Consider the following 144,179-nt stretch of genomic DNA (forward strand, 5'->3'; position numbering starts at 1 on the left):
CGAGGTAGGTAGAAATGAGTCCAGTGGGGCAGGAGCATGCTGAGACAATGGGTCAGCTAGGGTGGTCAGGCTTATGGATCTTGGGAAGGAGGTAGAATCGGGCGGTGAGGGGTTTCAGGACTATGAGGTTTGAAGCTGTGGGTGGGAGATCTCCTGAGGTGATGATGTTCTGTATGGTCTGGGAGATGATGGTTTGGTGATGGGTGGTGGGGTCAAGGTCGAGGGGGCGGTAGGAAGAGGTGTCCTCGAGTTGGTGTCTGGCTTCAGCGGTGTAGAGGTCAGTGCGTCAGACTACCACTACGCGTGAATGTATGATTGGATTACAGCAGGTTCCACATCCAAAGAGAGTCACAGAAGTTTTACAGCACAAAATGAGGACCTTCAGCTCACCATATCCATGCTAGTCATCAAACATCCAAACATTTATCCCTTCTAATTCATGGTGATCAAAGCTGCAAGATTATTAGCACAGAATCCTTGTTTAGTGGTTGTAATTTCTATAAGAATGAGTGTCTGCTCCAACACTTGGGGACAAAAGTGCTTCAAATATATTTATTGAGACTTTGCCTGTGGAGATCATCTTGTGGTTCAGATAATCATTGAATCAGAGAATGATTGCAGCCTGTCAGCTCTGCAATAGCAAAGCTACTAATCCCATAGCCACAGCTTTTAACTTTAGCACTGTATATTTTTCTCTCTGTTCAGGTGCTTCTCCAATTCCATATTGAGAGCCAGGATTAAATTTGACTCATTCCCACCGTCAGACTAGGCATTCTAGATCTTCACCAGTCACTGCGTAACAGGTATTCCTCCTGTTACACTTGCTCCTTTTGCTACTGATGATTTCTGGTTCTCAACTCTTTTTCTAACAGGAACCATTAATCTCTTTTTGTCTAGACCACTTAAGATTTTGCATGCCTCTATCAAATTTCCCTTCAACCTTCTTTTCTCTAAGGAGTGCAAATCCAGTTGTCCAATCTATTTCTTGGAATTGAAGGCTGAACTGATCCCTGGAACGATTCTTGTGCATTTTCCTGCACCCTTTACATTTACCCGAATGTGGAGCATGAAGAGTTGGATACAATAATCAGCTGAGGCCAACAATGCTTTACAAAGATTCATCCTTTGTGGTACAATTCCTCAGCCTGTCACACTGTAAGAGAACAGTGGCCTATATATTGTAGAGTAGGTAAAAACAGGGACTGCAGATGCTGGAAACCAGATTCTAGATTAGAATGGTGCTGGAAAAGCACAGCAGGTCAGGCAGCATCCGAGAAGCAGGAAAATCAACGTTTCGGGCAAAAGCTCTTCATCAGGAAGACAGGCAGAGTGCCTGCAGGGTGGAGAGATAAATGAGAGGAGGGCAGGGGTGGAGAGAAAGTAGCATAGAGTACAATAGGTGAGCGGGGTGGGGATGGAGGTGATAGATCAGGGAGGAGGGTGGGGGAAGGTAGCAAAGAGTACAATGTGTGAATGGGAGTGGGGATAAAGGTGATAGGTCAGAGAGGAGAATTGAGTGGATAGGTGGAAAGGAAGATAGGCAGGTAGGACAAGTCATAGGGACAGTGCTGAGCTGGAAGTTTGGAACTGGGGTGAGGTGGGGGAAGGGGAAATGAGAAAACTGGTGAAATCCGCATTGATGTCCTGGGGTTGAAGTGTTCCGAAGTGGAAGATGAGACATTCTTCCTCCAGGCATTGGGTGGTGAGGGAGTAGCGGTGAAGGAAGCCCAGGACAGAGTGGGAAGGGTAGTTGAAATTTTGGGCCACAGGGTGGTGTGGTTGATTAGTGCGGGCATCCCAGAGATGTTCCCTAAAACCCTCTGCTAGGAGGCGTCCAGTCTCCCCAATGTAGAGGAGACCGTATCAGGAGCAACGGATACAATAAAGGATATTGGTGGATGTGCAGGTAAAACTTTGATGGATGTGGAAGGCTCCTTTAGGGCCTTGGATAGAGGTGAGGGAGGAGGTGTGGGCGCAGGTTTTACAGTTCCTGCAGTGGCAGGGGAAGGTGCCAGGATGGGAGGGTGGGTTGTAGGGGGGGCGTGGACCTGACCAGGTAGTCACAGAGGTAACGGTCTTTGCGGAAGGCGGAAAGGGGTGGGAGGGAAATATATCTCTGGTGGTGGGGTCCATTTGGAGATGGCATAAATGTGGGTGGATGATTTGGTTTATGCGAAGGTTAGTAGGGTGGAAGGTGAGCATCACGGGTGTTCTCTCCTTGTTACGGTTGGAGGGTTGGGGTCTGAGGGCAGAGGTGCTGGATGTGGACGAGATGTGTTGGAGGGCATCTTTAACCACGTGGGAAGGGAAATCGCGGTCTCTAAAGAAGGAGGCCGTCTGGTGTGTTCTGTGGTGGAACTGGTCCTCCTGGGAGCAGATACGGCAGAGGTGGAGGAATTGGGAATACGGGATGGCATTTTTGCAGGACATAGACTGGGAATAGGTGTAATCCAGATAGCTGTGTGAGTTGGTGGGTTTGTAAAAAATGTCATTGTCAAGTCAGTTGTCATTAATGGAGATGGAGAGGTCCAGGAAGGGGAGGGAGGTGTCAGAGTTGGTCCAGGTAAATTTAATGTCAGGGTGGAATGTGTTAGTGAAGTTGATGAATTGCTCAACCTCCTCATGGGAGCACAAGGTGGCACCAATGCAGTCATCAATGCAGCAGAGGACGAGGTCAGACATAGCATAATAAAAGTATATCTCCTTGCACCTCTGTGCATTATATTTCATCTGCCATGTATCCACCTATTCCAACAATATATCTATAATTCTCTCATGGCAGCATAGTGGCTCAGTGGTTAGCACTGCTACTTCATAGAGCCAGGACCTGGGTTCAATTCCAGCCTCGGGTGACTGTCTGTATGGAGCTTGCATGTTCTCCCCATGTTTGTGTGGGTTTCCTCCCACAGTCCAAAGATGTGCAGGTTAGGTGAATTGGCCATGCTAAATTGCCCATCGTGTTCAGGGATGTGTAGGGTTAGATATGTTAGTCATGAGAAAGGTAGGGGAACGGGTCTGGGTGGGATAGTCTTTGGAGGATTAGTGTGGACTTGTTGGGCCAAATGGCCTGTTTCCACATTGTAGAGAGTCAATGATATCACTTCTCCCGGTACAACATTTCCAAATGTTGTGGTATCTGAAAGTTTTGAGATTGTGTCATGCTCCCAAGACTCGTTCATCTGTGCGCATCAAAATAATCAGTGGACCTGACACTGACTGCAGGAGAATCTTCGTTCAGCCTGAAAACCGTTCACCACTTCTCTCAGTTTCCATGGTCAATGCTGCCACAGTCATATTTTCCATGATTTTTAACTTTGCTGATAAGCTAATTGTGTGGCACTGTGCCAAGCACCTTTTGCAAGGCATTGCACACCGCAGCGACAGATGATACTGAATAATAATGAAATCACAGAAGAAATGCGGACACAAACATGAGAATGTACCACTTCTGCAAAAATGGAACTCCAGTAGATTTGCAGGATTGTAAATCTGAATAAACTTCCATTAAATTTAATTGTCTGAACGACTTAGATTTAGTTAGTTTTGCTCATACCATGCAGGAGATGAGTCCTGAATGATTCTGCCAAATGCATGACAAAACAAAACATCAAAGTGCAGCATTTCTTCAGTGTTTGTGGCAGTAAGTGGGTTAAAGGTTGATGTAAATAACGGCACCATTCATTGTGTTAGCTGTGTAATGGAATTTACTCTCCAGCTGTGCCCTGTATTAATTTATTGACTGCTGAAAAAGCATAAGGTATCATGGAGCTAGCAATCTGTACCAACTAGAAGATAATAGACTATCTTCAGAAAGAAGCCTTCCATTCCTTGCACAGCAGTCATTGATAAATGGGTTTAATGCTGGTGCTTGCTATTTTGGTTCCTCTCAATTTTTTTTCCCCAGCATATAACAGATCAAAGTAATAGTCCCCACTGGGTTGATTATCTAAATACAATTCTACCCATCACTGCTGGTTCATGATCATCGAACATCCATCAGCCATTTGACAGGCTCTGCCACAGGAACTACCACTGGGCCCGCAAACTGTGTTTAACAGTGGGAGAATGTAACACAGATAAATAAAATAAAACAAAAAGGAAAATAATGATTGAGAAGTTATAATCCATCATTCAAATATGTGCTGAGTTTCAGATCTCTATTAATGTCATCTGGATCAAAGCATGCGTTTGATATTTTGTGAATTGCCTATTCCATCCCTTCAATCACAGTGAATTTCAAAGATTGAGCCATGGCCATCCAACTTAATTTATCATCTCTAGAGATTTACTAGAGCTTCTCGGAAAGATTTAAACCAGTATGGTGGGGTGGGGGAGGTGTGGTGGGGGCTGTTGGATGTGGGGTGGGACCTAGGGAGATAGTGAGAAAAGAGATCAATCTGAGACTGGTACAGTTGAGAAAAGAAAGTGAGTAAACAGTCAGGGCAGGCAGGGACAAAGCAGAGAGCAAGGTAGGACTGATAAATTAAACTGCATTTATTTAAATGCAAGAGGCCCAACAGGGGAGGCAGATGAACTCAGCACATGGTTAGGAACATGGGACAATTACAGAAACATGGCTCAGGGATGGGCAGGACTAGCAGCTTAATATTCCAGGATACAAATGCTACAGGAAGAACAGAAAGGGAGGCAAGAGAGGAGGGGGGGTGGCATTTTTGATAAGGGATAGCATTACAGCTGTGCTGAGGGAGGATAGTCCCAGAAATACTTCCAGGGAAGTTATTTGGGTGGAACTGAGAAATAAGAAAGGGATGATCCCCTTATTAGGATTGTATTATAGACTCCTAATAGTCAGAGGGAAATTGAGAAACAAATTTGTAAGGCGATCTCAGTTACCTGTAAGAATAATAGGGTGGTTATGGAAGGGGATTTCAACTTTCCAAACATAGCCATGGACTGCCATTGTGTTAAGGGTTTAGATGGAGAGGAATTTGTTAAGTGTGTACAAGAAAATTTTCTGAGTCAGTATGTGGACGTATCTACTAGAGAAGGTGCAAAACTTGACCTACTCTTGGGAAATAAGGCAGGGCAGGTGACTGAGGTGTCAGTTCGGTTGCATTCTGGGGCCAGCGACTATAATTCTATTAGATTTAAAATAGTAATGGAAAATGATAGACCAGATCTAAAAGTTGAAGTTCTAAATTGGAGGAAAACTAATTTTGACAGTATTAGGCAAGAACTTTCAAAAGCTGATTGGGGCAGCTGTTCACAGGTAAAGGGACTGCTGGAAAATGAGCCTTCAGAAATGAGATAACAAGAGAGTTGTTAGGGTGAAAGGAAAGGCTGGTAAGTTTAGGGAATACTGGATGATTAGGGAACTGGAGAGTTTGGTTAAGAAAAAGAAGGAAGAACATGTCAGGTATACTCAGGATAGATCGAATGAATCCTTAGGAAAGTATAAAGGCATAGAAGTATTCTTAAGAGGGAAATCAGGACAGCAAAAAGGAGACATGAGAAAGCTTCAGTGAACAAGGTTAACGAGAATCTAATGGGATTTTACAAATACATTAAAGACAAAATGGTAGCTAGGGAGAGGATAGGGCCCCTCAAAGCTCTCTTCCTCCCTCTACAAGGTTCCTTGAAGAAGCTCTCTTCCTCCCTCTACAAGGATTTCAGTGAGTCTCTCTCCTCACCTTGACCTCCTTCCACCTATCCCACCTCCATCGCCCCTCCCCCAAGTCCCTCCTCCCTACCTTTTATCTTAGCCTGCTTGGCTACTCTCTCTCATTCCTGATGAAGGGCTTATGCTCGAAACGTCGAATTCCCTATTCCTGAGATGCTGCCTGACCTGCTGTGCTTTAACCAGCAACACATTTTCAGCTGTGATCTCCAGCATCTGCAGACCTCATTTTTTACCCCTCAAAGATCAGCAAGGTTTCCTTTGTGTGGAGCTGCAGAAGATAGGGGAGATACTAAATGAGTATTTTGCATCAGTGTTTACTGTGGGGGAGGACATGGAAGATATAGAATAGTGACATCTTGAAAAATGTCCATATTACAGAGGAAGAAGTGCTGGATGTCTTGAAATGCGTAAAAGTGGATAAATGCCCAGGATCTGATCAGGTGTACCTTTTAACTCTGTGGGAAGCTCGGGAAGTGATTGCTGAGCCTCTTGCTGAGATATTTACATCATCGATAGTCCACAGGTGAGGTGCCGCAAGACTGGAGGTTGGCTAACATGGTGCCACTTTTCAAGAAACTTGGTCAGGCCAAGCCAGGGAACAATAGAACAGTGAGCCTGAAGCCAGTGATGGGCAAATTGTTGGAGGGAATCCTGAGGGACAGGATGCACATGTATTTGGAAAGGCAAGGACTGATTCGGGATAGGACTTTGTGCGTGGGAAATCATGTCTCACAAACTTGATGGAATTTTTTGAAGAAGTAACAAAGAGGATTGATGAGGGCAGAACAGTAGATAAGATCTGTATGGACTTCAGTAAGGCGTTCGACAAGGTTCCCCATGGGAGACTGATTAGCAAGGTTAGATCTCTTGGAATACAGGTAGAACTAGCCATTTGGATACAGAACTGGCTCAAAGGTCGAAGACAGAGAGTGGTGATGGAGGGTTGTTTTTCAGACTGGAGGCCTGTGATCAGTGGAGTGCCACAAGGATTGGTGCTGGGTCCACTACTTTTTGCCATTTATATAATGATTTGGATGTGAACACAAGAGATATAGTTAATAAGTTTGCAGATGACACCAAATTCAGAGGTGCAGTGGGCAGCAAAGAAGGTTACCTCAAATTACAATGGGATCTTTATCAGATGGGCCAATGGGCTGAAGAGTAGCAGATGGAATATTGAGTATAGGGGTTGGGAGGTCATGTTGGGGCTGTACAGGACACTGGTTAGGCCACTTTTGGAATATTTCATGCAATTCTAGTCTCCTTCCTATCAGAAAGATGGTGTGATACTTGAAAGGGTTCAGAAAAGATTTACAAGGATGTTGCCAGGGTTGGTGAATTTGAGCTATAGGGAGAGGCTGAACAGATTGGGGCTGTTTTCCCTGGAGCATCAGAAGCTGAGGGGTGACCTGAAAGATGTTTATAAAATCATGAGGGGCATGGATAGGATAATAGACAAAGTCTTTTCCCTAGGGTGGGGGAGCCCAGACCTAGAGGGCATAGGTTTAGGTTGAGAGGGGAAAGATACAAAAGAGATCTAAGGGGCAATATTTTCATGCAGAAAGTCGTGCGTGTATGGAATGAACTGCCAGAGGAAGTGGTGGAGGCTGGTACAATTGCAAGATTTAAAAGGCATCTAAATAGGAAGGGTTCAGTCCAAGTGCTGGCAAGTGGGACTAGATTAAATTGGGATATCTGGACAAGTTGGACAGAAGGGTCTGTTTCCGTGCTCTAAATCTTTATGACTCTACATCTGTTCTGAAGATTTCCCACTCACCCATCCATACCCACTCCCTGTTTCCAACAGGACTGTTTGATTAGATCAGATTAATTATGGTGTGGAAACAGGCCCTTCAGCCCAACAAGTCCACACTGACCCATTGAAGCGCAACCCACCCAGACCCATTCCCCTACATCTACCCTTTCACCTAACACTACACTAGCATGGCCAATTCACCAAACCTGCACATTTTTGGACTGTGGGAGGAAACCGGAGCATCCAGAGGAAACCCACGCAGACACGGGGAGAATGTGCAAACTCCACACAATCAGTCACCTAAGGCAGGAATTGAACCACAGGCACTGTGAGGCAGCAGTGCTAACCACTGTGCCACGGTGCTGCCCCCGTTCCTTAACCTCTCACTGCCTCTTTCACCCTGTTCCCCAAAATACATATGAAAAACTGTCCTGGTTAATTGGTCATTTCTATGCTCATTAGGACAAAAGTAGTGAAAACTGAGCAGGCAGAAGCTTACCAGTTTCTGACTAAAGAAAAACAACATAAAACATTAACTTCTGAGCAATCATTAAATGTGAGAGCCAAAAACAAATTAGTGCTGCAGACTTCAGTCTTCAAGATCATTGAACTATTAAAAAAGCTGAGAAAAATTGATAAAGCTCTTCCTGTGACTATCTGAACTGGTATTGGAGTAGAGAGGAATGTAGAGTAATCAGATCAACAATGACCTTGTTGAATGAAGGAGAAAATTTAATGGACCTAGTTTCCTGTTCTTAATTTGTACTTTTGCATATTTGTGTGTATACATCTTATCTGCTGAAGAGAGGAATTCTCTGGAAATGTATTTTTCTCTTATAGGCCCTGGGGTTTCCAATTTCTGCATCTCCAAAGAGATTACAAGAGCTTGGTCAGAAGTGCGATTCTCAGTATAGGCTAAATGATTGAATCATCATGTCTTCTTCCTACTCATCATTTTCACATGTTTACAAATAAAAATTCAAACTTCAATGAAACGGTTTGGAAGTTTGTCACTTCATCTGATGATCCTTTATCATTTTGCTGAGGTATAAGTTGGCCGTTGTTGCTGTTGTTTGAGAAGACTTACTATTGCCTGCTGTCACACAACATCATCATCATCATCATCATTGGAGTTTTCTTCCTTTCTCTGTGCATAATTGATATGCCATCATAATATGAGCTGCTTTCTACTCCTTTGCAATGGAACACCACTGAGCAGTAATATATTTGAATTGAATTGAATTGATTTTATTTTCTCGTGTACTGAGGCACAGTGAAAAGCTTTGTCTTGCGAGCAATACAGGCAGATCACATAGTTAAGTAGCATTGATGGTAAATAACAGTACACAGTGGCAAAAGCAAAAACATTGGTACAGGCAAATGCTAAGAGTTTGTGAGTCCATTCAGTATTCTAACAACAGTAGGGCAAAAACTGTTGCGAAATCTGCTGGTGCGTGTGTTCAAGCTTTTGTACCTTCTCCCCAATGGTAGAGGTTATAGAAAAACATAGCCAGGGTGGGATGGCTCTTTAAGAATGCTGGCAGCCTTTCCTTGACAGCGGGCTTGGTAGATGGATTATATAGATGGGAGGTTGGCCTTTGTGAATGTCCAGGCCAAGTTCACCACTCTCTGTGACCATCTCCGATCTTGAATGGTACAGTTGCCATACCAGGCAATGATATATCCAGACAGAATGCTCTCGATGGTGCACTTATAAAAGTTGGCAAGGGTATTCGCCATTGTGCCAGATTTCCTCAGCTGCCTGAGGAAGAAGAGACATTGTTGGGCCTTTGTAACCAGTGCATCCACATGAGGAATCCAAGAAAGCTTGTTGTGGATGACCACTCCCAGATTCGTAAGATCTGTGCTGGTTACACATCCTCAAACTCTTTGCTGGTACTTGGTGTCATTTTTTTTTATGAACAGCAACTACTGTTAACATGAATGTGTGTATTGCCTCCAGCAGGATATTTGTAACTGAGGCAACAATATTTCTGTTTCCATTATAACATTCTTCCACAATAAGAAACAGACATAGCTAACATAGTGTTGTACAAAGAAACATAGAAATAGGAATAGCTGATAGAATATTTAATGTTTTTTGCTCACCCCATTCCCATCACTCTGTGAACCATTGGAAATCAGGAATCTATGAATCTCTACTTTAAACATGTTTAAAGTTTGAGCTCCCACAATGCTCGGGGTAAAGAATTCCCAATATCCACATAATGTTTATAATGAACAATTGATGCATTTCCTCTATTGGAAGAAAATAATTTTCCAAAAGAATCAACAGACGTTTATTAAACATCACTGATATGTATAACTATTACAGTCAGAGGCACTTCAGTGTCAGGGCTATGTGAATGAGTGGGGAGGTTTGGTAATTAACTTGTCAGTCTTTCTGGAGCCATGTTTATTTTTAAACTGAGAGTGGGCTTCTAAAGTGATTGTGGAAATTTATTGTCATTGCAACAGCTTTGAGATTGGACAGAATAAAGATTCAATAGCTTAGCCTACTTGTGGTTTAGAAGAATTAGGAATTGACTTTTTTTGGCTGAGCAAAAGAACCTGTTGGTTGCAATTCACAGAAATCATGTTCGATGCTGGAGGTAAGAGCAGTTTCTGCTGGGAAAAAGAATTGTTCAGAACAATTAAGAAACAGTACTTCTATATAAAGTTTTTAGTTTGAACCAGATGCATTTGGTTAGGTCCCTGAAGAGATTATTTGAAGTTGAGAATATCTAAGCTCAATGGTGTGAATAATTGAGGAAAAAGCTATCAAACTGTCAAAATCAGGAATTAAAAGAAATAGATGAGCCAAACCTCATAGAGAAACATAGAAACATGAAAAATAGGAATGGGAGTGAATCATTCAGTGTTTTGAGCCTGTTCTACCATTCACTATGATCATGGCTGATCATCCAACTCAGCATCCTGTGTCTATTTCCTCGGAACAGAGGAACCTCGATTATCCGAATATCAATTATCTGAATTTCAGATTATCAGAACAAGATCTCAATGTCCCATAAAACATTGCATCGAAGAGGTGAGAGAATTTTGATTATTACCTGCACTGAAGAACATGTGAAAACACTGGCAAAAACAAAGAACCACAAGCACTTCAAGCAACAGCGACCGGACCTTTTTTACATAAAGGTTAGTTACTCAGCCCTTTGCAAAAGTCAGTGCTTTATTCCCATCACTCTACTGGGCCTTTCATGAAAATATAAACAAATGCATGAGGCAGTACTTCTGTCTTTCTATCACCACACCGAGTTCAGCTGAAACTGAGAAATGCTCCTGTGATTGTAGAAGCTGTTTGGAACCTTGCTCAATGATGAGATTTCATATATTTATGTGATAGTCAGGGTTTAGTCCTTCTCAGTTTAACCTGAAATTTGCAATTTGTAAATCTGAAATTTGTTTAAATAGCAGAGTCATCAAGATTATAGATTTAAACAAACTCTCCGGTAGAGCACAGCATTAGATCCCTATGACTTTCCTTGTTTAAGGTCAAATTGATTATCTGAATAATGAATTATCCAAATGAAATACTACCCACCCAACTTGTTTGGATGGATGATTGAGGTTCCTTTGTATATCCTCTGATGGTTTTAGTTCTTAGAATTATATCTAATTCCTTCTTGAAAACATTTAATGTTTTGGCTTGAGCTGCTTTCTGTGGTGGAGAATTCACAAGCTCATCACTCTCTGGATGAAGAAATTTCTCCTCAGCTCATTCCAAATTGTTTACCCCATTTATTTAAACTGTGACCCCTGGTTCTGGACTCCCAGGTCATCATTTCCTGTGTTTTTCCTGTCTGGTTCTGTTAGAACTTTTTAGGTTTCTGTGAGATAGCCTTTCATTCTTTGAAACTTCAGTGAATGTTATCCTAACCAATCCAATCTCTGGACATGGACGATATGGAATATATGGAAATAGTTGGTGACATCTTGAAAAATGTCCATATTACAGAGGAGGAAGTGCTGGATGTCTTGAAACGCATAAAAGTGGATAAATCCTCAAGACCCGATCAGGTGTACTCTAAAACTCTGTGGGAGGCTAAAGAAGTGATTGCTGGGCCTCTTATTGAAATCTTTGTATCTTCGATAGTCACAGCTGAGGTGCCGGAAGACAGAAGGTTGGCTAACATGGTGCCACTGTTTAAGATATAGTTAGTAAGTTTGTAAGTTTGCAGATGACACCAAAGTTGGAGGTGTAGTGGACAGAGAAGAAGGTTACCTCAGATTACAACGGGATCTTGATCAGATGGGCCAATGGGCTGAGAAGTGGCAGGAGTTTAATTAAGATAAATGTGAGGTGCTGCATTTTGGGAAAGCAAATCTTAGCAGGACTTATACACTTAATGATAAGGTCCAAGGGAGTGTTGCTGAACATGGAGCACTTGGAGTGCAAGTTCATAGCTCCTTCAAAGGAGGTATGATAGGATAGTGAAGAAGGCGTTTGGTATGCTTTCCGTTATTGGTCATAGTATTGAGTACAGGAGTTGGGAGGTCTTGTTGCAGCTGTACAGGACATTGGTTAGGCCACTGTCGGAATATTGCATGCAATTCTGATCTCTCCTATCGGAAAGATGTTGTGAAACTTGAAAGGTTCAGAAAAGATTTATAAGGATGTTGCCTGGATAGGAGGATTTGAATTATAGGGAGAGGCTGAACAGGCTGGGGCTGTTTACCTTGGAATGTTGGAGGCTGAGGGGTGGCAAAATCATGAGGGGCATGGAGAGGATAAATAGTCAAAGTCTTTTCCCTTGGGTTGGGGAGTCCAGAACTAGAGGGCATAGGTTTAGGGTGAGAGGGGAAAGATATAAAAGAGATCTAAGTGGCAACTTTTACACGCAGAGGGTGGTATGTGAATGAAATGACCTGCCAGAGGAAGATGCTAGTACAATTGCAATATTTAAAAGGCATTTGGATGGGTATATGAATAGGAAGGGTTTGGAAGGATATTGGCTGGGTGCTGGCAGGTGGACTAGATTGAGTTGGGATATCTGGTCGGCATGGACTGGTTGGACCTAAGGGTCTGTTTGCATGCTGTATGGCTCTATGACTAATCTCTCTTCATACATCAGTCCTAGCATCACAGGAATCAATTGGGTAAGGAAAGGATAACTTCTCTGGTATTTCAACACAGTAACGTGATGTCATAGAGAAAGTTGGGATTGCACTTTTACCATATGTTTTGCAATGTTTAAAATTGTGTGACCTGAATATAGGTTGGTTTATTCATTTATTTTTGTTTCCTTTGCCTTATAAACTGCTCTTTTCATGTTAAAATCTGCAACATTTCATACTTTTGTTTTGGTGAAATAAATTAAATGAAAGCAAAATAAAATATGATCTTTCCTGTCAGATTTCAGTACAGAATCCGACTTGTCCAACATGAATATAGTTTGGATTGTTCTTTTTTAATCTTAATTTCTTTTATATAATAAACTGTTCTTCTCATGTTAAAACAATATCCTCAGCATTGTGGCCTTTTGATTCACTGAAATAAAGTAAACAAAATCACAATGAAACTTGATTGATGAAGCCAGATTTCAATCCAGGATCAGATTTGTCCATTAATAACATCCATTAGAATCATAATGTTAACATGTATCCATCAGCATATCATGCTTCAGACGACATGGTGTAAGATGGAGTCTGAGACATTTAAACCCTAAGATCACTTACTACGATACAGTGATGATATCCTGAGTATGTCTCTTCATGTTATACTGACATACAAATGACAAGACATCCCATCAGTGAATAAAGAACAACTTTTTAAACCAGACGCTACACTTATATAATGAAAAACTGATCATAAACAACTGAAAAGAAGGATGGCTTCATAATATTCATTAATATGAAAAAAAAATCATAAAAGACGACTCTAATGCCATCTTGCTCAGGGAGCTGACATAAAGCGGATTCAAATTAATTATGTAATGCGACCAGCAATAGGTATAGATTATGAATCATAATTTCAGATAAAGTTACAATAAATTGATTCTTGTTGGAGCTGGCATGTTAGATACCTTTCAAAAGTAGTGAGGAATGGATTCATATTCAAATTACTTCACTGGAATGAATGCAGATATAAATGATTTTTAATCATATTCCTACATGAGGTTTCTATATTCAAAGAACCACAGGGGCTGACAAAACTGCTACATATTGGAGTTAGTTAATTTATTGATGCGTCGTCCTTAGGCAAGGATTCCCTCTGATTAGTGTGAATCAGCGAGCTAATAGAACGCTGTTCCTTGATCTGTGGTGGCTTTGGTGATGGGTTGCCATTTAATCAGGTAGGAGATGGGAATGCCCACAACCAACCCACCCCCAGTCCAGTTAAGTCGATTGTGGCCAAGCTCATGAATGGCCTTCCTGTTCTGCTGCCAATTGAAGTCTTAGGGGATTCCCTTGTATTATCTAGTGTTTGCTTATGACATTACTTGAGACTGTCAGTGGGTCATTATCCAAAGAAATATAGTATCTGATTAAGGGGCATGGATTTGTGAAGGGCACAGAGTATCTGATAAAAGGATCTGGATTTGGGAAGGAGACTCAGTATTTGATTTAGGGAGCTGGATTCAGGAAGGACACTCAGTATCCAATTGTGAGTCCTGGATCCGGAAAGGGGATCCTGCTAAGAGCCACCCTAGTTTCTGACAAATCCAACCCTGTGAGTGCCTTCCCACCATTACTCACTTCTGACATGAGATCCAGGGACAATCCTTGGCCTGGGCTGGGAGCCATGTTGATTGTTCAATGGTAGTGCTGCCCTTTTGATGGGACATCCAACCTTGGGTGCTTGATCATGGATGTTAACTGTCTGAATGGAATGATACGCTGTGTTCTTTGCCTAAAAGATGTGCAGCAACAGACTTTTTATCTTTCCAGCTGGAGGCTGAGAATCCATGATGTCCATAAAATTCTGCTCACTAAGTAAAGCACTAAGATTTCTTTGGATTGGTTTTAATTCCCTCAAAATTGTAGGTGCGATAGAACGTTGCCTATCCCCTGAGACTTTGATTAGAGTGAACAATTTTACCTCATTCCTCACACCCTTTCTGCAGGTTTAAACATGGTTCACCACATGAGCTCTGCCAAAACATTTCCTCCCATTGTCCGGGTTGGTGAGGCTGAGTTTGGAAAGAAGGAATAGCCAGGAAGTTATTATACATGGGTCTGAAAGCATGTGAATGGATTAATTTGTAATTTACGTTGTTAATTAATGCCCACTGTAGTGGTATCAGAGTAAAGAAGGAGTTTGTCAGAGACAGATCTGGGATAGGTGTGCTCCTCACAACCTCTGTTATGATTTGGTCAAAGTCATATACAATAACTTGTCGCAATACAAGTTCTTATCGTTTACAAAACAAGACAGTTCATGTTTGACCAGAAATTTGGATGCTCTAAATCAAACCTGAAGGAACTCATACACACAACATGGATTCAGAGAACATCTCCAGGACACACACAGGAAGCAACCCCACCACCCCGTGGCCGAACACTTTAACTTCTCCCCTCACACTCCGCAGGTCCTGGGCCTCCTCTGTCGACAAACACTTACTATCCAATGCCAGAGGAAGAACACCTCACCTTCCACCTTGGGACCCTGCAACCACACAGGATCAATGTGGATTTCACCAGTTTCCTCATTTCCCCTCCCCTCACTTTATCCCAGATCCAACCTCCCAACTTGGCACCACCCTCTTGACAAGTCATACCTGCCCATCTTCCTTCCCACCTATCTGCTCCAGCATGCTCTCTAATCTAATACCTTCACCGCCCTCCACCTTCATCTACCTATCACTTTCCCAGCTGCCTTCCCCCCCAGCCCCACCCCCTCCCATTTATCTCTCAGCCCCCTTGTGCCACCCTCTCATTCCTGATGAAAAGTTTATGCTCAAACTGTCAATTCTCCTGCTCCTTGGATGCTGCCTGACTGGCTGTGCTTTTTCAGCACTACACACTTCGACATGATATGAAGTAGTAAGGCTCATAATTTGTCACTGTTAACTGTCTTGTAGGTGTGATGCTATGATTTCAATTCTGAGGTATTTCAGGCAGACTGGGTTGTGTTGTTACTAAACCAGAAAAGCAAAGAACTGGAAATCAGAAACAGAAATTGCGAGGAAAAACTCAGCAGGTTTGGCAACATCTTTGGAGAGAAAGCAGAGTTAACATTTCGAGTCCAGTGACCTTTCTTCAGAATGTCTCTGATTGGATGCCAAGCCTACTCCCTGGGTTTTGATTGGCCATCCCTTCAGATGTAACATAGAAGCAAAGGATTCGGCCACATGACCTTCAAGCCTGCTCCATCATTCAATATGATGATGGTTAACTTTTGCTTTAATTCATTCATGGGATGTGGGTGTTGTTGGCTAGGCCAGCATTTACTAACCATCTCTAATTGCCCAGTGGGCAATTGAGAATCAATCATATTGCTGCGGGTCTGGAATCACACATTGGTTAGACCAGGTAAGATGGCAGTTTCCTTCCCCGACGACATTAGTGAACCAGATGGATTTTTCCATCAATTGGCATTGTGGCAATCAATGTATACTTAATTCCAGATTTTTAATTGAATACAAATTCCACCATTTCCATGGCAGGAATTGAACGGGTGATAAGGCGATTGCTTTCTCCCAATATCCAAACCAGTATCCTTACCCTGGTTTGCTAAACTGAAACTGCTAATTTTGGATAAGACTCCAAACTGCCAATCTTCTCAAATGGATATGAGACATTCCATAGCAACAATGCAAAGTAATACAGGGACATCACAGTGTCAGGCCAATAGTTATCACTCAGTAGACACTATTACAAGCAGATTATGTGATCATTATTATGTTGTGGTTTGTAGGAGCTTGCTGTGAGCAAAATTGTTTTCATATTTCTTGCATTATAACAGTGACCCTACACTTCAACAGTGCTCCATTGACCGTAAAGTGCTTAGATATATTAAAAAAAGTAATTTTTTTTAAAATGGCAGTCTTCCTTCCTTTATCTTCTTATTCCTGCATCATTTCCTTCGGATTTCTCCTTGGATTCCTCCTATTTCTCATTTTAATGCTGCCATTCATCAGCATGCAGATGTATAATGGATATTGCAAATTAAATCTTAATACTTATTGCAAAAGGACTAGGTAATAAAAAGTAAAGAAGTATTTTTACAATTATATAAGGTGATAGTGAGACCGCACTGGAAGGATTGTGTCCAGGTTTGCTCTCCTTATTGGAGGAAGGATGTGGTGACACTGGCAGTAGTTCAGACGAGGTTCACCAGTTTGATTCCAAGAGTGAAAGGGCTGTCTCATGAGGAGTGGTTGACTAGTTTGGGTTTGTACTCATTGAAGTTCAGAAGAATGAGGGGGAATCTGATTGATTTATATAAACTGCTAAAGGGGATTGATAAATTTGATGTTGAACAGATGTCCCTGCTGTGGGACAGTCTAGAAAAAAAAAACATAGGCATTGGGTGAGAGGATAAAAATTCAAAACAGAGATGAGGAGAAGCTACTTCTCTCAGACGGTTGTGAACCTGTGGAACTCAATCCCCCAGAGTGCAGTGGAGGCAGAAGCAATCAACAGATTCAAGAAAGAAATAGATATGTTTCTGATAAAAAGCAGGATAAAGGGCTACGGGGAGCAGGCAGGAAAGTGGAGCTGAGACTAGGATAAGATCAGCCACGATCATGTTAAATGTAGAGTGTACTTGGAAGGGCTGAATTGCTGTTCCTGCTCCTAATGCATGTGTTCCTGAAGTAGCTGCACACTGGCCAGTGTCTCTTCACTAAGTCACCCTTTCTTTACATGATTTGGAGGAGCAGGTGTTGGACTGGGATGTGCCAAGTTAAAAGTCACACGACACCACCTGATGAAGGAGCGGCGCTCTGAAAGTTAATGCTTCCAAATAAGCCTGTCGGATTATAACCTGGTGTTTTGTGGATTTTTAACTTTATTTACACATGCCTAGTACATGGACTCTGACTAGTTAGCCCAGAGCCAGCCCCTAGTGTGAGGAGACTCTCTGAATCTGGAACCCCAACATCCTACGCTCTCCTAATACCTCCAGGACTCACATTCAGACCTCAAACTACTTCTGGCAGACCCATTATATCACACTCAAACCTGACCGACCTTAAAACACTTCATCAATTATCTGGCCACTTTGTACCTTCCCAGCCTATTTAGTCAGCACCCTACCCACTTGGCACCCTAACCATCTGGTACCCTACTCTTCACCCACCCTATCCTTCCTCGCACTTTATCCTTCCTGTACGATATTTTCCCAATTCCCTTACATACTTTAATTTGACAGTAGCTGTCAAAGAAGCTATCTGTGATTCTGGACATTTACGTTTCAGAATACTACAGCTGATGGCTGTCACACTGGGGACATGCCTTCCCCAATGATGAAGGTACTATCAGAATGGAAGTTTGGCTCTGTATTTTGGCAAGAATCCTGAATACAATCTCTTGTCAGAAATGCAAAGCTCTTTCTTGACATAAAAAAGGACCGTGTGGCATTCACATGTTAATTGGCTGCAAGGATAAAAACAAGAGATTGTCTCAATGTAGTTAGAGATGTCTTTGAAATCTTTTCATTAAGTAATTTTTGGCTCGATGATAAATTCTTTGCCGGACACCATTAGAGACATATCCAGAAAAGAGATGGACACTAAACTTCTCAGATTTCAGTGGTGTGCCAGAAAGCAAATGTCTCAAATAGTCCCCAGGTTACAGTCACATATATGTCAGGGGAGAACTTGGAAGTTGTTGTGCTGGGTTACATTTCTTTGCAACAGCAATCTATTGCAGAGGGATAACTAACCCAGCTCTGCTTCTTAAAAATCATGTGTGATTCAGCGACCTTCTTTGATTCAAGGGTAGATTGGCCAGGTTGATCAAGAGATTGTCGGTGCCCAAAGTAAATGATGCACATAGTCTTGTCAGGGCTCATGAATACATTATTAATGACTGAAATTAAATTTTAAGCCCCAGGCAATTGGGAAATCGAGGTAATTGTAGTGGGTACATATTATGCAGAGAAAGCAACATCAGAATAAAAATATAATATGAAATAATGGGTTCCAAAATGACATTCAGCACAATTCCTTTCCTAATTGTTAAGACAAACACCTAATGTGTCTATATCATGTATAAATTGTGCTGATATAAAGTTGGTCATTTTATAAACTACAGTTGTAACTGAATTAGAATTTTTTACTTTTCAATACTAATCCCAGGTGTGACTTTTACATAAATATAATTGAATTATCTGTGAAATAATATATTTTCAGTGTTTCATTGTACAGGAGAGAGCACAAAATTCTTATTGTAAATTTTAGAAGGTGTCAAAGCTCTGGTCAATCCATGTCATATCGATTGTTGCTTAAATGTTCTTACATTTTTTGTTGTTCCAAAACATCCTTGGTTTCAAACACATGTTCCTAAACTTTCTAGCATCCACAGTTCTTTGTTTTCTTATAATTTATTCATGCTTGGATTGTCAAGCCAGATTTAAACTGGCAGAATACAACAGTGAATCAGAAATAGTAAACTCCTCAGCATTCTTCAATGGAGTTCTAATAAGACTACTTCTTTCTGTAGTGTCACATGGACTAAGTTAGCAACAGTTTGCCCCTGAGTCAAGGTTATAGACTCAAATTCTTCTTTGTATATAATCATTGCTGATACTATTGTGCAAGACTGAGCGACTGCTGCATTTTTGGGAGTGCCACCTTTCAAATGAGGTAATGACCTGAGTATATGTCTGGACATGTATGTTGATGAAAAAAACATCATTACATCTTTGAAGAAGGACCAGTGAGTCCTGGTCATAATGCTTCCTTTAATCCTTTCTTCTTCAGACTTTGGGGATTTATGCTTGGTGCCATCTATCAAACATCATTTACCATATATACTTTTGTATAGGTCGACCTCATGTATAAGTCAGCCTCTTATGTTTGGCCAAAATATCTTGCATTTTCCATATACCTCATGGATAAGTCGACCCTAGTTCTTCACAGTTACAGATCGACATTTATGAGTCAGTGTACCTGCCTGTTGTGCTCCCCTTCGGCTTTCCAGTCTACTGGCCGTACACTCCCTTCTGGGTCTTCCAGTCTGCCAACCATCATACTCCACTCCAGGTTTTCAGAATCACTGTAGTGGTACAAGAGTACAGGGCGACTGCTGTATCCGCAAAGTCGGTTTCTGTGGTTCCAGTGACCTGCAGTTTACTCACGCAAATATATTACAAGGAACATTCAGGGGCAAGGGGGCTGCCTGGAAGGTAAGTTTCCCGTTTTAAATGACCATATGGATATTGACTTGTTTGTGATTGTCTTTCTCTCACTCATACTTAAAAACTTATTGCTACTTGAAGATAAATGCAAATGACAATCAAGACTTGAGTACAAACTCTTTTCTTCACCACGTGTTCTATACTCAACCACAGTAGATATTATCTGTATAATATACAAGGATTATAATTGTTTCAGCACTTTTTACAAGCAGGGTCCACTTTAATTTGTTTAACTTTGTTAATATCCAAGATATTACTATTTATTATTTTATGTAGGGGTCTGGCTCTTGTTTGTCCATTTCTTGACTCATGCCAAGCATGTATTTCATCCCCTCAAAAACAATACTTCAAGTATAAGTCGACCCCCTAATTTCAACTCAAAAAAACCTTCAAAACCCAACATATACACGAGTATATATGGTATTTTGACTTGCTGTTTCACAGATGACAGAAAACCAAAAAGGTTGATTGATTGCACAGACAACAGAGCTTTCTTTTGCAATTAAAGTATACTAAATAACTTTGTTATGGACCAGACCAGTGTCCTTCAAAATATTTTAAACAAGGTAGCCTAGAGACTAACTTTGTCTTATTTTAAAGATAACCGTGAAGTGCTGTGTTCCTGGTGCAATGTGACTGGTCAGATGGCTCGACATTAAGCAAAACACAATTTATTTAACATTATAGCTAAAATACAAACTAAAGAGTGAATAACTCTATTGGAAAACTTAATTGCATAATGAATACAGTAACTGTTACTAATTAACTGTTCCAATATATTAACATCCCTAAACAGCCCTTTGGCAAAAAAAAATTCAAAAGTAGATTTGTCTCCTAGGCAACCCAATGGCAGAGAGAAGCCCCAGCGTCCAGCTGGAACCAAGAGAGGGAAAAGATATTTTCTACTTCTTCAAGCCTATAGCAGCAGCTGCTTAAAAGTAAACCTAAAAACTAAAACAACTAAAAATAACTAGAAAGCCTGGTCTGTGAGAGTTGGTTGCACACAGCGAGGCTGCCTCCACTGTTCTAACTTTTTTTTAAAAAAGCCAAGTCCTTACAAACTGTTTACTTTCTTACAGACAACTCACTGGTTCTTTTCCAATCTCTCTTTAAAGAAAAGGCCAAAATAATCTCTTAGAGCCACAATATCAGCACAGAAAAAACACAGGTAGTTCATGAAATAGTTGGCTCTTCTGGAGGGGTTTGATAACTAGTAAAAGGTGAGACTGTGAACAGATGATTAAAAAATAAGTGATAAAAGGTCAGAAAGGTACTTTCCATAAGTATTCTGTTAAATGATTTATTTATTGGACATACTCAGCAAGGCTGGCAGTACCTGTTGGAAGAAGCCAGGGTTCACGTTTGGAGTCCGGTGTCTCTTATCAGAACAAAGTTAAAAATCACACAATGCCAGGCTATAGCCCAACAGGTTTATTTGGAAGCACTAGCTTTCGGAGCACTGAAACTTCATCAGGTGATTGTGGAGGTTAAGATCATGCTCACAGAATTAATAGCCAAAGGAGTCCAGTGTCATGGAGATGTGGTACAGTAAACAATCTTAGATTAAAACTTTTATCTTTTGTAATGAGAGATGCTGGTTTCTGTTCTTTGATATATAAATCTCCGAATTTCTTTTAAATTACATTCTCAAGATAGCTCAGCTTTTTAAACCTGTTAGAATATAACCTGGTGTGTGATTTTTAACTTTGTTGACTCCAGTTCAACACCAGCACCTCCAAGTCATGGCTTATCAGAACAGTTATGCTTTCTTCCCACAAATGCTGCCAGACCTGCTGAGTTTCTCCAGCAATTTATGTTTTTGTTTCAGGTCTCCTGCATCCTCAGTTCTTTGCATTATTTATTGTACATGTTGGCAGAAGTAGTTATATATCACATAGCAAAGTGCAAACACCTCAAATGGAATAAAACCCTGACTACAAGTAGCTGAAATGGTTATGATAAAACATCTTTATATCACACATTCTCCTGTGCTTTCAATAGGAGCCACTGTCTCCTTATTTAGGACGCAATTTTTCTGTGCAGATCAGGCCATTGTGTAGATGAGTTGTCGTAGTTGTTAAAACATTTTGAGGTAATGACAATCTAATAGAGCTCTAGCTCTGTATGTAATCGATGTGGCTCATCATCCTTTTAAAAGTTGAGGCAATTTCAGGAGAAGTGCAGGCAGAAATCACTTTATATTATTCAAAATGAGTAAATAATGTGCTATAATGACAGTTGAATGCTATCTGCCAAGTATCTGAAAAGCTTCAATGTGATAAAAACTGAAGTTTCAAAATGGGGCAATAAATGTAAAATAGCTTGTCTAATCTTTGAGCGGTGTTAAGAAAATTCCTTGTGTTATGATTGTGCCAATGTTATAAACTGAAGGGCTCAATAAATGGTTGAGTTGCTTCCAGTTAGGAACATTTAGTCACTTTGAGGTCAAGGCAATGGCTTAAATTATTTAAAATTGAATATGAAATTGATTTTTTATGATTCTAAAGATCCAATATCTGTATGGAGGTTGTAGTGTTTGGTTAGATGTTCAATTTCCTCAGCTATTCCACTTGAATACTGCTGTAACTCCAATCTGAACCTAAAAAATCAGTTACCCACCTCTTACAAGGTCAATGATATAGAGAATCAGGTTCATGGTCAGGGACTTACTACATAAGACAATCTAAATTCTCTCTGTCTGTCTCTCAAAGTAGGAGAGGACAATCAAGAAAATCTGGTTCCACTTACAATAAAAAGTAATTGTACAAACATATCTAGTAAATTTTGGAATTAAAAACCTCCGATGGCCAACCTAATAGTCTTTGAGATTTAGGTTACTTATTTGGCTTGGGGCGGCATGGTGGCACAGTGGTTAGCACTGCTGCCTCACCATGTCAGAGACCCGTGTTCAATTCCCGCCTCAGGCAATCGTCTGTGTGGAGTTTACACGTTCTCCCTGTGTCTGCATGGATATCCTCCAGGTGCTCCGGTTTCCTCCCACAATCCAAAAGCATGCAGGTTAGGTGAATTGGCCATGCTAAATTGCCCATAGTGTTAGGTGTAGGGGAATGGGTCTGGGTGGGTTGCTCTTCGGAGGGTCAGTGTGGACTTGTTGGGCTGAAGGGCCTGTTTCCACACTGTAAGTAATCTAATCTCTAATTACTTACCCCTAAGCCAAAATAACTTCATTTTAATTCTGAGGGAGGGTCACTGAACCTGAAACATTAACTCTGATTTCTCTTCACAGATGCTGCCAGATCTGCTGAGCTTTTCCAGTAACTTCTGTTTTTGTTTCTGATTTACAGCATCCACAGTTCTTTCAGTTTTTATTTAACATCTTAATTGTGTTCAGTGTGGAAATCCATGGCATCAGAATCGAAAATTGCAATGATACAGAAGGAGATCATTTGAATCATCCCTCTCTGCTGGCTTATGGCAAGAGTCATTTAGCTAGTTCCATTATTCCGCTCCTTCCCTGTAGTTCTGGTAATTTTCTCTCTTTGGAGGCATTTCCAATTCCATTCTGGCTGAATCTGCTTCCACCCTGCACACTCAGGAAAATATAACCACTTGTTGCATAAAGATTTCTTCCCCATGTCACCATTGCTCCTTTTGTCAATCACTTTTTATTCATGCCCTCAGGTTCTCAAAACTTCTGTCAAAAGGCAAAAAAGATCTTTCTATTAAACTCTGTCTCAATATATCAGGATAGTGAACATTTCTGTCACATCTCCTCCTGACCTTCTTTTGATGAAGGAGAACAATAGCAACTCTTTCAATTTATCCACACATCTAAAGTACCATGGTATGGTTCCTGGATACTTAAAAAACACTTTTATACTCTCTCTAAAGCTTTTACATCTTTCCGAACGCACAAAACCTGCTATTGTCCTGAATACTCTCATGGAGTACTTGAGTTTTTACAGAGCCCAATCCCAATTTCTGTGCTTTTGTATTCTATAGTTTTAAAAGACCAGGATCACATATGTTCTTCTTGTACATTTTCTCAACATCAACAATGTGTGTACATATACCCTCAGCTCTCTTTGCCTCACATCTGTCTTCCAATTAGATTTAATACGCTATATCATGATGTAAATCATGATGTGTAGTTACAGCTCTAAACTCTGGTATCCCCTCCCTGGCACTGGGTGATATCTTTCCAAATGCATGAGGACAAATTTTAAGCTACACTGATGACACATTGCTGTACCTTTCCATAACTTCTCTTGACTTGTTCTTTGCCTTGAGACCATTAGACTGTTTGTCCAACATCAAATCTGAATGTGACACATGTTCTTTCAATCAAACGTAAGGAAGGCAGAACATTCTCCAGGCTCCATCACAAACTCTATAAACTCACATCTGATCAATTTCCCTTCTCTGCCCATGTTTCAGGTTGAAGTTGAGTGTTCTCAGCTTTGGTGATCTACTTGATTCTGAGGTCTGTTTGTCATTGATGCTTTTCTGTACCAAGATGACTTCAGATTTCAATTTCTGAACTATCATCAGTCGTTGTTCCTACCCCAGCCACTTGCTACTAATATAGTAATCAAAGCTTTGTCACCTCCAGACTCAAATGATGATTTTTATAGCCTACACTCTCTGTTCGCTTCACCGCATGTAATTGTCTACAACTCATATACTAACTTAGAAAAAGACAGAATAGAATATTTTTAGAATAGAATATCCTTTATTGTCACATGTACTTCAGTACAGAAGTACAGGAGTACAGTGAAAGGCCTTGTTTTTGCAATGGCTGCCTTTAATGGCACCACCTTAGGTGCCTCAGTATGAATCTTACAGAGTAAAATATGTAGTGTTGTTACTTGTACCATGTTCTATTCAGGCATCACCCACTGTGCTCACTGGCCTTAATTAGCTTGCAATAACCTCAACATCTTGAAATTGAAATTCTCACCCAATAGCAAAATACTGCGGATACCTGAAATTGGAAACAACAACAATGCATGCAAGAAATACTAAGTGGTAGCATCTTTGCTGCAAGACACAGAACAGATCCAACCACGTGGACATGGATTGGGAGGCAGGAGTTCTTTTAAAATGGTGGTGGACATGTTGGGAGGGAAAACTAATGTCCTCCCATGGGACATTATTAATATCAGGAACTTGCATGGTCACTTCCTCTCCTCATCAGCACTTAATCAGCAGAAGGGGATCACAGCGATACAGGAGGTACACCAGTTAAACCTTGTCATCTCTCTGTGGGTTCCAGGAAGGAAGCTTTGTTTACAATCCCTTCATTGCAAACAGATGAGTTCCCAGTGGTAATGATCACACCCAACGATAGCATCGGCGGCAGTGGTGGATGTAACCATACCACACCTCCCACCCTTGATCGTCAGCATTTGCTGGATACAATAAAAATCTACCTGGTTTTATGGGCTATCTCAGAGCCTATATTAGTGGTGGTGCTGAGGTTTTTGTGTAGCTAGTCCTCTGATTGAGCTGCTAGCCATGTAGGGACAGGCCTCCACCCTCAGTTGGATGGTGAGTTATGAGATTAATGCCAGTAAAATGCAAATTAGACTGCTGCCATCCACCAAAGTCAAGTCAGATCCCACTTTCAATCCCCTCAGCAGGACGACTTCCCTTATCATAAAATTCTGGCTGATGTTTAGGTCGATGACCTCTCCTCATCATGACTCTGTGCCTCTCTCCCATTAATATTGCCAGACTTCGAGCTTTTCCTATAAAATTCTCATCCTCCTATTCAAACCTCTTCTTGGTCTTGACTTTTCTGTCATATTTAACTTCTTAACTATGTTTTCTTTATTTTTCTGCTTTGTAAAAGATTCAGTACGTAGGCACATTTATTCCTAAGATGGTGCCATAAACTTTTCACTGTACTCATGTGAGTACTTGTAACAATAAACTTAATTCAATTCAATTTAATTCAATTCATGTACGCTCTTCCAGTCATATAATTATTTGAAATCTCTGTGTTTCGCAACTCTAGGACTTGGTGCATTTTCCCCAAGGGGAGGTGATGACCTAATTGTATTATTACTCGATTTTTAAACTAGGGACCTGGGTAACAGTCTGTGGATCTGGGTTTGAATCCCATCATGGCAAATTGTGGAATCTGAATTCAATTGAAAAAAATCTGGATTTAAGAGTCTAAAGATGACAATGAAAGTATTGTTGAATATCGGAAAAAAAACATCTAGTTCACTAATGTCATTTAGGGAAGAAAACAGTTATTGTTACCTGATTTAGCCTGCATGTGACTCTTGATAGAGGCTGATTCTTAATTAATAGGGTTGGACAATAAATGCTGGTGTGACCAGCAGCACCTACAACACAATGAATAAAATCAAGTCATTTTGCTGAGCTATTGTTGAGCTTGTTTTTAGTTGTCTTGGATCTGAGCTTTTCAGACTGGAGGCCTGTGACCAGTGGAGTGTCACAAGGATTGGTGCTTGGTCCACTACTTTTCGTCATATATATAAATGATTTGGATGTGAGCATAAGAGGTATAGTTAGGAAGTTTGCAGATGATACCAAAATTGGAGGTGTAGTCGACAGCGAAGAACTACAACAGGATTGTGATCAGGTGGGCCAATGGGCAGAGAAGTGGCAGATGGAGTTTAATTTAGACAAATGCGAGATGCTGCATTTTGGGAAAGCAAATCTTAGCAGGATGTATACACTTAATGGTAAGGTCTTTGGGACTGTTGATGAAAAAGAGACCTTGGATTGCGGGTTCATAGCTCCTTCAAAGTGGAGTCACAGGTAGATAGGATAATGAAGAAGGTGTTTGGTATGCTTTCCTTTATTGGTCAGAGTATTGAGTACAGGAGTTGGGAGGTCATGTTGCAGCTGTGCAGGACATTGGTTAGGCCACTTTTGGAATATTGCATGCAATTCTGGTCTCCTTTCTATCAGAAGGATGTTGTGAAACTTCAAAAGATTCGGAAAAGATTTACAAGGATGTTGCCAGGGTTGGAGGATTTGAGCTATAGGGAGTGTTGAATAGGCTGGGTCTGTTTTCCCTGGAGCATCTGAGGCTGGGGGGTGACCTTATATATGTTTACAAAATCATTAGGGGCATGGAGATGGATAAGTAGACTAGGGTGGGGGAGTCCAGAACTAGAGGGTATAGGTTTAAGGTGAGAGTGGAAAGATATAAGGGGCAACTTTTTCATGCAGAGAGTAGTACGTGTATATGAGCTGCCAGAGGAGTGGTGGAGGCTGATACAATTGCAACATTTAAGGGGCATTTGGATGGGTATATGAATAGGAAGGGTTTGGAGGGATATGGGCCGGGTGCTGGCAGGCGGGACTAGAATGAGTTGGGATATCTGGCCAGCATGGACGAGTTGAGCCATTTCTGTGCTGTACATCTCTATCACTCTATGACCCTGTGAGCTCAAGAAATCCTTCCACTAAATTTTCTGCTTCTCTCTCTACATTTAAGACCTTTTCTAAAGCTAAGCTTTTTTTGCCATCTGTATCTTTCCACTTTCAAATAAAACTTCTTTTGGTTCAATGTAAGTTTGTGAAGGACTTGTGATCATTTTTCTTTATTAAAGACACTATATGAATGTAATTTACTTTTGTAGCTTTTCTATGATTGTACCACTGTCAACAATGAGCTGGATAATGTACCTCTTTAAACCATGTTGACTTGTATTACAATGATAAGACATTAAATTCTATGTGGTTTTGTTGTCCTACTGACTATAATTTTGCAGCAAAGCTGCTCTGCATTGCACCAATACAGTGCCTGAAGTCCACATAACGCTTCATTTCCTACTTATAATAAGCTCCCAGTGCAGGTTAACTGCAGAATGGAGAGGTTAACTTTTTTTTCTGACGCTGAAAGACAGGTGAAATTGCCAGCATTTTAGTTTCTCAAAGTTGCATAGTTTCATGTAATGGCAACTGTAAATACTTTGTGCAGATTACTGGAGAACTCTGAATTCCATTGCATTTAGATAAAATATTTGTTAACTTCTTTGGTTTTTGCATTACTGACTGAGCAACATTTGTATGGGAATCAGAGTGTGCAATCAAATTTAAATGGCTTTAATCTGCGCACATCTCAATGTATCAGAAAACAAACGTTTTCCTTGATTAGTGGAAACAGAATGGTAGAATTATTCTGTGCATATTTATCACTTTGCAATACACAATCAATGCTTTAAAAGTGCAAACAATTTCCCCAGCGAGATGTTGGATGTGGGATAATGTGCTGAGGCCAATACATGGTTTTTGCCCCATTTGGAATATTTCTCTAAAACGTCTGCCTATATGTTATAGTTTAGAGGAAACCGGAGCACTGGATGGAAACACACACAGATGCAGGAAAAATGTGCAAACTCCACGCAGACTGGCAGCCAAGGCTGGAATTGAATCCAGGTTTCTGCTGCTGTGAGGGCAGTAGTGCTAACCAGTTGGGAAAAACATTTAACTTGTTAGCATTACCATGGGTCTATCAACCTTTCAAATTTCTAACAATATGTATTGTTTGAAAACAGGACATACAACCAAGAAATGACAGAAAATGTAAGTCCTGAGCTATGTAATTGAGTGCGTGTCTGGGAGGCCTGTGTGAATTATTCACAACTGCAAAGGAGACCATGGAAAATCACATCAAATGGGTGCTAAGACAGCTTCAAACACAAAGACTTTAAAGGGAGAAATATCATATTTGGTATTTAATAAACACACTCTTTCATTAATTCAAGAGAGCTTGGTCGGCTTGGTTGCTTGTAAAACATATATTCTTTGGTTTGTGAGAAAGGCAAGGAAAGGGATCTTTTTCAAATGAATCTCGTTATGACTAACTGTCAGAATAAAGAATGACTATTCCATCTGAAGTTGTAAAAAATTGGCATGTCCAGTATCATTAACATTTTGTGACTTGCAGATCTGTTAGAACACAGGATAGCGTCTGTCCTGGTTAATAGAGCAATGTTGGGAACTGCACCTAATGTTGCAGATTTGTTATTGTCCAACCACATATTTCCTAGAAACGTTTATCAGAGTGTCAATGTCCTTTTTGTCCAAAAGGTCCTATTGGAATATTTTGATTAACATTGGAACATAAACAACTCCATTATCCATCCAGATAATTCAGCCTCTCAGAAATTGCATTAATTCGAGCATTTTGTTGTGGTGCACTACTGTTTTTATAAAGGTCTCTTTCCTGCTGTGAACTTTGCACCATGTTTTACTCAATGCTTCAAAATGTTTCCTCACTTACGCTTACAACAACTTGCCTCAGTTTTGCTTATTTTTCAAACTCACATTGATCAGAATGGTGTGCACGTTTTGGGGCTTAAATTGGGTAAAACATGAACATGCTCATGGAATCATGGTCCATGATTTATTCACAACCTCTCACTGTTTTATAGATAGCACAGCAAATTTGCATTGTTTGCTGATTTTGTTATAGACCAGGCCAGACCCCCCCCCACAAAACTTTTTGCAAGGTAGCCTAGACCATAACATTTTCTACTTTCAAAGGATAGATGTGGAATGGGTATTCCAGGTGTGATGCAGCTGGTCAAACCACTCAGCTTTAAGCATCACAGCTTTTTATTTAAACACTGCAGCTGAAACACGAACAAAGAAAGCAGAATTTAGAATAGCTTAACAATTGGAAAATTTAACTGACCTGATTCAGTAACCTGACCTAATTAACTGTTCCAATCCAGTAACATTCCATACACACAGCCCTTTGCGAAAAGGTAAATTCAAACACAGGTTCTTACAGGCAGGAGGGAACAATATCCAAAAAGAGATCTTAGAAGAAAGTCAGAGGAAGTCTTTACGGAAGATTGCAACTCCCCTGAACTCTCACATCGTGTGACTGCTATAGCTAAAACAAACTAGAAAAATTCTAAACTGGAAGAACTGGTCATTCTCCTTCCATTGATGAACAAGACCCTTTGGTATGTCTGCCTTTATAATCCTTCTTCAACAAAACCAAGGACAAAATAACCTTCTTAAAGTGACAGCGTCGTCACAATTTACATCTCTTCATCATCCAGCCAGTGTTACGCACTCTGAGTACCAGCTACCCCTATCGATGAGGGCGGGGTGGGGGGGAGGTTTGGTAACATGTGGGTTGAAAGCTGCTACAGGCCAGCCTGCTTAAAGGATGGTGCATTGTAGTTGCAAGATGTTGTGGGAGTTCTTTGTGAACTGAATATTTTTTGTAATGTATTAAAGGATGACTGAACTGGTGAGAGAACAGGGACTACTTCTGCTCTTAACACATCCAAAAACCTTGTAGCTTTCTTTTTCATTTCAGAAGCACGAAGAAATGAAACATGCCCAGACAGAGTAAGAATGAAGAAAGCAAAGGCAAAAGACAGTGAAGAAGATGAGATACTGTCACTTGATCTTGCATTTGTAGCACCAGCACTGTGTAGTTTTCAGAAGGTGAGGCAGAGTGATATATCTTGCATGGTGTGGAGGTGGGGAATGGGAGGTATATCAAGAGAGCCATCTATTGGAAAAACTGCGTAACAGCACAGCAGATGAGGAATTTGATGTCATAAGATGGAGAATAATGTTGATGAATATACATGCCCATGGGCTGGGTGCATTGGAAAACCAAACAAGAAGCCTGCACTAAACATCAGAAACCATGGAAAAGTCCCATAAGAATTTGGCAGAGGGGTTTGTACAGAACTTGGAGCCATCCTTTCCGGCATAGTGGTTAGCATTGCTGGGTACCTGGGTTCAGTTCTAATCTTGGATGATTGTTTGTTCGGAGTTTGCACATTCTTCCTTCATTTGTGTGGGTTTCCTCCTGGTGCTCTGGTTTCCTTTTACAGTCCAAGGATGTGCAGGTTAGGCAGATTGACCATTTTAAATTGCCCATCATGCCAAGGAGATGAGTAGGCTAGGTAGATTAGCCATGGGAAATGCAGAGGTAGGGTAGAATGATTGGGTCTGGGTGGGATGCTCTTGGGAGGGTTAGAGAAGACTCAGTAGGCTGAACAGCCTCCTTCCACACTGGAGGGATTCTATGATTCCTGGCATGGAGGCCCATGGTCACCTCCATGAGCTTACCATGTGAATCCAGCATGACCGATGTCTGAGTTAACATCGTAACACAAATAGTGCGCTCTAAATTCTGGAATATTGTATTGGAAATTCAGATTACTGCCAAACATCAACTCCCCCACCCTTCCAGAAGAGTGGCAGTTGTTCTATGTAATATGAACATGCTGGCACCCCGACATGCTGTCTGTGAACTTGCGTGACACTCAGCCTTTCTCCTAAGGTGGCATCTCAAACAATTTCCATTTGAATTGTGCATGTGCACCTCAGAGTCATTTTGAAATCAGAAATGGAGGAGTAACATCAAAACAAAATGGTACTACATGGATCAATTTAACTACTTCAGCTTTAACAAGCTTACAGCGGTTCAAGAAGCCAACTCACTACAATCTTCTCAAGGACAACTGAGGATAGGCAATAAATGCTGAGCAAACCAATGAAGCCCACATCCCTTGACTGAATTAAAAAAGTACTTGGTGCAAGTCAATATATTGACAGTGGGGCTTTGACAGTACAAAATGTGCAATAGGAAATTAATGGTCTACTTTAAAAAGAACAATGTGTTTGTCGTAATTACTCTTACCCACTTCTAAGAGTGAAATAAAAGTGGAAAATTACCACAAAATGATTTTTTTTCTCCTTCAATGATACTTCTTGAAAGGAATTTTTGTTTTCTTGTGGAAGGGAGAAGAAAGATTAATATTTTATCCCAATAACATATAACACAATGATTAATGAACACACAGTCTGCTCTTAATAGTGTTGGTGAGGAATAAATCAGGACATGGGGGATAATTACCATTCTCTTCTTTACAATGGAATCTTTCACATCTGATCCATAGCAGAACATCTATGACACTACATTGAAGCATCAGCCCCTGTACTCAAATCTCTGGAGAAGGATTTGAATCACCAAATTCCTCATTCAATGGCAAAAGTGCTGCCAGCCATCCAGGATTGTAAGTTATAAATCAGCAACTGAAACAACAACCTGTATCTTCTGTAGATAATACAAACATTCTCATATCAAACTTTAGCACTGTAGAGATGTCATTTTTTTTCAAGGACTGGCAGATTTATGTTTACTTCTTGTGAGTTTAATCTGCATTGATTTTCTTTTCAGATAGGATTACATTTGAGTTTGGAAAAAGTGCTGACTTACTCTCACGATGAACCCATTTCCAGTTTGTGTTGATAGCATTTAACTACTCAAAGTTGTTTTTGTATGAAGTGTTTTGAATCTAACTTAGCTTGTTTCTGGATGGATGCCGACAACACTGATCTCCAGCACGTTGAAAGTACCAAAGCATATGCAAACCAGGACAGGTCATATCGCTTAAAGAATGATCTTCCTGAAACGTAATGGGCTCAGCAAAATGGGTCATTGAATATGTGTTGAAATGACACCAAAACTAGGAGCCACAGTACACATTATGGGCCCTGTAAAAGTGGTGTCCACAGGATACAGAGGGAGTGGTTTCAATGTGCTTCCAGAACATTCCCGGTAAGTCCAAAAATGATCGGGGAATTGGAGAGGGATCCTTGAATTCTGGGAAACATAACTAAGCAACCAGAAGAAATGGACAAACCACCAAAGTTAACAGAAACCCAGATAAAAAGGTAGAATCTCCTGAAAGACTGGTATGAGATGATCATGAGATGATCACCAGTGCAGGAAGCAAGGAAACAGCTTTGAGTAATGAATTGGTTCTACGTGATGTCTCCCTGTGATCAGGGCTATGAAAGGCTGTAGGAGGCTGAGAGAAGCTGATGGTTAGCCAGGGAGTTGCTGTTGGAGTGACATCCAGAAAAATGGGATTGAGCCATTAGGAGACGAGCAAGTGTTCAGGCATTCCAAGTTGGAGGGACATTGGAAAGAATTAAGACTCAGAATCTTCAAGAGTGAAGTCTGAAATCTCTCTTGAGAAAGACCCAAGTGCGAACAATACTTTTGTGATTCACAATAATTACTAATATTTGTGTGGGACACTAAGACATCCTTAGGATGCGTCTTGTCCACATCCTTTATTTAATGTGTAATTCTGTGCCTCACCACAGTTTTGTGATTAACTTATCTTTGCCTCATACTGATTTTAGATTTTAGAGTACAATAGATACTGTTTGCTAATTCATATTTACCTCATGCTACTGTTGAATATTCGAGTAAAAGATTGATACTGTAAGTTATTTACATTTTTCTCTTCGTGTTGTCAGGTTTGTTTGATTGCAGAATGCTTTATTTTATTAGCAAGGTTTTGAATTCTCAAACCTCATTAACTTCAAACAAGGTGACTGATCTCAAACTGGGCCATAACTAAACTATTGGATCTTCACTAACTGGATCTGGATGTATGCCCACATTAGACTGAGGCGGCATCTGCCCTGGGTTTGTGTTAGCACCCATTTTTATGAAACTTTACTGGGACACAATATTCATGAAAACCACAAGATCCCAGTGCATGAGTAAATCTAAACATATTTATTGAACAAACTATTTATAAAACGTATAGATTAGTTTCTGTCAAGCAGCATGTAGTGAATCGTGCAGAAAACCAGACTTTTATGTTGGACAAAGAGAAGAACATCAGGGTGGTAAACAATGCTAGTAGTTCATTGAGCAATGTAGGCTGGTGATGAGTATTAAAGGTCTTACTGCTATTTCATGCATTTTGTTAATGCAAATTCACTGTCAAGCAATTGATGAATTGGGGACACTGTTTCTATAGCACAAACTTTTAAAGTGTCTATTGGTTATAACGTAATTTCAGCCCCCTTAGATTAAGTGGTGCTGCTATTATGTGATTTTCTTATAAGACGGGATTGCACAAAAACGGAACTATAGCGTTATAACAGAACCGACTGTAGGATTGTTGAGGTGCAGTGAACTAAAATCAAAAGCAGTTTACACCTATGTTTAAAAACAGTGGAAAATTGCTGAACTAAACATGGATTTCCAGGGAATGTATCTTCAGGGCAGGAGGTGAAAGGATTGACATTGCTGCAATTGAAGTTGCTACTAGGTGTCCCATTAACCTCATCAATAGTCTCACATTGTTGCTGGGATGAGAAGGCCTTAAGGCTCCTGTCTAAAACGATAAGATATCAGATTTGAACACAGTGAATGGAATGCACTTCTGTTTCACCGCTAATGGGAAGATTCAGTCCGTTGGTATGGACTTGTACATTATTAATCCCACAATGTTTGCACTGATGTCTTTGAGATGAATTTGCTCAGGCTCGTGGGATTTTGCTACGGCTCTTCATATAACCGAACAGACTGATTCGTGATCTGTAGATCTTTGGATACATGGTTCTGGATCAGTGGTGCTGGAAGAGCACAGCAGTTCAGTATGCTGCCTGAACTGATGTGCTCTTCCAGCACCACTGATCCAGAATCTGGTTTCCAGCATCTGCAGTCATTGTTTTTACCCCTTTGGATACATGGGTCAGGCTGTCCCATGAAGCAGTTCGGATGCAAAGGGAAGGATTTGATTCCTCTTCTTCTTGCCACAACATGAAGACTCGAAGCATGATGCAACTTGATAGACAAGGTATCACCTTGGAATTAATGTGAAACTTCAATGTGTTTATAATTTTCAATCTTTTCCCTGGAACGCTGGCCATTGCGAAAATAGGAGCTGGTGGGAATGATGTTCTTCTGCCATTCAGGTGCAGTGTCTGATCCAAGTCTTAATTTCATGAGTATTTGACCTTTCCTTGCTTTCATAAAGAAAAGATTGCCAATTCCCTTTCAATTATGGGATGGAAGATCAGGGCAAGAAAGTTGTTACTGCTCATTTGGGGCAGAGAAATATTCAGGTTGCTGGGAAATGTGTCATTGATTTGTTTTGAGAGAGCCACTTAGTGAGTGGATGCCAGACATTGGAGTCCAAAGGCAAAATCAAACTTGAGCCTCAGGCATGTTACCAGTGGGCTATGGACTTCAACTGAGAGGTTAGCAAAGCTAAGAAGGAAAACCCTCCTTCGCGTTTTTGCCTCATAGCAAGCCAGCCAGTGCGAGCCTTACATCGATTCACATTTCAGGTCCAGCAGAGTTGAAATCCCAAACTTCTACTTTTTTTGTCAACAGCTTGCCTTTATATAATACGTACGATATAGCTTAAAATTTCACAGGAGCAATTTGAATCGGGATTTGCCACTGAGCTAAACAAGGTAATATTACGCCAGATCACTAAAGGTTTGCTCGAAGATCTAGATCTTTAAGGAAGAAAGTGAACTTGAGAGGCAGAGAGTGCGGAAATTCGGGAATGTGGGACCTTGGAAGCTAAAGACATGGTTGCTCGTGGTGGAGAGATTACAATCAAGGCAAAGTAACAGACCAGGATGCAGATTTCTTACAGGATTTTAATACTGGAGGAGTAGCACCAGACAATGGAGATCTTTATAATCAAGGGTGAGAATCTTGAAATTATAGGCAGCAGTACAGCATGGGATATGTATTCATTCATTCATTCATGGGATATAGACATAGCTAGTGAGGCCAGCATTCAACTCTAATTTTCCTTGAGAAAGTGATGGTGAGCCACCTTATTGAATTATTATGAAGGTGTAAGGGTTACTATACCTTTAAGAGAATCGAAAGCTAGCATGGACTTAGAGAGGCACAGAGAGTCCAGAACAAGGTAACAATGTAATGCTTGGTCAGAACAGCTAGCACTAGCTGGCTTGCTATGAGACAAAAACAAATTCAAATTCAGCCAGTCAGCTTAAATTATGTCCCAAGATACCAAAGTCCAATCCAGATTGAATTTGGCATTTTGACAATATTAAAACCAATGAAACAATCCAATGTTTTGGGGACATAAAACAAGAAAAAAAATTATCTGTTAGTTAATATTCTCTGTTAGACTTAATAAAAATAAAGTTGTTAATTTTTACTTTAAATAATGACTTTTGGGATAGTTCTTTGCCTCTCGAATTTTCACAGGTTACAGCATGGGGTGAATCTTCTCTGTGTTGCTGATTTAAATTAGCAGAGGGGTCTACCCCATGTTGTTACAGAACCATTGCTGATCGTAAAGTGTAGGTACCTCAACAAAGCTGTCTAGAAGTGGCTGCCAGGACTTTTATCCAGTGACAGTGAAGGAATGGTGACATAATCCCAAGTCAGGAAGATATTTGACTTGTAGGCAAACTGACTGCTGCCCTTGAGCTTCCAGGTGGTAGAGGTCATGCATTTGGAAGTGTTGTCGAAGGAGCCTGGGTAAGTTGTCACATTATGGTGATAAGATAAAAATGAAAGAATTTGTAATTCACTCTTTGCAATAAGTTATAAGTACATGGAAATTGAAAACCTCACAGCTGCTGAGTTATTCCATTTCAAAATTTTGAAACTGCCTTTAATAAATTTGCCTTACCTTTATCAGAAGCCATTAATCTACTACTTGCAAGCAAGACTGTGCCAACAAAGGAACCTACGCCTAAATTAGAAACATAGAAATGTGGAAAGTAGGAGCAGGGGTAGATCAAGCAAATCTTTGAGCCTGCTCTGCCATTTAATATGATCATGGCTGATCATCCAGTTCAGTAATCTGTTCCTGCTCTCTTCCCTCATCCTTTGATCCCTTTAGCCCTCAGAATTGTATTTAACTCCTTCTTGACCTCAACGATTTTCTGTGGCAAAGCATTCTACCAGCTCACCACACTGTGGGGAAAGAACTTTCTCCTCATCTCAGGCCTAAAGGGCCTCCCCCACACACTTAGTCTGTGACCTCTGGCTCTGCATTTGCCATTCATTAGGAACATCCTTTCTGTGTTTACATTGTCTAGATCTGTTAAAATTTAAAAGGTCTTTTCAAGATCTCTCATTCTTGTAAGATGCAGTGAATTTAGTCCTAACCTATCCAAGCTCTCTTCATAAATCAGTCCTGCCAACCCAGGAATCAGTCTTTGTGGCACTCCCTCCGCAGCCAGAGCATCCTTCCTCAGATAAGTAGAACAACATTGCACACAATCTTCCGGGTGTGGTCTCACTAAAGCCTTGCACAATTGCAGCAAGACATCCCTTCTTCTGCATTTGAATTCTTTGTGATGAAAGTTGATGTACCATTTGCCTTCTTCACCGTCTGCTGCACTGGCATGCTTACTTTCAGTTGCTGGTGTATAAGGACACTCAGGATTCATTGCATCTCCCCCTTTCCCAATCTATCATCATTCAAATAATAATCTGCCTTCCTGTTTCTGCTACCAAAGTAAATAACCTCACATTTATCCACATCATACTTCATTTGCCATGAATCTGTAAAATTATCAGAGAACCCATATGGTGTAGAAACAGGCCATTTGGCTCAAAAATCCACACTGACCCTCTGAAGTGTAACCCACCCAGACACAGTCCCCTACCCTATTACTCTACATTACCCCTGACTAATGCCCCTAGCCTACCCATCGCTGAACACTATGGGCAATTTAGCTTGTTCAGTTCACCTAACCTACACATCTTTGGATCATGTGCAAACTCCACACAGACAATTGCCCTATTGAACCTGGGTCCATGGTGCTGTGAGGCAGCAGTGCTAACCAATGAGCCACTGTGCCACAATTGTCTTGCAGTCAGAATGTAACAAAGAAGTGGCATACCAATTAAACAAATATTTTGGTCTATCTTCATAAAGGACAACATAAATATCGCTCCAAAAATGAGTGAGTGGGAGGATCTGATGGAAATCAGTATTACTCAGTATCGCTATTGTGAGTCAAATGTTTCCAGTTCAGTTCTGAGCTTTTGATAACTTATTTGTTATCATGGACTAGGTTTTTGCTTTACTGCTTTGGATAGATCAACTTCTGGAGGAAGTGGAGTAACAGCAGGAGCCTCAAGAACTGTGGCAACCAAGGATCCAGCACATCAGAAAATAGAAAGTGAGGGGGTAAGGGAATAACTCATGGAACCATTGTGGGTCTTAGAAAGGCCATGATGTCTATACACTAGAAGGCATTTATTTTCTCAGGAGCTGGGTGCATCAGCAGTAGTAGGATTTAATAATTAATTCCCAAATACTTTCTTACTTAAGTGCCTTAATTGGCAGCAGAAGCAGCAAGGACCTTCCCTTCTTGATTAAATATCCCTCTGCCGCCAATCTAGCCACTGAAGAGGACATTAAATTCAGCCTTAAAATTGTGAACGCACTGGCGCAAACAAGTTTCAATGTATTCCACATAAGTTTCTCTACATTTGAATCCTATTCCTGAAGGAATTATTCTGCAGATTTGTTTGCATTTTTTAATTACCTTTTCTAACTTTGATGAATTGTGTACTCAAGTACGTAAGTCAGGAGTCTTACGGTGAAGCAGACAATGTCCTTGACGCTAAGTAATGAGCTCCAGATTTAAGTCATATTCCAGAACGTGATGGCCAAGGATAGTGCACTTGTCGTGTGGCCAGACAGTTTATTGTCCATCAATGGATCATTAACCATATGCCAAAAGCAGGAGAGATTCCTGGTCAGCCATGCGATGGTAGAGGCTTCAATGTTCTTGTTATTACTATTTGCAGCACCAGACTACCACAAGAATGCAAATGTGCAAGTTACCACAGCAATTACAATCAGCCTGAGAAGCTCATCATCGTAGTATCTGCATTGGCACATTGACTTTCAAGTAGTTATTTACTGGCACGATCATATACATTTGCTCAATACCCTGGCTATTGCAAATGTAATACTGGCATGGCAAACAGAATAAATAAATCATCCAACAACTTCTGCCATCAGCATGTGCAGCTGAATGTGAAAATACAGAAGTTTCTCTTTGGTCACGTGGTTTTATGTCTGGTCAGACTGGTGGTGGAGAAGGCAAAGCCAAGAACTGTCTTTGGCCTTGGGATTGGGCCTTCTTTCTATTACTGTTTATTGCATATTAAGGCTAAGTACTAAAACAGATGCTATTCATAAATATACTAGGCTTGAATCTTATTGCTATATTATTGAAAATTATTCCATTTACTCTACTGCCTAATTCTAGTTTGTTTATTCGACATACTTCTCTGTGTATGTTTCGAACATAAACATGGTTTGAATTCAGGCTTCTGCCTAGCTCTCCATGTGTTACTCTCTGTCTCTGTCTCTGTCTCTGTCTCTGTCTCTGTCTCTGTCTCTCTGTCTCAGTCTCTCTGTCTCTTTCTCTCTCAACTGTGCTCATGCTGTGCTATTTATACTCAGAAGCAGCTCTGTGTCATCTCAGTCAGTTTTCTCCAGGGTCCAAAGCCTTTATACAACTATTATAATCAGCGATACCACACACCTCCAGAAAGTGTACAGCTATTTGGCATTGAAATCTTACCGAGCAGGTCCCCACTACTGATGGCTGGCGTTGTTAGGGCTGCTCATTAATAAGTGACATTTTAATGTTGTGATATTGGTAAATACTTCTGAACAGCTTTCTGGTTCTTGAAAATTAATTTTGTAGATATGGACTATCATTCCTTCATAAGATAATTACTGCTGAAGCTTTTTTAAACATGTTATTTTTATCTTTCCTCCCTGTATTCAAAGGAACATAAGAACAGGAGTAGGCATTCAGCCCTTTCAGACTGTTGTACCATTCAATGAGATGATGAATAATGATAATTCACGGCTGCTCTGTGACCTAACTTCATATACCTCACTTGTTTCAATATCCTTAATACCTTTGCTTAACAAAAAAATTATCTCAGTTTTAAAATTAATAACTGATCTAGCATCCATTTCTTTTTTGTGGAAGAGAGTTCCAAACCTTGACCATCCATTGTGTGTAGAGTTGCGGTCCTAACATTTCTCTTGACTGCATTTTTTGACTATGTCCCCTTAATTCTAGAACTCCAAGTAATGCAAATAGTTTATCAACCCTGTCTTTTCCTGTTAATATCTTGAAAACTGTTCCTTTCACCTTCCCTTAATCCAGTCAATCCTCCTTAATCTTTATTCTCCTCTGTATGTATGATTTAAGTCTAATTATTACAGCCTGTTTTGTACTACCTGGTTTAGAGGCTTGTGACAATGTAAGATTTACACCCTTGTCAATGAACTACAACTGACTTAATGAATGTGGCTTTTTACAGAAGATGATAACAGGGAGTTTCTTACTTGGAGCCCGGCAGGCCCAAATTACAACTTTATCACTTAACTCCATCTTCATATAGAATACACATAGAGTAAAGGTATGATTGTGTTTACTCTACCAGGCTGTAGGAAGGATTTTCCCTGTGTGATTTATGAACCTTACTGAAATGTTGCAGAGAAGCATGGCTTATGGGAAATGGTTAATCATTGTGATTTTCTCTCGCATGGCCAACTGACGGTCAGGGAATGGTCATCATATTAAGGACAGTTGGTGAGCTTCCAAAGCTGGTCAACCAATCAGAAGCATTCCATCCTGAAAGGAGCAGCAAGCTACAGCAGAAGGCAAGCAAAGAGAGAATGTCACAACATGGTGTTAGACTCCCGCCAACAATTTTCCTCATAACTAAAGAAAAAAGTCATTCTTAGCCAGGTTATGACTATTGCGAAGATAGTGAGGACTGCAGATGCTGGAAAGTCAGAGTCGGTAAGATGTGGAGCTGGAAAACTCACAGCAGGTCAAGCAGTATCAGAGGAGCAGGAGAATCAATGTTTCGGGCAGTACCCTTCATCAGGATCAGCTTGACCTGCTGTGCTTTTCCCAGCTCCACATTTTGTCAACTACTACTTTATGCCTGGGCAAGCCGGAATGACCACTAGGTCTGTCAGAAGTGCTGACCTGGTCTGGTTTGCCACTGGCAACTGGCTTGTAAGCATTTGAATTCTCTTTTGTTGCCTCAAGTAACCTGGAGGTGCATTGGAAAATCCTAGTTGGCTTCTTTTAATTAGCCTTGTGTGATCCATAACAATCTCAGCTCCCGTAATATCAAAGATCTGACTATCATCGTGCATTTCTTCAATCTGATTATCCAAAAGCTTCACTGTCTCTGGTCCTGTCCTCAAGTGTTGCAGAACCCCTGGAACAGGCACTGTCAAATTAGACAAAGTGTGTACTTAGAAACCTGAGATAACTTTTCTGTTGACATCTCTTTAAATTGTCTACTGACGGTGAAATCAGGCTACTGTGATTCCCATTTCTTTATCTTTTGAGGAACCCCACTCAACTAAACAATCTTCCTGCATGGACAAGCAGATTGAATTTCCTGACAAAGTCACATTCATAAAACTGGAAAGGATTACATTAATAAACATGAGCAACATCCCTGTGCAGGAAGTCAGTTTTATCACAGTCAAATATGATATATTCTCTTAAATAATAGTCAGAGTATAATGATATGAGAAGGAAGCAGACACCTTAAAATATCTCCTGATATAAGATCCTGACCAAACCTGGCCTTTGCAATTGACAACAGATGAACTTCATTATTGAAGTGATTGTAGTAGTACATCGGTCAACAGAAAACAGATACCAAGTTAGAGTATATGACCCCAGTGGAATCACATCTGAAACATTGCTCCAGGTTTCAGGTATAAGGGTACACTCTGTTCACACTTGCCACTTTCTAAAGTATTTATAAAAACAATAGATTAGATTAAATTACTTACAGTGTGGAAACAGGCCTTTCGGCCCAACATGTCCACACCGAACCGCCGAAGCGCAGCCCACCCAGACCCATCCCCCTACATTTACCCCTTTGCCTAACACTATGGGCAATTTAACATGGCCAATTCACCTAACCTGCACATTTTTGGATTGTGGGCGGAAACTGGAGCACCCGGAAGAAACCCACGCAGACGTGGGGAGAATGTGCAAACTCCACACAGTCAGTTGCCTGAGGCGGGAATTGAACCCGGGTCTCTGGCGCTGTGAGGCAGCAGTGCTAACCACTGTAGAACTGATTTAGATTTATATGCATCAAGAGAATTATCTGAAGTGTTTATAAAAACAATAGAACTGATTTAAATTTAGATGCATCTTGAATTAACTGGTTTTACTTTCCTTGATACTTTGTCACAAGGTGCTCACGACAATGATTTACTAAGTCTGTTTTTGTCCATTTACCATAATAAATGCATATGCAGCACTGCATCATGACAATGTAAGTAGTTCAGTTGAAATGATACATTTGGGTTATAAATTAAGCTGATCTCAGTTCTAGGTTTCCGTAAATTCAGTGTGAGCTAAAAGTGAGCTTACTTGAAGGGAATGTGGCATCAATAAGAATAAGTCTGTGTTAAGTTTTTCCACCAGGTCCAAAACAAAACCAAAGTTAAATTTCCAATTAATCAGAACATTATCTGATCATAAAATCTCTTAAGTAGGTGAAGTCGGGGTAGCTGCATTATTATAAACAAGAAGATTTTCCTTGTTCAATTCCATCAAGAGAAAAATATAGGCAGATACACCAGATAGGAGATAGATTCTTAATACTGTTCCTTTAGGTAAAAAAACAGTAAGTTGGAAATCATTCATCGCACTTCCATTTTATACTCCAATGAATTTAATTTAGCAGGTTTTATTCATGCAAAGGTTTGTTGCAGCACTGAGGGATGAGAGTATTCAGACAGAAACACAATTGCAAACTAATCCAGGTACTAATATTACAAATGGATGCAATTAAAGACTGCTTTGTGTCATTAATCATCTTCCAATTTCAAGAAATGAAGCTACTTTGTTAACTTGTTATGACAATGTTGCTGGACTATTTTCTAAACTTGTACATTCAGAAATTGTGATAAAATCTAATGGATGTGCATTTAAAATGTCATCAGAAACATTTTTTAACATCAGTTTAGAACATTTGACTGATTGCTTACAGAATACACTGCAGTTTCTGTCCAAATCATGTGGCTGAAGTGGAAATCTGCAGGTCCCAGTTGAACAGTGAACTTCAATGTTATCTCATTTAAGGTATGGTGAGATAAAACAAGCAATTATTGTTCAAATGCATTCCTTAAATGGAGACAATAATAATGAATATTAGTCAATATTGCATTATCAATAACAAGGATGCAGTGTTGCGTTTGCTTCTGCATATCTTAGCAAGTGTTTTATGGATAAATAATGGATAAATAAATATAGATAAATAATATGGGGCAGCACAGAGGCTCAGTGGCTAGGACTGCTGCCTCACAGTGCCAGGGACATGGGTTCGCTTCTCGCCTCAGGTGACTCTGTGGAGTTTGCACATACTCCCCATGTCTGGGTGGGTTTCCTCCGGATGCTCCGGGTTCCTCTCACAATCCAAAGATGTGCAGGTCAAGTGAATTGGCCATGCAAAATTACTTATAGTGTTAGGTGTATTAGTCAGGGGTAAATATGGGGAATGGGTCTGAGTGGGTTACCCTACAGAGGGTCGGTGTGGACTTGTTGGATCTAAAGGCCTGTTTCCATTCTGTAGGGAATCTAATCTAAAAAAAAATCAAGAATCGCTAGTGTATCAGTGGGTGGAAGTCCAGTCTAAATAATCACTCAAAGAGAATATAATCATATCTGTTCATGCTTCATGAAAATTCAGTTCTGAAATATATTGATGTGTTACATTTATGATCTCACTTCATTAGGAGGAACACTCGACAGAATGGCTCACTCCCCAACTCACACAAGGAAATATATCTTCAATGTCAAACACCATCTTACACTGACAATAACTAAAGAAAGACATAGCACCTCTCATAGCCACAGCCGCAGCCAGTTAAATACTTATGAAGCCACTGATGTCTGTCAAAGATGTGGCAGCCAACTTGCACTCAGCAAGCTCCTAAACAAAACTTCCACAAGGTGTGGCAAAGTGGCCATAATCTGAGGCAGTGGCTTTCTCATCATACAGAGTCAACTGACCGGGAATAGAGCTGAGGGACACTGCACCTCAGGCAAGACGAGGAATCCTTCATGGTAACCACAGCCAGTGCAAGAGCTAAACCTGCACTGTTGGGTCACTCTGCATTGCAAACTAGCTGTCCAGCCAATTGAGCTAATCAGCTCCCAGAAACAGAAGACCAGATAATTTGTTGTAGTGATTTTTTTTGGCTGAGAGATAAATAATGAACAAGACACTGGGGAATCTTTTATATCCCAGTGAGTTAGTTTTAACTGTCAGTGGGTTATCACACCTAAAATTTCAAATTTGAACTCATGTTAAAATCACCCACATTCAGTTTTAATGAAGGTAGACTTGGAGGGTGTATTGAGAGGTGGGTCAGGTGAGATTGTATGGCTAAGACATTGTGTGGAGTCGTCCCAGGTCCGAACAGTGGGAGCTTTATTGAGGAATTTAGGGGAATCACATGGAAAGTTGAGTGAAGAGTTTATTGACTTTGAAATCGACAAGTTGCATTTCCCAATTAAGTTCTGGACACCAAGGTGAGCTTCTCAAACAGAAACAGAAATTGCTGGAGAAAGTCAGCAAGTCTCGTAGCACCTATGGAGAGAAATCAATGTTAACATTTCAAGTCCAATCATTTTTGTTCAGAGCTGGTAGTTATTAGGAAAAGGTGGTACATATGCTGATTTCGGGGCTTGGGGGAACATGAGTGAGCAAATAGATGGGGCCCAGAGGGAGAGAAATGTGGTTAGACAGACAAAAGAATGGCTGGTTATAAGCCAGGGAGGGAGGAAAGCTGATATTGGGAACCCTTAGTAGGTGAAAATGGGTTGACTGTGCTGAAAGCAGCTCATGGTCATGACAGGATCTGGAGTGCAATGATCAGGAAAGGAGATATTCAGACTGTAAAACTGTTGAACTTGATATTACATCTCAAAGGTTATGGGGTATTCAGGCAGAAGATGAGAAGCTGTTCTTCCAGACTGCACTGAGTCATGTTGGAGCATTGCAGCAAGCCCCACACAGAGAGCAGGTTCTCACTAGTGATCAACAAGAGGCTTATTAATGGGGATTATTGCACATTATCATCCTCATTCCTACTTAATCCCACCTCATTAAAATGCACTCTCTTATTCTACCGTCAACCGGATAGAAACCATACACTGGGAATCCCCAACATGAAAGCCAAAGTGGTTGGTTTGTGCTGCTGAGCCACTACATGCATAGTGAAGGACAACACCAGACTGCCAACACTCGACTGGTTACACAGCTTGGGTTCCAAGATTGTGCCAGCACTGTGGATGACAATATATCCTGGCAGAGACCACTATTTCAAGCTACAGTGAGTGGGGGCATTGGGCTAGCTAGCATCAGATAAGAGGAGAGCACCAGAGTAGGTAGGGAATGAGGCAAGTTTGGGATGCTAGTGCAAGAACTCTCTGTGAAATTGGACAAAAAATAACACTTTACTAAATCATTGTGAGATTCAGCCTAGTATATCTCTTCCTGCTTTAGCACAGTTCCCCGCACCTTGGGATCAGCAGCAGTTACAGACAGCAGGTTCTGCATGAAACAAGTGCAGTCCATTCCAGCATTGATCGTGAGTCAGGAACACTCATGCTCTACATGTTATCAACAATCAAAGCCTCTCTCCACTTTATGATTTGATTATGTTTTAATGTTTGTCATGGTGCCTTCTACCATTTCCTCCAAACTCCCCCACAAATACATCCTTCAGAGTGCCTTCCCTGTTACCTCCTTCATACTTCACCTCACCTCCTGCAACCTCTCCAACTCTCACCCCGTGATCTCCCTTGCAGTCTCCATAAAATCTCCCTCTGCTCAGTCCCTGGAATCTTTCCCACACCCTCTGCAGTCTCCACAAGTCTCCTCACACACACATCTCCTATAAAGTGCTTCCAAGACCTGCTTCCATCGATCACACATTCTTGATGTCACTTGGGATCTTTCTCTCTTTCCTCTTTTGTTACCCAGCTGCAGCCTGGTGCTACAGGCTTCCCCACCAGCCAACATCTCAATCTCATCCTGAAGTTAAATTCAGCAAGACCTGAGGGACTGGCTGTCCTGCTCACTAACCTGACCAGACTCCAAACTCCTCCCTGTCTCCCCAAAGATATTGTTGCCTTAGATATTGACCTATTGAGGCCATGGCAAATTAGTCACCTAATAACTGTGACTGCATTGATAGGCTTTTACTAAACTGTCAATCGTCTTAAGAATTCAGAAATACCGTCATCCTATATAACCTTGTCAAGAGTGCGCTGTTGGAAAGACACAGCAGGTCAGGCAGCATCCGAGGAGCAGCAGAATCAATGTTTTGGGCATAAGTCTTTCATCAAGAATGTTTGCTTCTGATGAAGGGCTTATGCTCAAAACATCAATTCTCCTGCTCCTCGGATGCTACCTGACCTACTGTGTCTTTCCAGCACCACACTCTCGATTCTGATTTCCAGCAACTGTAGTCCTCGTTTTTTCCTCTCCTTTACCCAATCATCACACTCCAAACCGTATTATGACCATGGACTGCTTTCAGCACAGCCAACCCATTTTCACTTACTCAGGGTCCCCATTATCAGCTTTCCCCCCTCACTGGCTTGTATATATTAAATAGAAGCTGAATCACTGAAGAAAAATGCATTGGTACTGTTTCTGTTGATTCTACAAGTGTATTTGCAGAGTTCATTTCTGAGTTCCTTAAATTTTTGTGCTTCACTAACTAGACCATCATAAAGCCCAAAATGAAATCTCTGCGGATCGATCAATAGGACTCTGACAGCTGTCATCTGTGCACTGTCTGGCCTTCCCTTCAGGTCACCTTCATGTGATTAACCTTCAATCTGACTTATCTGGTGATCAGTTATAACAAAACTAAAATATAAGGCTAGAGCATTTGTTAGAGAAGCCAAATTTGAGACAGCAGGCATTGTGAATGTATGAACATAGATTAGGGTCACACTGCAGGATGTTAACAATGAAAATGTAATGTGCTTGTATATAAAATGAGACTTGCATGTAAAAAGAGATAATCATTAATACTAAAAGAATGACTACACTTTGATGTAATTTATTGCAGATAAGTTTGGGATGCTTGTAAAATACATGCTAAAGCTCTGTATCAAAAATTATTTTGTTCCTGTTATATCCCGTACAAATGTATAAAATGTTTCATCGAATCTGATTCAGTTCAGTTTGCTGCATTCTGTCTAGAAAATGGGTGGCACGGTGGCACAGTGGTTAGCACTGCTGCCTCACAGCGCCTGAGACCCGGGTTCATTTCCCGACTCAGGCGACTGACTGTGTGGAGTTTGCACGTTCTCCCCGTGTCTGCGTGGATTTCCTCCGGGTGCTCCGGTTTCCGGGTCAGGTGAATTGGCCATGCTAAATTGCCCATAGTGTTAGGTAAGGGGTAAATGTAGGGGGATGGGTGGGTTGCGCTTCGACGGGTCAGTGTGGACTTGTTGGGCTGAAGGGCCTGTTTCCACACTGTAAGTCTAATCTAAAACTGAGGCTGAAATCTTACCAGGCTCTGAGTTTTCTGGGCTATGGTGAGCTGAGTGGTAGAACTGTGCGATGTTGACTCATAGCATCATTATGATGCAGGGTAAACCCTCCTGCTTAATTTAAACCAGCAACACAGAAAAGATTTATCCTGTGCAGTAACCTGTGAAAATTCAAGAGACCAAGAACTATTTAAAGTAAAAATTAACAACTTTGTTTCTTAAAGCATAACAGAGAATAATTAACTAACAACTATTTACAACAACTTCCTCTAACCTATCATTTACTTTCCCCTCTACAATACTGTTCCAACAGAAATCCCAATTAGGTTTTACAAAACAAAACTTCTTATCTCAAAACCAGGCAGCTTTCAGTACCTCTCTGTATTCCTACCTTCTTACCTTCTTCTTGGGGATTCTGCTTCACAGGTTACTGATCGATAAAAGTACCTTTCAGAGAGCTATTTCTCGAGCAGTCTTTACATGCTGGTGGCTTGGCAGTTCCCCTCCCAACTGTTCATTTTTTCCCAGTCTTATACCCCCAAAGCATCAGGTTGTGTCATTGGCTTTTAACATCATCAATATCCTAAATTCAAACTTGATTGGAGTTTGGTATTTTTGGGGATATAATTTAAACTGATTGGCCTAATTTGAATCTGTTTTTGTCTCCAGGCAACGCAGCTAATCTAACTTTCGACCAAGTGTTATGTTGTTACCTTCTTGAGATCACTTGGTGCTGTCAGGTAGCTTTGCTATCTTTTAACACTTTTAAAGGCACAGTACACCCACGTTTTCATAACATTCCCCCTTAAGAAAAGAAATGAAAACATGGCTTCTTTTTTTCCTATTTTTTAAACACATTACCCCAGCATACAGATAACTCTGATGTAAGCTCACCTTAATTTCTTCCCATATATCTGTATATATATAAAACATTAAATAAATACAAATCTCATCTAACCTTTATCAGTTAAGTCTGCCATAAAGCATCTGCAATTACACTCTTACAGCCTGCAACATGTATGATTTTTAAATTAGAAGTCTATAACATAAAACTCAACTGAAATTGTCTCATATTGTTGTTTTTAACGCATTCTAAGAATGTAAGTGCATTGGGATCCGTGTACACAACCATCTCTGACACATTGTTTGTGACATACACATTAAAATGTTGTAAGACCAGTACTAAACTCAATAGTTCCTTTTCGATTATGGAGTATTTCCACTGGTGGATCTTGATCTTCTTCAAAAAGTAACCAACTGGCAGTTCAATCCCATCCTCATCTTCCTGTAGGAGTGCAGTTCCAACTCCAATGTTACTAGCACTGATGCGACTTTAAAAGGTTTTGAAAAGTTTGCTGTTGCTAAAACTGATTTGGTGGTTAATATGGCTTTCAAATGGTCGAATGCCTCCTGGCATGGTTCTGTCCGCCGAAACTTTGTGTTCTTCTTCAGCCAATCAGTTAACAGCGCCAATACACTGCTGAAGTTTGGAACAAGCTTCTAACAGCATTCACTCAGTCCTAAGAATCGAAGCACCTTTTTCTTTGAGGTTGGTTGTGGAAATTCCTTGATAACATTCCGTGGGGGTCAACCTTCCATGACCAATGTTATGTCACCTCTGCATTCACAAATTCCATTTTATTTAAGTTTATCACCAGTTTTACTTTTCATAGTCATTTAAAGACCTCTGCCAACTGCATCATGTGATCTTTCCAGGACTTACTAAAGATCACTACATCGTTCAAATAGACTGCACAGTTTGTTAGCCCTGCCACAACTCTGTTCATGAGTCTTTGCAATGTGGTGGGTGCATTCTTCATTCCAAAGAGCATCACTTTAAACTGATATCGTCCATTTTGGGGTTACAAACACAGAAATTTCTTTCGCTGTCTCTGATAAAGGTACCTCCCAATAACCACGCATTAAGTCCAAATTGATGATGTAACTGGCTTGTCCAACTCTCTCGATACAGTCCTCCAACATAGGAATTGGATATGAGTCCGATTTTGTAATGGTGTTGATCTTCCGATAATCCACGCAGAATTGTTGAGTCCCATCCGGTTTGGGAACTAAGATGATCGGTGAACTCCAGTTGGTCTAGCTTGGTTCGATGATGTCCTCGTTGAGCATGGCCCCACCTCCTTCTGGATCTGTCTAGCTTTGAAAGGATTAAGCTGATAGTGCTGTTGTTTTATCAGAGCAGTATTCCCTATATCTACTTCATTTATAAAAGCATTAGTCCTCCCCATCTGATTCTTACATATGTCCTTGTACTCCAGTAACAAATTTTTCAACTACATTCTATGCACCTGAGACAGATAGCTTACTAACCTATCCCACTCCTCAAGGACATCTATTTTGAGGCACATCAAAATCCACATCATCTGGATTTGATTCCTCACTCTGCAGAACAGTAACTAACACCTGTTTCTCCATTTCTTTCTCTCTAATATAATATGGTTTCAACGTGTCCACATGACATATCTGATACTATTTTTTTCTATCTGGCACCTTTACTAAATAGTTCACCTGACTCAACTTTTTCTCAATTTGATAGGGACCACTAAACTTGGCTTTGAAGGGATCTCCTATCACTGGTAACCATACTAACATGTCATCCCCTCGGGAAAACATTCGAGTCTCAGAGCTTTTATCTGCCACCTGCTTCATCTATACTGTGGCCTCTTTCGGCATTGTTAAGCTAACTCACCTCTCCCTCACCTCCGATACACAATCTAAGTGTGAGATCTCTCACTGTGATCCTGTCAATTTTTCTTTAATTAATTTCAAAGGGCCTCTCACTTCATGCCCAAATATTAAGTCGAAGGGAGTGAACTGAGTAGATTCACTTGGGGCATCTCTAATGGCAAACAATATGAATGGGATACCTTTATCTCAATCATTCAGGTAATCCTGACAGTTTGCTCTCAACATGGTCTTCAAGGTCTGATGCCACCTTTGTAAAGCTCCCTGGGATCCAAAATGATACTTACTGGATTTAAAGTGCTGTAAACCTAAACCATCCATAACCTCCTAAACAGCCTAGCAGTAAAATTTGACCCTTGGTCTGACTGAATCTCTCTGGGTAGCCCATACCATGTGAAGAAAGCTACTAACTCAGTTACTACCATTTTTGCCTCGATAATCCACAATGGAATTGCCTCCGGAAACCTGGGAGACACATCCACTATGGTTAACAAGTACATGTTCCCATTTTTAGTTCTTGGGAAGGGACATAAATAATCAATTACAACCTGCATGAAAAGTTCTTCAAATGTGGGAATTAGCAACAAAGGTGCTGGTTTTATTACTGCTTGTGGCTTACCTACCATTTGGCATGAAAATATGTTGCTGGAAAAGCGCAGCAGGTCAGGCAGCTTCCAAGGAGCAGGAGAATCAACGTTTCAGGCATGAGCCCTTCTTCAGGAATGGAGCGTAGAGGAATGCAGGTGAGCCCTCTGCCAAGGACTGATCTTTCATCCTCAGAGAGGGGTAGTTCTGGAGGGATGGTCAAAACATGGCAGGGCTGGGAGCTAGGACCTGGTGTTGGGCTGGAGCTGGGAGTGGGGTCGGGGTTAGACGTGGGGGTGGGAATCGGGACCATTTGGCATGTATGAACCATACGGCAAAAGTTAACCATATCCTTGTGCATTCCAGGCCAATAAGAATTTTTTAATCTGAGTCTTTCATAGAACATAGAACATAGAAAAATACAGCACAGTACAGGCCCTTTAGACCATGATATTGTGGCAAGAATTAATCCTTATCTAATATAAAATGCTCCCCTCAACTCACTGCTATCCATGTGCATGTCCAACAGTTGCTTAAATGTCCCTAATGACTCTGCTTCCACCACTACCGCTGGTAACACATTCTTTGCACTCACAACTCTCTGCATAAAGAACATACTTCTGACATCTCCTCCATACCTTCCTCCTAGTACCTTTAAACAATGACTCTTCATGCTGGTCAGCCCTGCCCTGGAGAAAAGTCTCAGGCTACTGACTCTCATTAGCTTGTACACCTCGATCAGGTCACCTCTCTTCCTCCTTCTCTCCAGAGAGAAAAGTCCGAGCTTAGTCAACTTCTCTTTGTAAGACAAGCCCTCCAGTCCAGGCAGCATCCTGGTAGACTCCTTTGCACCCTCTCCAAAGCCTCCACATCTTTCCTATCATTGGGTGACCAGAACTGGATACAATATTCCAAGTGTGGTCTCACTAGCAAAACTTCGTGACTCTTAAACTTGATCCCCCTGTTAATGAAAGCCGAAACAACATATGCTTTCTTAACAACCCTATCCTCTTGGGAGGCAACTTTGAGGGATCTATGCACTTGAACACCAAGATCCCACTTTTCCTCCACACTGCCAAGAATCCAGTTTTTAATCCTATATTTAGCATCAAGATTGACCTTCCAAAATGCATCACTTTGCATTTATCCAGATTGAACTCTATCAGCCATTTCACAGCCCAGCTCTGCATCCTGTCTATGTCGCGCTGCAGCCTGCAATAGTCCTCGCAACAATCAATGGCACCTCCAACCTTTGTGTCATCAGCAAATTTACTAACTCACCCCTTTAACGCTTCATCCAAGTCATTTATAAAAGCTACAAAGAACAGAGGCCAAGAACAGAGCCCTGCGGGACCCCATGCACCACTAACCTCCAGGCAGAATACTTTGCATCCACAACCATTCTCTGCCTTCTGTCAGCCAACCAATTCTGAATCCAGAGAGCCAAATCTTCCTGTATCCCATATCTCCAGACATTATGAATGAGCCTACTGTGGGGACCTTATCAAACGCCTTGCTGAAGTCTACGTATACCACATCCACCGAATGACCTTCATCAACCTGTGTCATCACCTCCGCCCCTCACAAAGCCATGCTGACTGGCTTTAATTACATTTCCAAATAGTCATAAATCTTATCCCTCATAATCCCACAGACATAAGACTGACTAGTCTGTAATTGCCAGGGATTTCCCTATTACTCTTCATGAAAAGGGGAACAACATTTGCCTCCCTCTAATCCTCCGGTACAACTCTCATGAAGAGTGGGGAAGCAAAGATCTTTGCTAGTGGCTTAGCAACTTTCTTTCTCGCTTCCCAAAGCAGCCTAGGATAAATCTGGTCTGGCCCTGGGGACTTATCAATCTTAATGTTTGCTAAAATTTCCAGCACATCAACTTCTTCAATCTCGATTTGTTCAAGCTTCTTTCCCCACTCCTCAAAATTCTCATTCACAGCAAGGTCCCTTTCCTTAGTGAAAGCTGAAGCAAAAACTCATTTAGGGCTTCCCCTCTCTGCTCAGACTCCATGCACTCTCTCTACGCTCTGCCTGACCAGCCCTACCTTCTCCCTGATCTTTCTCTTATTCCTCACATATGAATAAAATGCCTTTGGTTTCTTCCTAATCCTTCCCACCAAGCCTTTTTTGTCCCACGACAAGCACCCCAACACCCACCCTCCCAACCACCAACGCCGTCTCTCCTCAGTTCATTTTTGAGCTCCTTTCTAACAAGCCTGTAATCCTCTAATGCTGTGCGAGACCTTTGCTTCCTCTACCTTACATAAACTGCCTTTTTCCTATTGATGAGAAGCTCCTCTGTTCAGATCATCCAAGGCTCCTTAATCTTATCCTTTCTTGCCCGTCTCAGAGGAACAAATTTATTCATCACTCACAACAGCTGCTCCTTAAACAGTCTCCACATGTCTGTTGTACCCTTTCTGTGGAACAATTGCTCCCAATCTGTACTTTCCAACTCCTGTCTGATAGTGTCATAATTTCCTTTTCCCCAACTAAATATCTTCCCTTGGTAACTGCTCCTTTCACTCTAAGACTATGGTAAATGTGAGGCAGTTGTGGTCACTGTCAACAAAGTGTTCTCCCACCGCGAGATCTGACATCTGTCCTGGCTTGCTGCCGAGCACCAAATCCAAAATGGCCTCTCCCCTTGTCGGTCCCCCTACATACTGAGTAAGGAAACCCTCCTGAACACACCTGACAAAAATGGCTCAATTCAAACCATTTGCACTGAGCAGGTTCCAATCAATGTTGGGAAGGTTGAAGTCACCCACAACAACAACCCTGCTATGTCTGCACTTTTCCAAAGCTGCTGGCCGATGTGCTTCAATCTCCCTACTGCAGAAGACCCCCCGATGAGGTGACTGCTCCCTTACTGTTCCTAACTTCCACCCATACTGACTCAGCAGCCAGACCTTCCTCAACAACCTTAATTTCTGTAGCTGTGATGCACTCTCTGATTAGCAATGCTACACCCCTCCTCTCTCGCACCACCACCCCCCACCCCCCACCCACCCACCACCCCAACTCCCTCTTCTTGTTAAACGCTCTAAACCCTGGAACATCTAGCAACCATTCCTGCCCCTATGGCACCCACACCTCCGTTATGGCCAAAACGTCATAGTCCTAAGTGCTAATCCATGCTCAAAGTTCATCACTCTTACTTCTGACATTCCTTGCATTAAAGCAGACACACTTTAATCGACTCTTTTGTTCGATCACATGAAAAACCTTCCCGATAGATTCACTACATCCTGTCACTGCCCCATCTGCAACTACCCCCCTCTCAGATGTGTAGCTCTGGTTCCCATCCCCCTGCCAAACTAGTTTAAACCTTCCCAAACCACAGGAGCAAATCTCCCACCCAGGACATTTGTGCCTCTCCAGTTCAGATGCAGCCCATCCATCATGTACAGGTCCCACCTTCCTCAGAAGGCATCCCAATGGTCTAAGTATCTGAAGCCCTCCCTCCTGCACCAGCTGTGCTGCCATGTGTTAAGCTGCACTCGTTGACTGTTTCTCACCTCATTGTCTCATGGCACCGGTAGCAACCCTGAGATCACCACTCTACTCATCCTGCTCTTCAGCTTCTATCCTAGCTCTCTGTAGTCACTTTTCAGATCTTCAATCCCTTTCCTGGCTATGTCATTGGTGACAATAAATACCACAATTTCTGGCTGCTCACCCTCCCTCTTCAGAATCCTGTAAATCTGATCGGCAACATCCCGGATCCTGGCACCAGGGAGGCAACATACCTTCTGGGAGTCCTGTTCCTGACCACAAAATCTCCTATCAATCCATCACGCTTTTCTATTCTCCCTCTTCCCTTCTGAACAACAGTGCCAGGCTCAGTGCAAGAGACCTGACAAGTATGGCTTGGATTTTCACCATCCCTCCAGATCTCCCCCTCTCTGAGGATGAAAGATCAGTCCTCAGCAGGGGCCTCACCTTCATTCCCCTACGCCCTCGGATTAATGAGTTCAACACGCGCTGAGATATTGAACAATTCTTCCGCCGCCTTCGCCTCCGTGCCTACTTTCACAACCAAGACTCCCGCCCACACTCTGACGACCCCTTCTCCCGCCTCCAACACACCCCATCCACCTGGACACCCCGTGCTGGCCTCCTACCCGCCCTCGACCGCTTTATAGCCAACTGCCGCCGTGACATTAACCGACTCAACCTGTCCACCCCTCTCACCCACTCCAACCTCTCACCCTCAGAACGTGCAGCCCTCCACTCCCTCCGCTCCAATCCCAACCTCACCATCAAACCCGCAGACAAGGGAGGCGCGGTGGTAGTTTGGCGCACTGACCTTTATACCGCTGAGGCCAAACGCCAGCTCGCGAACGCCTCCTCTTATCGCCCCCTTGACCACGACCCCACCTCCCACCACCAAACCATCATCTCCCAGACCATCCATAACCTCATCACCTCAGGGGATCTCCCATCCACCGCCTCCAACCTCATAGTCCCACAACCCCGCACCGCCCGTTTCTACCTCCTGCCTAAAATCCACAAACCTGCCTGCCCCGACCGACCCATTGTCTCAGCCTGCTCCTGCTCCACCGAACTCATCTCCCAATACCTCGACACGGTCCTGTCCCCTTTAGTCCAAGAACTTCCCACCTACGTTCGGGACACCACCCACGCCCTCCACCTCCTCCAGGATTTTCGCTTCCCCGGTCCCCAACGCCTTATTTTCACTATGGACATCCAGTCCCTGTACACCTCCATCCCCCATCACGAAGGACTGAAAGCCCTCCGCTTCTTCCTTTCCCGCCACACCAACCAGTACCCTTCCACTGACACCCTCCTTCGACTGACTGAACTGGTCCTCACCCTGAATAACTTCTCTTTTCAATCTTCCCACTTCCTCCAAACTAAAGGAGTTGCCATGGGCACCCGCATGGGCCCCAGCTATGCCTCCCTCTTCGTAGGATATGTGGAACAGTCCATCTTCCGCAACTACGCTGGCACCACCCCCCACCTTTTCCTCCGCTACATCGATGACTGTATCGGCGCTGCCTCGTGCTCCCACGAGGAGGTTGAACAGTTCATCAACTTTACTAACACCTTCCATCCCGACCTTAAATTCACCTGGACTGTCTCAGACTCCTCCCTCCCCTTCCTAGACCTTTCCATCTCTATCTCGGGCGACCGACTCAACACAGACATCTACTATAAACCGACTGACTCCCACAGCTACCTGGACTACACCTCCTCCCACCCTGCCCCCTGCAAAAACTCCATCCCATATTCCCAATTCCTTCGTCTCCGCCGCATCTGCTCCCAGGAGGACCAGTTCCAACACCGCACAGCCCAGATGGCCTCCTTCTTCAAGGACCGCAGATTCCCCCCAGACGTGATCGACGATGCCCTCCACCGCATCTCCTCCACTTCCCACTCCTCCGCCCTTGAGCCCCGCTCCTCCAACCGCCACCAAGACAGAACCCCACTGGTTCTCACCTACCACCCCACCAACCTCCGCATACAACATATCATCCGCCGTCATTTCCGCCACCTCCAAACGGACCCCACCACCAAGGATATATTTCCCTCCCCTCCCCTATCAGCGTTCCGCAAAGACCACTCCCTTCGTGACTCCCTCGTCAGATCCACACCCCCCACCAACCCAACCTCCACCCCCTGCACTTTCCCCTGCAACCGCAGGAAATGTAAAACTTGCGCCCACACCTCCACACTCACTTCCCTCCAAGGCCCCAAGGGATCCTTCCATATCCGCCACAAGTTCACCTGTACCTCCACACACATCATCTATTGCATCCGCTGCACCCGATGTGGCCTCCTCTATATTGGGGAGACAGGCCGCTTACTTGCGGAACGCTTCAGAGAACACCTCAGGGACGCCCGGACCAACCAACCCAACCACCCCGTGGCTCAACACTTTAACTCTCCTTCCCACTCCACCGAGGACATGCAGGTCCTTGGACTCCTCCACCGGCAGAACATAACAACACGACGGCTGGAGGAGGAGCGCCTCATCTTCCGCCTGGGAACCCTCCAACCACAAGGTATGAATTCAGATTTCTCCAGTTTCCTCATTTCCCCTCCCCCCACCTTGTCTCAGTCGGTTCCCTCAACTCAGCACCGCCCTCCTAACCTGCAATCTCCTTCCTGACCTCTCCGCCCCCATCCCACCCCACTCCGGCCTATCACCCTCACCTTGACCTCCTTCCACCTATCCCACCTCCATCGCCCTTCCCCCAAGTCCCTCCTCCCTACCTTTTATCTTAGCCTGCTTGGCTACTCTCTCTCATTCCTGATGAAGGGCTTATGCTCGAAACGTCGAATTCCCTATTCCTGAGATGCTGCCTGGCCTGCTGTGCTTTGACCAGCAACACATTTTCAGCTTCCTCCTGATAGGCCATCCCCACCTGCACGATCCAAAATGATATGCTTATTGCTGAGGGGAACGGCCACAGGGGATCCCTGCTCTGTCTGTCGGTTCTCTTTCCTTCCCCTGACTGTAACCCAGCTGTCCTTATCCTGTGTCTGAGGAGTGACCATCTCCCTGTACATCCTCTCAATTTCTTCCTCAGCTTCCCCGATGATCCGCAGTTCATCCAGCTCCAGCTCCAGTTCCCTAACTCGGTTTTCGAGGAGCTGGAGTTGGGTGCACTTCCCGCAGATGTGGTCAGCATAGACATGTGTTGTGCCTCTCTCACCTGCCACCTTATGCAGGAGGAACATGCAACTGCCCTAACATCCATATCCCGCTACTCTGAAAGCCCACACAGAACTAAACAAGGAAGAGGAAAAAAAGAGAAAACCTGAAAAACTTACTGAGTGGACACACTCTTATTAAGGTTAGATGAGGTGGGTGGGAGGGAGGCCCTACAATGTAGGGTCTTGGGTTTAGATCGCACCCACATAAAAACCAATCACTTACCTTCCCAGCAGGCTTCGCTTCTTCCGCTCCTTGCTCCCACTGCCCTAACTCCTAGGCTGTGCACTCTCCTACAGTTCCTCAGCTCTTCTTGATGTCTCCTTTTTTACCTTCACTAATAACACTGGCTTAGTTTCTTTTATCACATCTTTTCCCACAGTGCCTTTCTTTAATGACCAGCACTGTAACTTTATGTGTACCACCTTCTAGTATTAAAAACACCCTTTTCCAGTGCCTTTCTGATACCATTGGCACAGTAATTCATACTAGGAGAAAGTGAAGACTGCAGATGCTGGAGATCAGAGCTGAAAAATGTGTTGTTGGAAAAGCACAGCAGGTCAGGCAGCATTCCTGAAGAAGGGCTCATGCCCGAAACGTCGATTCTCCTGCTCTTTGGATGCTGCCTGACCTCCTGCGCTTTTCCAGCAACACATTTTTCAACAGTAATTCATACCCCTAGGTGACCTCCTACAGGCAATTCATGTGCTACCTGTAACACCTGTCTGTGTGCTACCGACAACACTGGTGCACTTCAGTCCATTTCTCCTCTGCACTAACTTGTTGTGGTCTCCATTTCCATCTTGGGGTTCTATCTTTCAGATACTAACCCTCTGGAATATTTTTTGCCTCCTTTTCGGAGGGCGCATCTTTTATTGTCTTGTCTTGCTGTTGCAAGTCTCTTAGTCTTTAAGAACTAAACACTTCTCTCTGACCCTCTGCCTGTTCAGGTGTTTCCTGCACCATGACATCAAACAAGGTGCCTGCTAACTGAACCTCAACCCCATCATCTTTCTCTTTACCTTTTGCTTTGTGCTGTGACTGGGATCTGGTTACCACACAGTCTGGGAAAATACCAGGATATTTCTGATTTAACTCCTCAGTTTCTTGGACTTCCTTGGGCTTCTCCACAACAAGGGATGTCATTCCCATCTAGGATCCTGCCAAATCATTCCCAAGAACAAACTGATTTCCTGGAACTGACACTCTGTCAATCACTCTCATTGTAACATCCCCGGTCTTGAGTTGGCATTCCAATTGGATCTTACATAAGGGAACACTAAATTTCTGTCCATCTATCCCAAAAATTACCCATTTTTGGATAACAGATCAGAAAGAATGCAGATTTGCTCATCCCTTACTATCAGCGATTGGTTAGATCCTGTATCTCTCAAAATTATAACTTCTTGCCCTTCTCCCCCTGTTCTTTTGGAGTAAACTTTAGCCATAGAGGCAAATTCTTTGCAGAGATCAGGTACTAACTCCATACCCATCCCCTGTCTTGGTTGTGCACTCTCCTGCAGCTCCTTGGCTCTTTTTGCAGTCTCCTTCCCTACTTTCACTAATGTCACTGGCTTAGCTTCTTTTACCACATCTTTTCCCACAGTGCCTTTCTTTCATGACCAGCATTGTGACTTTATGTGTCCCACCTTCTGGCAGTGAAAACATCTTTTTCAAGTGTCCATCTGAACCCACCGGCACTGTAATTTCTGTGTCCCACTCCATTACAGTGAAAACACCTGTGGCCTTTCACCTCCTGTCCACTCTATTCTTCTTTTATATCCTGTGAGAAATTCTTACCAGTGCTCTCTACTCTTGGTTTCATAGTGTAGGATCTCCCCTTCTCCCAACTTCTATCCATCACAGGATGAGATTCTAGCCGAAGCTTGTCTTATGCACCAACATGGACTCATCTGCAAATTCTGCTGCCCATTTCACTTCCTGAAATTTATGTTCCTCCACGTGAATTCTTATCGTCTCTGGAAGTGAATTTTGAAACTTCTCCACCATAATAATCTCTCTTAGAGCCTCAAATGTCCTACGTATTTTCAAAGCACACACCCATTGATCAAAATATCTATGTTTAATTCTTTCAAACTCAACATGAGCCTGACCTGGTTCCTTCTTTGCTGTCTGTACGCTTCTGGTACCAATTCATAAGCATGCAAAATAGCCTTTTTTTACCTCTTCATGATCTCTTGACCGCTCATCTGATAATGTGGCAAATACCTCACCAACCCTGTCTATGAGTTTAGTCTGAATTAGCATTACCCATAAATGCTCCACTCCATCTGCCTAGCCAATTTTTCAAATGGAAAAAAAAGGCTTCAACATCTTTCTCATCAAAATGTGGCAGTGTTTTGACATATTTATATATATCACTACCTTCTCATTTAATCTCCATCCTGTTGACTTTGCTGACTAAGTCGCAACTTCCCAAGCTTAAACTTGTGGGTGGTATGGTGGCACAGTGGTTAGCACTGCTGCCTCACAGCGCCAGAGACCTGGGTTCAATTCCTGCCTCAGGCAACTCTCTGTGTAGAGCTTGCACATTCTCTGCGTGGGTTTCCTCCCACAGTCCAAAAATGTGCAGGTTAGGTGAATTGGCCGAGCTAAATTGCCCGTAGTGTTAGGTGTAGGGGAATGAGTCTGGGTGGGTTGAGTGTCGGTGTGGACTTGTTGGGCCAAAGGGCCTGTTTGCACACTAAGCAATCTAATCTTAAAAAAAAAATTCTCTCTCTCTTTGCTCAGCTAAGAACTTTTTCCTCACTTTCTCTCTCTTCCCTTTCTCTTCTTTTTTTCTCTTTCTCTCTCCCTCTCTCTTTCCTCTCTCTCTTTGTTGATCTTCTAACTCCATTTTCCTCAATTGTAATTTAAGTTTTTCTGCACTTGTCTGTTTCTCTGACACACAAGTGTTTGAGTAATTCCCTTACAACTTCAGCTTTACTTTTGTCCTTGGTTAAACCCAAATCTAACTTATTTGCTAATTCTAAAAGTACGACTTTTTTCTTTCCTTCTAAACTTCCTTGGCAAATTTGAGAACCTTCTTCAAATCCCAGAACCTCTTTCACAATTTTAAGAGTTATTTCTCTCACTTTTAATTTAACCAACCAAAAGTCACCAAAATTAAATAAATTGTCTCATGTATGTTTTATTTAACCCCCAAACTGTTATGACACAGTTAATTTAAACTAATAACACAAAAGATTTATCCCATACAGTAATGTATGAAAATTTGAGAGGCCAAGAACTATTTAAATTTAAAGTTAACAACTTTATAACAGAGAATAATTAACTAACAACTATTTACAACTCCTTCCTCTAACCTATCTTTTACTTTCCCCTCTACAATATTGGTCCGATAAAAATCCTGATTAAGATTTACGAAACAAAACTTCTTGTCACAAAACCAGGCAGCTTTCAATTTTTCTCTGTATTCCTGTTTTCTTTTCTTCTTCTTGGGGATTCTGTTTCACAGATTACTGATCGATAAAGGTACCTTAAAGAGAACTATTTTTCGGGCAGTCTTTACATGTTGGTTGCTTGGCAGTTCTCCTCCCAACTGTTCAATTTTCCCTGGTCTTATACAATCATTGGATTGTGTCATTTGCTTTTAAGATTGTCAATATACTAAATTCAAACTTGATTGGAATTTGTTTTTTTGGGGGGGGGGAATAGAGTATCATGTTCAATTCTGGTCTCCACATTACAGGAAGGAAGTGGAGAATTTGGAGAAGGTGTAGTCGAGGCTTTCTAGAATGCTGCCTGCATTAGAAGTTATAAACAAAAAGGAGAGGCTGGACAGACCAGGGTGGTTTTCTCTGGAAGAATGGAGGCTGAAGGGAAACCTGATCGAAACTTATAAAATTATGATTTATCTCCCTACAGTGTGGAAACAGGCCATTTGGCCCAACAAGCCCACACCGACCTTCCAAAGAGTAACTCACCCATATCTATTTCCCTCTGACTAATGCACCTAAACTCTAGGGACAACTTAGCATGGTCAATTCACCTGACCTGCACCTCTTTGGACTGTGGGAGAAAATGCACACAGACACAGGGAGAATGTGCAAACTCCACCCAGATAGTCATGTGAGGTTGGAATCAAACGCGGGTCTCTGGCGCAGTGAGGCAGCAGTGCTAACCGCTGAGCCACTGTGCTGCCCCTTTATGAGAGGCATAGATATGGTTGACAGTCAGAATCCTTTTCCCAAAGTTGAACAGTCTACTACGAGAGGGCATGCATTTAAGGTGAGAAGGGGAAAGTTCAACGGAGATGTGAGGGGCAAGCTTTTTACACAGAGAGTGGTAGGTGCCTGGAAAACAATGCCAGTGGTAATGATGGAGGCAGATATGATTTTAAGGGGCTGTAGAAAAGCATATAAGCAAGAAATGGAGAGATAGGGACAAAGGGCAGGCAGAAGGGATTACTTTAATTTGGCATCACAACACTGTGGGCCGACTGGCCTATTCCCATGCTATGCCAATACGTTTGTTTCAGATTTCCAGAATCCGCAGTATTTGTTTTTTTTTCCTAAGCAGCCAGTGTTGAATCTGTATTGGAACAGTTTTGCTAAGAGCACATGATAGGAGAAGAGGTCAGAAAGAAAGTGTTTTTAATGGCGAAGTCAGTGAAGTAGACTTTACTGCATGCAATGCCATAAAACCAGTGATAGCAAAGCACTTGCATATTTTACATTTCATCCATTTTACCATCGCACACAAGTCAAGGTCTAACCCACAATTTCATTTGTTAGGGAAACCATTCTGCAGCTCCTTTTGCTTTCACCAACTGGAGGGAACGCATCAAAGAATTAATGTGATAACAGTTAGCTACAACTAACCTGATACTGTTATTAGATCCGGACACAGGAATGAAAACTCAAGGGCACAATTTAAGTAAAATCTCCGTGAACCATGTCCTTTCTAAGCAAATAGGGTGAACTGAAAACAGTAACTCATTATTGGTTCAAAACTTTCTCCACTTCATTTTCTTTGTTATGTTTATTATTATACTTAAAATTCAAAACACCTAATAAAGGAGCTTAATTCTGCAGAAAATTGTGCATTAATAAAGTACCAAATTAAACTGATTTTAAATTAAGAATGATAATACATAGGTCAACAAAACTCATTGTAAATATTAGTCTGCTTGCATAGTAATTGTCATGGAACATGTGACTAGATCTTAGTTCAATAGATGCTTTGCATTGCTGTGATCCAGACATTACCTTAATTGGCAATCTGAGTGACCCACAAGTTATGGTTGAATTGTAAGTAATTACAATTTAGAGTATTATTAAAATGTAATATTTGGCAGATTGGATATGATTGCTTTCATTTATTTAAATTGTAAATTTAAAACCTGAATAGGAGAAACGTGATCTGAAGCTTAATCAACAGGAGGGACTGATGTGTATTCCAAAGTGCCCTATCCCCAAACCACCTCCTGTGGGTTCCTCTTGGTTTCTTTGCCTGCTGTACCATGGGTGGGGCAAGGAGGCAGGACCCAAATTAACTCCAGGGTAAAATGGACTCAATTTGACAACTGCATGTCCATTCTACTCAGGAATCTGAGTTGCCACAGAAAAGTATATTTTTACATGCATGTTGCTGCCAGGAGCTATTGATACCTGATTGTAAAAGATCCGAAATTCTTTCTAGCACGTGGCTGACTATGGAACTTTCTCACTTTTATCATCAGCGATTAGCATACTTCAGAAAGATTTATTTGCTGCTATCCAATCTGTTTGGCCATGTTATGGACAAATCTTCCTTGGCCACCACAACCTGGAGTGGGACTTGAGCTCAGTGATAGGGACATCACCAACAGTGCTACAAGCTCTCTTAGACGTTTATAACACAAATGGAGGCTATTCAGCCCATCATGTTCATACTGGTCAACAAAGATCTGAATTCATTAAAGCAGTTGTCTAGCTTTTGCCCTATACCATAGAACATAGAACATAGAAAAATACAGCGCAGTACAGGCCCTTCGGCCCTCAATGTTGCGCCGACCGAATCCTACCTAACCTACACTAGCCCAATAACTTCCAAATGCCTATCCAATGCCCGCTTAAATGACCATAAAGAGGGAAAGTTCACCACTGCTACTGGCAGGGCATTCCATGAACTCACAACCGGCTGAGTAAAGAATCTACCCCTAACATCTGTCCTATACCTTCCACCCCTTAATTTAAAGCTGTGTCCCCTTGTAACAGCTGACTCCATTAGCGGTAAAAGGTTCTCAGTGTCTACCCTGTCTAAACCCCTAATCATCTTGTACACCTCTATCAAATCTCCCCTAAACCTTCTTTTCTCCAATGAGAACAGCCCCAAGTGCCTCAGTCTTTCCTCATACGATTTTCCTACCATACCAGGCAACATCCTGGTAAACCTCCTCTGCACTCGTTCCAATGCCTCCACATCCTTCCTATAGTACGGCAACCAAAACTGCACACAATACTCCAGATGAGGCCGCACCAGAGTCTTATACAACTGCAACATGACCTCAGGACTCCGGAACTCAATTCCTCTGCCAATAAAGCCCAGTACACAATATGCCTTCCTCACAGCACTATTTACCTGGGTGGCAACTTTCAGAGATCTGTGTACATGGACACCAAGATCCCTCTGCTCATCCACACTACCAAGTAGCCTACCATTAGCCCAGTAATCCATCTTCTTGTTACTCCTACCAAAGTGAATGACTTCACACTTAGCTACATTGAATTCCATTTGCCACCTTTCTGCCCAGCTTTGCAACTTGTCTATATCCCGCTGTAACCTGCCACATCCTTCCTCACTATCCACAACTCCACCGACTTTAGTGTCATCCGCAAACTTACTCACCCAGCTTTCAAGCCCATCCTCTAGATCATTTATAAAGATAACAAAAAGCAATGGTCCCAAAACAGATCCTTGAGGTACACCGCTAGTAACTGCACTCCAAGATGAACCTATACCATCAACTACTACCCTCTGTCTCCTTCCAGCCAGCCAATTTCTAATCCAAACCTCTAATGCACCCTCAATGCCATACCTCCGTAGTTTTTGCATTAGCCTACCATGGGGTACCTTATCGAACACCTTACTAAAATCCATATACACAACATCTACTGCTTTACCCTCGTCCACCTCCTTAGTCACCTGCTCAAAGAACTCAATAAGGTTTGTGAGGCACGACCTGCCCTTCACAAAACCATGCTGACTATCCTTGATCACGTTATTCCTATCCAGAAGTTCATAAATCTTATCCCTTACAATTCTCTCTAAGACTTTGCCCACCACAGAAGTCAGACTCACTGGCCTATAGTTACTAGGGCTATCCCTACTCCCCTTCTTGAACAAGGGGACCACATTTGCTATCCTCCAGTCTTCTGGTACTATTCCCGTTGACAATGACAACATAAAAATCCAGGCCAATGGCTCTGCTATCTCCTCCCTAGCTTCCCAGAGGATCCTAGGATAAATGCCATCAGGCCCAGGAGACTTATCTATTTTCATCCTTTCCAGTATTCCCAAAACCTCTTCCCTACATACTTCAATGCCATCCATTCTAATCACTGGTGACTCAATATTCACACCAGCAACAGTGTCCTGTTCCTGAGTGAATACTGACGAAAAGTATTGATTTAGTGTCTCTCCAATCTCCTCTGCCTCCACGCACAACTTCCCACTACTATCCTTGACTGGACCGATACCTACCCTAGTCATCCTTTTATTCCTGACATACCTATAGAAAGCCTTTGGATTTTCCCTAATCCTACCAGCTAAGGACTTTTCATGTCCCCTTCTCGCTGCTCTTAGCTCTCTCTTTAGATCCTTCCTGGCTACCTTATAACTCTCAATCGCCCCAACTGAACCTTCACGCCTCATCTTTACATATGCCGCCTTCTTCCCTTTCACAAGGGATTCCAATTCCTTATTAAACCACGGCTCCCTCACAAGACCCTTAACTCCATGCCTGACTGGTACATACTTATCAAGGACACTCAGTAGCTGTTCCTTGAACAATCTCCACATATCATTAGTATTCTTCTCTTGAAGCCTGTTTTTCCAATCCACACATCCTAAGTCATGCCTCACCGCATCATAATTTCCCTGCCCCCAGCTATATCTCTTGCCCTGCAGTGCACACTTATCCCTCTCCATCACTAAAGTAAAAGTCACCGAGTTGTGGTCACTGTCCCCGAAGTGCTCACCTACCTCCAAGTCTAACACCTGGCCTGGTTCATTACCTAGAACCAAATCCAGTGTAGCCTCACCTCTTGTTGGCCTGTCTACATATTGTGTCAGGAAACCCTCCTGCACACATTGGACAAACACCAACCCATCTAACGATCTCGAGCTATAGCTTTCCCAGTCAATATCTGGGAAGTTAAAGTCCCCCATAACAACCACCCTGCTACTTTCACTCTTCTCCTGAATCATCCTCGCAATACTATCCTCTACTTCTCTCGGACTATTAGGAGGCCTGTAGAAAACACCTAACAGGGTGACCTCACCTTTCCTATTTCTAACCCTTGAAGGCTATGCCAAAACATGTGAATACTGCTTCAATGTTACAGGAGGTTCTGACTCAACCACCCTTTCAGGCAGTGAGTTAGATTCCTACCAACCTCTGGGTGAAAAGAAATCTACTCAAATCTCTTGTCAACCTCTACCTCTTCACTCAAATATATGTCTCCCAGCTACTGACCCCTCTACAAATGTAAAACATACCTTTCTCTCTAAAACTCAAATAACTGTAGATGCTGGATTCTGTTTTCCTATTTATTTTACCTATGCCTCTCATAATCATATATACCTCTTTCAGGCCCCTTCACTGCTCCATGGAAAACAATCCCAGCCGATTTAAGTTTTCCACACAGCTCTGATCCTCCAGCTAGGCAGCATCCTCTCCATTGCAATCACATCCTTCCTATAATGTGGTGACCATATCAGAACACAATATTCCAACTATGGTCGGCATTCCAGCATTTTATGCAGTTCCAGAATAAGCTTCTTGCTCTTGTATTCTATGCCTTGGCTAATAGACATGCTGTGGGGTGGGCAAAATTCACACAACACCAGATTTTTGTGTAATACTTTTATGTGGAAGTGCTAGCTTTTGGAGCACTGCTCCTTCATCAGGAGCTGTTGGTATAAAGGCACAATGTGGGCATCATTTAAATGTGAAAGCGGGGTTTGGGGGGCAGGGAGAACAGTTGGAAGTAAAGTTTGATATATGGGTCTCCATGTGGAGGGAATGTTGTCATCACGTGATGTAAAATGTGACATGAAGGTATATGAGATGAAACAAGGTTGAAGTAGGGTTACCCAGTATCCAAGAATAGCCCGGGATAATGGTGCCCCTGCCCCCGTGAGCTACATTCCCTGCCATCACTTCCCATTCTCTAGAGGTGAAGTGCTACTAAGAATTGGCGAGGGCAAAGCCTGGGCTAGGTGGTGTCACTATTAGTTTGATGGGCGAAAGCATGGCATCCACATTTGCTGGATGACATGTCATTGAAGCAACAAATCCACAAAGCAAGCTGCTTAGAAACCCCAGCTACAATTAGTTTGCAATAATTTCATCATATGTTTGTTATACACGCAGAGTGAAGTTGCTTATGGGTCAGATGCTGCTCAATGGTGATTTGTAACTTGCTTGAAAATTGAACTCGGGCACCTCCATGATTTTGAAGCTGGCAGCAACGATGTTGAAAAAAAGGCTCTTGTTTGTCGAGGAGGAACCCGTCTTTGCGTAACTTCCTAGGGTGCTGTAAGAGATACACAACATCATCTGTCATCTGAGTGTAAGAGTGGTCTATACTGAATGCAGTGAGAACTTGAGTATTTGATGTTAGATGTGGAGTAGGAAGAGTTTTGGAGTTCTGCAGATAACATTGGTTGGTCACTCAGTCGGTGTGGCACCTTCGCCAAGTTGCTGCCCATTCTGAGCCCGGATGGATGATGGAGACATATCTTACATTACTACGATGCCCCTTAGCACACTGTGTGGAGAAAGGTGCTCAGTACTTATCTGTAAGGAACGTCACTGATCAGTATTCTAAGAGTCTCTTTCACTCTCCTGTTTCCATGTTCAGTAATTTCCACCGAGAATCCAGTTACTTATGATGCGTTGGTTACTGTGCCTGCCTTCCTAAGAGGGTGAAGATGAATTCATGAGGACCAGGGTCAACAGCAAGCCCAGGAACAACAGCAGGCTGGCAGAGAGGATAAGGAGCACTCAGCTCAGAGCAATGATTCTGTCATACAGCCTCTCAGTATGCACGAGGTATAAAGAAGGCCCAAGGCTTTTCGATTCTGACACCATTTCCCACAGATGAATGAGGGTCAGCACTGAAACAGGCTCTTTGTTTCCCAGGGCATTGGGATAAAACAGTGCTGGGTGCTGGAGTGAGATCTGAAGGCTCCAGGACTGGGAGGCCATTCTCTCCCAGTGGAGGTGACAGCCACATAGAACTTCAATGCAGCTGGCTCCTTCCAAGGACAGCAGCCTTCCTGTTTGGGATCTCTCAGCTGTGCTCCCACAAACACATTAGGACAGTGACTGATGCCATCTGTATAGCTTCACACTGGCTCACTTAGAACAAAGAACAGTACAGCACAGGAATAGCCCCTTCAGCCCTCTAAGCCTGTACTAACAAATTTTGTCCTTCCAAGCTAAAACTGTCTTCACCGACAGGATCCGTATCCTTCTATTCCCTTCCTATTAATGTATTAACTTAGCCACAGCCCCCTATAACATGGGTCAAGGCAGCAGCCTGGGCAATAGGATTCAGGAACATGGTTGGCTTCTCCCAGGCGAAGGGTGGCATTAACTGTACACACATGCCACTGAGAGGGCTGTAACACAATGCCGCAGAATTCATCAACAGGAAGGAGTTCATGATCACTTGATCTGAGATCACCATTACCACTTCCGAGAGTGTGTGCCCACTACTCTGGCAGCTGGTAGGAATGCTGGAACATTCTCATGTACCCACTCCATATGAGGTTCAGGGGCATTACAGGGCTGGTTATTGTCAGAAGAAGGGCTACCCACTGTGACCATGGCTCATGTCACCATTGAATAGCCCGCTGAATGATGTAGAGTGCAGTTTTAATGCTGCCCATGGCTCAACCAGGGCCGTGGGGGAGGAGGCCACAGGGCTACTGAAGATGTGTTTCTGCTGCTTGGTTTGGTCTGGGGAGGGGGAAAGGTCGTCCAATACAGTCCGGACAAAGTGTACCATGTCATCCTAGTGTACGGTGCTCTACACCATTACAGTAGGTAACAAGCTGAATACTGAGGAAATGTGAGAGTGCGAAGAATCTTCTAAAGAGGAGGATGAGGATTTTGTGAAGGAAGCAACTCTTTTTGTTTATGATGGAGTTTAACCAGGTACACAGCAGGACAGAAGCTCATTGACACCCACTACCAATAGAGGAGAGCTGGATACAGCAGAGCATCAGGAAGAGTAAAATGTTCCTTGATCATGATGCTAAAACTTGCTTTTTTATTATTGTACTATTGGTTTGTATTATTAGTTTTGACTGTGTTCCCATTTGCTCATTTTTGGCATTTTCCAAATTCCTGCCTGCATGTGACTTTCCTCTCCTGTATTATGCCAAGCTGCAGTGGGCATTGGAGACAGAGTAGCAGTGAATTAGAGAGGGTGTGTAGACAGTTAAACTGTGCACCCTCGTGGTTAGTGAATAACTTGGATAAGGGAATGGTGGTGTTTGTGTGAGGGAGTATCAGCCATGTGTCATGAGCCGCATGACTTTGGGGCTGTTGCCATAACGTTGCCAGTAAGGGGCAGCACCAGATTGCAACACTTGCCTAGCTACACAGCTGTCTTTCAGAGATGGCACAGTCACAAGGAATGACAGTCTTCTGGCTGTTTTCTGGTGAGAAGTTGTGGGAGTGGCATGTAGTAAGACTGGCGTCAAAATCAGATGTGACATGTACCATAGGGGAAGGGTAAATTGTTATTGAAGTGAGCTTGGTTAAAACCTGGTGAGAACCCTTTCCATGCCTCACAACAGAAAACCCTTCAAAATCCTGACAGCTCAGACTTGGCTAAAAAAATGTAAAATCTATCCCATTGTTTCTCTCTTCATAAATGTTGCCAGGCTTGGTGAATTTGTCCAGCACCTCCTGTTTTTCCTGATAAATTTTTGGTTCTTGAATACTTTCTACAGTTAGTTGATCCCATGAAGGCACATCATTTAATATTTGATGGCCTCTGGAAATGTTTAACTTTGATTGTTAATATATGGTTCAGGTAAAACCAACAGCCCACATTCAATTCCTGTCCAGGTGAAATAGGCATTGGACTATCATTTTCATCACTGCTGCAAATGTGTTGCTGGTCAAAGCACAGCAGGCCAGGCAGCATCTCAGGAATAGAGAATTCGACGTTTCGAGCATAAGCCCTTCATCAGGAATAAGAGAGAGTAGCCAAGCAGGCTAAGATAAAAGGTAGGGAGGAGGGACTAGGGGGAGGGGCGATGGAGGTGGGATAGGTGGAAGGAGGTCAAGGTGAGGGTGATAGGAGATGACCTGGGGGGTGCAGTGAGAGAGGGACTCACTGAAATCCTTGTAGAGGGAGGAAGAGAGCTTCTTCAAGGAAGGCATCCTTGCAAGAGGATTCGCAGTAGGTTAAAATCTTCGAGTAAAAAATGAGGTCTGCAGATGCTGGAGATCACAGCTGCAAATGTGTTGCTGGTCAAAGCACAGCAGGCCAGGCAGCATCTCAGGAATAGAGAATTCGACGTTTCGAGCATAAGGCCTTCATCAGGAATAAGAGAGAGTAGCCAAGCAGGCTAAGATAAAAGGTAGGGAGGAGGGTCTCCTACCTTTTATCTTAGCGCCCCTCCCCCTAGTCCCTCCTCCCTACCTTTTATCTTAGCACCCCTCCCCCAGTCCCTCCTCCCTACCTTTTATCTTAGCGCCCCTCCCCTAGTCCCTCCTCCCTACCTTTTATCTTAGCCGCCCCTCCCCCTAGTCCCTCCTCCCTACCTTTTATCTTAGCCGCCCCTCCCCCTAGTCCCTCCTCCCTACCTTTTATCTTAGCCTGCTTGGCTACTCTCTCTTATTCCTGATGAAGGGCTTATGCTCGAAACGTCGAATTCTCTATTCCTGAGATGCTGCCTGGCCTGCTGTGCTTTGACCAGCAACACATTTGCAGCTGTGATCTCCAGCATCTGCAGACCTCATTTTTTACTCGAAGATTTTAACCTACTGCGAATCCTCTTACAAGGATGCCTTCCTTGAAGAAGCTCTCTTCCTCCCTCTACAAGGATTTCAGTGAGTCCCTCTCTCACTGTACCCCCCAGGTCATCTCCTATCACCCTCACCTTGACCTCCTTCCACCTATCCCACCTCCATCGCCCCTCCCCCTAGTCCCTCCTCCCTACCTTTTATCTTAGCCTGCTTGGCTACTCTCTCTTATTCCTGATGAAGGGCTTATGCTCGAAACGTCGAATTCTCTATTCCTGAGATGCTGCCTGGCCTGCTGTGCTTTGACCAGCAACACATTTGCAGCTGTGATCTCCAGCATCTGCAGATCTCTATCATTTTCATCATATTGCTCTCAATTGCTTATCAGAGCTGGATTAACTCCGTGATTTAGTTTATGTGAAACAGTAAAACACATCACAAGTTATGAAGCAGTCATTACAGCAAACCAACTGATTTATATGCAAATCCATAACAGACTGTCAGGCAGAGACACAACATTGTATGTATGTAGCACATTGAGTAATTAAAGAAGAATACCCTTCAAGGCACTAGATTCAACAAGGACCTGCCATCTTGCCTGACCCCTAAGGGTGGAAGGTAATGGCATGCCACCATTGGAAACAAAAATGTTATAAAAACAACTTCAGATAAAGCATCAGCAAACAATAATGAGTTAAGGAGTGTCTTCAGGTACAGCACACATTATGTCAGGGTTTGGATAATAGATCCCTTCATGTGCTTGATCATTTTAAATCTATAATAGGTACAACATACCATATAATCCCCATGTAAGTAGCTAACTAAGTATAACTTTTGACAATTCTCTTACCATAGAGTAAAATATTACAATCTTTTGTTTTAGTTTTGAAAATGCTTAAGCCATGCATTGAGAGAATAAATGTCAGTCAAAATATTTAAATGAGACTGACCACAAGATTGATTACAATATCAGACTGTTCATTGCCCATTATTAAAAAAAAATTGGAAAATTTACTTTCAAAGACACAATGATGTAGAATGAATTACTTCTCTCCTTTTCGATTTTAATGAATAATGACACCCACTTTCTCTGTGTGTTGGATCCAATATTCCTTATCTTCTTATTTCTAATATGATATTCATATTTGGAGGAGATGTTTCCACTTTCACAGTGTAACTTTATTTTTCTGTAACGTACTCTGCTGAAAACTCTCAATGAACTAAGTTGTATTGCTGGCATAATCTGACATATCTTATATCATTATGTTACTCTGCAATTAAAATGAAAAAATAAAATGATCCTGTTGGGATATGAGGATTCAAGCAGCAGCAAAAATTAGGTGATGTCATTTTATTTTTAAAAGGTTTGGTGTTTAATTCATTAATAACTTACATAACAACTTGCATGAAGACAACCATTTAAATATGGCTAAAACTTCCAATTGTGATTCACAAAGGAATAGGTGAGTATTAACTGGGAATAGTAGTATCCCTACTCTGTGGAAGCAGGTCTTTTGGCCCAGTGAGTTCACACTGACCCTCCAATGAGCATCCCATGCCTCAATCTTATCCTTGGAACCCTACATTTCCCATGGCTAATCTACTTAACCTGCACATTCCTGGACACAATGAGCAATTTAGCATGAGCAATCCACAACCCACTTAGTAGGCAGGCAGTAATTTGACAGAACAGCTGGGCTGTCCACTGATAGATAGTCAGATAAGCAACTAAAATCTTGGATTAGGAGACACCTTTAAGGAACATCTTAAGGGGAGAGAGAGATGTAAAGCGGCTAAGGTGTGGAACTTAGATCTTTGAACCAAATAAACTAATAACAGAGGGATTAAAACTAGCGCAGTGCAGGAGGCCAGAATTGGAGATCATTAAGTGCTAAGAGGATTGTAGTGCCAGAAAAGATCTTTGATAGAGGGCAGAGGCCACAGATGAGTTTGAGAACAAACATGAGAATTTAAAACTCTAACCATTGCCAGACTGGAAACCGAGATAGGCCAGTCAACATGGGATGCTGTGCAGATCTGCCATCACTATACAGATTGGCAGTTACAGTCTTGATTTACAGCGAGCAGCACTTTGATTCTATTGCCTTTCTGCAAAGATAACTAATTAATGAGTTCAGAGTGAAGGTGCCCTTAGGTATTGTTACCATAATAGGATTGTATTGTACATTCAGTTTAAAAGAGAGAACAGTGAGTTCAAGATTAATATTTTAAAACTTAAGTAAGAGCAACTATGAAGACGTAAAAGCAGAAGTGGCTGATGTGAATTAGCACATCAGACTCAGAGATATTTCAGGAGAGATAAGGTAAGGGACTCTTGGATAATGAGGGAATTTGTGAATTTAATGAAAAACACAAAAACAAATATGCAAGGTTTAGAAAGCTAAAATTGGACAGGGCCTATGAGGAATACAAAGAAAGCAGGAAAGAATTCAAGCAGGGAATTACAAGAGCAAGAAGGGGCTATCGAATTACTTTGGTAAGTAGGGTTAAAGAGAATTCCAAAACATTCTATAGATACATTAAAAACAAAAGGATAACTAGGGAGAAGGTAGGACCATATAAGGATAAAGCAGGGAACTTGTATTTCGAGGCAGAGGATATGGGTGAGATCCTAAATGAGGACTTTGCATCAGTATTCGCCCAGGAGAAGGATATGGAAGTGAGTGTGGAGCATGCTGATATGTTATGGCATTTTGAGATCGAGAAAGAAGTGGTGTTAGGTCTATTGAGGGCCCACTATATCTGCCCAGGTTATTGAGAAAGGCAGAAGAGGAGATTGTTGGGACATTGACCAAGATCTTTGGATCCTCACCAGCCACTGAAGAAGTCATGGAATGTTATTCCTCTATTCAAGAGGGGAAATAAGGATAATCCAGGAAACTATAGACCAATGAATCTCACTTTGGAGGTTAGGAAGCTTTGCATCTAATTGTTAGGAATATAATTTCTGTGCATTTGGAAAAGCACAGCTAATTGGGACAGTCAGCATGGCTTTAAGAAGAGCAGGTCATGTCTTACCAATTTGATTAAATGTTTTGAGGAGGTGACGAAAGTGATCAATGAGGGTAGGGCAGTGGATGTTGTTTACAAAGAATTTAGTAAGGTTTTCGATAAGGTCCCTTAAGCTGCATGAGGTCCACAGTGACTTGGCCACATTGGTTCAGAATTGGCTTGCCCATAGACAGCAGAGGGTAGTGGTGCAAGGGTGTTTTCTGGCTGGAGCTCCGTGACTAACGGTATTCCCCAGTGGTCCAAAATGGGACCTCAGCTTGTTATATAAGTGACTTGGATGAAAATGTGGATAGGTGGGTTAGTAAGTTTGTAGAGACACAAAGAACTCTGGACTTGTGGATAGTGTCGAAGGTTGTCAAAGGTACAGCAAGATATAGATCAGGTGCAGATATGGGCGGAGAAGTGGCAAATGAAGTTTTATTCAGGTAGATGTGAAGTGCTGCACTTTGGGAGATCATATGTTAAGGAAAAACAAACAGTTAATGGCAGAACCGTGAACAGCATTGATGTACAGAGGGATTTTGGGGTTCAAATTCATAGCTCCCTGAAAGCAGCCACACAAGTAAATAGGGTGGTAAATAAGACATACGGCATGCTTGCCTTTATTGGTCAGGGAATTGAGTACAAGAGTCAAGATGTCATGTTGCAGCTTATAAGACCACACTTAGAGAATTGTGTTCCATCCTGGTCACCACATTACAGGAAGGATTTGGAGGCTTTGGAGAGGGTGCAGAAGAGGTTTACCAGGATGTTGCCTGGATTAGAGAGTATGTGCTATAGGGAGAGGCTAGAAAAACTCAGATTGCTTTCTCTGGAATGGTGGAGGCTGAGGGGAGATTTGATAGAAGTCTGTAAAATGATGAGATGCATTGATAGGGTTAATGGTCAGAATATCTTTCTCAGAGTTAAAATGTTTAATACTAGTGGGCATGCAGTTAAGGTGAGAGGGAGAGAGTTCAAAGGAGCTGTGAAGGGCAAGTTTTTTTTTGCACAGTAAGTGATAGGAGTCTGGAACGTGCTGCCGGGATGCTGGTGGAGGCAGATATGAAAAGAGCATTTAAAGGGCTTTTAGATATGCACATGAATATGCAAGGAATGGAGGGGTATGGACCAAGGACAGACAGAGGGGATTAGTTTAATTTGGTGTCATGTGCGGCACAACGTGGGCCAGAGGCCAGTTCCTGTGCTGTACTATTTTATGTTCTATGCCCTGAAGATGAAATGATAGACATTTTGGACGATATTTCACAAAATAGGTACAAAGGTTCTCAAAATGATGACTAAGGATAGAAAGATTTGAGTATGAGAGAAGGCAAACTAGAAATGTAAGAACAGTAATCATACTATAAATATTTATCTGCATAATTATAAAAACAAGTTAATAAAGTGAGTCTTGTTCATTGGAAAGAGTGTTTGGGGATAAATTAAACAGATGAATTAAATAGGTATTTTGCAATAATCTTCAATAAAGGATACAACTAACATCATTATAAATCAGCAAATGGAATGAACAAAGATATTCAAGAGAAATACAATCATGTTTGAAGTAGTATTGGGTTAATTGTTAGACTTGCATGACAAACTTCCAGCTCCTGATGGATTTAGACTCATAGAATCCCTATAGTGTGGAAGCAGGTCATTCAGCTCATCCTGTCCATGCCATACTTGCAAAGAGCACCCCTCTATCGTATCTCTGTAACTCAGCACTTCCCATGACTAATCCACTTAGCCTGCACATCTCTGACACTATGGCCAATCCACTTAACCTGCACCTCTTTGAAATTTGGGACAAAACCAGAGTACCTGGAGGAAACCCACGTAGACATGGAGTGAATGTGCAAGCTCCACACAGACAGTCAACCAAGGCTGGAATTGAACCCAGATCCCTGGCACTGTGAGTCAGCAGTGCTAACCACTGAGGAAACATATTGCCCACCTCGGGTTTTATCTTAGAATCTTAAAAAAACCTTTCTAGTGAGACAGTTGATGCATTCGTTTTAATTTTCCCAAATTCTTTAAATATTCAGGGAGTATGTATGAATATAGAAGTGCAAAATGTGTCAGCGCAGGCTTGGAGGGCTTTATTGTTCTTTGTTCTAATATCCAACACATTAGAAAATAGCAAAAGTACCAAAAGGGAGGAAGACAGAAAGCAGGAAACAACTCTGCCAGTTTGTTTAACATCTGTCAAGGGGAAATGTTTTAAAGCGATCATTAATTTTTTTGAGGCATAAAAATTTAACTCAAGTTAATCAGGCAGAGACAACATATGTTTTTGAAAGGGAGATCATGTTTAACCAAATTGGAGTTCAGTGAAGGTATTACATGTCCTGTGGATAAAGGGGGACCTGGTGGACATACTATACTTAGATTTACAGAAGACATTTGATAATTCGCCACATCAAAGGTTATTGAAGAAAATAAGGGATAACACATTGATGTGAATAGAAGATTAGCTTGTTAACAGGAAGCAAATTAGACATAATCCAGTGACTTTTCTGGTTGACATATAAGGAATGGTGTGGCACAGAGATCAATGTTAGGGCCTTAAAGTTTTTACAAATTATATAAATGACTTGGATGAAGGAAATATAAATACCTTTGCTAAATTTGTTGATGATACAGAAATAGTTAGGAAAGTAAGTTGTGGAGATGTCATAAGAAGGCTACGACATGTAAATTGGTTAAGTGAGTGGACAAAGATGTAGCAAATGGATTATAATGTGAGAAAATATGCAATAGTCCATTTCAGTTGGAAGGATAAAAAGTAACATATTAACTGAATGGCGAAAGATTGTACAGCTCCAAGTTTCAGAGAAATATGGGTGTCCTATCATATGAATCACAAACGCTACACAAGCAGGTACAACAAGTCATTCTGAAAGCTAATAGGATGTTAAAAAATTTGGGTGCAAAAATAGTGGCATTTTGCTTAAGCTAGAAAACATTGCTGAGACTACATCTGGAGAACAGTGTAATGTGCTGATTTCCTTATTTAATGAAGTATGTAAATACTTTGGAAGCAGTTCAGAGAAGGTTCATTTGACTAATACATGGAATAAGTGGGGTGGATTATGAGAATTATTATGGCCAGGCTAGCCTTGTTAACACTGGAGTTTGGAAGAGTAAGTGTTTACTTGATTGAACCAAAGAAGATGCTACTGCATCTTTAAAAGGCACATGTGGGAAGGCTGTCCCTCGTGTAGGAAATACTAGAATAATGACTCACTGTTTATAAATATGGAGTTGCCATCTAACACCTAGGTTAGCAGATTTCTTTTCTCAAGGTAGGCATGAATATTTAGAAGTCTTTACCTTAAAAAAACAATTAAACAGTGTTTGGATACCTTTAAGGAAAAGACACATAAATTCTTTATAAGCAAGGGCTGAAAAGCAGGTCGGCAGGATTGGAGACTAATCTGATTTTCCATGGTCTAATTGAATGATGGAGTAGGTTGAAGGGCTGAATAGCCTACACGTGCTCCTACTCATGTTTGTAAGTGTAACTCATGGAACAGTCTGAGGTTAAACATCCTCACACGTGAACACAAATTTCAGAAGTCGAAAGTGGTCTCCTGATCAATTTTGCAGTGAGCATCCCACTGATATGAATAAAGGTGGCAGAACACCTGTATTGGTACAAATGGGAGCAGCAAGAGCTACCGCTGTTTCTGCATTAAGCAAGGTGGACTAAAATAATGTTAACCATCACAATTAACAACAGGCGATTAATTAGAAAACCACCTCTGCTTCTGACTTTGTGCCTTGCTCCTGAGTAATGTTTATCTGCTGTTGATCTTGTCAGCATCCACGTCTCAGTTCTTGACCTTAACACGAAAGCTGCTACTCTCTGCTTATCTTAGAAAGTTTCATTCAGCTTGATTGGATTAATGAATTAAGGAATAATAGGTCTCCAATGTGATTTACATCCATTGATTAAATGTCAGGTTTGAAAAGCTGCAGGTTAAATTATGGCACACATACAGAATAAAGCTAAGGAGGTTGTAACCTTATTTTAAACAGCTACTTCTCAATCTGCCATGTAATTTGTAAGTTACCTTGTCACTTGTAATGCTTGAAATCCACTTTTAAAAATGTTTAACTGGTTTTCTTCCTCACTTGGATTTTGGGCCCAGGTGGAATGTTTTGCAGACATGCTGCTGTACATGATAATTCACCATTTGGCTCTATTTGCAATTTCTTAGGACAATAGTTGTGATCTGGAGATATCAGGCAATTACCACCTCTTGCAGAGGGAACCTAACAAAATTAAAGATCACACAACACCAGGTTATAGTCTAACAGGTTTATTTGGAAGCACTAGCTTTTGGAGGACTGCTCCTTCATCGGGTGGTTGTGGATTATACTCCACAAGAACTTGATGAAGGAGCAGCCTTCTCAGGAGACAGACACGTGCTGCAACTGACAGGGTACCCTTCGTTGTTCAGTACTTCCCAGGAGCTGAAAAATTACGCCAAGTTCTTCGTGACCTGCAACACATTATCAATGAGGATGGGCACCTCACCAAGACCTTCCCCACACCTCCACTACTTGCCTATAAACAACTGCCAAACCTCAAACAGATCATTTTCGTAGCAAACTGCCTGGCTCTCAGGACAACTCCATACAACCCTGTCACGGTGGACGCTGCAAGACATGTCAGATTGTGGACATAGATACCACTATTACGTGTGGGAATACCTCCCACCTTGTACATGGCAGGTATTCATGTGACTCAGCCAACGTTGTCTATCTTATACATTGCAGGCAAGGATGCCCGGAGGCATGGTACATTGGGGAAACCGAGCAAAGGTTACGACAACGGATGAATGAGCACCGCACAACAATCAACAGACAGGAGGGCTCCCCCACAGTTGGGGAACACTTCAGTGGTCCAGGACATTCGACCTTGGACCTTCGGGTGACCATCCTCCAAGGTGGACTTCGGGACAGGCAGCAGAGAAAAGTGGCCGAGCAGAGGCTGATAGCTAAGTTCGGTACCCATAGGGAGGGCCTCAACCGGGACCTTGGGTTCATGTCACATTACAGGTGATCACCATTTCACTACACACACACACTCTCACATACACACAGAGACAGGTACACACAGACGCGCACACAGACACCCACATACACCCTTATAGACACACACACACCCTCACATGCACCCCTTCATAGACTTAAGACACTCTGCACTCACTACTCACACACACTTTCTCACACTCACAACCCCCACCCCAGACAGACACATACACATAGACAGACAAAGACCCACATGCACACATGTATTTTGTGGGGTGAATTTGTACTTGTAGAGTCACATTGTACTTTGCTCAAAACTGCATGCATTCATGTAGAACTCTGAGCTCAAAAACTGCATGAATTTATGTAAAACTCTGTTATCTCACTTTTTAGGTTAGAATCAATCTAAACATCATGGCATAGACAGAGAACACAGGGGGCCAACACCTTCAACGTATTGTCTAGCTATCACCATTGTTAACAGCTAACCCGAGAATGCAACTGTTAAAGAAAGGTTTTGTGATTTACACATGAAAGAAGTGAAACTATCACTGTATTCTAACAGATGAAAGGCTTAACAGACAATCAATTTTTTCAATGTATAATTTCAGTTACATCACACTGCAAATTTTTGCTATAAATTCTGTGTTACGATCGAGCCCTCCACTATCATCTGATGATGGAGCGTCGCTCCGAAAGCTAGTGTGCTTCCAAACTTGGACTATAACCTGGTGTTGTGTAATTTTTAACTTTGTCACCCCAGTCCAACACCGGCATCTCCAAATCATGACTCCCATCAAACCTAACAAAAGCCACCTTGACATTCAATGGCATCACTGTTAGTGAATCCTCTGTTATCAATATTCTGATTGGCAAGGTATGAGGGATGGGAGAGAAATTATGTGATGTGAAGTGGTGTTACTATGAATCAGAAATGCAGTAGACCAGTCTCTGAAATACTAGAGTGTGTTTGAAAAGAGCACTATCTATGAAAAAGTAATGTGTGATTTAAGCCCAAAGATCATGAAGCAGGAATTCGTTGTTCCATAAGTGTCATGTATTTCAGAAACTCAAAAGGAAAACAGAGCATTTCCATGGAATTAAACCGAGAGCTCACCTCTGGTTGACCTTTCCTCCATTTCGTCCAGTGAGCGTCTATTTGACTGTTCCTGGTCCTCTGCTGACCCTGACCATCACTATTTGCTGAGAGATGCAACATTACATAGTTCTCCACTTGATAGGTACTGTCCAGGCAACTATCCAGAATACACAGTGCCATTCTTGGAGGAAGTTGTGTGATCAGCATATTTGATTGGCTACAGTGGTTAGAATACTCAGGTTCTAAATTGTGCTAGCATTCTGTCCTTGCATCACTGATCTGGGCAACTGGTAAGAGTTGGAATGATATCCAGCATTTGCTTTAGATGACCTCCTTAGCCATTTTTTCTGCATTTCTTTGCATGATCGGCAAAGAAAGTTGTATGATCGGCAGCATTGGTTGCTTAAGTTGCCAACTCCCAGCAAGTACTTTTTAAACCATCTTCCAGGACAGGAATAGGCCTTTGCACACTTGATGCATCCCCTGGATTCACAACATACCGCTTATCCCAAAGTTCTACGACTTTAGATGCATTGCTTCTGTCTTTACCAAATTCAAAAATGGTGACAGTGGTGCAGTTGAAAAATATGGGTGTTGGGCAACACCTGAACAACTGTTCCAAACCCTGGCACTGGGCAAGCAACACTCGCTCCTTTTCTCTGCAAGGACGTGTCAATCCCTTTGATACTACATTCTTCCAACTCACACTCTCCATTCCTAAACCACTGTCCAAATCAAGAAACTTACTCTCTGTGAGATCTCTTTCTGAGGAATACATTCTTTTTTTCCAAAGATGGTCTGTTTGACTGTTCAAGCTCCCCTGCTCAGTGGCTTGATTCAAAGTCATCACCTGTTGCTGGAAGCCCCATTACAAAAATGCATTTGAGAAGTTTGGACATTGTTTTTTCCACTGGAACAGAAATTTTGAAGACTTTTTTTCTTTTAATGAGAGACATTTTATGAACACTACTTACTTTATGGATTAGTGTGTTGATAAAAAGAGAGCACAAACATGAGACAATTATAATGTGGTTTCCTTATTCCAACAACCCCTGTGAGCTGATTTGGTTAACAGCATATGGATTACTTGCCCAGTTTGATTATGGTGATTTGTAAATTTGTCACTTTACTCGTCTGAATAGAGTGTCCTGCACCATGATTGGTTTCTACTGGCTTTAAAAAAAAGTCATCAAAATCTTTGGCTTACTTCTGAAGCAATGAAAACCTTCATCCATTCCTGTGCACCTTGCTGAGCAATTTCTTAACTGCACTCCTCAGTCATCCCATCCCTCAAAAGCTCCAGATCATCAAAAGTTCTACAAGTGGGTTTTTCTCCCATATAGTCTTCCACACTAAACACTAATGTTCCTGAAACTTTTATGGAACTATACTAAACCAGTCCTTTCATTATATGTCTTTGCATTCTAGAAAATGGCCAAATTTGCCCCCTTAGTATTTGATTCTGATCTTTTTAGTACAAATCAATGTAGAATGGAATACTTTCAATCTTAAAAGAAATCTTTTTCAGAGGCTGAATAGGCTGGGGCTATTTTCCCGGGAGCGCGGTAGCTGAAGGCTGGCCTTATAAACATTTATAAAATCATGAGGGGCATGGTTAAGGTAAATTGACAAGGTCATTTCCCTGGGGTGGGAGTCTTGAACTAGAGGGCATAGGTTTTAAGGTGAGAGGGGAAAGATACGAAAGGGACCTAAGGGTTCCCAGATATGAAGGCACTGTCTTATGAGGAGAAGTTTAGGTCCGGTCTGCACCCATTGGAACTTAGAAGAATGGAAGGTGACCTTGTCAAATATAACTTTTTTCGCACAGGAGGTAGTACGTGTATGGAATGAGGTGCCAGAGGAAGTGGTGAAGGCTGATACAATTACAGCATTTAAAAGGCATCTGGATGGGTATATGAATGGTAAGGGTTTAGAGGGGTGTGAGCCAAGTGCTGGCAAATGGGACTAGATTAGGTTAGGATGCCTGGTTGGAATGGACGAGTTGGACCAAAGGGTCTGTTTCCATGTTATACATCTCTATGACTCTAAATGTCTACCTCATTCACCTTTAAATTCTTTTTTTCTTCTTCTCTCGTGTCCAAAGAATCCTGTGATAAAACAATCTACTAAGCTATGTATTTACTGTAGTCACTTAAAAAATGTATGACAACCACATTTACAGACGACACAATTAGATGGGAAAGCAATGCCTAGAATTGTCTGCAGAAGACTATAGACAGATTAAGTGGATGGGAAAAGATCTTGGTAGATGGAACTTAATTTGGGAAATTGTGAAGTTATCCTCTTTCAGAGAAAGAGAGGAGCTGATTATTATTGAAATGGAGCAAGACTGCAGAAAGCTACAGCACTGGGGATTTTGGGCATCCTCAGGCATAAATCACAATAAAGCTATCATACATGGTGCACAGGTAATAGGGAAGGCAAAGGGACTGTTACACTTTATTCCTTTTGAAATACAGGCTAACAGTAGGGAGATCTTTCTAAAATGATTCAAGGTACTAGTCAGACCACAGCTGGAATACTTTGAACTGTTTTGAGCCCTTTATCTGAGGAAAGATGTACAAGTATTGGAGACAATCCAGAGAGGTTTCACTAGGCTGATCCTGGATATGAAGACACCGTCTTATGAGGAGAGGTTTAGGTTGGGTCTACTGCCATTGGAATTTAGAAGAGTGAAAGGTGACCTTATTCAAATATAAAAGATTCTTAGGGATGTTGACAGGAAAGATTCAGAGAGGTTGACCCTTTATGGAACAGTCTAAGACCAGAGGCACCATAATTTGCCTTATGAGGAGAGGGTGAGTAGTTTTCTCCATCTGTCCTATTTTACATTCCTGCTCCCTCCCCTGAAAACACACTCAAAAGGGGCATGATAAATTCAGTATTCAATTAAGGGCTACCACCAGTTCCTGTGGCATTTTAACAGTATCAAGAGATTCTGGTGCCACATTGCACCCAGATCCTGTAATGGACCATTCCTAATGGTTGGTGTATGACCTATAAAGGGGCCCTCCTCCAGACTGAAATGGCTGACCCCTTTGAAAAAGCAGGCACTGATGGAAGAGGAATTAATGGGGCTGTGCTTACACCATTAACCGCTGCCAGTAAAATGCTGGTCCTGTCACTCCTCTGTGCAATGTGAGATGCCACTTTGTCCCTGGCAACAGGACTTCATCACTCCTGGAAAATTCAGTTTCTAGTGTACACATACAAAGAGTTATTAAAAAAAAGAAACTGATGAGAATGATCAGAATGACCAGTCCAAAGATGTGCAGGTTAGGTGAATTGGCCATGCTAAATTGTCCATTGTGTTCGAGGATGTCTAGGTTAGGCACATTAGACAGGCGAAACCTAGAGTAATGGGGTAGGGGAATGGATCTGGGTGGGTTACTCTTTGAAGGGTCGGTGTGGACTTGTTGGGTCAAATGGCCTGTTGCCATACAGTAGGGATTTTACAATTAATGAATGTTGACCTTTATCATGAAGATCTGGAACACAAAAATGAGGAAGTCATGCTGTGTTCCAACCTTGGTCTGACCTCACGGGAAGTACTGAAACTAAAACATGGAATCCTGGAGAAATATAACAGGTTTGGCAATATCTGTGGAGAGACAAACAGAGTTAATGTTTCTCGAAATGCTAACATTATTTCTGTCTCCACGGGTATTACCAGACCAGCTTCTCCAGTACTTTCTGATCTTATTTCAGATTTCTTGCACCTGCCGTATTTTGCTTTTATTTGAGTGCGTTGGACCCAAGATGCAGGAAGGATATTCTGGCCAAACCTAAATGTGTAAATCATTAGGTGAGCTGTCAAAAATGTGCTTTGTCTTCCCTTAAGTTTAGAATGTTGCATGTCATAGAATCTATACTGTGTGGAAGCAGGCCATTCAGCTAATCAACTCCACACTAACCCTTTGAAGAGTATCCCATCCAGACCCACCCCCCTTATCCTATCCCTGTGACACCACATTACACATGGCTAACCTAGCCTCCACATCATGAGACATTAGGGCAATTTAACATGACCAATCCACCCAACCTTTGCATCTTTGGACTTTGGGAGGAAATTAGGGGACTCTGAGAAAATCCATGCACTCACAAGGAGAATGTGCAAACTCCACACTCTCGTCCAAAGGTGGAATCAAACCTGGTCCCTGGTGCTGGATGGCAGCTGTGCTAGGCACTGAGTCACTGAGCCACCCTTTTAACCTATAACAGTTCATTGAAATAACAAAGGTTTGATTGAGAGATTGAGAGAAATAGTCGTTTGATGAGGTAATCCAAAACAAGGAAACCCTAATCTTAAAATTAGGCTGTTTATGTCCCCTTTTTTACCCCACATGAGAAATAAAGGAAACTCAAATTCCCTGGATTGGTTGAACTGAAAATTTCAAAGGGAATGGATCGAAAGATTTATGAGCTTTTCAACAAATAGAGAGCAAAAGAAACAAAAGGAAGTTGAAATACTTATCACCCATGATAAGTACGACACGGAGGCTCAGTCGTTAGCACTGCTGCCTCCCAGCACCAGGGTCCCAGGTTCGATTCTAGCCTCAGGCTAAATGTCTGTGTGGAGTTTGTGCACTCTCCCTGTGTCTGTGTGGGTTTCCTTCCACAATCACAAAGATGTGCAGGTCAGGTAAATTGGCCATGCTACATTGTCCATAGGTTAGGTGCGTTAGTCAGAGGGAAATGGGTCTGGGTGGGTTACTCTTTGGAGGGTCGGTGTGGACTTGTTGGGCCAAAGGGCCTGTTTCCACACTGTAGGGAATTTAATCTAATCATGAATAATCAAGCAGGCTTGAGAGGCTGAATGGCCCAGACAAATAGGCGAAAGTGGGTACTGCAGATCCTGGAGGTTAGAGTTGTGCTGGAAAAACACAGCAGGTGAGGCGGCATCCGAGGAACAGGCAAATCAACATTTCGGGCAAAATTCCTGTTGAAGGGCTTTTGCCCGAAACGTCAATTTTCCTGCTCCTCGATGCTGTGCTTTTCCAGCACTACTCTAATCTTGACTCAGCCAAATTCCTAGTCAGTTTGAGTTTTCCATCTCTAAACATTGGGATGGACATGACAACATTTAAAAGGATGATTTCTGATTGCTCTCCCATTAGTTTTCTATATTACAAGTGCAATCATAAAATCAAAGTGACAATAAACGGTTGTGCAGGCCAGGTGGATGTGCCATGGGAAATGCAGGGTTACAAAGATAGAATAGGGGCGGGATGTTCTTTGGAGAGTTGGTGTGGACTCGATGGCCTGAAAGGATTGCTTCCACTTTGGAAGTATTCTATGATTCTGTGCACAGTTTTACTTGATACCAGCATCTTCCTTCGTACCAGAAAAGCCTTCACACAAATCATTTTGTGGTGAATTTGCAGTATAATAATTCAATGTGGTTCCCAAACATTGCTAAATAGCTTCATGAATATTCACTTAAAAATGAAAATGTTCATTTTTTGTGTGTTTGTATTGTGTCTGTCAGCCAATGATCATGAATTGCAGTTTGTACAGGTAGAATTGGTGTGATAAATTGCAGGCTGAAGCTGATGACAAAGTGCAGTTGGAAGATATGTACGGCCATCCACTTAAAGGAGCTGAATAAAATAAACTAATAATAATGGTGCAAAGTGACAATAGACTTCAGCAGCAATTGGAATATTATAGATTTGTTCCCAGAGTTTCACTGCAGCAGCATTAGAACTGGCTGATGAAATGGCAAAATACCAGGACATCAGATCAGAGCACCTGAGTATCAAAACACACTAGAGAGTTGATATGTTCTTGGTCATCTGTTGACCTACATCAGAGGGACTGACAAAACAATGCAATTGTTTTATGTTTGGAAAACCCTGAATCAAATGTTTAATTGGAATAACCGTTTTTTCTTAAATTGCGCACGCAGATTGCCAATCCGTAGAGATTAGAGTTTAATTGATCACTGTTGTTACTTTGACACTGCCATTCTCTGATCTACAGCCATGAGCTCATTAATTATAACTTTTTTCATCACTGATGAATTCATGCAGAATGAAGTCTTATCAAAAACTAATGTGCTTCATCAAATTTGTATCATTGTTTTGCTTTTAGCTCAATTTTTAAAAAACTACTCCATCTGTTCTGGAGTCATAGAGTCAACGAGTCATGTATAACATTGAAACAGACCCATTGGTCCAACTGTACCACAAGAGAGACTAAACTTAAGGCACCACCGCTCTTTGCACCTGTTCGACAAAAGAAGACAATGCATTGTAAATCAGCGGCATTGACAGTTCATGATGATTTAGAGTGCTCTCTCTTCATGAGCTGAGCTTTCCAGTGGATGTGGTGACTTGAATTTTCAAAAGGATGTTGTGTTTCTGTTCGCCGAGCTGGAAGCTTTTGCTGCAAACGTTTCGTTCCCTGGCTAGGGAACATCATCAGTGCTATTGGAGCCTCCTGTGAAGCGCTGCTTTGATGTTTCTTCCGGTATTTATAGTGGTTTGTTCTTGCCGCTTCCGGGTGTCAGCTTCAGCCGTAGTAGTTTGTATGTGGGGTCCAGGTCGATGTGTCTGTTGATGGATGTTCTTGCCGTTTCCGGGTGTCAGTTTCAGCTGTAGTGGTTTGTATATGGGATCCAGGTCTATGTGTCTGTTAATGGAGTTTGTGGATGAATGCCATGCCTCTAGGAATTCCCTGGCTGTTCTCTGTCTGGCTTGTCCTATGATGGTAGTGTTTTCCCAGTCAAATTCATGTTCCTGGTTGTCTGAGTGTATGGCTACTAGGGATAGCTGGTCGTGTCATTTTGTGGCTAGCTGGTGTTCATAGATGCGAATTGTTAGCTGTCTTCCTGTTTGTCCTATATAGTGTTTTGTGCAGTCCTTGCATGGTATTTTGTAAACTACGTCGGTTTGGCTTATGCTGGCTATTGGGTCCTTTGTTCTAGTGAGTTGTTGTCTGAGTGTGGAAGTTGGCTTGTGTGCTGTTATGAGTCCTAGCCAGGGAACAAAACGTTTGCAGCAAAAACTTCCAGCTCGGCAAACAGAACCACAACAACGGACACCCGAGCTACAAATCTTCAACCAGACTTTCAAAAGGATATCATAGAAGAGATTAGCCTTTAACATTAAAGCACATGGGATTACCAACATGGATAAAGAACTGGTTGTCAAACATGAAACAAAGAGTGGGAATAGCAGGCAGTGACTAATGTACAATCAGAGAGATTAGTGTTCTGGTAACAGCTATTCACAATATAATTTAATTATTTGATGAGGGACCTAAATATAATATCCCCAAGCTTGCAGATGACACAAAGCAGTGTGGAAGGGTGGACTGAGAGGAGGGAGGATGGGTGCCAACCTGAACCTTCTACTCCCCTTTCACTCTGATGCTGCTTGACTCATTGTGTTTTTTTTCAGCTTCACGCTTTATCGACTCTGAACTGTGAGGAGAATGAAAAGATGCTTCAATGTGGTTTGGACAAGTTGAGCGAGTGGGCAATTGTGCAGATGAATTATAATATGGATAAATGTAAGGTTGTCCATTTTGATACCAAAAACAGGAGGGCAAATTATTCTCTGACTAGCAATACATTGGGGAAAGGTGAGTTGCAAGAAGTCCTGGGTGTCCTTTGTAGATCATTTGCTGAAAGTAAGCATACAGGTGTAGCAGATGAAGAAGACTAAAGGTATATTGACCTTCATAGCGAGAGGATTCAAGTACAGGGGCAGGGGCATCTTATTGCATTATCCTGGAGTATTGTGTGCAGTTTTGATCTCAATAGACAATAGACAATAGGGGCAGGAGTAGGCCATTCTGCTCTTCAAGCCTGCACCACTATTCAATATGATCATGGCTGATCATCCTCAATCAGTATCTTGTTCCTGCCTTATCCCCATAACCCTTGGTTCCACTATCCTTGAGAGCTCTATCCAACTCCTTCTTAAATGAATCCAGAGACTGGGCCTCCACTGCCCTCTGGGGCAGAGCATTCCACACAGCCACGACTCTCTGAGTGAAGAAGTTTCTCTTCATCTCTGTCCCAAATGGTCAACCCCGTATCTTTAAGCTGTGTCCTCTGGTTCGGCACTCACCCATCAGCGGAAACATGTTTCCTGCCTCCAGAGTGTCCAATCCTTTAATAATCTGATATGTCTCAATCAGATCCCCTCTCAGTCTTCTAAACTCAAGGGTATACAAGCCCTGTCGCTCCAGTCTTTCCATGTAAGGTAATCCCTCCATTCCAGGAATTGACCTCGTGAACCTACGCTGCACTCCCTCAATAGCCAGAACGTCTTTCCTCAATTTGGAGACCAGAACTGCACACAGCACTCAGGGTGTGGTCTCACCAGGGCCCTGTATAGCTGCAGAACAACCTCTTCACTTCTATACTCAATCCCTCTTGTTATGAAGGCCAGCATGCCATTAGCCTTCTTCAGTACCTGCTGTACCTGCATGCTGACCTTCATTGACTGGTGTACAAGAACACCCCGATCTCTTTGTACTGTCCCTTTACCTAAACATATTCCATTTAGCTAGTAGGAGAAAGTGAGGACTGCAGATGCTGGAGATCAGAACTGAAAATGTGTTGCTGGAAAAGCGCAGCAGCTCAGGCAGCATCCAAGGAGCAGGAGAATCAACGTTTCGGGCATGAGCCCTTCTTCAGGAATGGGCATGAACCCTTTCCTGAAGAAGGGCTCATGCCCAAAACATCGATTCTCCTGCTCCTTGGATGCTGCCTGACCTGCTGCGCTTTTCCAGCAACACATTTTCAGCTCCATTTAGGTAGTAATCTGCCTTTCTGTTCTTGCCCCCAAAGTGGATAACCATACATTTATCCACATTAAACTACATCTGCCATGCATCTGACCACTCACCAAACCTGTCCAGGTCACCCTGTAATCTCCTAACATCCTCCTCACATTTCACCCTGCTTAGTATCATCAGCAAATTTGCTAATTTTATTGCTAATACCATCTTCTATATCATTCACATATATTGTAAAAAGCTGTGGTCCCAGCACTGATCCCTGCGGTACCCCACTGGTCACTGCCTGCCATTCCGAAATGGAGCCGTTTATCACTGCTCTTTGTTTCCTATCAGCCAACCAACTTTCAATCCAAGTTAATACTTTGTCCCCAATACCATGGTGCTCTAATTTTGCTCACTAATTATCTGAGGAAGGATGTTGTAGCAATGAAAGGAGTACAGCAAAGGTGTATCAGACTGATTCCTGAGGTGGCAAGACTGACATATGACGAGAGATCATATAGGTTAGGACTATATTCACTGGAGCTTGGAAGAATGATGGGGATCTCAGAGGAGCCTATAAAGTTTTAACACCACTGGACAGAGTAAATGCAGATGGGTGTTCCTGATGACTGGCAAGTCCAGAACCTTTGCTCCAAGAAAAGCAAACCCAACCTATCGGATCTTTCCTTATAACTTGGACTTCTATCCCAGGCGACATCTTGGCGAATCTCATTTGCACTCTCTCCAGTGCAACCGTGCCCTTTTGACAGTGTGGCAATTGGAATTGCACACAGTATTCCAATGTTATATAAGTTTTCCAAGACTTCCTTGTTCCTATATTCTACACTCTGATGAATCAAGACAAACATCTCCTATGTCTTCTTCATCACCTTGCCCACCTGTGCTGACACCTTTAGGGATCTCTGGACTTGGACACCAAGGTCCCAATTTCCTCAATACTCCATAGGGACCCAGCATTCATTGTGTATGAGCTTTCCCTATTAAATGTCCAATTTACCAGCTGATCAACATCAGACTATACCCTGAGACCACCTTCCTCACTATCAACAAAGGCAACAATTTTCATATCATCTGCAAATTTATTAATTTTGCCTTCTACATTCATATTTAAGTCATTAATGTAGATAACAAACAGCAAGAGTTTCAGCACTGATCCATGTGGTGTACACTGATCACAGGCTTTCAGTCAGAGAAACAACCCTCCATCATTACCCTTTGCCTCCTATTAGTCAGTCAATTTTGGACCCAGTTTGCCCATTTGCCTTGGATCCCATGGTCCAGCCAACACCTTTGGACTGGCCACCCTTTTGGACCAGCCTTCCATGTGGGACATTGTCAAAGTCCTTAATGAAGCCCATGTAAACCAAATCAACTGCAATATCCTCATCTATATATTTAATCACCTTTTCAAAAAATTCAATTGAGTTAGTCAGACAGAATCTCCCATTAACAAATCCCTGCTATTTCTGATCAATCCTTATCTTTCCATGTGTTGATTAATCCTGTCCCTCAGACTTTTTTCCAATAATTTCCCAATGGCTGAAGTCATATTAACTGATCTGTAATTACCTGTCCCAGTCTTGTTGCCCATCTTGAACAAAGGAACCACATTAGCTATCCTTCAGTCACCTGGCACTTCACTCACAGGTAGCAAAATATTTAATATTTCTGCCAAGGGCCTGAGAAATCTCCTCTTTAATCTCCCATAGCAGTCTGAGATACATTTCATCAGGCCCTGAGGATTGATGGATCTTTGTGCCTGCTGAAACAACTAATACCTTCTCCTTGTTAATCTTAACATATTTGAGAACCTAACTATCCCACCTGAAATCCCTGGCTACAATAGGGCAAACCATTTTCTTATTCCCTTCCCACCTTTGTCAGCATTCTCCTGGACAAACCCGTTCTCTCCTCCTCCATTCCAACATCTCCCCAGAAGGTGTTACACCTGCCGATTTACCTCTCCACTCCTCCACTATCCAAGGACCCAGACATACCTTTCAGGTGAAGCAGGAATTAGTCTGTATCTCATTCAGTCGAACCTACAGCATTTGCTGTTCACTGTGGTCTTCTCTACATTGAGGAGATGAAACGCAGACTGGGTGTCCACTTTGCAGAACACCTATGTTTTGAACATTAAAATGACCCAGAACTTCCAGTTGCTTTTCCCTTTAAGACACCACTGTCTTCCCAGGCCAACATTTCTGTCGCAGGCCTACTGCAGTGTTCTAGCAAATGGCAGCATAAGCTGGAAGAACGGCATCTCATTTTTCACTCAGGGACCCTGCAGCCACTGTGATTCAACATCACATTTGATAACCTTAGAGCCTGATTCCATCCTTCTATGTTTTCTTTATCCACCGGACGCCTAGTCCTGCTGTGAGATGAGTTGTTTTTAGCAGAGTCTCCCCATTCTCACCCACTCTGAGGCCTGTTATTATATTACAGGACATGGTGTGCTTTCAGCACAGGCCATTTATACTCTGATTCCTTCATTATCACTTACTGAGCTTCTGTCCTGGCCTGCCATCCATAATCCCCTCATTTACCTACCCCTTTCATGTCTCTTTTTGGGCACCATCTCCACCTACTCATTCTCCCTTCTCCCTCACTCCCTACTCTCACCTCATCATCCTGCTTTTTCCTAACTGTACTCAGTTCTAAAGAAAAATTACTGGACTCAAAATGTTAACTCTGCTTTCATCCCACAGATGCTACCATACCTGTTGAGTTTCACTAACAATTTCTGTTCTTGTTTCAAACCATCTTACTTGTACGATGGAGTCTCTAGTGAGATAAATAAGATAAATAGGTCTTCCAGGAGAAAGGCAGAAATGAAACTGTGTATGAATCATAATAAACAATTATTTTTTTAGAGAGCCAGTAGATCTGCAATTTATTCAGTCTAGTTGTAATTATATTCCCTTAAAAATGTAAAATGTGTCACTTCACTTCACACTATCTGCTTTCTGTTGGAACACAACCTGAACAAGGCAGTTGCCATTAATCTAAAGATTTGGGACTAAGATAGAATTCCATTTATTTAATTCGTTGTAACATGGCATTCAGATTTGGACTTTCTATAACAATCATAACAAAGGAAAAATGGGTGGTTGTAGTTATAGTCATGAAGTAATAAGTACGGAATTAACTTGAGACACAGGCTAAGGTTCTGACTATAATGGAGGGTAATTTGTTCATGATCAGTTTAGAGAAACATTAGACAACATACATTGTGGTCACAAATACCAGAGTTGAAAGTCTCAAGTTCCTCTCAAATAACAAGGTTTACTAGATGCAAGCCTTGGGCAGGTTGTCTTACGTGGAAAGGTTGGGCAGGATAGGCTCATACCTGCTAGAGTTTAGAAGAGTAATAGGACTTGATCAGACCTTAATCTAGGTTAGAGTAGTGCTGGAAAAGCACAGCAAGTCAGGCAGCATTTGAGGAGCAGGAAAATCGACGTTTCAGGCAAAAACCCTTCATCAGGAATGAACCTTGATCAGAACTATTAGCTTCCTGCAGGGTCTTGACAGGAGGTGTGTCCTGTTATGGTAAAATCAACAATTAGGGGTCATTGATTCACAGTTTGGAGGAGAAATTAGATAAATTGTTTACTCTTATTGTTCATGGGTCGTTGGACTGCTCTTCCGAAAATGGTGATGAAAGCAGAGTTCTTCTATATTTTTTGGCAAGGTGAAAGGTAATTAGCAGTAGGCAGGAATGGGGATTTGTTAGAAGTATTGTTGTTGAAAATTATTCATTACATTTTATTTGAAAAAAATATTCCACCCGTTAATTTTATAAAAGAAGTTCAAAAGTGTATGGGTTTATATGATAAAGTGTGCCTCTATGTGGTTACAGTACCAAAACATTTTGCAGTAACAGAGTACAGTCCAGTTGGATAGGTGAGTGGAACATTCACTGGACATAGCGAACCCAAATTTACGTGTACAGGAATGTGAGCTGGAAAGCCAAACATATAGGAGCCCAAATCCAACTGGGACCGGGCTATGGAAAATTTCCATGCTGGGTGACTCACTGTGTTTGAAATCATTCTGGTCTTGGTGGGAATTGGTCTCAGTGTATCCAGCGAAACTGTTCTCAGTGTGTCTAGGGTAACTGGTCTCGGTGTGTCCACGGGAACTGATCTCAGTGTGACCAGCGAAACTGGTCTCAGTGTGTCCAGGAGGATAGGTGCAGTATGTCCGGGGAACTAGTCTCAATGTGTCGTCGGGAACTGGTCTCGGTGTATCCAGGACGACAGGTGCGGTGTGTCCCGAGGAACTGGTCTCAGTGTGTCCAGGGGAATTGGTCTCAGTGTGTCCAGATTAACTGGTCTCAGTGTGTCCAGAGGAACTGGTCTCATTGTGTCCATGGGAACCGGTCTCAGTGTGCCCAGGGGAACCGGTCTCGGTATGTCCAGGGGAACTGGTCTCAGTGTGTCCATGGGAACCGGTCTCAGTGTGCCCAGGGGAACTGGTCTCGGTATGTCCAGGGGAACTGGTCTCATTGTGTCCACGGGAACTGGTTTCGATGTGTCCAGGGGAACTGGTCTCAGTGTGTCCATGGGAACTGGTCTCAGTGTGCCAAGGGGAACTGGTCTCAGTGTGCCAAGGGGAACTGGTCGCGGTGTTTTGAGGGGAACTGGTCTCGGTGTGTCCACAGGAACCGGTCTCAGTGTGCCCAGGGGAACTTGTCTCATTGTGTCCATGGTAACTGGTCTCGATGTGTGCCCAGGGGAACTGGTCTCGGTGTTTTGAGGGGAACTGGTCTCATTGTGTCCATGGGAACTGGTCTCGATGTGTCCAGGAGAACTGGTCTCAGTGTGTCCATGGTAATTGGTCTCAGTGTGCCCAGGGGAACTGGTCTCGGTGTTTTGAGGGGAACTGGTCTCATTGTGTCCATGGGAACTGGTCTCGATGTGTCCAGGGGAACTGGTATCAGTGTGTCCAGAGTAACTGATCTCAGTATGTCTGGGGAACTGGTATCAATGAGTCCAGAGTAACTGATCTCAGTGTGTCCATGGGAACTGGTCTCAGTGTGCCAAGGGGAACTGGTCTCAGTGTGCCAAGGGGAACTGGTCGCGGTGTTTCGAGGGGAATGGGTCGAATTGTGTCCATGGGAACTGGTCTCGGTGTATCCACGGTACCTGGTTTCCATGTGTCTACAGGAACTGAACTCAGTGTGCCCAGGGGAACTTGTCTCATTGTGTCCATGGTAACTGGTCTCGATGTGTGCCCAGGGGAACTGGTCTCGGTGTTTTGAGGGGAACTGGTCTCATTGTGTCCATGGGAACTGGTCTCGATGTGTCCAGGAGAACTGGTCTCAGTGTGTCCATGGTAATTGGTCTCAGTGTGCCCAGGGGAACTGGTCTCGGTGTTTTGAGGGGAACTGGTCTCATTGTGTCCATGGGAACTGGTCTCGATGTGTCCAGGGGAACTGGTATCAGTGTGTCCAGAGTAACTGGTCTCAGTATGTCTGGGGAACTGGTATCAATGAGTCCAGAGTAACTGATCTCAGTGTGTCCATGGGAACTGGTCTCAGTGTGCCAAGGGGAACTGGTCGCGGTGTTTCGAGGGGAATGGGTCGAATTGTGTCCATGGGAACTGGTCTCGGTGTATCCACGGTACCTGGTTTCCATGTGTCTACAGGAACTGAACTTAGTGTGTCGAGGGGAATTGGTCTCGGTGTTTTGAGGGGAACTGGTCTCAGTGTGTCCAGTGGACTGGTCTCGGTGTTTTGAAGGGAACTGGTCTCAGTGTGTCCAGGGGAACTGGTCGCAGTGTTTCGAGGGGAACTGGTCTCTGTGTCCAGGAGAACTGGTCTCGGTGTTTCGAGGGGAACTGGTCTTAGTGTGTCCAGGAGAAGTGGTCTCGGTGTTTCGAGGGGAACTGGTCTCAGTGTGTCCAGGGGAAGTGGTCTCAGCGTGTCCAGGAGAACTAGTCTCAGTGTGTCCAGAGTAACTGGTCTCAGTGTGCCCGGGGAACCGGTCTCATTGTGCCCGGGGAACCGGTCTCATTGTGCCCGGGGAACCGGTCTCAGTGTGTCCATGGTAACTGGTCTCAGTGTGTCTGGGGAACTGGTCTCAGTGTGTCCAGAGTAACTGGTCTCAGTGTGTCCGGGGAACTGGTCTCAATGTGTCCAGAGTAACTGGTCTCAGTGTGCCAAGGGGAACTGGTCTCAGTGTGCCAAGGGGAACTGGTCGCGGTGTTTTGAGGGGAACTGGTCTCGGTGTGTCCACAGGAACCGGTCTCAGTGTGCCCAGGGGAACTTGTCTCATTGTGTCCATGGTAACTGGTCTCGATGTGTGCCCAGGGGAACTGGTCTCGGTGTTTTGAGGGGAACTGGTCTCATTGTGTCCATGGGAACTGGTCTCGATGTGTCCAGGAGAACTGGTCTCAGTGTGTCCATGGTAATTGGTCTCAGTGTGCCCAGGGGAACTGGTCTCGGTGTTTTGAGGGGAACTGGTCTCATTGTGTCCATGGGAACTGGTCTCGATGTGTCCAGGGGAACTGGTATCAGTGTGTCCAGAGTAACTGGTCTCAGTATGTCTGGGGAACTGGTATCAATGAGTCCAGAGTAACTGATCTCAGTGTGTCCATGGGAACTGGTCTCAGTGTGCCAAGGGGAACTGGTCTCAGTGTGCCAAGGGGAACTGGTCGCGGTGTTTCGAGGGGAATGGGTCGAATTGTGTCCATGGGAACTGGTCTCGGTGTATCCACGGTACCTGGTTTCCATGTGTCTACAGGAACTGAACTTAGTGTGTCGAGGGGAATTGGTCTCGGTGTTTTGAGGGGAACTGGTCTCAGTGTGTCCAGTGGACTGGTCTCGGTGTTTTGAAGGGAACTGGTCTCAGTGTGTCCAGGGGAACTGGTCGCAGTGTTTCGAGGGGAACTGGTCTCTGTGTCCAGGAGAACTGGTCTCGGTGTTTCGAGGGGAACTGGTCTTAGTGTGTCCAGGGGAAGTGGTCTCAGCGTGTCCAGGAGAACTAGTCTCAGTGTGTCCAGAGTAACTGGTCTCAGTGTGCCCGGGGAACCGGTCTCATTGTGCCCGGGGAACCGGTCTCATTGTGCCCGGGGAACCGGTCTCAGTGTGTCCATGGTAACTGGTCTCAGTGTGTCTGGGGAACTGGTCTCAGTGTGTCCAGAGTAACTGGTCTCAGTGTGTCCGGGGAACTGGTCTCAATGTGTCCAGAGTAACTGGTCTCAGTGTGCCAAGGGGAACTGGTCTCAGTGTGTCCTGGGGAACTGGTCACGGTGTTTCGAGGGGAACTGGTTGAATTGTGTCCATGGGAACTGGTCTCGGTGTATCAACGGTACCTGGTTTCCATGTGTCTACAGGAACTTAACTCAGTGTATCCAGGGGAATTGGTCTTGGTGTTTTGAGGGGAAATGGTCTCAGTGTGTCCAGGGGAACTGGTCTCAGTGTTTCGAGGGGAACTGGTCTCAGTGTGTCCAGGGGAACTGGTCTCAGTGTGTCCAGGGGAACTGGTCTAAGTGTTTCGAGGGGAAGTGGTCTCAGTGTGTCCAGGGGAAGTGGTCTCCATCTATCCATGGGAACTGGTCTCGGTGTGTCCAGAGGAACTGTTTTTGGTGTGTCCGGGGGAACTGTTTTCTGTGTGTTCAGGGGAACTGGTCTTGGTGTGTCTAGGGGAACTGTTTTCGGTGTGTTCAGAGGAATTGGTCTGCAGTGTGTCCAACGAAACTGGCTTCATACAGTCACGAAGGGAACATCACATCTGCAGTGATTTATAGTCGAAGTAAGTGTACATTTTAGCAAATTTGGAGTCAGTGAGGTGCAGAGAGGAAGATATGCTTTTTGCTTTTTTTTCACTGAAAGTTTGTAAAGTTTATTTTAGCAGGATAAATTGTAACCTGGTATCAGGGCCCCACCACAAATGCATGTGATTACCTGTGAGTCAGATAGAGGAATCCAGGACGTAGTGTTGAAGGAGCCTTAACCCTTGAGATTGTCTTTTTTCCTCTTGTGTGAATGAGAGTGAGGCCTGTAGGGTGGATGAGCAAATTAGCATGGCACTGTGGTACAGGGATCCATGTAAGAGTTGGGACAAATGAGAAATATAACTGTATTTAGGGATAGTGCAGTCGGAGGAATAGACACTTTTCTCTGTGGCCAGGATCAAGAGTCCCAAAGGCTGTGTTGCCTGCCTAGTGCCTGGGCTCAAGCTATCTCATCTGGGCTGCAGCAGAACCTGTGTGGATAGAGGTGAGAAACTGGAAAGGAAGAATGATCCTGATGAAGTTATGTACAGATGTTCTAGCAGTATTCAGGATGCGGGGAAGAAAATAAATCAGGAGATAGAAAAGGAATGTAAGAAAGGCATGATTACAATAATCATGGGGGATTCAGTATGTGGGTGGACTGGGAAAGTCAGGTTAGTAGCAGTTTTCTGGAGCATCACAGGCTGAGGGGTGACCCTGTGGAGGTTGTAAAAATCATTAGGGCCATAGACAGTGTGAATAGCCAAGGTCTTTTTCCTGAAGTGGGGGAGTCCAAAATTAGAGACTTAAGGTGAGAGGAGAAAGATTTTAAAAATGACCTGAGAGGAAACACTTTAATGCAGAGCATGGTGCGTCTATGGAATGAGCTGCCAGAGGACATGGTGGAAGCTGATGCAATTACAGCATTTACAAAGGGTGGGTATATGATTAGAAAGGATTTAGAGGGATATGGTCCAAATGGTGGCAAATGAGACTAGATCAGATAAGGATTTCTGATTGGCACAGACAAGTTGGACTGAAGGATCTGTTTCTGTGCTGTATGACTCCTACAGATCAAAAATAACCCTTAGATAATTTCTTATGTGGAAATACAGATAATTCAACACTGTGCACAGCCCAGACTTGTGTATTCCTGGGGAAGCTGATGTGTGAATTTAGAGTAAGGAGGAATGTGCTGTTTGCTAACAGCCACTGGGGTTATCTTGAAATTACTATACTGTTGGATAGAAATGGCTGAAAGGGTCAGTGCCACTACTTATCACCTCTATGTCTTTCAGGTCTTCAACTGGCATTTCGTCTTCTTCTTATCAATCACAAAATATATATCTTATATTCTTAGTGGTGACGTGCCATTAAGAGGTTGTTTAGCCACTTCATTTGGCAATGCTAATGTTATATCTTATACCATTTTGACAGAGCATTAATGTGGGTTCACATTCAAGAAGTAGAATGGGAGGCATGCATTCATTCTATGAAAAAGAGACTGAAGAAACAAAAACATTGCATTTCACGGAACAAACTCAAATCCATTTTTTAGTGAACTTCTTTAAATCACTTCCATTTCAACCATGGGCTTTGTGGTTTCTCTCTCTGTCATTTTATATGTGTGTGTAGTGCTTTCAGGTGAGGTCAGCAAGCTGGTTAATAAAAATGCATGTGTTTGTCAATCTTCCTGACCAATGTCATCAATATTTCACAACACAAAATAATAGCAATAAGGAGGAAGGCCTTCGGGTGATATGTGAAGCACAAAAGATCCTGACACTAGAATGCAGAATTGACGACTAGCTCTAGAAAATTGAAAGAGAAGAGAATTTTCCATTACCTTTCAATACAGCCCTAGTAGATGGGGAAAGAAGTAGAACATAAAAGGAAAGTAGTTGTCAAGAGCTGTGTTTAACAAAACAAAATTCTTATTTTTGAATCTACATTTTTGTATATGATTGTCATTGAACATCATCAAATCAGAAATTAGTTACAATGATGAAGGAGGCCATTTGGCCTTTAGTGTCTATGCTGGCTCTCAGCAAGAACAACTCAGCTCGTCACATGTCCCTGTAAATTACTTCTTTTCTGATAATTGTCTCATTTAACTTTTGAAAGCTGGTGAGTCACTTGCCCTTTGACTTTCCAGATCCTGTCCACCATCTACAAAGCTTAAAGATGTGTTGCTGGAAAAGTGCAGCAGGTCAGGCAGCAGAAGAATCGACGTTTTGGGCATAAGCCCTTCTTCAGGAATGAGAAGGGTGTGCCAAGTAGGCAAAGACAAAAGGTAGGGAGGAGGGACTTGGGGGAGGGGCATTGCGAATACAATAGGTGGAAGTGGGTTAAGGTGAGGGTGATAGGCCGGAGAGGGGGTGGGGATGGAGAGGCCAGGAAGAAAATTGCAGGTCAAGAAGGCGATGCTGAGCCTGAGGATTGGGACTGAGATAAGGTGGGGGGAGGGGAAATGAGAAAGCTGGACAAATCTGCATTCATCCCTTGTGGTTGGAGGGTTCTTAGGCGGAAGATGAGGCGCTCTTCCTCCAGCTGTCGTGTTGCTCAGTCTCAGCACCACCTTCTTGACCTGCAATCTTCTTCCTGACCTCTCTGCCCCCACCCCCTCTCCGGCCTATCACCCTCACCTTAACCTCCTTCCACCGATTGTATTCCCAACATCCCTCCCCCAAGTCCCTCCTCCCAACCTTTATCTTAGCCTGCTTGGCACACCCTCCTCATTCCTGAAGAAGGGCTTATGCCCGAAACGTCGATTCTCCTGCTCCTTTGATGCTGCCTGACCTGCTGCGCTTTTCCAGCAACACATTTTTAAGCTCTGATCCCCAGCATCTGCAGTCCTCACTTACTTCCACCATCTACAAAGCACAAGTCAGGACTGTGATAGAATACTTCCCACTTGCTTGGATGACTTCTGCTCCAATCACCCTCGGAGTTCAACGTGACCCTGTACAAAGCAGCCTGCTTGATTAACACCACCTTCACATCCACTCCCTGCATAACTGACACACAAGTGTGTGCCATCTACGAGATGCATTGCATCAACTCATTGACATCAACTCATGGCTCCTTGGACAGTACATACCAAACCTATAACCTCTACCACCTACAGCAGCAGATGCAAGAGAGTATTAGCAAGTTCCCCTCCAACTCCAACAATATTCCAATTTGAAACAAAGTTATAATTCCTACACTGTTGATCTTGGAACTCTACCTAAAAATGTGAGGACACCAACACCACATGGTCTGATGCAATCAAGAAGACTATCACCTTCTCAAAGGCAGTTAGTTTTGGGTAATGCGCACATTACATGAATGAATGAAATCTGCAGCCACAGACGTGAAAATAATTGTTTGACTTGCTACATTTGAATGTTTGAGTTTATTCTCATATCAATTTCTATTTTCCCTTTGCAGGTAACTTTGGCTCTTTTTGAACACAGACTGAGTTGCTGACAAATGCAGAATTTTGGGTTTGCCCTCTACTCCACTCATACTCCTGAAGTCACTAATGTTCATTATCTGTCAATGACCTTCATCTGTCAGGAAAGACATTACTGATAACAATTGTTCCATTTATGCTGGGCATGACTGGTAAGACTTTGCAGTTGTATTTTTTGACGCAAAGGAACATATTTGTTCTGAGCCAGTTTGGTTCTGGGAAGTTTATGTCCTAATCAAGTAAATGTAAATAATTCTCACAAATTAGCAACTTCACCCATTAATAATTTGCAGGTGTTTCATAATGAACATCTGGACTGCCTGCCAAATTTTTCATCAGCAAGTTCCTCACTGTTGGTGGCACGGTGACTCAGTGGTTAACATTGCTGCCTCACAGCGCCAGGGACCTGAGTTTGATTCCAGCCTCGGGCATCTGTCTGTGTGGAGTTTGCACATTCCCCCGTGTCTGTGTGGGTTTCCTCTGGGTGCTCCAGTTTCCTCCCACAGTCCAAAGATGTGCAGGTTAGGTGAGTTGGCCATGCTAAATTGCGAATAGTGTTCAGGGATGTGTAGGTTAGGTGCATTAAAATGGGTCTGGGTGTGTTAATCTTTGGAGGTTCGGTTTGGGCTTGTTGAGTCGAGGGCCTGTTTCCACACTGTCGGGATTCTATATCACTTCTTTGCAAACTTCAATGACAATACATCAATTCTAAAAGAACCAAGATTGTTTGACTTTTTTTGTAGCTCTTCCATACCTTTATATTATTTGGGTTTAATATAAAACACGAACAAAGCTAAATCAATAGTGAGGTGGTGATGTTAGGTACGGGTATAACGATTTGATGATGCTAAATATTCTAAAAGTAGTTTGAGAGTAAGTCAACCTTTAATAAGATAAGGAGACAACAAACAGGTCCTGAAAAGTATGAATATGAAACAGCTATTTGGAAAACACCCGACATTGTGATAGTTTAAGCTGGATTTTATTAAAAGTCTTTAATCAGTGTTAATTTGCTAGCTACAACCCCTTTGCAATGAGCAAGTTAGCATCGACATTATGTTCAAATAAATCCGTAACTTTTTTGCCTACAATGCTGCTCTAAAGAAAGACTTTGCCTGCAGCACTTGATCACCAAATCTTTGTATCTGCTCTGGTAAATCCTTTAAGAAGTTTAAAATGTTCAATCAGCTTCTCAATCTTCTTTACTTGGAAGAATGCAAGCTAAGCTTATGCAGCCAGACTTCATAATTTAACCCAAATGCTGATTCGTTCATTCTGATAAATCTACACTGCACTCCAATGCTAAAGGAAATATTTGCGTTGTTTGCTGTTCAAATCTCTAGCTGAGAGATTTGACTAAAGTTCTATTGCATTGAAGTTTAACTTCCCCCTCTCTGTCATTCAGCACTGATGATGTATAATCTAAGCATAATTAACAATTTGATATGAAAAATTGGAGTTTAAGCATGGATCAGCAACAGTTTAATTGAATGACAGAGCAGTGATAAGGATTTGCATTGCCTCATGCTGTCCCTTTCAAAACTAGGAGCTCTTGTAGTGCAATGGTAGTGTCTCTAGCTAGGAGACCGGATGTGGGTCCCAACTCTCCGGAGGTGTATGGCAACATCTCTGAAGGGGTTAATTAGAAAATATCTATTCCTATTCAAAATGAATATCATTCACTCCTACTGGTGATTATGCAACTCAGAATTGAACAACTGATGGCAGTCCATATGGTCCTTTCCAGCCCACATCAGTTAGTTACAGTGTAAATTACAAGCAGATAATAACCTAATTATCTTAGAGAAATAAATTTGGCTTGTACCACTTTCGTTTTGTCCACCTCCTCATTGCTAACATTGAACTGAATCAGGCGTGTGATTTATTAAAAATTGGCTATGAGTCAATTTCAAGGAGTTTCAAGGAGTGCTTCTCTCTGTGTGAATTATCTCATACAATTCTTTGTTGCTCACCTTATTATGTATGCATCACACCTCAACAGCATTCTCTATCTCGTAGTCTTTGGATTTCTGCAGCTGATGCCACATTTAAGTCCCCAGCTGTGCACTAAGTCAAACACTGCCAGACATGAATCACCCTTCACAGAACACATAGCGGAAGGGAAATGTTCAAGAAAAGCTTGTGAATGCAAAGATGGCATGAATGACACTTCATTGTAAATAAATATTTTGCCATTTTAAATTTTGTTCAAAGAAACATGGAGAGAAAATAGAGGCTCAACAGCATAACTTTGGTGGGAGTACTGGTGAACAGGGAGCTTGGGATTCATGTGCATGCTTCTCTGAACGTAGCCAGACACGTTGAAACAGTTGTTAAGGAGGCTGATAGGATCTTTGAGTTTATAAATAGAGGCATAGGGAATAAAGCTGAAAATGTGTTGCTGGAAAAGCGCAGCAGGTCAGGCAGCATCCAAAGAACAGGAGAATCGACGTTTCAGGCATAAGCCCTTCTTCAGGAATGAAGAAGGTTTCCTGAAGAAGGGCTTATACCCGAAATGTCGAATCGCCTGTTCCTTGGATGCTGCCTGACCTGCTGCGCTTTTCCAGCAACACATTTTCAGCTCTGATCTCCAGCATCTGCAGTCCTCACTTTCTCCGCATAGGGAATAAAAGCAAGGAAGCGATGTTACACCTCAACAAATCATTGTTCGCAGAATTATTATGTTAAGTTCTGGGCGCCTTCTTTAAGGAAGGATTTTAAAGCCTTGGAGAGAGTTCAAAGATTTTCCAGAATGATACCTGGAATGAAGGATTTTAGTTCCAAAGAAATTTTAGAGAAATTGAGCTAATTCTCCTTGAAGCAAAAATTAGGAGATGACCATATTAGGGTATTCAAAAGTATGAAAAGATTTGACAAGGTAAAGCAGGAAATTTTGTTTTGACTAGTTGGTGTGTTAAACTTTCAAGATTATTGGCAAGAGAGCTAGGAGTGAGATGATGGGCAACTCATTGCTAGGATTTGGAATGTACTGCCTGGGAGAGTGGCGGAGGTTTCCATGGGAGGTTGCAGAAGATATTTATGAAAGAGAAAGAGATACAGAGATAGGGCTGAAGAATGGGACGAGCTGGGTAGCTCCTTCAGGAGCTAGTACAGATATGATTGGTCAAATGGCCTCCTTCTCAACTGTAGAGTTCCAATATTTTTATCATCAACTACCATTGATGCTTCAGAAAAAGACTTGACAGGTTCAGTATAATGTGAGAAAATGTGTGATTATGCATATTGGCAGGAAAAAAGGAGCTCAATTTTTTAATGGACATAGACTGCAATAAGTTATGGAACAGAAGAACTTGGAGGTTCTTGTGCATGAATCTCAAAATCTCAAGTTCAGTAGATAATAGAGAAGATAAATGAATTACTGACCTTTATTTCAAAGAAACATGAAGTCTTTGTGAAAACTATGTAAGGCATTAGTTCAATCACAGCTGAATTACTGTGAACACTTTTGGGCCCTTAGTCAAAGAAAAGATGTATTGACAGTGGGAGCAGTTCAGTGAAGGTTCCTGGATATGGAGAGAATGTCTTCTAAGAAGAGGTTGAGTAGGTTTGCCTGTACTCATTGGAATTCCGAAGAATGAGAGGCAGACTTATTGAAGCATACAATTTCCTTAGGCAACTTGACAGGATCAACACAGAAAGGTTGTTTCACCTTCTGGGCATGATCTCAAAATGAGGGGTCACATATTTGAGTCAGAGATGAGGAGGAGTTTCATATCACAGAGGATAGGAGTTAGATTTACTTCTTGGGATGAAAGGAATCAAAGGGTATGGGGAGAAAGCAGGAATAGGGTACTGGGTTTGGGGATCAGCAATGATCATATTGAATGGTGTAGCAGGTCTCAAGGACTAAATGACCTCCCACCATTTTCTATGACTTTTTGGAATTCTTTATCGCAGAGGGCTGTAGAGATTGGATTATTAAGTATATTCAAGTCTGGGGTAGACAGACTTAGAATCAGTAAGGCAATTGGGGATTTAAGGGATAAAGCTATAGAGTCACGTAGCACGGAAACAGACACTCGGTCAAAATGGTCCATGCCAAGTAAGTTTCCCAAACCAAACTAATCCCATTCGCCTGCATTTGGCCCACATCCCTCCAAATCTCTCCTCTTCATGCACCTGTCCTAATGTCTTTTCAGTGTCTATGTGAAAACGTTGTCCCTTAGATCCATTTTAAGTCTTTCACCTTTCACCTTAAAATATGCCTTCTAGTTTTGAATTTCCCTACCCTACGAAAAAAGATCTTTGCTAGTCACCTTATCTATGCCCCTCATGATTTTACAAACCCCTATAACGTCACCCCTCAACCTCCTATGCTCCAGTGGAAAAACGGTTCCAACCTACCCAATGGATAAAAGCAAATTCCTGTGGATGCTGGAATCTGAAACCAAAGAGAAAATGCTGGAAAATCTCTGCAGGTCTGGCAGCATCTATCTGTAAGGAGAGAAAAGAGCTGATGTTTCGAGTCTAACTGACCCCTTGTCAAAGCTCTATGATTTTCCAGCATTTTCTCTTTTGGTTCCAGCCTATCCAAGCTTTCCTTACAAACCATCCAGTCCCAGCAACATCTTTGTGAATGTTTTCTGAACCCTCTCCAATTTAAAAATATCTTCTCAGAGCAGGGAAACCAAAATTGTGCATAATACTGCAAAAGTTACCTCACGCATGTCCCGTATAACCATAACATGGCATCCCAACTTCTACACTTAAAGGTCTCAGTGATGAAGGCGAGCCTGCTAAATGCCTTCTTAACCACCTTTCCTACCTGCAATGCAACTTTCAAAGATCTATATACCGAGATCTTTGACACTATGAACTCCTAGGTCTCTCTATTCAACAACACTACCCAAGGCCCTACCATTAACTATATAAACCCTGCTTTTATTCATTTTACTAAAATACAGTACCTTACATTTATCCAAATTAAACTCCATTTATCACCCTTCAGCATATTGGCCCAATTAAACAATGTCCTTGGTAATATTAGATAAGTTTCTTCACTCTCCACTATACCACTGAGTTTGGTGTCATCAGCAAAATTACTAAACATGCCTCCTAAATTCTCATCCAAATCGTTAATATGAATGATAAACAACAGAGGACCCAACAGTGATCCCTGAGGAACATTGCCAGTCTGAAAAACAACTCTCCACTACCATCCTCTGTCTCTCACCATCAAGCTAATTTTTAGAGTAGAATAGAATATAGAATATTTTTTCTGTGTCACGTGTACTCCACTGTAGGTGCACAGTGCAAACCTTTCACAATGTCTGCCTTCTTATGGCAACATCGTAAATACAAATACTTAGGTACAATTCTTGGATACAGAAGAGGAATAAAAGTAGTTGCATTACTTACAGGGTTAAAAAACATGTTAAATTTAGGACATCATTAAAGAGTCGACATTATTATAAGGCAGGAAATTTCAAATAGGTATAACAGTGTAGCAGCTCAGTACAGGGCCAGCATACATGGTCTAACCATCTGCGCTAGGCCCCAGTCCAACAGCTGTTCCCTCTCCACTGCAAGCCCCTGACCTCTCCATACGGGCACTCAGCAGCTCCAAGGTAAGTGCCAGGACTGCAATGCCCCGCCCCAGTCTCCGCCCAGGACTTGCTGCCCACATGCTACTCTGGGTCTGCTTCCCCATGTCTGCTCTGGGGTTGTTTCCCCATGTCTGCTCTGGGGCTGTTTCCCCATGTCTGCTCCGTGAGCTGTTTCCCCATTCCCTGCTCTGGGGGTTGTTTCCCCACTCGCCGCTCCAAAACTGTTTCCCCTTCCCTGTTCTGAAGGCTGTTTCCTGATCCCTGCTCTGTAACTGTTTCCCCACTCCCTGGCCCAAGGCTGCTTCCCCTCACATTTCTGTGGCTCAAAGCCCACATGGGTATATCAGGGCTCACAGCCCATGTGCTGTCCCAAGGCTCGCTGCTTGCGCTGTTCCAGGGTTCACTGTTCCAGGGTCTTGCTGGTGGTGCCTGTTACTGCACCAGAGAAGAAGAAACTGACATGCTCTCCCTGAGTCCCATGTGATCTAACTTTATTAACCAGTCTACCATGCAGAACCTTGTCAAAGGCTTCACTAAAGGCCATGTAGATAACATCTACCATTATTCCCTCATCTATCTTATTGGTCACATCCTCAAATAACTCAATCAAGTTTGTGAGGCATGATTTTGCACACATAAAAGAATGCTTACTACCCCTAATCAGTCCTTGCCTTTCCAAGTGCATGTAAATCTTATCTCTCAGAATCCCCTCCAACAACTTACCCACCACTGATGTCAGACTCACAGATTTGTAGTTCCCAGGTTTCTCCTTCCAGCTTTTCTTAAATAAAGGCACAACATTAGCCACCCTCCAGTCCTCCAGAATCTTATCCATGGCTGTAGACAATACATTTATCTCTGTTAGTAACCCCACAATTTTGTCCTTACCTTCCCATAACGTCCTGGCATGCACTTAATCAAGTCCTGGAGATTTATCTACACTTATGTTTGTTAACACTGCCAAGAAAAGAAAAGAAAATAAAATGGAGAAAACAGGAATAGGATCTGGAATTAGGTGATCAGCCACGATTTCATTAAATGGTAAAGCAGATTCAATGGGCTGAGTGGTCTACACCTGCTGTTATGGTCTTTTGGCCCCTTAATGAAGGTATGCATATTATCCACCCTTATCATGTTAGAACCCGATCTGAATGAATGCTACGCCTGCCCTAATGCTGACCATAACATAACACCTTGTCAAAAGTTACCACATCCCTCGCCAACTGTGTCAGTGCAGCTATAACACTGACAACTATCCCATAATGTGGAGAATTTCCCAGATATATCCTGACAAAAGAGTACAAATCCATCCTTGCCCATGAGTCTCTTAATCATCAGCAAAGTGATGAAAAGGAACTTCGGTGCTTTCAAGCACCACTTGTTTAGCCATTACCTGCTCACTGAAACTCACTTTGGATTCTGCCAGGGCCACTCAGCTCATGACTTCATTCCAGTCTTGATTTGAACACACGGCTGAATTCCAGAGGTGAGGTGAGAATGATTGCTCTGACATCACGAATGTGGTATCAAACAACTCGAGCAAAATTGGAGTCAATGAAAATTGGGGGGAAATGGTTATGGTTGTCAAAAGCCATTCATCTCAGCTCCAGGACATCTTGGCAGGATTCCTCAGGGTTATTTTCTAAACCTGACTATCTTCAATAGCTTCACCAGCCACAAGTGGGGATGTTCGCTGATGTTTACACTATTTTCAGCACTTGTGCCTCAGACACTGTCACAGTCCATGTCCAAATGCAACCAGAACTTGATGATAACTAGGTTCAGACCAACATGTGGTAAGTAACATTTGTGCCACACAAGGGCAGGCCAATAATCACCTCCAATGAAAGAGAACCTAACTATGGCATCTTCACAGTCAGTAGCATTACCAATGAAGTATTATCCCACTATCAACATCTTGGACGCTGATAGAAACTGAACTGGGCAAGCTGTATAAATACTGTGGCTACAAGAGAAGGTTAGACGCTTGGAATCCTGCAGCAATAACTCATCGCCTGATCCTCATCCAGCATCCACAAGGCACAAGTTTGGAATGTGCTCAAAGACTCTGCACTTACCTGGGTAAATGTGGCTTCAACAATACACAAGAAGCTTGACATCACCCAGGACAAAACAGCCCACTTGATTGCACCTCCTCCAGAAACAATCAGCCCCTCCACCACCAATGCTCATTAGCAGCAGTGTATATCCGGTGCCATCTATAAGATCCCTTTTTAGTAGAGTGCAAGTTGGAATTACATTCAGAAAGTTGAATGGTTCAGACCAGGAGCTGGTTTATTTAAGGGCAACCCAAGTTGTAAGTCCCCTACTAAAACATAAGCTAACATTTTAACACTTATTTGGAAAGGCAAGGACTGATTAAGGATTGTCAGCATGTGCATGGGAAATCATGTCTCAGAAACATGATTGAGTTTTTTAAAGAAGTAACAAAGAGGATTTATGAGGACAGAGCTGTGGACGTGATCCATACGGACTTCAGTCAGGCTTTCAACAAGGTTCCCCATGGGAGACAGATTAGCAAGGTTAGATCTCATGGAATACAGGGAGAACTAGCCATTTGGATACAGAACTGGCTCAAAGGTAGAAGACAGAGGGTGGTGGTGGAGGGTTGTTTTTCAGACTGGAGGCCTGTGACCAGTGGAGTGCCACAAGAATCGGTGCTGGGTCCACCACTTTTTGTCATTTATATAAATGATTTGGATGTGAAAGTAGGAGGTATAGTTAGTAAACTTGCAGATGACACCAAACTCGGAGGAATAATGAACAGCAAAGAACGTTACCTCAGAATACAATGGGATCTTGATCAGATGGACCAATGGGCTGAGGAGTGGCAGATGGAGTTTAATTTACATAAATGCAAGGTGCTGTATTTTGGAAAAGCAAATCTTAGCAGGACTTATACACTTAATGATAAGGTCCTGTGGAGTGTTGCTGAACAAAGAGACCTTGGAGTGCAGTCTCATATTTCCTAGAAAGTAGAGTTGCAGGTAGATGAGATAGTGAAGAAGGCATTTGGTATGCTTTCCTTTATTAGTCAGAGCATTGAGTATAGAGGTTGGGAGGTTGTTATGAAATTGAAAGGGTTCAGAAAAGGTTGTTGCCAGGGTTGGAGGATTTGAGCTACAGGGAGAGGTTGAATAGGCTGGGGTTGTTTTCCTTGGAGCGTCGGAGGCTGGGGGTAAGCCCACAGAGATTTTTAAAATCATGTGGGGCATGGATTGGATAAATAGAGAAAGTCTTTTCCCTGGGGTGGGAGAGAGTCCAGAACTAGAGGGCACAGGTTTAGTGTGAGAGGGGAAAGATATAAAGAGAAATAAGGGGCAACTTCTTCACGCAGAGGGTGGTGTGTGTATAGAATGAGCTGCCAGAGGAAGTGGTGGAGGTTGGTACAATTACAACAGGATATATGATGGATATATGAGTAGGAATGGTTTAGAGGGATGTGGGCCAAGTGCTGCCAAATGAGACGAGATTAGGTGAGGATATCTGGTTGGCATGGTCACGTTGGACCGGAGAAGCTGTTTCCTCTATGACTTGCTTGTAGGCAGTGACTTGGAATGTCTGAAAACAAAAGCACCTGACTGCAAAAGAGGGTGGACATATTTCAGGTACATTTTTGCTATCACTTTGATGCTTTTGCCATCTCAACCAACATGTTAAGTGGGCTTCATCATTTCCCTTTCCACCCCTTTCAGACAAAGAATAACCCTAGGTTTAGTGGATTATGAAAAAGGTACTAATTAATAAATTTGCAAAGTGCCCCCCAGTTCACCTTAAGACATGATAGGAAAATGAACCTATCATTAGAATGGGTTTCTTCGCAAATTAATCAGAAGCATAGGGCAGCACGGTGGCTCAGTGGCTAACACTGCTGCCTCACCTGGGTTCGATCCCTACTCTGGGTACTGTCTGCATGGAGTTTGCACATTCTCCCCTGTCTGTGTGGGTTTTCTCTGGGTGCTCTGGTTTACTCCCACAATCCACTGTTTGAATATTGCATGCAATTCTGGTCTCCTTCCTATTGGAAAGATATTGTGAAACTTGAAAGGGTTCATAAAAGATTTACAAGAATGTTGCCAGGGTTGGAGGATCTGAGCTACAGAGAGAGGCTGAACAGGCTGGAGCTATTTTCCCTGGAGCGTCGGAGGTTGAGGGGTGACCTTATAGAGGTTTACAAAATTATGAGGGGCATGGATAGGATAAATAGGCAAAGTCTTTTCCCTGGGGTCAGGGAGTCCACAACTAGAGGGTATAGGTTTAGGGTGAGAGGGGAAAGATATAAAAGAGACCTAAGGGGCAACCTTTTCACGCAGAGGGTGGTACGTGTATGGAATGAGCTGCCAGAGGATGTGGTGGAGTTTGGTAAAATTGCAACATTTAGGAGGCATTCGGATGGGTATATGAATAGGAAGGGTTTGGAGGGATATTGGCCGGGTGTTGGCAGGTGGGACTAGATTGGGTTGGGATATCTGGTCGGCATGGACGGGTTGGACCAAAGGGTCTGTTTCCATGCTGTACATCTCTATGACTCTATGACTCTATATGTAGGTTAGGTGAATTGGTCATGCTAAATTTCCCATAGTGTCGGGGGAATGGGTCTGGGTAGGTTACTTGTTGGGCCAAATGACTTGTTTCCGTACTGTAGGGAATCTAATCTAATCCTCTGCTTGTCTATCTTAATAAAGTGCCTCTTCCCCTCTCATGTTAATATGACATATGCAAAAGTTCAAAGGCTCCAATTTAAAGGTAGTTGAAAATGTCCAAGTAAAGTGGGAACACTAACTAACAAGTTAACTCATGACTAAATGTCTTTTAAGTATCCAATAATAAACCATTAACTCATACAAGTTTTCTACTTTGTTCTCATGTCCAATTGTGGTTCATTTTAAATTGAAAAATCCTGAAATGTCACCTCACCCAAATCAATGAACACAATAGAATACATATATAATATGTTATAGATGATCTGGAAGCAACAGTGCTAACTGTTTCAAAACTGAGGAACAATTATGCAGGGTGTATCTCCGGAGGCCACAAGTCTCCTTCGCAAATTATTTCATGTACACATATATATTACAAAGCATGTTTTCTGTTGCTTTGTAATTTTGATGGAATTTTGCACAGCCCTCATTTTATATTTGGGACATTATTTCTGAAAAAAACTAAAACAATAAGCTCTCATGTGATGGTGAATCACTTTCTTTGGTTTTGTGTAAATGGAGCCAGTGTGTCTGCACCAAACCATACATTGTAATCTTCCACACAACCCACAGTAGGGTTGTAGACATATTGTCGGTTTCATCTGCATCAGTGAGGGTAACAAATCTTGTCTTATAACTGATATTTTCCCTGAAAGAATTCCGACTCATGCCCTTTTGTAACGCAGCAATTTTCTTAAACCTACTCCTATTTTCCCAAATGCTATTAATAATGCTTGATTTCATTCTTGAATCATTAACTTGTAAGCTGGACAATAATGTTTTCATGTACATATTTTCATATTTGCAAGGTTCCCTCATTCTGCAGTGCCCTCTAAATTCTGCTGTCAATCCAAAAGCATGGGCTCCCTGAGGGCAGCCTAAATAAGTAGAAGTCCTGTGAAGTTAACCCTTGCAGTTCAAGCAATTCAATCATGAATGCTTTGTCTCTTTCCTTTGTTTGAACTTTGAAGTCATGTAGGTTTGGAACATCTTTTTTAATCCCAGCTGCCCCCTTAGTGTATTCAGTGGTTAACACTGCTGCCTCACAGCACTAGGGATCCGGATTCGATTCCACCCTCTGGCGGAGTTTGTACATTTTTCCTGTGCCTGTGTGGGTTTCCTCTGGGTGCTCTGGTTTCCTCTTACAGTCCAAAGATGTGCAGCTTAGGTAAATTGGCCATGTTAAATTGTCCGCAGTGTTCAGGGATGTGTAGGTGAGTATTAAGTGCCAGTTGTATGGGGCAATGGAAAATAGTAGGGGAATGTATCTGGAAGGGATACTTTTCAGAGGTTTGGTTTGGACTTGTTGGGCCAAATGGTCTGATTCCACACTGTAGGGATTCTATGATTCTCTGAAATCAAAACCTTTCAGTTACTGAAGATATATGCAAATTGAAATATGATTTGAAATTTGCACCTGGCATTCAGGAAATGCTCCTATAAAGCCCTTTGATGCAAAAGTATGGACCCTTAGCTTGGGCAATTTTGCTGGTTCTTTCTACTTATGAATTTTTGTCACTGCAGCACCTTATAATAACACCTAGAAGTGAAGAACTTAGCAAAATTTCATAACTATAGGCATATCAACAGTACAATTATTACAATCAACAAAAAGTTCAAATAGTCATCAGAGAAAATAAAGCAAAATAAAAGACAGAAGAGGAAAAGGAATACGTATAGGTCATTCAGCTGCTCAAGCCTGCTTCACTGTTCAATGAGATCATGATTGTCCTCAATATAAGCCAAAATTCACTTTCCTGCCTCTCCCTCAACATAACACTATATTCCCTTGTTAATCAAAAATCTAACACAATGACCCAGTGTCCAGACCTCATTAGGGGAAGAAAATTCCAAACACTGATGACCGACTGAGATAAGAAATTATCGACATCTCCATGCTCTGTCTCCAGTGTAGTGAGTTTTGTTTGAACAACCTTTGGAATCATTGAAAGGTTACTGCAGAGGGGAGGCCACTCAGCTTGGTGTGCACTTGCCAGCTCTGTTCCCCGATCGTTACAATGGACTGAGGAGGAGAGGAGCATGATGGGGGCACAGATGTGTCTCTGAAAAATATTGAGCATTTTCAGGTTTATGCAATTTTATTTTTGTCATTGGTAAAAAAGCTCATAATGGAGCCTAATAATAGTCAGGGTGCACACTTCAAGCATACCAAATGGTTTTTGGTTCGCAAAAGAATCAGGCCTCCAAACTGATAATACAACCTTAAATAGTTGAGAAATGCATTTGATAGACATTGATACAGAATTATTTACCAATTATCAAAATATCACTTTACTCTAAAACTGTCTTCCATTAATGCCTTGGAGAACGCAACCAATAAATTTCACCAACTTCCTTTGAAGAGTAATTGGAGTTTAGATTTGTTAGAAATCATAAATATTGTACAGACATGCGATGCAAGAACCAATGTTCTCTTTTGTATTTCCAGACTTACATTGCAAAATTACTTACTTAATGCTGTGATTCTGCAAGACTCTAATTCCCAAGAGACTAACTGAACTTGGTGCCATATATCTACACCATGAATGAACAAACAAATCAACAAGGCACACTATTATTTTCTGCTGCAAGTGTAATTACTATGCTTAACGTATACTCCACACTTTGTCCAATTACACAAACTGGTAATTTGAACAAGTATTATACAGATGAAGAAGCTCTGATGACATTGTTGGCAGTGAAAGCTGCAGTAACTCTTCGACTGTCTGGCTGCAGACTTTTTTCAGCTAAATGGCACCAGTCTGCTATACTCTATTAATTTTGGAACAAAACCTTTCAGAAATATGGACTGGAACCATACTCAGTCTGAATGACAAATATATACTTGAAATACCCAGCAGGCCATTCAGTATCTGAAACAAAAGGAAGGTTAATCTAGCTTTCACTTGCTGTGTGCATCCATAAGTTATGACATTTATTTCAAATTATTCTTATTCTCATCAGTTTGAATTACTTTGAAACAGTGCTTAGTGTCTCAAATGAGCAATTAAGATGACCCAGTTGGGGGTGGTAAGGACGTTAAAGGCTCTTTGTGAAATGAACCAACAGAAGAGGTAGAGTTCCTGATCTTTCACATCAGAACATTTGGAGGAAAATGTATCATCTCCAGGAAATGACAGCAATAGCAATTTCCACTTTCAGTACAAGAATAATCCATTGAGTTCAGCAAATCCACATAACGATAATTCTCCACTTGGTCCTCCTTTCCTCATTCTATTCCCTTCTCTCTCAAATAGTTGTCTACCTTTCTCTTGAAATGTACCTACAGTATACTACGGCATTGGAGTCAAGAAAAGGCAGCTGATGTCCCTCAGAGAGTGAGATAAGCAAAGGATTCATCAAAGACTTTTGAACTTTTAATTTAGTTCCTTTACTTTCTCGTCTAAATAAAGAAAGAGTTTAATGCTATTTACCTTGTTTCTTTATTTTTCTATGAAGGTAATGGTAAACTTTTTAACTGTTTCTCTTACTACTTTATACCTGGGTTTTTTTTAAAATACCTAGATACCTTTATATCTAAGATGGCGCTATGTGTGGTGAAATTATACACTTTTCAATGGACTCCTGTACTTCTGTACTTGAGTACACGTGACAGGAAAATCTAAATCTCAAAAAATTTAAACTACTGTTTAACCCAACTTGTTGTCTATGGTAATGAGTTCCAGATTCTCATTACCATTTGAGAAAGCAAGTTCTTTTTTCTGAATTCTTTCCTGAATTGCTTTTTGACTGTCTCATACTGATAGCCTCTAATCAGGCTCTTTCACACAAGAGGAAGCACTTTTTCTGCATTTACTCTATCAAAAGCTTTATTTTGATTATTTTATTTATGAAATCACTGGGCATCAGAGGCTAACTCTCTGCTGGTTGGAGTCATACCTGGCACATAAGAAGATGGCCATGGTTTTTGGAGAACAGTCATTTCAACTCCAAGAGATCTCTGCAAGAGTTCCTCAGACCTAACCTGCTTCATCAATGACCACTCCTTCGTCATAAGGTCAAAAGTGAGGATGTTTGCCAGTGTGAACAATATTCAACACCATTTCCAACTCAGATGCAGAGGCAGCCTGTGTTCAAATGCAACAAGATCTGAACAGTATCCACATTTAGGCTGACAAGTGGCAAGCAACATTCGCACCACGCAAAGGCCAGGCTATGAACATCACCAATGAGAGGCAATCTAACCACTGCCACATAATATTCATTGGCATTATCTTCACTGAATGCCCCATTGTCAACTTCCTTGGGGTTACCATTGACCAGAAACACAACTAGACTCACCACATAAACATAATGGCTACAAAAGCAGGTCAGAGACTAGGAATACTGTGTGAGTAACTCATCTCCTGACCCATTAAATCCTGTCCACCATCAATAAAGTACAAGTCAGGAGTGTGATGGAATACCTCCCACTTGCCTGGGTGGGTGCATTTCCAACAACACTCAAGAAGCTTGACACCATCCAGACAAAGCAGCATACTTGACTGGTACTACATCCACAAGCATCCACTCCTTCCACCATCAACACTCAGTGGCAGCAATATCTACAAGATGCACTGCAGAAATTCATCGAAGATCCTCACGCAGCATCTACCAAACCCACTATCACTTTTATCTAGAAGAACAAGGGCAGCTGATACATTGGAACCCTATCATCTGCAAGTTCCCCTCTAAGCCACTCACCATCATGGCTTGGAAATCCATTGCTGTTCCTTCGCTATCGCTGGGTCAAAATCCCAGAATTTCCTCCCTAATGGCACAGTAGGTTAACCCACAGCAGGTGGACTACAGCAGTTTTGGAAGGCAACTCACCACCACCTTCTCAAGGGCAACTAGGGACAGGCAATAAACGTTGGCCCAGTCAACAGTACCCACAAGCCATAAAGATGGATTTTAAAACAATTTTAAAGACATCTATTTGCTTGCTCCCTTACCATCTACTTTGAAGAGAAAATAGATTAATTCTATTAATTAATTCTGGATATTTATATTCTTGTTTTTATTGTCCCAGTAAATCTTCCCTTTGCAGTCAAACAGGTTCAAACAGGTTTAGCATTACCTCTCTACTTTTCAATTCTGTCCCACTAGCAGTGAAGCCTAGTGATTGGTTTGCTTTTATGATGCAACTTTTAATGATAGATGTATTTGTACTGCAGATCTCTTTGTTTCGCTTCCACATCCAGGCTTCTACCTTTAATATGTGACACTTATATTTATTCTAACAAAATGACAATTCTCTATGTTGGACTTAATTTCTTATGCATTTGCTCATTCAGCAAATGTGTTAAAATCCTCCTGTAATAGGCTACACTTTTCTTCTCAACGTTGACTGCACTCCCAGTTTGGTATCGTCTACAAATTTGGAAATTGTGTTTTTGGTTCCAATGTTCAAATTGTTCATGTAGATCGAGAACAGCAATGGTCCCAGCACTGATCGTGGAGCAACACCACTTTCTGTCTTCTGCCACACTTTTGCTCCAACTGTCTGCTGTCTGTCCAAAAGCGTGTGAGCAATCAGCTCTCCGACCTCATTCACTGGTCTATTGCAAGACTTCGAAAATCTAAATAAATTTAATCTACCATATTATCATTGTCTACTCTCTCAGGAATATAAATTAGTTAGCCAAGTAAGATTTTCTCTTTTGAAATCCCTTTCAAATATTCATTATTTATTTCTCATTTCAAGGTGTTCTTCCATACTCTCCTTTAATAAAAATTCCATTACTTATCCAAAACCTTGGTTGACTGGCCTATAATCATCTCACCAAGTTTTGGTCTTTAAAGTAGTCAAAAGAAACAAAGAATCATGCAATTATACTGTACAAAAGAAGCCATTCTGCCTATCAAATGTGCACTGACAAAAGCTACTCTAAATATGCACTGGTCCCATTTTCCAGCTTTTGGTCTATAGTCTTGAATGTTATGACATTTCAAGTTCTCATCCAAGTACTTTTTTAAAGGTTGTGAGGTTTCCCAAATCATCTATTTTCTTGGATCATGCATTCCAGCTTCTCACTGAGTGATGTCTAGGTGTTTTTTAAAATCTCAAAACCTCTCTAAACGTCGTGACTTCACCTTAAAATTATGTCCCCTTGTTATTGACTCTTCAGCCAAGATGGACGGCTGTTTTCTATCCATCATGTTCATGTCCCTCATGATCTTGTACATCTCATTCAGGCCCTCCCTTAGCCTTCTCTGCTCTAAAGAAACTTATCCAGTCTCTCTTCATAGTTAAACTGCTCCATGCCAGGAAATGCCCTGGTGAATCTCCTCTGCAGCCCCTCCACACCCTTCCTCCTATTGTGTGGAGACCAGAACTGCAGATACTGAAAGGGTCACTGGACTTGAACCATTAACTCTTTCTCTCCACAGAAGTTGCCAGACCTGCTAAGTTTCTCAGGCACTTTCTGTTTTTGTTTAAAATTACAGTGCTTACTCCTCTGCCATAAACCCTTTTTCCGAATGGATTGTCAAATATGGTTAGTATTAACTCTGTTTTCGCTTCCCAAGATTCTTTTTAAAATTTGGCATTTAAAGGATGAATGCAACCAATGCAGGCCAGTGAGTTTATCCTCTCTGAGTTTAATTTCCTTCAACTTGGTTAGGAACATGGGACTGGGATATCATAGCAATTACAGAGACATGGCTCAGGGATGGACAGGACTGGCAGCTTAATGTTCCAGGATACAAATGCTACAGGAAGGATAGAAAGTGAGGCAAGAGAGAAGGGGGAGTGGCGTTTTTGATAAGGGATAGCATTACAGCTGTACTTAGGGAGGATATTCCCAGAAATACATCCAGGGAAGTTATTTGGGTGGAACTGAGGAAAAAGAAATGGATGATCACCTTATTGGGATTGCACTATAGACCCTCCAATAGTGAGAGGGAAATTAAGAAACAAAATTGTGAGGTGATCTCAGTTGTCTGTAAGAATAATAAGGTGGTTATGGTAGGGGATTTTAACTTTCCAAACATAGACTGGGACTGCCATAGTGTTAAGGGTTTAGATGGAGAGGAATTTGTTAAGTGTGTACAAGACAATTTTCTAATACAGTATGTGGATGTACCTACTAGTGAATGTGCAAAATTTGATCTATTCTTGGAAATAAGGTAGGGCAGGTGACTGAGGTGACAGTGAGGGAGCACTTTGGGGCCAGCAACTATAATGCTATTAGTTTTTAAAAAGTGATGAAAAAGGATAGACCAGACGTAAAAGTTGAAGTTCTAAATTGGAGGAATGCCAATTTTGATGGTATTAGGTAAGAACGTTCAAAAGCTGACTGGGGGCAGATGTTTTCAGGTAAAGGGATGGCTGGAAAATGGGAAGCCTTCAGAAATGAGATAACGAGAATCCAGAGAAAGTATCTTCCTGTTAGGGTGAAAGGAAAGGCTGGTAGGTGTAGGGAATGCTGGATGACTAAAGGAATTGAGGGTTTGGTTGAGAAAAAAAAGGAACCAAATGTCAGGTATAGACAGGATAGATCGAGTGAATCCTGAGAAGAGTACAAAGGCAGTAGGAGTATACTTAAAGGGAAATCAGGAGGGTAAAAAGGGGATATGAGATAGCTTAAGCAAATAGAATTAAAGAAAATCACAGGAGATGGGGTCAGATACTAAACGAGTATTTTGCATCAGTATTTACTGTGCGAAAGGACATGAAAGATATAGAATGTAAGGAAATAGATAGTGACATCTTGAAAAATGTCCACATTACAGGGGAGGAAGTGCTGGATGTCTTGAAATTCATAAAAGTATATAAATCCCCAGGACCTGATCAGGTGTACCCTAGAACACTGTGGGAAGCTAGGGAAATGATTGCTGGGCCTCTTACTGAGATTTTCTATCATCGATAGTCACAGGTGAGGTGCCGGAAGAACTACTGGAGGCTGGCTAACGTGGTGCTAGTGTTTAAGAAGGGTGGTAAGGACAAGCCAGGGAACTATAGACCAGTGAGCCTAACCTCGTTGGTGGGCATATTATTGGAAGGAATCCTGAGGGACAGGATGTACATGTATTTGGAAAGGCAAGGACTGATTAGGGATACTCAACATGGCTTTGTGCATGGGAAATCATGTCTCACAAACTTGATCGAGCTTTTTGAAGAAGTAACAAAGAGGATTGATGAGGGAAGAATGGTAGATGTGATCTATATGAACTTCAGTAAGGCGTTCAACAAGGTGACCCATGGGAGACTGATTAGCAAGGTTAGATCCCATGGAATACAGGGAGAACTAGCCATTTGGACACAGGACTGGTTCAAAAGTAGAATAAAGAGGGTGGTGGTGGAGAGTTGTTTTTCAGACTGGAGGCCTGTGACCACTGGAGTGGCACAAGGATCGGTGCTGGGTCCACTACTTTTTGTCATTTACATAAATGATTTGGATGTGAGCATAAGAGGTATAGTTAGTAAGTTTGATGATGACACCAAAATTGGAGGTGTTGTGGACAGCAAAGAAGGTTACCTCAGATTACAGCTGAATCATGATCAGATGGGCCAATAGGCTGAGAAGTGGCAGATGGAGTTTAATTTAGATAAATGTGATGTACTGCATTTTGGGAAAGCAAATCTTATCAGGACTTATACACTTAATGGTAAGGTCCTAGGGAGTGTGGCTGAACAAAGAGACATTGAAGTGCAGGTTCATAGCTCTTTGAAAGTGGAGTCGCAGGTAGATAGAATAATGAAGAAGGCGTTTGGTATTCTTTCCTTTATTGGTCAGAGTATTGAGTACAGGAGTTGGGAGGTCATGTTGCAACTGTACAGGACTTTGGTCAGGCGACTGTTGGAATATTGCGTGCAATTCTGGTCTCCTTCCTATCAGAAAGATGTTATGAAACTTGAAAGGGTTCAGAAAAGATTTACAAGGGTGTTTCCCGGCTTGGAGGATTTGAGTTATAGGGAGATGTTGATTAGGCTAGGAGTGTTTTCACTCACAGTCTTCGGAGGCTGAGGGGTGACCTTATAGAGGTTTAGAAAATTATGAGGGGCATGGATTGAATAAACAGACCAAGTCTTTTCCCTGAGGTCAGGGAGTCCAGAACTAGGGGGTATAGGTTTAGGTTGAGAGGGGAAATATATAAAAGAGACCTAAGGGGCAACTTTTTCACTTAAAGGGAGGTACGTGGGTGGAATAAGGTGCCAGAGGAAGTGGTGGAGGCTAGTCCAATTACAACATTTAAAAGGCATCTGGATGGGTTTATGAATAGGAAGGGTTTGGAGGGATAAGGGTGCTGGCAGGTGGGACGAGATTGGGTTGGGATATCTGGTCAGCATGTGGACGAGTTGGACCGAAGGGTCTGTTTGTGTGTTGTACATCTCTGACTCTGTGACTCTATGTCTTGTTTTTATCATCTAATTTTAGTAATTCTACACCTGATATTGTTGGAGTCAAACATGCTTCATTGTACCATCGCTGATACTAACATGTATGTACATTCCCTGTTGTATCACAACCATCTCTCTCATATCATTGGCCAGAGAGTTCTTGATTGATAGCCTGCACCTGTCAGGCTGAAGGTCTGAAATTTATCTTGATTAACAAGCTCAGTGAAAAAACAGCTCACAATGCAGATCCGTTTAAAGGATAACCTATTTGCTTCTCTTACCATTTTATACCATGGATCTGCTTATAAATGGGGTCTCACAGCTTCTGTCAACAACCCCAGAATTCAACCAAGGTAAAAGGACAGCTCAAAGGGGACCATTCACTGGCACTGAGGGTAGGAAGCTTTTCTCACCCTTCCCTCTCCCCTTGACCCTGTCTGTTTATGTAAATATTCATTATGTCTCCAAAGATGAGGTCCTTTTCTATAAACACATGCAGCTTCCAAATACATTTAAGTGCACTTGTGGGCCAAACCAGCAATCCTACACTCGTCATCAGCATAATTCTTCACAAATTTAGGATTATTTAGCAAATACTTTCCAAGTGCAGAAATATTGAATGTCCAACATGTCTGCACCTTGCACCTGTTTCAATTCAACAATGTAAGTAACAGCTACCCTCTGATTCGTTTTGTCGTCAGATAATCAGTCAGTCATCATGAGATGGTGCATTTTCCATTTACCAATTAGAGTCTACTTGCCAATCAATCATCAGTCAACTTAAATGGGCTTTTTTCTTTGGTCTCTCTCATTAATTTTCCTGATAAGGTGAAAAGTTTCAACAAAAGTTCAGCAATACTCATTTAAGAGCAGTTAAAATCTCCATTGATTAATTTTTAAAAGTTTTATTAATTAATTTCACTATTTGTTTCTGTATATTCCTTCCCTTACCTCCCTTCCATCATGAGGAAATCTACCAGATTTAATCTGATTGATCTTTGATTATCTTTCATCATTATTCCCAATGGATTCCATTTCCCACTTATTAGTTTTTCTGCTGGTATTAAGTTAATTGTTATAAATGCTCTTACTCCATGTTTCCAATCTCTATCATTAGGGTGGCACAGTGGCTCAGTGGTTGGCACTGCTACCTCTCAGGGTCCCAGCTTCATTTCCAGCCTTGGGTGACTCTCTGTTTGGAGTTTGCACATTCTCCCTGTGTCTGCGTGGGTTTGCTCTGGTTTCCTCCCACAGTCCATGTGCAGGTTAGGTGAATTAGCCATGCTAAATTGCCCCATAGTGTTAGGTCAATTAGTCAAAGGGAAATGGGACTGTGTGGGTTACACTGCGGAGGGTCGGTGTGGACTTGTTGGGCTGACGGGCCTGTTCCCCCACTGTAGGGAATCCAATTTAAAAAAAACTAATCTAATCATGTCTAAATATGTTTTTTGTTCATGGCAGTGAATGCAATGTTATTCCTTGCATTACTTAATTCCCTGTCTTGATTATCCCATGGCCGTGTGTCAGTAATCCCTTGTACCATTGTGCCTCCAGTTTCCATGAACAGTGTTATGAAGTATCTGAATTCAATCAGCCTGCATCACTTTAAGGTAAGTTAAGCAGCAGTTTATTAACCAGTGCAAATATGGATACAGGTGTGAACATTCTCAGATGGTTCTAAGACAAATCAAATACGTTTCAAAGATTCCAATGGATATTTAAAGAATTTGTATGATACTTCAGCATTGAGCTAATTACAGAATAATTCATATGCCTTTGTTTATGCTTTCAGTTCTGCATATACATGGCTATACTAAAAATAAATTACACAATTGCCCTTTGTTTCTCCATCATTCTCCCCCTCAATTCTAAACATCCTATCCTCTGACTTCTCCAGCTTTCCATTTCCTTCTTTCTTTCCTCTTTTTCTTTAATGAAGAATGGTAATTTATCAAAAATAGCAAAGTCCTAATGAATCCAATCCTTGTCATTAGGAGGTCTTGTGGCACAGAGGTATTGAGTCCCACTTATATAGAAGTGTGTGAAAATGTGTCTGAACAGGTTGATTAAAAATAATTTTGCTTGTCATTATCAGCAAAACTGTTATCACCGTTACACTTGTGTCTGATGGTGCAGACTTTCACTAATCTGTTAGTCCTATGTTATTTCCGCAAGTTCAGAAAGACTAAGTAAAATATGTAATCTCACGTGTCTATAAAACATGATTCACTCATCCCCTCAACTAGACTTGTTTTGGAGTATCATTTCCCATTTTGTTTAACAAAGTTTAAAGCCTTGCTGGACGCAGTGAAATACAAACAAAAACACTTCAATTCTCTCTTGCAGCTAATGTTTCCTCCTGCAGCCTGTCCATATGTATCATGCTGAACATTATTTTAATAACATGCAATCTGATTTATTTCAACAGGTATAATTTTGTTCTGACTTGTACTGCAGCATGCTGCCCACAGCAGTTTCTGTGTAGCTTTTGAAAGCATAGTGATAAAAGGACAGAAATATGAAATACAAAAGTCTTTTAAAAGTGGAAATGTAGGTACTTCATGTCTGATGGTCTGGAATAATTGGCAAACCCCTGATGGCATTGCCAATATCATAAACATTGTTCTTGTTTGATGTAGATTGAAGACTTTGAAATGAGGGTTGTCAGGATTCAAATCAGCCTCGGGCTTAATATATCACAATAAAATCATAAGTTCATTTTGTTCAAAGTGAAGAACATAATAAAATCCATAGGGAGTGAAGACATTTCAGAATATAGGAACAGAGTGGAATATTCAGCCCGTTGACCCTTCTGTGCTATTCAATTGTCTGATCCATAACATAAATCTATTTACTGAGCTTTGTTTCATAGCCATTAACATTGTTGTTGGACAAAATCTATTAATCTCAGTTTTGAAATGTTTAATTCATTCCCCACCCTCAACAACTTTCTCATGAAAGTGTTTGAGCTTTGCAGTACTCTTTGTGCTAAGAATTGCTTCCTGATGTTCACCAACTCATGATGGCTCAGTATCTTGAACTCTCTAAAAAGCCAGGGAATCCCAATTCGACCATAGGACCATAAGCAGAGGAGCAGAAATTAGGCCACTCTGCCCATGGCTGATCATGGCTGATAAGTTTCTTAACCCCATTCTCCCACTTTCTCCCCGTAATCCTTGATCCCCTGAAACCATCTATCTCAGCCTTAAATATACTCAATGACCTGGCCTTCAGAGCCTTCTGTGGCAATGAATTCCACAGATTCACCACCCTCTGACTGAATAAGGTTCTTCTCATCTCCATTCGAAAGGGACTCCCCCTTACTCTCCAGCTGTGCCCATTGGTCCTAATCTCTCCTACAAATGGAAAAATCTTCCCAACGTCTATTCTTCCACACTATTCAATATTCCATAAGTTTCAGTTAGATTCATCCCGCTTCCCCCCCCCCCCAACTCCCCACCCCCTCCACCACCCCCATCCTTCTAACTTCGATTGAGCACAGACCCAGAGTCCTCAAACATTCCTCATATGTCAAGCCATTCATTCCTGGAATCATTCTCATGAACCTCCTCTGGACCCGCTCCAGGGCCGGTACATCCTTTCTGAGATATGGGGCCCACATTTGCTCATTTCTGGGATCCTGGGGATTCCCAACCCCCTTTCTGATTTTAAAGAGTGCCTTTTGCAGGATATGGGCGACTATCCTAAATCCTGCACTCCCAAACTGGATCGCTCCACTGGACAGCAGAAGTTGGCATGGCTTCAGTTTTAATGGAGGGGCACCAGCTTTTTGCAGAGTCATGGTTTACCAAAGCTCGCACCACCACGGTCCCCCCTCATACCCACCACCCCAGCCTCAGAAGGAAAGTCGACTAGCAGGTGATGCGTTGTGTCAAAAGCTGCTGACTATTCTGATTGGCAAGTAACAGAGGTCAGTCACGGCTGCTGTTAGTGCTGCAAGGCAGCCCATGGTGAAGAGCAATGCTTGTTTGTACCTGTTCAGTTGCAGCCAGTTAGTGTGGGCACAGGTCTATTATCTCAGGGAGTTTGAGGTGAATGTGGAGATGAGCTTTGAAAGGCAGGCAGCGATGAAAAAAGTAAAGTTTGACATTTGGCAGGCGATTGTGCTGCCAATGAGCACAGACCACCCCTTAAATGATGGGCCACCCTTCCTTCTTACCCTTAGTCAATAGGGCATTCAAAAATGTAGTCCCCACTCCCATGCATCAGCCTATGCCAAATACATTATGGCTTGGGTAATTGGTTTGGCAACAAGGTCAATTAATCAATTACTTATTTAAACATGATGTGGAGATGCCGGTGCTGGATTGGGGTGTACAAAATTAAAAATCACACAACACCAGGTTATAGTCCAACAGGTTTAATTGGAAGCATGAGCTTTCGGAGCGACGCTCCTTCATCAGGTGGTTGTGTAGAAAGACCATAAAACACAGAGTTTATAGCAAAAGGTTACAGAGTCATATTGAAGAAGACAGCGCTTCAAAAGCTGCTGTCTCCAAATAAACCTGATGGACTATAACCTGGTAATGTGAGATTTTTAACCTTATTTAAACATGGTGTTTGAGCTCCACTTTTTGGCACCTACCCACCTACAGATCATTCTGCTACAACACAAGTTTTGTTAATGCAAGTTTGCTGTGACATAACTGACTAATTGGGGACTGTTTCTACAGCACAAGCTTTTCAAGTGTTTATTGGTTATAACACGATGCCGGTGTTGCTATTATGCAATTTTCTTAATGCGGGGTTGCATGAAAATGGAACTACCGTGTTATGGCAGAACTGTTATAGTAGTCACATCAGGGTCAAATGCAAAAATGCGCACTACATGCATTTTATGTGCACAACTTACTGTCAGTGGAAAGTAGAATCACCCAGCCCAAATACTGCCAAGTCAAGCCCTTTTAAAATGGGCTTGAATTCTTTCATCTGCCCTCTCTTGCATTCATTCTATGTAAATATTGTTCTGAGAGAAGAAAGGCCATCCCCCTGAAGAAAACAGGGAAACAATAATGTGACACTGTCAATTGGAAATGTGTGGATTATTTAAGGAAAGGCAGCATGGATTTGTGAAAGGTAAATCATGTTTAAGTAGCTTGATTGTGCTTTTTGAGGAGGTGACCGAGTGCGTTGATGAAGTCAATGTTGTCAGGACAGTGTCCATCGGCAGTCAAAAAGTCTTTCATAAATGTCAGATAACGGGCTTGCCAACAAAGCTAAGGTAATGGAATAACAGGGAATAACATGGATTTGGCTGAGACACAGGAAAAATGCGCAGTTGCTTTTCTGATTGGATGATGATATCCAGAAGACTTCCCCAGGCGTCAGTGTAATGATCATAGCTTTTCGTGATATATATTAACAGACTTTGGTGTAAGGGAATATAGTATCAAAATTTGCTGATAGTGCAAATCCTAGAGGAATTGTGAATCATGAGGAGGATAGTGATGGATTTCAAGAGGACTTAAATGAGGGGCAAATGTGATAAATGAAATCTCAAGCAGAGAAGTGCAAAGTAGTACATTTTGATAGGGAGAATGAGGAAAGGCAATACCAAATCTGAAGAGTGTATAGAAAGAAAAAAGATCTGATGGTGTATGCATATAATTCATTGAAGGTGTCGTAAAGTATGAAAACAAGTAAATCACAGCAAACTCGGTGCAGCCTTAACTAAAGTTTAATGTCCACTCATGAAATTTAGAAAGGTTGAGAAGGTTTTAGAAAGTTGCTGAAAAGATTTAAAAATATCATTCTTGGAATGAAGGAGTTCAGAATAGATTGGTGGTGTTCTCTTCACACAAGAGAAATTTGAAAGAAATTTACAGAGATGCTAAAAATCAAAAGAGGTCGAAACAAAATGGACAGGGATTCATTATTTCCATTGATAGAAGGGGCATAAAGCAGAAAACACAAATGCAAGGTATTCTTCAGAAGAAAGAGATAAAACATGAAGAAAACTTGATTTTACACAGCATATGGTCATGACCTAGAATGTACTGCCTGCAAGAATGGTGGAGATTGATTCAATTATGACTTTCAAAAGGGAATTAGATAAAATCCACAAGCCTGACTATCCCAACCAACCCATCGTCTCAGCCTGCTCCTGCCCCACGAATTCATCTCCACCTACCTCGATACTGTCCTAACTCCCCAGTCCAGGAACTCCCCACATACATTTGGGACACCACTCATGCCCTCCACCTCCTCCAAAACTTCTGTTTCCCCGGCCCCCAATGCCTCATCTTCACCATGAACATCTAATCCCTCTACACCTCCATCCTCATTGACCAAGGCCTCCAAGCCCTCCATTTCTTCCTCTCCCAACGTCTCCACGTGTACCCTTCCACTGCTATTCTTATTTGTTTGTCTGAAGTGGTCCTCACCCTCAACAATTTCTGCTTCAAATCCTCACACTTCCTCCAGATGAAAAGGGGAGCCATGGGCACCCGCATGAACCCCAGCTATGCCTGTGTCTTTGTCAACTAGATAGAACAGTCCATCTTCCGTAGCTACACCATTCCCACCTCTTCCTCTGTTACATTGATGTCTGCATCGGCTCCATCTCGTGCTCCCATGAGGAGGGTGAACAGTTCATCAACTTCACCAACACATTCCACCCTGATCTTAAATTCACCTGGACCATCTTTGACACCGCTACCCCCTTCTTGGACCTCTCCATCTCCATCAACGATGACCGACTCAACACTGCCATTTTCTACAAACCCACTGACTCCAACAGCTACCTGGATTACACCACCTCCCACCTAATCTCCTGCAAAAATGCCATCCCTTATTCCCAATTCCTCAGTCTCTGCCACATCTGCTCCCAGGAGGACCAGTTGCACCACAGAACACACCAGATGACCTCCTTCCTTTAAAGACCACAATTGCCCATTCCACGTGGTTGAAGATGCCCTCCAACGCATCTCATCCACGTCCCGCACCTCCATCCTGAAACCCCACCCCTCCAACTGTAACAAGGACAGAAACTCCCGGTCCTCACCTTCCACCCTACCAACCTTCGCATAGACCTCATCATCTGCCAACATTTCCGCCATCTCCAAATGGACCCCACCACCAGGGAGATGCTTCCCTTCCGATCCCTATCTGCTTTCCGCAAAGACCGTTCCCTCTATAACTACCTCGTCAGGTCCACGCCTCCCAACAACCCACCCTTCCCTCATGGCACCTGCACTGCAGCTCCCCCCCCTACCCCCTTCACCTCCATCCAAGGCCCCAAAGGAGCCTTCCACATCCATCAAAGTTTCACCTGCACTTCCACACATGTTATTTATTGTATCCTTTGGTCCTGATGTGGTCTCCTGTACACTGGGGAGACTGGACACCTCCTAGCAGAACACTTTAGGGAACATCTCCAGGACACCTGCACCAATCAACCCCACTGCCCGTGGCTGAACATTTCAACTCCCCCTCCTACTCTGCCGAGGACATGCAGGTCCTGGGCCTCCTTCATTGCCACTCCCTCACCACCCAACGCCTGGAGGAAGAATGCCTCATCTCCCACCTCGGAATCCTTCAACCCCAGGGCATCAATGTGGACTTCACCAGTTTCCGCATTTCTCCTCACTCCACCTCCCCCCAGTTCCAACCTTCCAGCTCAGCACTGTCCTCATGGTCTGTCCCACTGGTTCCTTTCCATCTATCCGCTCCACCCTCCTCTCTGACTGATCATCATTACCCTCACCTCCATCCACCTGTTGCACTCTCAGCCACCTTCCCCCCAGCCTCATATCCCTCCCATTTATCTCTCTACCCCCAAGGCTTCCAGCCTCATTCCTGATGAAGGGCTGATGCCAGAAACATCGATCTTCCTGCTCCTTGGATGCTGCCTGACCTGCTGTGCTTTTGCAGCACCATTCTAATCTTGACTCTAATCTCCAACATCTCCAGTAACCATTTCTGCCCAATTAGATGAGATTGCAAAGGGAGAAAAACCAACTGCTGGAGAGCTATGGGTTAGGAAATGGGACTGGCTGAATTGCTCTTGTAGAGAACTAGATCTGTCAACAAGACAAGTGGCTTCCTTCTCTGCTGTGACAATTCTATGACCCTATGATAGTCTCCACCTTCATATAATTATTTTGAATATTATAATTTTGGGCCTAACCCCACAATCAGTGCTCAAACTGCTCCTGTTTCAGATGCAGTTGTTGCGAGTGATGCACAAATTTGTTCCTCTCATGCAAGAAGGGGTAAGATTAAGGAGTCTTGGATGACGAGAACAGAGGAGCTTATTGTCAAAAGGAATAAGGCAACTTACGTAAGGTGGAGAAGGCAAGGATCTAGCACAGCTTTATAGGCTTACTAGAAAGGAGCTCAGAAATGTACTGAGGAGAGCCAGGAGGGGGCATGAAAAAGGCTTGGTGGGAATGATTAGGGAGATCGCAAAGGCATTTCATTCATACGTGAGGAATAAGAGAAAGATCAGGGAGAAGGTAGGGCCAGTCAGGCAGAGAGTAGGGAGAGTTCATGGAGACTGAGCAGATAGGGTAAGCCCTAAATGAGTTTTTTGCTCCAGTTTTCACGAAGGAAATCTTGTTGTGAATGAGAACTTTAAGGAGTTGGGAAACAGGTTTGAATAGATGAAGATTGATGAAGTTGATGTGCTGTAAATTTTGGCAAACATTAAGATTGGTAAGTCCCCAGGGCAAGACCAGATTTATCCTAGGTTGCTCCGGAAAGCAAGAAAGGAGGTTGCTAAGCCACTGGCGAAGACCTTTGCTTCCTCACTCTCTCTACAGAGAGTTGTACCAGAGGATTGGAGGGAGGCAAACGTTGTTCCACTTTTCAAGAGGAGGAATAGGGAAATCTCTAGCAGTCACAGTCTTACGTCTGTGGTCAGCAAGGTCTTGGAAAAAATTCTGAGGGATAGGATTTATGACTATTTGGAAAAGCATAGCGTGATTAAAGTCAGTCGGCATGGTTTTGTGAGGGCCAGGTCATGCCTCACAAATATTATTTGTTCTTTGAGGAGATGACGAGATGGATCTCATCAAAGGGTGAGCAGTGGATGTGGACTTCAGCAAGGCATTTGATAAGTTTCCCATGGTAGGCTCATTCATAAAGTCAGGAGGTATGGGATACAGGGAGATTTGACTGACTGGATTCAGAATTGGTTGGCTGAGAGAAGACAGAGTGGTTGTAGATGGAAAGTATTCTGCCTAGAGGTCAGGAGTGAGTGGTGTCCTGCACGGCTCTGTTCTTGGGCCTCTGCTCTTTGTAGTTTTTATAAATGACTTGGATGAGGAAGTTAAGGGATGGTGAACAAGGGTTATAGGTGCGGTCGATAGTATTGAGGGCTATTGCAGGCTGCAGTGTGACAGAGACAGGATGCAGAGCTGGGCTGAGAAATGGCAGATGGAGTTCAACCTGGATAAATGTGAAGTGATGCATTTTGGAAGGTTGAACTTGAATGCTGAATATAGGATTAAATGCAGGATTCTTGGCAGTGTGGAGGAACAGCGGGATTTTGGTGTTCAAGTGCATAGGTCCCTCAAAGTTGCCACCCAAGTGGAAAGGGTTGTTAAGAAAGCATATGTTAGAACATAGAACATAGAAGGATACAGCGCAGTACAGGCCCTTCGGCCCTCGATGTTGCGCCGACCGAGTCCTACCTAACCTATACTAGCCCAATAACTTCCAAATGCCTATCCAATGCCCGCTTAAATGAACATAAAGAAGGAGAGTTCACCACTGATACGGGCAGGGCATTCCATGAACTCACAACCCGCTGTGTGAAGAATCTACCCCTAACATCTGTCCTATACCTACCACCCCTTAATTTAAAGCTATGTCCCCTAGTAACACCTGACTCCATTAGCGGTAAAAGGTTCTTAGTATCTACCCTATCTAAACCCCTAATCATCTTATACACTTCTATCAGATCTCCCCTAAACCTTCTCTTCTCCAATGAGAACAGCCCCAAGTGCCTCAGCCTTTCCTCATAAGATTTTCCTACCATTCCAGGCATCATCCTGGTAAACCTCCTCTGCACTCGTTCTAAAGCTTCCACATCCTTCCTATAGTATGGCGACCAAAACTGCACACAATACTCCAGATGAGGCCTCACCAGAGTCTTATACAACTGCAACATGACCTCAGGACTCCGGAACTCAATTCCTCTGCCAATAAAGCCCAGTACACCATATGCCTTCCTCACAGCACTATTTACCTGGGTGGCAACTTTCAGAGATCTGTGTACATAGACACCAAGATCCCTCTGCTCATCCACACTACCAAGTAGCCTACCATTAGCCCAGTAATCCATCATCTTGTTATTCCTACCAAAGTGAACGACTTCGCACTTAGCTACATTGAATTCCATTTGCCACATTTCCGCCCAGCTCTGCAACTTATCTATATCCCGCTGTAACCTACCACTTCCTTCCTCACTATCCACAACTCCACCGACTTTTGTGTCATCCGCAAACTTGCTTACCCAGCTTTCAAGTCCTTCCTCTAGATCATTTATAAAGATAACAAAAAGCAATGGTCCCAAAACAGATCCTTGTGGTATACCGCTAGTAACTGCGCTCCAAGATGAACATAATCCATCAACTACTACCCTCTGTCTCCTTCCAGCCAGCCAATTCCTAATCCAAACCTCTAATGTATCCTCAATGCCATACCTCCGAAGTTTTAGCATTAGCCTACCATGGGGAACCTTATCGAACGCCTTACTAAAATCCATATACACAACATCTACTGCTTTACCCTCATCCACTTCCTTAGTCACCTTCTCAAAGAACTCAATAAGGTTTGTGAGGCACGACCTGCCCTTCACAAAACCATGCTGGCTATCCCTGATCACATTATTCCTACCCAGATGTTCATAAATCTTATCCCTTACCATTCTCTCTAAGACTTTGCCCACCACTGAAGTCAGACTCACTGGCCTATAGTTACTAGGGCTATCCCTACTCCCTTTCTTGAACAATGGGACCACATTCGCTATCCTCCAGTCCTCTGGTACTATTCCCGTTGACAATGACGACATAAAAATCCAGGCCAATGGCTCTGCTATCTCCTCCCTAGCTTCCCATAGGACCCTGGGGTAAATGCCATCAGGCCCAGGAGACTTGTCTATATTCATCCTTTCCAATATTCCCAAAACCTCTTCCCTGCATATTTCCAGGGCATCCATTCTAATTATTTGTGATTCCATATTCACATCAGCAACAGTGTCCTGTTCCTGAGTGAATACTGATGAAAAGTACTGATTTAATGTCTCTCCAATCTCCTCCGCCTCCACACACAACTTCCCACTACTATCCTTGACTGGACCGATACCTACCCTAGTCATCCTTTTATTCTTGACATACCTATAGAAAGCGTTTGGGTTTTCCCTAATCCTACCAGCTAAAGACTTTTCATGTCCCCTTCTCGCTTCTCTTAGCTCCCTCTTTAGCTCCTTCCTGGCTACCTTATAACTCTCAATCGCCCCTACTGAACCTTCACGCCTCATCTTTACATATGCCGCCTTCTTCCCTTTCACAAGGGACTCCAATTCCTTACTAAACCACGGCTGCCTCACAAGGCCCTTTACACCATGCCTGACTGGTACATACCTATCGAGGACACGCAGTAGCTGCTCCTTGAACAATCCCCACATCTCATTAGTGTTCTTCTCTTGAAGCCTGTTTTTCCAATCCACACAATCCACACAGGGAAATTATGATGCCTCACTGCATCATAATTTCCCTGCCCCCAGCTATAGCTCTTGCCCTGCGGCGCACGATTATCCCTCTCCATCACTAAAGTAAAAGTCACCGAGTTGTGGTCACTGTCCCCGAAGTGCTCACCTACCTCCAAGTCTAACACCTGGCCTGGTTCATTACCTAGAACCAAATCCAATATAGCCTCCCCTCTTGTTGGCCTGTCTACATATTGTGTCAGGAAACCCTCCTGCACACATTGTACAAACACCGACCCATCTAATGAACTCGAGCTATAGCTCTCCCAGTCAATATCTGGGAAGTTAAAGTCCCCCATAACAACCACCCTGCTACCTTCACTCTTTTCCTGAATCATCCTCGCAATATTATCCTCTACTTCTCTAGGACTATTAGGAGGCCTGTAGAAAACACCTAACAGGGTGACCTCACCTTTCCTATTTCTAACCTCAGCCCAAACTACCTCAGATGGCAAGTCCTCTTCCATCGTCCATTCCACTGCTGTGATACTGTCTTTGACAAGTAATGCCACGCCTCCCCCTTTTTTACCCCCATGTCTGATCCTACTAAAACATTTGAACCCTGGAACGTGCAACAGCCATTCTTGTCCCTGTTCTACCCACGTCTCTGTAATGGCCACAACATCGAAGTCCCAGGTACCAACCCACGCTGCAAGTTCACCTACCTTATTCCTTATACTTCTGGCATTGAAGTATACACACTTCAATCCACCTTTCTGGTTACAGGCACCCTCCTTAGAGATCGCTGCATTATTCCTAACCTCCCTACACTCAAGGTCCTGTACCCTAAAGCTACAGTCCTGGTTCCCATGCCCCCGCGGAGTTAGTTTAAACCCTCCCAAAGAGCACTAGCAAACCTCCCCCCAAGGATACTGGTGCCCCTCAGGTTCAGGTGTAGCCCATCCTTTTTATAGAGGTCCCACCTTCCCCAGAAAGGACCCCAGTTGTCCAGAAACCGGAATCCCTCCCTCCTGCACCATCCCTGTAGCCACGCATTTAACTGCTCTCTCTCCCTATTCCTCGACTCTCTATCACGTGGCACGGGTAACAAACCAGAGACTACAACTCTGTTTGTTCTAACTCTGAGCTTCCAACCTAGCTCCCTGAAAGCCTGTCTGACATCCTCACCCTTCTTCCTACCTATATCGTTGGTGCCAACGTGGACCACGATCTGGGGCTGCTCCCCCTCCCCCTTAAGGACCCGGAAAACACGATCAGCGACATCACGTACCCTTGCACCTGGGAGGCAACATACCAAACGTGAGTCCCTGTCGCCCCCACAAAACCGTCTGTCTGTACCCCTCACTATCGAGTCCCCAAGAACTATTGCTCTACCTTTCTCCACCCTACCCTTCTGAGCAACGGGGCCAGGCTCCGTGCCAGAGGCCTGAACCTCGTTGCTTGCCCCTGGTAAGTCATCCCCCCCACAAGTATCCAAAACGGTATACTTGTTCTTGAGGGGAATGACCGCAGGGGGTCCCTGCACTGGCTTCCTCCTCCCACTCCCCCTCACTGTCACCCATCTATCTTGAACTTTCGGAGTAACTACTTGCCTAAAGCTCCGATCTATGACCTCTTCTGCCTCCCGAATGATCCGCAGTTCATCCAACTCCAGCTCCAGTTCCCTAACACGGGTTTGGAGGAGCTCCAGATGGGTGCACTTCTTGCAAGTGTACTCAGCAGGGACGCTAATGGCTTCCCTCACCTCATACATGTTGCAAGAGGAACATTGCCCTCTCTGCACTGCCATCCCTCTAAAAGTAAGCTTTCCTTAAAAAAAAACAACAAAAACCAACTAAATCTAAAGAAACAAACAAGGAAAATGCAGCACTTACCCGCTAGTCACAATTGGTCTTATTATTAGGTTAGAGGAGGTGGAAGGGTGGGAGGCTCTACTCGTGTAGTGCCTCGGGTGACTCGCCTACGCGTTTAAATAAGGGGAGAAAAAAAAAACCTTACCCAGGTAACCTAGCGCGCCTTCCGGGTCTGCTACCGCTTTTTTAAAGGAAAACTTTAAATTTACAACTATTAAATAAACTATTAAATAAATGTTGTTTTGGCTTTCATTATAGGGGGATGGAGTTTAAGAGTAGCAAGGTTTTGCTGCAGCTCTACAAGACCCTGGTGAGACCACACTTGGAATATTGTGTCCAGTTTTGGTGGCCCTACTACAGGAAAGATACAGAGGCTTTGGAGAAGGTGCAAAGAAGGTCTACCGGGATGCTGCCTGGACTGGAGGGCCTGTCTTACAAAGAGGGGTTGACTAAGCTCGGACTTTTCGCTCTGGAGAGAAGGAGGAAGAGAGATGACCTGATCGAAGTATACAAGATAACGAGAGGCATGGATAGAGTCAATAGCCGACACTTTTCCCCAGGGCAGGATTGACTAGGACAAGGGGTCATAGTTATAAGATATTAGGAGGAAGGTATAAAGGAGATGTCAGAGGTAGGTTCTTTACATAGAGAGTTGTGAATACATGGAATGTGTTGCCAGCTGTGGTGGTGGAAGCAGAGTCATTAGGGACATTTAAGCAACCACGGGACATGGACATGGACATCAGTGAATGGAGGGGTATGTAGGTTAGGTTATTTTATTTTTGATTAGGAATAATCTTCGGCAAAACATCGTGGGCTGCAGGGCCTGTTCTGAGTTGTAATTTTCTATGTTCTAGTTTGAAATTTGACTTCGCTTACAGATCTCATGATGTTAAATCCTATACAGTGTCTGTGTTTTTTTAAATTAATTCAGGGAGTGTGGGCTTAACTGATTGTCCAGCATTTCCCAATTTTAGTTGATGCTTAAGTCATACTGCAGCTTCCCTTGAGACAATTAAATTGTCAATTAATTAGCATATTAGGCCATCTGCCTACCTTGGCTGTAATTTTCCAAGATTCGGGTAGGCATTATAACATTCAGCCTGCATGATAGGTGAAACAGTGGAGGCTACATGTCAGTCAGAGGAGACAGTCCTTCAATGTGCATTAATTTTCTCAGAAACATGAACGTGGGGCATGACCAGGAGGGACAACTGAAAGCCACCCTCCTGCTTCTGACCCCTATGGTCCCTTCTCCCTGCAATCTCTGAACAAGGGGTTGTTTGAAATAAAGACAAAGTGAGATCTGAATCTGAAAACCAGGGTCATTAATGAAGCAGGTGAGTTATTTGATAAGTATTATGGTTTCGTTCTTACTGCTACAGTAGTAATTTAAACTAGGATTGTGAAAGTATATGTATTGTATTAAATTTATAATTTAACTGGTTAAATTAGTTTTGATAAAATTACAAATAATTGTTGAAATAAGGTTTTAAACAATTAGAGAAAATTAGGCTAATCTAAGATGTACGTTTGAACTGCTGAATTCGGTAGTTTGTGGTCCAAGTCTGTCCTGAGTAAACATATCTACAAGAGATGTCTCCATCTTGAGCCACTCTGATTCCACGTCATTGAGCTGGAGTCAGAAAAGGAGACACTCTGACGCTCAAGAAAGGAAGATGGTTTTGAGACAGTTTTATCCAGAATACAATCATATGCCAAAGTCAAGAAAACAGGTTCAGGAACTGAAAATGAACCAGGGCATTTAGGAGGAGTTGAGAAGGAGGTTTGAAAGACTCTGGTTCAGTTCAAAGCAGCAATGAATCCACCTCCTATATGAGGACATGGAGAGGACAGTCCCATTGCAGATTATGGCACTGCATCCAGAAAGTGCTTAAGGGAGAGAAGAGATAATAAGAAATAGAGCAAGAATTGGAGATTCTACAATTAGAGGGATGGTTATCATCCTCTAAAACCAAGACTGAGGATCCTCTAGGCTGTTTTGACCCTACCTAGTGCAAGCAGGAAGCATATTTAAATGTAGAAGGAGAGGAATTTGGAAAGAGAAGGGATAAATTCAATCATCATGGTCTACGTTCGAACAAAGAACACAAGCTGTGAAAGATGACCTGCTGAAACCATTTACAGGCTGACTCCTGAAATTCTAAAACAAGATCATATTGCTTCCTGAGAAATGCAAAAATTAGCATAGTAACAGACAACTCATAAGAATTAACACAATGGCTAAGGCACTGGTGTGGGAAAAAATGGTTTCCTCTTTTGTGATGTGCTGGGCACCAAGTTTGGAACAAGAAGGAGCTGTACTAATGGAATGGACTCCATCCAAACTGCATTACGACCAGATCCTGGAAAAGGTTACATAGAGTCATAGAGATGTACAGCATGGAAACAGACCCTTCAGTCCAACCCGTCCATGCCGCCCAGATATCCCAACCCAATCTAGTCCCACCTACCAGCACCTGGCTCATATCCCTCCAAACCCTTCCTATTCATTTACCCATCTAAATGCCTTTTAAATGTTGCAATTGTACCAGCCTCCTCCACTTCCTCTGGCAGCTCATTCCATACACGTACCACCCTTAGTGTGAAAACATTGCCCTGTAGGAATCTTTTATATCTTTCCCCTCTTACCCTAAACCTATGCCCTCCAGTTTTGGACTCCCCGACCCCAGGGAAAAGACTTTATCTATTTACCCAATCCATGCCCTTCATAATTTTATAAACCTCTATAAGGTCACCCCTCAGCCTCGGATGCTCCAGGGAAAACAGTCTCAGTCTGTTCAGCCTCTCCCTATAGCTCAAATCCTCCAACCCTGGCAACATCCTTGTAAATCTTTTCTAACCCTTTCAAGTTTCACAACGTATTTGCGATAGGAAGGAGACCAGAATTGCAAGCAATATTCCGACAGTGGCCTAACCAATGTCCTGTACAGACACAACATGACCTCCCAACTCCTGTACTCAATACTCTGACCAATAAAGGAAAGCATACCAAACGCCTTCTTCATTATCCTATCTTCTGCAAAGTATTATGATTTCAGATGAATACCCCAAATCACCAAGCTCTTGGATGACAAAAGGTGAACTAGCTGCTCTCCTTTATTACTTTTCTCCCAGCCCTAATCAATAAATGTTTTGAAAGAAGCCAATTTAATCAGGCTTTCTTAAGTTAATAAAAGTGTGTTTATGAGTTACTGTCAGAGAATTATCTAATTACAAATCTTGTGAAATTGATGAACACTGATTCATTTCTCAAGATATCGTGGGGAAGAGAATTTGACTGGATTGATAAAAATGGACACTTTGCACAGTTAAGTCAAGAATTCTCTTCCCTGGGCTTCAGATACAGATAGCTCTTATAGAGTTACAGTCGTGACATGTTAATTACAAGACACTGCCGTTTTAATTACAGTTAATATAAAACAGTTGCTTGTCCAGCAATATGCATCAGTTAACAATTGTAACAGAGATTTAGCTAATCTGCAGAAACGGGTGCTAATGGCTAGCATCCTGGCTTCAATAGGTCCCTAGGGTAGTACATAGATCATAGAACAATACAGCACAGAACAGGCCCTTCGGCCCACGATGTTGTGCCGAACATTTGTTAAGCACCTATCCATGTACCTATCCAATTGCTGCTTAAAGGTCACCAATGATTCTGGCTCTGCCACTCTCACAGGCAGCGCATTCCATGCCCCCACCACTCTCTGGGTAAAGAACCTACCCCTGACATCCCCCCCTACACCTTCCACTCTTCACCTTAAATTTATGTCCCCTTGTAACACTCGGTTGCACCCGGGGAAAAAGTCTCTGACTGTCTACTCTACCTATTCCCCTGATCACCTTATAAACCTCTATCAAGTTACCCCTCATCCTTCGCAGTTCCAATGAGAAAAGGCTTAGCACTCTCAACCTATCCTTGTACGACCCATTCCAGGCAACATCCTGGTAAATCTCCTCTGCACCCTTTCCAAAGCTTCCACATCTTTCCTAAAATGAGGCGACCAGAACTGCACACGGTACTCCAAATGTGGCCTTACCAAGGTCCTGCACAGCTGCAACATCACCTCACGACTCTTGAATTCAGTCCCTCTGCTAATGAACGCTAATACACCATAGGCTTTCTTACAAGCTTTATCCACCTAAGTGACAACTTTCAAAGAGCTATGAACATAGACCCTAAGATCCCTCTGCTCCTCCGCCTTACTAAGAACCCTACCGTTAACCCTATATTCTGCATTCTTATTTGTCTTTCCAAAATGGACAACCTCACACTTGACAAGGTTGAACTCCATCTGCCACTCCTCAGCCCAACTCTGCATCATATATAAGTCCCTTTGCAGTTGACAACAGCCCTCCTCACTATCCACAACTCCACCAATCTTCATATCGTCTGCACATTTACTGACCCACCCTTCGACTCCCTCTTCCAAGTCATTAATAAAAATTACAAACAGCAGAGGACTCAGAACTGATCCCTGTGGAACTCCACTTGTAACTGGGCTCCAGGCTGAATATTTCAATCAGATTTTGAATATTTACCATCTACTGCCACTCTGACTTCAACCGGTTAGCCAGTTCTCTATCCAACTGGCCAAATTTCCCACTATCCCATACCTCCTGACTTTCCGTATAAGCCTACCATGGGGAACCTTATCAAATGCCTTACTAAAATCCATGTACACTACATCCACTGCTCTACCCTCATTCACATGCTTGGTCACCTCCTCAAAGAATTCAATCAGACGTGTAAGGCAAGATCTACCCCTCACAAATCCATGCTGGCTGTCCCTAATCAAGCCGTGTCTTTCCAGATACTCATAAATCCTATCCTTCAATACCCTTTCCATTACTTTGCCTACCACTGAAGTAAGACTAACTGGCATGTAATTCCCAGGTTTATCCCTATTCCCTTTTTTGAACAGGGGCACAACATTCGCCACTCTCCAGTCCCCTGGTACCACCCCCGTTGACAGTGAAGATGAAAAGATCATTGCCAACGGCTCTGCAATTTCCTCTCTTGCTTCCCACATAATCCTAGGATATATCCCGTCAGGCCCGGGGGACTTGTCTATCCTCAAGCTTTTCAAAATGCCCAACACATCTTCCTTCCTAACAATTATCTCCTCTAGCTTACCAATCTGTTTCATACTCTCCTCTTCAACAATACGGTCCCTCTCATTTGTAAATACTGAAGAAAAGTACTCATTCAAGTCCTCTCCTATCTCTTCCGACTCAATACACAGTCTCCCACTACTGTCCTTGATCGGACCTACCCTCGTTCTCGTCATTCTCATGTTTCTCACATACGCATAAAAGGCCTTGGGTTATCCTTGATCCTACCCGCCAAAGATTTTTCATGCCCTCTATTAGCTCTCCTAATCCCTTTCTTCAGCTCCCTCCAGGCTATCCTGTATCCTTCCAACGCTCTGTCTGAACCTTGTTTCCTCAACTTTATGTAAGCCTCCTTCTTCCTCTTTACTAGACATTCAACCTCCCTCATCAACCAAGGTTCCCTCACACGACCATTTCTTTCCTGCCTGACAGGTACATACATATCAAGGACACGTCGTATCTGTTCCTTGAAAAAGTTCCACATTTCAACGACATCCTTCCCTGACAGCCTATGCTCCTAACATATGCTCCTCAGATCCTGTCTTGCAGCATCGTATTTACCCTTCCCCCAATTGTAAAACCTATCCTGTTACATGCATCTATCTCTCTCCATAACCAAGGTGAAAGTCACAGAATTGTGGTCACTATCACCAAAATGCTCACCCACTAACAAGCCCATCACTTGTCCTGGTTCGTTACCAAGTACCAAATCCAATATGGCCTCCCCTCTGGTCAGACAATCTACATACGGAGTTAGAAAAGCTTCCTGGACATACTGTACAAACATCGCCCCATACAACCTACTTGATCTAAAGAGCTTCCAATCAATATTTGGGAAGTTGAAATCGCCCATGACTACTACCCTGTGGCTTCTGCACCTTTCCAAAATTCCTGTCCCTCTTCTATCCACGTTTCCGTGATGGCCACAACATCGTAGTCCCAAGTATCGATCCACGCCTTCAGTTCACCCACCTTATTTCTGATACTCCTTGCGTTGAAGTATACACACTTGAACCCATCTCTGTGTCCGCAAGTATTCCCGGTCGGTGCTACCTTCTCCACATCCTCCCTACGTTCTTGGACATCCTGAAAAACAGCTAACCTACTTGTTGGACTACAAGTCCCGATCCCACCCCCCCTGCCAAATTTGTTTAAACCCACCCCCGAAGAGTGCTAGCAAACCTACCTCCCAGGATATTGGTGCCCTTCTGGTTCAGGTGTAACCTGTCCTGCTTGTACAGGTCCCACCTTCCCCAGAATGCAGTCCAATTGTCCAAATACCTGAAGCCCTTCCTCCTACACCATCCTTGCAGCCACGTGTTCAACTGCACTCTCTCCCTATTCCTTGCCTCACTGTCACGTGGCACCGTCAACAATCCAGAGATTTTAGCTTCCAGCCTAACTCCCTGAGCTCCTGAAAGACCTCCCCACCCCTCTTCCTACCTATGTCATTGGTGCCAATGTGCACCACGACTTCTGGCTGCACACCCTCCCCCTTAAGGATTCTGAAGACATGGTCTGAGACGTCACGGACTCTGGCACCCGGGAGGCAACAAACCAACTGAGAGTCTCGCCATGTCCATAGAACTGCCTGTCTGTCCCTCTAACTATAGAGTCTCCTATAACTAGCACTCTCCTCCTCTCCCCCTTTCACTTCTGAGCCTCAGAGACTGACCTCATGCCAGAGACCCGGTCACTGCAGCTTACCCCTGCTAGGCCGTCCCCCCCAACAGTACCCAAAGCGGTATATTTATTGTTGAGGGGAACGACCACAGGGGATCCCTGCACTGCCCGCTTCCTCCCCTTCCCACCTCTAACTGTTACCCAGCTACCTCTGTTCTCTGGCGTAACTATGTCCCAGTAGCTTCTATCTATCACCCTCTCAGCCTCTCGAATAATTCTCAGTTCATCCAACTCCAGCTCCAGTTCCCTAACGCGGTCTATGAGGAGCTGGACCTGGCTGCACTTCCTGCAGGTGAAGTCAGCAGAAGCATCGGTGGTCACCCCTACCTCAAACATCCTTCAGGAGAAACATTCCACTGCCTGCTCTGCCATAACTCTACACTTAGTCTCCAAAACAAGAGCACAAAGTAGCTTACCTGTTAGTGTTCATTCTTGTCAGGTATCTTGGTGCCACCTCATCTGCGTGAACTTTGAATATTTGGCAAGACAAGGAATGCCCTCAGAGCATCAGGAGCAGTGATACTATTGTGAGGTAGGAAAAACAGGTCGCAGATCATTTAGGTAGTGTATTCCTTCAGTCAGGAAACTGCTTGGGTAATGTCTCATTTCATTGTTGGTTTCTGAGCTGAGAGTGGTCGAGTTAACATGCCAGTGGCATTATGGGTAGGCTCTCTGGTTAACAGATATGGTTTTTGTGAGGAAGTGCTGGGCAGGCAGAGTGGTTTGCTTTTCTCCCACAGTAATGAAATGGAAAGTTATTTAATAATGTAACACACAGACACAGATCAGAAATGAAATGTGAGTCTAAGAAGAGATAAAACAGTAATAGATTTACAGATTTGTTCCTCTCTATTGTTGGTGGAAAGTAGATGATGGAACATTGACAGTTAAACAGTCAATTAGAATATTGCCCACTTTGCAGTGAGTTAAAATCCTTTGTTTTGTTTCCTTTCTTTGTGGTTGGGTGGCAGCACTCAGTCTGACAGAGGCATTGTCCATTATGCTTCTGACTGGCTTATTGCCTCGTTGCCTTCTGGGTATTCAAATGCGGGAATTGTTTTACATGCAGTGTAGGGCTCTTTAACTATATTTCACAGCATACAAAGGCTTGAACCCAGACCATTACCCCTGAATACCTCAATTTACCAACACACTTTTTCTCCAAGCACGCTGTCTTCCACAAGCACACACAGACTCCTTGCAATCAGTTTGATTAGATTAGATTACTTACAGTGTGGAAACAGGCCCTTCGGCCCAACAAGTCCACACCGACCCACCGAAGCGCAACCCACCCATACCCCTACATATACCCCTTACCTAACACTACGGGCAATTTAGCATGGCCAATTCACCTGACCCGCACATCTTTGGACTGTGGGAGGAAACCGGAGCACCCGGAGGAAACCCACGCAGACACGGGGAGAACGTGCAAACTCCACACAGTCAGTCACCTGAGGCGGGAATTGAACCCAGGTCCCTGGTGCTGTGAGGCAGCAGTGCTAACCACTGTGCCACCGTGCCACCCTTTGCATCCCTTCTTCTACATATTATTGAAGGGCTAAACCCAGAAATGATTGCAAGGGACAGCTTTCTACTGGGGGTTTGGTAATATTTGGAAAAAGTCATCCTCTTGGTTCTTTCCTTCCTTTTATTGCATCGCTCTCCCTGTTTGAAGTTTCCCTGACACTTTACAGGTGCAACATTCCGTGGATCCCAAATTAGACTTTGCCAGACAGCACTGAAATAACGTCCAAAGTCTCATTTGTTTATCTGCAGCCGTCCTCTTTTAAAAGAAAACACTATTTGGGATTAATAGCTTAAAATTTCCATAGACCCTTGGGGTTCTGATACTTTGTCATGACAATTGTGATGGTACGCATATCATAGGAAAATAGGACTTAGGAGCAGGGTCATTTAGGCAATGAAACTAGCTCCACCATTCAATATGATTTACTTGCTTTCTCACTTTCACTCTCCTGTCTGGCTCTGTAACCTTTGACAGATTTTCCTCCTGAGAATCTATCTAACTCCTCCTTGAGTAATGCTGACCAGCCTCCACCACTCCCTGAGAAAGCAAATGTCTGACCTTCTCAGAAAAAAAAACAATTATTTACATTTGTCTTAAACAGTAGTCCTAGTAGTTGTCCCCCTACAACCCACTGTATCCAGTCTATTGAGGCCCTTCAGGATCTTTTATGTTTCAAGAATGTCATCTAATACTCTTCTAAACTCCAATAGGCGGAGGCCCAACTTGTCCAATGCTTCTTCATAAGACAATTTTGTCCTGTGGAGCTTGTACATTCTCCCTGTGTCTGTGTGGATTTCCTCCAAGTATTCCAGTTTCCTCCTATAGTCCAAGGATGGCACATTAAGTGGATCATGCTAAAATGCCCATGGTGTCCAGGGATGGGCAGACTAGGTGGGTTAGCCACAGGGAATGCAGGGGTAGGGTATGGGAGTGGGTCTGAGTGGAATGCTGTTTGGAGGGTTGGTATGAATACAATGAGCTGAGTGGCCTGCTCCCATACTGTATGGATTCTATGATTCATCTCTGTGATATGAATGGTGGTGAAGGTAGACACTAGAAAAAGCTAGAGAGAGGGGAGCAGGTAGGGAAGGGAGGTTGGGGAATAATCACCAAACCAATTACCCATAATCCCCCACTTGGTATTGACCTGTACAGCCCAGGTTTCTGGACTGCTTCTTTATGCTGAACTAACTGGTACGTTTTCTGACAGCCACTGGGCTATAAGATTTACGATTAGAGCCACAGTAAAAGACAGAGGTGCTAAGAAGCAGCTTATCAGATTTATCAGCTGTACATTGCGAGATGTTTACTCACTGAGCTTGCTAATCAAGGTGAATCTCAGACCTTCAACCTTGTAGGTGCAGGCTGCAGTCTGTGAACCTTGTGGCAAATGACATAAAAGCAAATGCAATGCTGTTAAAGGAATATATTTTCCTTACTGTATCAGCTATATTACAGCAAAACAAGATCGATTGGATCAATGTTAATTGAAGAATTACTGTCTATATTAAAAACATGGCAGCAGAGATTAGCATGGTAAGGAGAAATAAGAAAAGACTAGGAGGGAATTACAAAGGAAAGTGTAGGAAGGTAAGTAGAAATAATGAAATCATATTATTCAGAAACATTCAGGGTGGCGCAGTGGTTAGCACTATTGTCTCTCAGCACCAGGAACCCGGCTTCAACTCCAGATGGTCTGGTTTCCTCCCACAGTGCAAAGATCTGCAGGTAAGCTGAATTGGCCATGGGAAATGCAGGGGACAGTGCCTGCGTGGAATGCTCTCTGGAGGGTCAGTATAGATCTAATGGGCTGAATGGCCTGCTTCCACACTGTAGGGATTCTATAAAACAAAATCAGAGAATATTGTTCAGATATATTAAATAACACATACAAAGGACACGACTAATGCCATTAAAGGATGGACAGTTTAGAATCATGAGCTATAGTAGAGAAATATGAAATAATTGCTTGCTTTTAGTACTTGCAAGGAGACTGGGTGGACGTCTTATTTTAAGGTGAAATTAGAAATGATATAACCACATTTAAAATTAAAAAAAGATCAAATACAGTTATCAATTTCAATGAGGGTAAAATGCCTCCAGACACATTGCATTTCTCCCTTTTACAAGACTCCAGGGTAGGATAGTGGGAGGGTAAGGTTACTATTACAAATCTGCTCATGCATTAGAAAAAAGGACAAATGGTTAAAAATTACACAACACCAGGTTTATTTGGAAGCACTAGCTTTCGAAGCACTGCTCCTTTATCAGGTGGTTGTGGAGTATAAGATCATAAGACAGATAATTTATAGCAGTAAAAAGTGAGGTCTGCAGATGCTGGAGATCAGAGCTGAAAATGTGTTGCTGGTTAAAGCACAGCAGGTCAGGCAGCATCCAAGGAACAGGAAATTCGACGTTTCAGGCCAGAGCCCTTCAGGAAGGGCTGATGAAGGGCTCTGGCCCGAAACGTCAAATTTCCTGTTCCTTGGATGCTGCCTAACCTGCTGTGCTTTAACCAGCAACACATTTTCAGAAAATTTATAGCAAAAGCTTACTGTGTGAGATAACTGAAATTATACATTAAAAAATACCTTGATTGTTTGTTAAATCTCTCATCCGTTAGAATGACCATGTTAGCTTCACTTCTTTCATCCGCAAATGGCAAAACGTTTCTTTTAAAAAGTTACATTCTCAAGTGAACTTTAACAATTGGTGTCAGCCCAGCCAATATATTGGGTATTAGCATCCCTCTGTGCTGCTGTCTGTGCCATAATGTTGAGACTGATTCTAATCTAAGAAATAAATGTTGCATGGATTCATGCAGTTTTTGAGCAAAGTACAATGTAACTCTGCAAGTACAAATTCACCCCACAAACTTGTGTGTGTGTGCATGTGTGCATGTGTGCATGTGTGCTGTGTGACTGTGTGTGTGTGTGTGTGTGTGTGTGTGTGTGTATAGTGCAATAGTGGTCACCTGTCATGTGACATGAACCCAAGGTCCCAATTGAGGCCCTCCCTTTAGGTACTGAACTTAGCTATCAGCCTCTGCTCGGCCACGTTTCGTTGCTGCCTGTCCCGACGTTCGCCTTGGAGGATGATCACCCAAAGGTCCGAGGCCAAATGCCCCGGACCACTGAAGTATTCTCCAACTAAATGTTGAGACTGATTCGAATTTTGAAAATGAATTAACAGAATTTTACATGGCTTCGTGCAGTTTTTGAGCAAAGTACAACGTAACTGTGAAAGTACAATTTCGCCCCAC

The sequence above is a fragment of the Hemiscyllium ocellatum genome, chromosome 5, assembly GCF_020745735.1.
Source record: "Hemiscyllium ocellatum isolate sHemOce1 chromosome 5, sHemOce1.pat.X.cur, whole genome shotgun sequence".
Taxonomy (NCBI): domain Eukaryota; kingdom Metazoa; phylum Chordata; class Chondrichthyes; order Orectolobiformes; family Hemiscylliidae; genus Hemiscyllium; species Hemiscyllium ocellatum.